General features: G+C 38.6%; 3 protein-coding genes across 9 annotated transcripts in view; all 3 read left to right on the top strand.

Moving 5' to 3' along the window:
- LOC121853587 (general transcription factor 3C polypeptide 5-like) overlaps nt 1-17,316 on the top strand; it is a 59,712-nt gene extending 42,396 nt beyond the window's left edge. For 2 of the 4 annotated variants that reach the window (XM_042347814.1, XM_042347813.1), the window contains exons 2-12: nt 7,995-8,131; nt 9,328-9,490; nt 10,630-10,740; nt 11,359-11,528; nt 12,162-12,275; nt 13,078-13,245; nt 13,903-14,038; nt 14,866-14,951; nt 15,490-15,630; nt 16,696-16,861; nt 17,065-17,316. In XM_042347814.1, the coding sequence (XP_042203748.1) occupies nt 8,003-8,131; nt 9,328-9,490; nt 10,630-10,740; nt 11,359-11,528; nt 12,162-12,275; nt 13,078-13,245; nt 13,903-14,038; nt 14,866-14,951; nt 15,490-15,630; nt 16,696-16,861; nt 17,065-17,171 (1,491 nt within the window). In that variant the 5' untranslated portion in view covers nt 7,995-8,002 and the 3' untranslated portion in view covers nt 17,172-17,316. Of the gene's footprint in view, nt 1-7,410; nt 7,469-7,994; nt 8,132-9,315; nt 9,491-10,629; nt 10,741-11,358; nt 11,529-12,161; nt 12,276-13,077; nt 13,246-13,902; nt 14,039-14,865; nt 14,952-15,489; nt 15,631-16,695; nt 16,862-17,064 lie in introns of those variants that run through there. The other 2 variants (XM_042347812.1, XM_042347815.1) reach the window with 2 other exon arrangements.
- Nucleotides 17,317-26,734: 9,418 nt separating this feature from the next.
- LOC121853632 (sequestosome-1-like) lies at nt 26,735-39,903 on the top strand. Of its 2 annotated transcripts, none has more exons than XM_042347904.1 (7): nt 26,735-26,995; nt 29,319-29,503; nt 31,698-31,850; nt 34,057-34,232; nt 35,242-36,202; nt 36,794-37,203; nt 37,933-38,016. In XM_042347904.1, exons 2-6 carry the CDS (start codon nt 29,329-29,331, stop codon nt 37,198-37,200), a joined length of 1,872 nt encoding a protein of 623 aa, XP_042203838.1. In that variant the 5' UTR covers nt 26,735-26,995; nt 29,319-29,328; the 3' UTR covers nt 37,201-37,203; nt 37,933-38,016. The 2 variants fall into 2 exon arrangements, with proteins under 2 accessions (XP_042203838.1, XP_042203837.1); XM_042347903.1 differs by having other exon boundaries at nt 26,736-26,995; nt 36,794-37,192; nt 37,933-39,903.
- An 11,418-nt stretch (nt 39,904-51,321) lies between these two features.
- On the top strand, nt 51,322-136,598 carry LOC121853608 (6-phosphofructo-2-kinase/fructose-2,6-bisphosphatase 1-like). Of its 3 annotated transcripts, XR_006086361.1 has the most exons (12): nt 51,322-52,342; nt 110,477-110,602; nt 110,856-110,977; nt 111,843-112,016; nt 112,829-112,982; nt 113,383-113,486; nt 114,287-114,505; nt 115,580-115,668; nt 115,923-116,068; nt 116,412-116,539; nt 121,108-122,889; nt 122,932-128,099. XR_006086361.1 is itself a non-coding variant. In XM_042347866.1 (11 exons), the coding sequence occupies exons 1-11, from the start codon at nt 52,243-52,245 to the stop codon at nt 121,342-121,344; spliced, it is 1,599 nt and encodes a 532-aa protein (XP_042203800.1). In that variant the 5' UTR covers nt 51,322-52,242; the 3' UTR covers nt 121,345-128,099. The 3 variants fall into 3 exon arrangements, 2 of the variants coding, with proteins under 2 accessions (XP_042203800.1, XP_042203801.1); XM_042347866.1 differs by having other exon boundaries at nt 121,108-128,099; XM_042347867.1 differs by lacking the exons at nt 121,108-122,889; nt 122,932-128,099 and adding an exon at nt 133,006-136,598 and having other exon boundaries at nt 51,323-52,342.
- Nucleotides 136,599-144,179: the final 7,581 nt, after the last annotated feature.

The following is a 144,179-nucleotide window of genomic DNA, read 5'->3' as shown; positions in this document are numbered from 1 at the left end:
GTTAGTATTGTGTAGTGTAGTGTAGTGTAGTGTAGTGTAGTGTAGTGTAGTGTAGTGTAGAACAAACAATATTCTGTTCCGTTAAATAAGCTGAATTGGTTGTAAAATATTTTAACCTAACTACGATTTGTTTTGTTTAGCTGTGTAGATTCCGTAACTTTTATATTAATGCCATCTTACAGGTTTTCTACAGGTTTTCAAGTTATTCTTTTGTTTTACTTTCAAAATGATCCGCGGGACGAATATTTAGTACAAAGGAGTCTTAGAGAGTTTATGAACGCTTTATGTCTGGAGACGTAAATAATAGCTTGTTTTTAACCCCGATTTCAAGCTTGTTGTTAATAATAATGAAAATATAGGGTTAATGAGTCACAATATTATTTATAAACTCTTTTAAAACCTTAAATTTTTCATCAGTAACCAACAAAAAATAATGAGGACAATTATGAAGAGAACAAAAAAAAAACACAACTATAAGGCCATGTAAATAAAAAATTGAAAATCTGGGAATATAAATTAGTGTATCAATGGTAGACTTAGTCCAACACCTGTGATAAACACTATTATTTTTCGCTATCCAAACCTTACAGCCATAGCCGACTCATTGCAGTTATATGCTTAAAAGAACTTCCAGGTTATAGACGGCGTTGCAATGACTCACAACACTATAAAGCGAGTGAAGGACAAAAACTCCCTAGGGCAAAATCCCCCGGAAATAAAGCCCCCCTCCTGGACATAACCCCTAAGACAAAGGCCCCCTTGAGAAAAGCCCCCAGACAAAAGCCCCCTAAGACAAAAGCCCAGGGACAAAAGCACATATATTCACTGCGGACTCATAACACAGCCCATGAAAGATAAGAGCACAAGGCATTTTTATAACCAGTTATTAAAATACTAAACACAAGATTAATTGGTTCGGTAAACATGGAACTGACTTTATTTCTTTTTTCGCATCACTGCTGAAGTGTTTATTGTGTATGGAGCGAAAATAATGATACTCCCCCCTCAAAAAAAAAATAGTAATAATAATAATAGAAAATAAAAAATACATTATTTTATCCTACAACTTTGTTTATTTACGTATTTTAAATCACCTGAAGATTAGGCCCCAGCTTATCTCACCATTAATATTAAACACCTTAACATTAACATAAGATAACATACCTTAACATAATCTAACCTAAATTGACTTACCTCTCCAAGTAGCTTAATGTTAATCATCAGGTAAAATAAACTGGGGTGTATAATCTTCAGGTGATCCCAAACTTTTTTTTTTAATGTAAAGATTGATAACTGGGAAGGAGTAGATAACAAGCATCTTACACTGTGAGGTAAGCATGACCTTGGTTGAGATATCTCAGTCACCGGGATCCTTATCTGTGGGGTTGTCAATGAGTATCAGGGCAGGGAAGACCAAGCACCAACACTAAGCTGAAGTAAGCTTTTGTCCTGCGCTCGAGTCAACTTCGTGATGCCCCCCCCACTCGTTCACATAGACGTAGACCTCGGACCCAATCCTTATTCTTACACCGTCTTTGTGATCGTCTGTGGTCCCTTTGCTGTCTCTATGAAAGTCTCCCCCCTCCCCCTTCCCTTCCTTCACGCTGTCTATGAGGGTATCGAAATCCCCTCCCCCCCCCACAACCTTCCTCCCGTCAGAACCCCATCTCTTCCCGTCATGTAGGTGCAGTAATCACACTCACCTGTTTTAGAGGCGTCGTGTCCTCTCCATCAGCTGTCGATTCATCAAACATTATCCCAGCCGTAATTGATAACAATCTAACCTAACCATTGGGATTGGAGCTTAATAATAACAGGTCCCAATCCCAGAAAGTACTACTACCAATGGATTCCAATTTTTAGGAATGCCATGTTTTTCTATGTTTGCATCAGACATAATTTTTTTTTTAAAGTTTAATAAGATTGAAAGTCATTAGTTGTATTGTTTCTGCCGTTCCTTGTTGACTGGTGTTATAATTCTTTCTCTCAGTATTCCTCCCTGACCGAAAGTTTGGGGATATATAGCAATGATACTCTTCATCCATCCATCTGTCCGTTTTGTCCGTGATAGAGTTGGCCCATCCGTCCGTCTGTCCGTGATAGAGTTGGCCCATCCGTCCGTCTGTCCGTGATAGAGTTGACCCATCCGTCCGTCTGTCCGTGATAGAGTTGGCCCATCCGTCCGTCTGTCCGTGATAGAGTTGACCCATCCGTCCGTCTGTCCGTGATAGAGTTGGCCCATCCGTCCGTCTGTCCGTGATAGAGTTGGGTATATCCACTCGGTAACCTGCCACAGACCAAGTGGATTAATTTCAGTATTAGTGTAAAAGCAAAAATTAAAGCAGCGTCTTACTGAGCAGTACTGGAAATGTTGGTAGTTCAGTATTTCAGATTGTCAAGGTCGTTTTTACCCACGAGATTACAGGGGGGAGAAAAAATTAAAATAATGTTAATTTTCGAACTAGAACAGCTAAGTTACGCTGCCCTCTTTTTTTAATACACCAAACTATTAAATTGTTGGGTCTTTGTGTAAACATTGAAGAGGCGGAAGCATGGAGGGTAAAAAAGGCCCCCCCCCCAAGCAAGAGATAACGGATAAAGAAAGGAAAGGACAGAAAATGGAGGAAAGAGGTGAAATAATACATACAGCATATTTTTGCATTATTTTTTCGACGTCAAATATTGCGTCGTGGCGATATTTCCATTGTTCAGTGTAGTATATATTTACTTTTTTTCAATATTCGACCTGATTTGTACATAAGAGCAACCATGTACAGTGTATATAACGTAATACAAACTGTAATTAATGGATATCATGTTTTATCTCACCTAACCTAAACTAACCTGATTTGAGGAAAGTTTGTTTTAAGATAAAGAAGAGCTTCTTAAATTAAAAAGAACAGTAAAAGAATAATCTATGCAAAATTGTACTGAAAAAATATGACACAACGGACGAAGGATAAGGAGTCGTAGCGTTCATTATCAAAATCATCGACCCCCCCTAAGATTTGAGTGCCTGTACAACTATAAAACAATTAAACTAAAAAAAAAATCTCGGAACTCAATATTACGTTGAATTCTCTAGTCTTGCGATAACTGGTCACGAAATGATAAAATTACTGATATAATCTTGCGGTTGAGAAAATGTCAATGTATATCGTCACTCGAGCCAGATCCCGACACACTCACCCGGCAAAATTTGTACTTTTTCATCGCATTCTCTGTTCTGTTTTAAATCAAGTTACCATTAATTTTCCTGTTAGTTCTTTAAGTACCACGTAGTATCCCCACTTAAGACTTTAATTGTTAGAGGGCAGTGATGTATTATAATATCAACAAAGTCGTCTCTCCTCCATATAAACGAAGTATCGCAAGTTTAGAGTTACCCCGACCAAAGGCCCCTCGGACAAAATTCCCTCAGTTAAAGTGCAGAGAAGGATAAAATCGTCCCACTTTTTACATTAATGTTTCTCAAGGTTAGGTTAGGTTTCTGTCCGAGGGGGATTTTGTTCTAGGGAGATTTTGTTTGAGGATATTTTGTCCAGCGTGGATTTTGTAGTACACTCAAGTTGAGACACAAGATGGGTGCGTGTTCCAGTGTCTTGTTTATGGACGCTGTTTCACTGCCACGCATCACCACTTCTTTTTCAATAATTACGTGGCTATCAGTGACCCTAGAGAGAAAAAAACTTGCCTTCTCAATATCAATGTTGTTTAATTGGACATCTAATATACTATAGGAATAGTTATATGTGTGTGTGTGTGTCTGTCTGTCTGTCTGTCTGTCTGTTCTGGGCAGCCGAAACGGCACAGTCGTTTTCCATCAAACTTGGTGGAAAAATCGCAAAAAATTCGTAGAGTGGAACAAACCTGGTCCCATGTCGATGGTTTCTTTAGGAAGGCATAAATTAACCATTTTATTTACGATGGAAAACGATGCAAGTCTACGGACTTGGCGCACCCTAATTAACCATGCAAGTCTACGGACTTGGTGCACCCTCATTTGCTGTACGCTAGCCAAGCACGAGCGTTCAAACTTTCACCGGGCACGAAGGGCCCGCGATCTCTTGTATTTTACTATATATTTCTGGTCCTTCCCTCCCCATGATACGCCTAATACCTTTATATTGTTTCACATTTATCTTCACTGCGGTATTTTATGGCGTTTGTATTAAATGGTAACAAATATGGTCTCATCAGCTATCATCCGTGATTTTGACATCTTTTTTTTTAATAAAGTGGATTATTTATATGCCTCGAACCCGTCTCTCTGATTTTCTGTAACTATTTCGACGGGTGTTTACATTCTCACCCAACATTTTCTTGTTTTATGTATCTACATTCCTCTACATACTACCAGTTAATCCTGTTCCTTTCTTTTATTACTCCTAGGGTTTCACTTCCTGACTCTTGTTATTAGTTGTTCTACACGGGTCTATCCTTATCACTGAAAAACATCCTGGTCTTCTTCTTCCTCCTCTAATGTTAGTTCTATCAGAGTAAATCCATTTCCCAACATCATCTGGTAACCTCCGCCACCCAGGCCCACCCCGCACCCTTCTCGTAGCCTCATCTATTCGCTTTTCAAACATCGTATATCTTTTTGTTATTGCCTAGATGGATTGTTAAATTTCTTTGGATGTGTGTTAACGTTGATAGCTGTGTAGTGTATGTGCATGAGGGTGATGTTGAATGTGTGGGTTGTAGGTTTAGTGACGTGTTATTTTGTTGAACTCTGAACTTCATCATTACTGTAAAAGATTGTTTATTTGTCGCAGTCCGCTCTCCTGAGGATACGGATATCCTCCTAATCACTTTGAAATCTTAGTAAAAAAAACATCAACTCAATTCGTCACAGATCCGGGAATAATTTTATTTAAAAAATGTTAAATTGAATACATGAATAACATTTTAATATGTATTATATTTCGTGTAAATTGTACTGTAGAATGTTCATCAACTTTCTTATTCAATATATTATTTTCTATTTTCAAATAATTATGTCGCCTCTTATTTTGTTCTTCGAATCTTATGTTGGCTATATTTTGCATATCCTGTTAACTTACATTCATCCTCAATAATTGTTTTAAGATATTCTATTATATTATATTATACATTTTTTTTAAATAATATCTGTGAAATATTATATGTTATTGAGGAAAAATATACTATAAATAACATAATCACATTTTTAATATATAAAATCGTATACAGTGTTCTATTTGTGGAATATTAGATATGTGACTGAGGGTTGTACAATATTGTAAATGGGAAACAACACGTTACTAGTGCCGGAAGCTGAGCTAGCTGGTAGAGCCTGGTATCATCACTTCCTGCTCTTGCCGTCAATCCTTCAGACAACGTGACACAGCCCTTGTTGTTGTAGACGATGCTTCATATGGATGTAAAGCTGATGAACTTTCAACTATTGGGCCACCATCAACTGACATTCCCAGAATTTTTTTTGGGGGGGTGTGGGGAGGTGTGAAGTTAATGAGATACTGGGTATATATTTATTTGATCTTACTATCGTGCAAGTTCTTGTATAGGTTCAGCATATACTGTGTATAGACTTTGCATAACCAAGAAAATCCCAAGAAAAATTTTTAAAAGTTAATGTTGAAAGATTATTCATTTGTTTGTATTGGGTAAATGTTTAGTATGAAGTGAATAGATGAGAAGGCGCTGTTATGAAAATGTTTATCAATATGTTACTATATACTCCTTCGTGTACCTCTATACTACAGTCATTAAACATTATTCTAAGTTATATTCATAATAATAGTAAAAAAAATGTCCAAATTTGTCGAAAGAAATTCTCCAATGTGGCCAGGGTGGATTGTAAAGTAATTCTGGATAAATTGTGTTGACGTGGCGATGGGTGAGGATATGTGTACAGTCATTATCTCCGGGTAGTGTAGTGGTGGATGTTTGGTTTGGTGACGTGTGTACAGTGTATTGTTTGGATGGTGGGGGAAGGGGGTGTTAGTTGTGTATGTGTTGATGGTTGTGTTGACAGGTGTAGCTGGGTGTTGGGTGGTGAAGGTGGGTGGTGGCAGGTGTAGGTGGGTGTTGGTAAGTGTAGGTGGGTGTTGTCTTGAAGCATCATGCCATTACCTGACTCGTGACAACTCTTCGGGAGAACCCGCATTGTATTCCTAGCAAGTTCAACGAAAACCTGCAGCACCTGAAGATTAGACACCCTAACGCTAACCTAACCCCAACAGGTAGCGCTAGAATGGTTAAACTCTAGGTGAAATATGATGGGGTGTCTAATCTTCAGGGGGTCCATTTTCGGGAATTCATACCTGGTAATAATGACAATGGCAGTATAAAACAATAATAAATAAGAGTTGGGCCTAATAAGAGCAACAAAGAAGAAGAAAAAATAATAGAGGCGGTGATAATAACGGTACTAAATGAGAGTAGCAAGGTCAATAAAACTTAATAATAATAATAATAATAATAATAATAATAATAATAATAATAATAATAATAATAATAATAATAATAATAATAATAATAATAATAATAATAATAATATCTCAGTTTGAATGACCACTGGGGGTAAGACTGTACTGTACTGTCAACAAGGCGAAAGGTGGCCTCCAGAATTATCTCCCGAGTTTATGGCGAGCCGCTCATTAGCCGACAGTCAAGGGTATCCTACCTCCTACCTGGCCGCTATTATACAATGTCTTACTTCTTATTGTCATCTGTGGCCCCCGAGAGTATCTGACAGCCCCCACCGTTGACCCGCTGTGTATAGATAGATCAGAGAGATAGATCGATTAATAGGGATAGAGAGGGGTGAATGAATTGTTAAATAGGTAGATATTTATTAAGTAAAATCGTTATATAACTTCGCGATAATTCAGCATATACGTAATTCCACGCCACTTATAAGATATAAGCTACATAGACTGACGTTTCGAAATTTCTACCGGACAATACAAGACAAAAGGAAACCATTTTAAGTTTAATTTTACCTCCTGTATACATCTTTACTTCCTAACTTGACTGTCTATCACTGAAATATATTTGTTTAATAGCCCTCCTGTTCTTCATTACCCTTCTTCTTTATATACTTCGATTAAAACATTTGTAAAGCATGATGAGTGATTAATAATAAAGAAATAAATCGAATTACCTCAAAACAAATAAGTTAGTCATTAAAAGGTATAAGTTTTCTATTAAATTAATAATATTTGTACTATAAGCGACGAACTGATGTAAAGCTTCGTTTCTATCTAGTAAAGTACAAATATCTTCAAAATATTATATTCAATAATCTCCTAATTATATTTAGATAATAGTAATTAAATTATTTATGAAGTACTTTTAAGAGTTAAATATTGATATAATAATGCCTTAGTTATCCTAATAAATACAAACTTAGAATTTCTTTTTTACAGTATAAGAATCAATGTTCTGTAAACACGACGTTGTCAACACTCGTCTCAAAGCAGTAAGTCTAGCGTGATGATTTACTATCAATTTTACCTTCATGGAACTTAATCTCTCTTCTTATTCTAATTATTTATCTCTTGTAGCACTTGTGACTGAGTATAGAGCTTGGTGCGGCAGTGGTGTAGTGCTTCTTCCCTAACAAGAGACCACATCACTGACGTACTTTTATGGCAGCTGGCCAGAGTTACCATTTTAGGATTTACCACTGACTTATATTTATGAAAGCAGGCCTTGCAAACTGAAGGCTTAATGTATACAGTATCCACAATGTTCATGGTTTTTGTGTGTGCAGCAGTAAGCACGTTTTCCAATATTGTGCTAGTGGTATAGTCTCATGGTTAATATAGATAAAATCTTTTGGGCACTAGCAGTAAAATCCCCACTTGAAAAATTAAAAGTTTACACAAATATAAACAGCATTGATTATTGTGGAAGTGTAGAAGTTAAGTATTTTGTCATCCACTCAATACTCTAACAGAGGACAGTGTGATGTCATCAATCTAAAACGTACCTGTTATTTTCAGACTTCAAAATGTCTCATGGGAGTGGATTTAACAGCACGGGCAAGCTGAGGCAGTTTATGTGTATAGAGTACCCGGGCCTGGTGGAAAACGTTGATAAAATGATTGAAACCTTAGGTGGTGTTGAAAAAATATCAGAGGTAAGAGACACGTTCCTGTTAAATATGAGCGTTCAGTTATGTTGTTCTTCAGTTTTTAACGTTTAGTTACAAGACTGTTACAGTACATGGTATCCAGTCTGTAAATCCCAAAGTTGATTGCCTACCATTTCAAAATTCCTGCCAAAACGGTGAGTTTCTTTAGGCCACAGCTTTTCTATTTGTAAGTGTTTACCATTTGGAATTCAAGGGTTAATGCTTTTTTTTCACTTACTCCTGTTTTTTTCTGACCTCATGATTATAACCAACAATAATGAAAGCATAAAAAAAATCATTATACAAATCAACAAACTTACTGCATCACAATCTCAGGGATGCTGGGGACACTGCCTGGCTGGCTTCCCTAGCAATGGTGCTCTGCCCCTCTGACCTCCACACACAAGTCACACAGGTTCATGGTAGAAATCCGTAGATGCTTAAAACTTCATACCTTATGATAATTACAGTATTTATTTTTATAAATTTTTTCACTTTATGCAGGATTGTGTGTATGCAACCGAGTAAAAAAAAAAGTAAGAAAATTACATACAGTACAGTATACCTACCCAAAACTATGAGCTGAATAATTACCATAACATAACATACAATACAGCACAAGGGTTGGGAACAGTCATAAATTTCCTTGTTCGGCCTAAAAATTACTGGTCGCTCATTTTAAATAAGTCGTTCCAGAACAAAGCCGGTTTTTGGAGCATTCTGGATATCTGGATACTGGATAAGCAGTCCTTTACCTGTATACATTTACAGGTACAGTACATACAAATAGCATCTAGATATTACATTCATTGTACAAAAACACCAATATTAAAGTTATGAAATAGCACAACTTCAATCTATACCTTTAGGAAATATCAGTACTGTACTATACTGTAACCTTAACCCAAAAATATCTGTAATTCAAACACTACTGTACACAGTCCTAAGGAATTTGGGCTGGGATCATGTACTGTATAGTTATGAAATGGTCTGTTAGATGTCATCTTTTCTGAAGTAAAATTTCTTATTGTCAGACATTCTGTCATCTCGAATAAAATAGAATAATTTTTGTTATGACTACATTTAAAAATGTTTCAGAGTTATCTCAGGTGGTATAGAAGTATTATACAGGTACTGTTTATCTGATGCTTTGATGTTTCTTTCAATAATTAATTATTCACTCTGCATAGTGTCTGTCTTAGGTTTACTGTGAGGATAATCGGCGAATGGAACTACGATTTCGTCCAAATGACGTTTACTGCAAGCCAACGTGTGGTGAGCGTCACAATTCAACTGCTCTGTTGTTGCGTGTTGTACGGAGGAAGAAGAAGCTTAAAGCCGGCGACTCAGAGCCACAACCAGAAGGTGAGCTGCTTGTTCACTTTTATAATTCACTCAAAATAACTAGTTTTCTAAGTCACTTTAAAAGTGTTTAGATATTATAATTCATTAAAAAAGCCAGTCATTCAACCTCACAAATTGTTTAAAATTTACTATTTTTTTAATTAACTAAAGGCCCCAGATAGTAGACATGGACATTTTGAGAAGTGTTATGGGATATGAGATATTGATAAAACTGAAGATTAAATATAAAAAATATTGTATAATATTGTATAATTAATTTTATTATAATATCCACACTTTTTTTTATCTATCACTCTCCCTGTTGTATCCTCCCTTGTGTGGGGTTTCTCTGCCCCACGATCCACCCCAAACAATAGTGGGAGAGGAGTAATGATGATAGTGATAAACAGTTCTCCCACATTCTGTCACTTACCATAAACAGTCCCATCATCTTATGTTTAGTTTGTATTTTTTCAACAACCAGTACAGCCTGGTGACACTGTATCTACTTGGTACTGTACCTTAGATGGTATTCATCACTTTTCAGTATCTTATGATCCTACAGACATCCCAAGACACTTAGCTTAGCTAATCCACACATTTTACACTTATTTTCATGCTGATCTTTACCACCTTTTCTGAATACATATTCATACCCAGTCATGACTATAACACCCAGTATCAGCAGACATAGAATTTATTAATCATGTCTGTTTGTTGTTATCTGTCTCATCTGTTTCTTTAGTCAGACTCCAACAGTGTACATAGAGAAGCTTACACTGACTGTGAATTGTGCCATGTAATAATAAAATAAAATACTGTTCACTCAAATTTAAATGCAGCTTCTTTTACTCATCACATCCCTGGGGAAAAATTATCTTTGGACACATATCCAAATGCTACTGTGTTCCTGACAGATCTACTTTTCCGTGTGCTTGAGCTCACTAACTATTATGCCATGCTGTGTTTGTCGCCTCCACCAGCATATAATTTGTAGAATAAGAGTGTATCACTTATAACTTGTCCCCACCAGTAGTCCTTAATAAAGTTTCCTATCTCTTGTCAGTTATTTATGCTGAATGTATTGTGTACAGTGTTAAAAATATTTGGCGGTATCCATTTTTTCTAAAAGATTATGTTATGAAATTTATTAATTGCAGTAGACCCCCTGGCTCTGTCAGAGGAACCAGCCACAAGTAACCCAGATGACGCTACAACAAGAATCAAAACAGACCTGATTGGAGTTGTCCATACTACATATAAGTTTAATAGTAAGTTTGGTCTTTCTGTGTTCAGGTTACATTTTGATACAGTACTGTATATAAAAAGCAAGCTCCATGTTTGTTTCCTTTACATATTTAGGGGAAGAGATTATTGTATGAGTGCTTTTATTCTGTTCATTAATTATTACAGGAGAGGTCAGTCAGAAAGATTATATTATTGTACACCTGAGTGGGGTATGTTTCAAGTTTAGATGTAAAATATAGAACACTCACTTAGAGGATAGTCAGGGAGTAAATTGCTTAGGGGAGCTTCAGCAAGTGTCCATCTCCTTAGAAAAGGGAGTTCACGGGGGTAATGGGGCAGAAAATTTAGTGGGCAAGATAAAATGAACAGAGAAAGAGACTTGTGTAGCAGAACAAGGGAAATTAATATCATATGTGTATAATATTCTTCTCTTTCTACATGTATAGATAAAGAGCAAGTTTAGGATATATTGTACATTTATAGCTCCAAAAATGAAGTTAAGTGCCCACATTGTTTCTTTTTACAACTTTCACTTATAAAGAGTTACCTTATTATAAGCGCGATGGTTCTGAGTGTTATCAGCGATGGTACTGTAAAATACAATTCATATACTGTATACTTGACATGGTACTTTATTCCAGATCTGTGTGACTTCCAGTATGTTCCCTTGGTGAGCACTGATGATGGTCAGAACCAGGTGTGTGTATATGACCAGCTTGTGCCAAGAGGAATGGAGACAGCTGATTGGTTAAACCAGCCTGCACCTCTGTACCTGCCTCCTGCTGCCTTCACCCGCATGGACACTCCACAGGTATCACCCGGAAATGCTGCTGCTTTTAATAAACAAGTTTTTCAGTGAAGAATGATTACTTTTATGTATGATCATTTAACTAAGTTTTTCTCAAGATTTCTGTGTGTTTTTAATCATAATGTCTTCACCCACTAGACATTAGGGCCAGTAGTTACAGCTCTCCACATTCCTCATTAAAAACAACTTCATCACCAATATAACTAAACTTTATATCACCACTGTACAGATTCATATCACTGTCTCAACACCTCAGTTAATAGAATTCTCTCATCATGCCATCAGTCATTTCTTTAACAATACTGTGGAATTCTATTAGATATTCTTTAATAAGCTATCAGGAACTACTCTGGTAATTCTTGCAGGCTTTATGCTAAGTCATCAAGTACATTACACTTTTCCGTCAAAAGATCACCCTATGAATTTTTTTTTTCATACCCGATTGTACTCATCTTCTAAACCTAACCCAACCCATGACTGCTAACCCAAGACTTCACCACCAACAGAGCGACAAGTGATGAAACATAACACGTCCCTCTCTGACCTCAAATACATTACCATAGACAACAGAAATAAGCCTTATACTCACTCATAATCATTTTCAGATGTTTTTCAAGTGTTTTATGTTACCTACAGGACTACCGGTACAGAAGAGAGGCAAACAGTGACAGCAAGTCGAAAATGCCCCAGAACATTATTTGTCGTACCCGTCAGAGAAGGACACACTTCGCCATCTTTCATTCCTTCAAGGTCAGTGCTCTGGTAAACTACTTGAACGTAATAGTTATAATACTCTTTGAGAAATTACTCTGCCTGTAGTAGATCGAAATGAATACAAAATATAAATCAACATTCCATTTGGACACATGAACTTCAACCGATAGAGTAAATAGATCGTTGCAATTGTATTACATTATGTAATTTCAGTAAAGATTGTTCAGTCTACGATTTATTTAATGATACATAAAGTATTGCTCGTGTAAAAGTTCTCTAGGTGTGATACCAGTGAGGGTTGAGGTGTTTTGAATGGTGCTGGTTTAAAGTTCATTTTTGTTAGCCCTCAAATTATTTCATTAAAGCACCACTTGTCACCAGGTTTTTTTTGGTAATGTCAACAATTGTGGTTTAATTAGAAATAATTTTCATATGTAACATCAGGATTTGTATTTTTTACCAGCCACTGTCCAAACTGACCAATCATCTGATGCCTGAGCTGGTGTGAATTGTTCATATTTTTATTGTAGAAAACTCTTAAATTAGCCTTAAATAGCTTATAAACATCTACAGGATATTAATTCCATCAATCAAAGGCCTTTATAGTTTTTCCTGTTTGTTTAATGAATTAGAGTATGTACTGTATGTATGTATGTATGTATGGGTATGTATGTATGTATGTATGTATACCTTGTTCATTATGATCCCCAGCCTCTTGAAATTTTACCTAAACCTTTCGTCTGATTCAACTAGCTGCATATCTCTTGAGTACAGTATATGTGATTGTAATCTCTTCCTTCCTTCCCCGTCTCTCGTTAAATTTTACACGTAATTTCAGGATGAAGAAGTGCCAAAGGATCCACTGCCAGGAGCCATGTCACAGATACGTGTCAAATTCATGGACAATGCACTCTACCAGGGCCTGAAGGATGAGTTTGAAAAGCGCCCCATATGGTCAAAGAACGCCCTTAGGGTCAGGCTGGACTATACCAAAGATAAACTAAAGGTAATCAGTGACTATGAAGATAAGAGGTATCATGATTTATACTGTGATGAGCTGTACTGCATGTTTTGCATAATATTTTGAGCATAGCCAGAGAGATGGATTGAATTTTATATGCACAGAGACTTTGCATTTCTCTGTCATCCTATAAAAGCTGGCAAATCAGAGAATGAATCAAGGTTTCCCAAAATCAATTACCTGTATACATGTAGAAATAAACAGCATATAAGAGAAATCATACAGCATCATTTTTATATTCGAGAACCCTAAATGATTGAAATTTTAGGACGTGCAATTAATAGGGACCTAAATATCAATAGGAGTAAAGTCTTATCATAGCATTGTGAAGAAAATAACTCAGACTTTTATCTGAAAGCATACTTACTAACATGCTCTATATATTTACTGTACCGGTACCTATTATCTTCTTTATCCATGATAGGAAAGACATCCAGTCATAAAACTTAATTCAAATTTACCTGATGGCAATTGGGACACCATGTCATCAGGTATTCATGGCTAAGTCACGCAAGAGTGGAAAAATTACCTTAAATCTATGATGATGGTAATTCTGTCATGATAAAGACTTATGATTATTTTTAAGTTGACATATTGGATTACTTATAAGTTGATATATTAATCTGGTCATCCTGTTGGCAGTACCTCCTACCCACACTGTCCTACTACTTCCACACTGGCCCATGGAGGAACTTATGGGTCAGGTTAGGTTTTGACCCTCGCACGGATCCCAATGCCTGGATCTACCAGACCTTTGACTACCGCATCAGGCAGGCAGGTTAGTAGACTGATGTACTCTGGTTGTATATATTTTATTCTTAACTGAAAAAGTCTCATGTCTGAGTTTGGCAATTAGATGCAGGCCAGTGTGAATAGTAATACAGTAAATTTACCAGGAAGTTGAGAGAATTATTGTCAAAATGAACTTATAAAATATTTATGTATATCTGGAGGAAAAGGATTGATAATGTATTAAGACCTTTTTCGTTTTGTAAATATTTGTCAAATCTAACTGCAGGAAAATTAATAAATAATTGTTAAGAAAAACGAAATGAAAATGGACGTGGAATACAGACGGAAGTTTAACATTAAGTTTAGTGGAATTGTGTGGTTGCACCGGGTTAGGATCAGAAGGTGACTAGGGAAAGGGGGAGGAAGGGGAGTGTGAGAACTGATGGATGTAAAGTCAGAGAATATGTGTAAAACTTTGGGTGATATATTTTGTATCGCTTTGCCTTTAGGATGAACCAGTGGGTGTACAGTACTTAATTTACCTCTGATGTTATGAAGTAGAGTGTACAGTACTTATTTTACCTCTGATGTTATGAAGTAGAGTGTACAGTACTTATTTTACCTCTGATGTTATGAAGTAGAGTGTACAGTACTTATTTTACCTCTGATATTATGAAGTAGAGTGTCCAGTACTTATTTTACCTTTGATGTTATGAACCAGTAAGTGTACAGTACTTATTTTACCTCTGATGTTTGAACTCGTGATTGTACAGTACTTATTTTACCTCTGATGTTATGAACCAGTGAGTATACAGTACTTATTTTGCCTCTGATGTTATGAAGTAGAGTGTACAGTACTTATTTACTTTCCAGGTGGTGTGAAAACAAAGGTGGAGGCTAAACGCAGCTACTCCAACTATGTGTTACCTTACAAGAGCTCTAATGCTTCCAGAAGAAAAGTGAGTTCTCTTGGTGATCAACTATAGTGTAACCCTAAGAATTAAAAGTTAATATAATAATAATACATTCATTTTGGTATGCTTTCTTAAGAGATGGAGTTTAATATCTGTTGTTGGGAAAATATAATTAATTTCTTTTGAGTAAGTGTAGTGGAAAAGGAAAGTAGTTCAGGTACAATTGCCTACACTTATACATGGTACAGTGGCTGTCGTGTTTTGGGAGATGTGGCAATTTTTATATCATGTTAAACTTCAAGAATGGCTCTAAAGAATGTCGCAATAGTAGCTTGACTAAGGATGCTAGATAAACATTACACAGAGTTGCCACATCTTAAAAAACACGCCAGCCACTGTACCAGGTATAAGTGCAGGCGACTGTACCTCCAAGATCCTGTATTTTTCTTGTGTTTGCTGAGAATGGAAGTACAAGTGATGAACAATCAATTAAATGATAAATAATATGACAAGATGAAGAGGAGAAGTAATATTATATCCATACATGTTTGGTTACACCACTGAAACTCACCTTTTACTGCAGACTTCAGTCATCCAGTCACTTCATCTTGGTGAGGCCGGTGAGGATGGTACTGAAGAGGCCGCTGGTGTGGACAAAAACTTAGAGGAGCTTTACATCTTTCGACCTGGGATGATTCCACCATACAGACAGATGTTTTATCAGGTATTGTAAATATCCAGTATTAACAACCTTAGGAGAGATAAAAGGATATTAATAAATTAGTTTTAGACACACCCATGGTAGGTTATGAAGTGAAAACAATATATCACAGGTGTCAGTGTTGCCCAGATGTCCAAGTTAGAATACAGTACAGTGGCCCTTACAGTTCAGTTTGAAAATGTATCAAACTTGTGTAAATCTTTAATAAGGGAAGGAAACTGTGTTAGGGAAATACAGGTTAAAGTCTTGTTGCTTCAAAATGTGTACAACTTCTGGGTATTCAGGAATGAACACATCCTTCGCTTCTTCTTACTCAGGTGTGTTGATGTATCAGCTTGACAATTTTGGCCAGAAGAACAAGCCAGATGATTGATAATAATACATTATACAGTATATTCACAGCAGAGACTCGTGGCATCTGGATAGAGGAAGAAGCATAAACAAGCTGTATCTGCCTGAGTGTGCTCAAACATTTGGCTTTTGCTGTCTATTTGAGTATATTTACTTCCTGACATTAGTTCAAAATTTACAAAGAAGACCCTCATAAATCTTTAAAAAAAAAATACAAATTAACCCCTCAAACATTTCAAAATATAGATGTACAAATCCCACATTTGAGAGGGACCACTTTATTTCCAACTCCTTTTAAAGTGTCCAATATTTATGAGTTAATCCATACATTTATTGATAATGTGCATTTTCTTTTTATAACTATGATACAAACTGCATCCTATTTCCCACAGTGCTATAGACACAGTTTCTAGGTAAGATGGGTATGAGTAGTCCAGGACATTGACATGAGAGTGACCAGCCTGAATACTGTACTATTGACATGACAGAGTGACCTAGATATTGACTTAGCGACCAGCCAGCTAGTATGGCTTTGACAGTGACCATCTCTGTATTCTCCATGGACAATAATTCCTCTCTTATCCTGCCTGGCTGTAGATCAAACTCATGCCATGCCAAGTACCAGGTACGTACCCCTTATCTATGTGAGTTTTTCTTAATGACAGCTTGTTATGGCAAATACTGTATACAGTCTCAGTAACAGTAATTGATTTCCAGTACTGTGACATCCAAGTCCCTGAAATTCAGAAACTCTTGGAGGAATCCATCTTGAGTGGGGCCAACAAAGTTTGTTCAGAGAAATTTGGATGGTTACCAGCCGGCGTTGAAGCCAAATGTCGAGACATCATGTCCCACCTTATAGAGAAAACTATTGCTGAGAGAAGTAAGTTCAGTTATCTCTTAAGTAACAATATTTTGTTGGTTTATTTCTCAACTTGTAATATTTTGATCTAGACTTCCTTAAACTTTACTTCTTGTCTAAGTTTATCAATTTTCATCAGTTTCACAAACAGTCTTAAATGTAATCCTTTTCCATGGTAACCAACTTGTACTGTTTCTGGAAATTTTATATTTATTTTCTTACAGCAGCCCAGGGTCAGGGGTTGGATGAGGAGGAACTGAGATCAAACTCTGACACTGACTCTCCTACTGAAGGAAACTCTACTGAGGAAGAAACTGGAGAGTTAATATAGAAATACGGCAGGACATCTTTACAGTGTAATTAAGTGAAAAAGATTATGATGAAAAAAGTGGAGTCAGATCTGATTCTGATTTCTTCATGTTTTATTATTTTTAGATAAATTATGGAAAGACTATATACTAAAGCTTATGACCATTGTTATTTATTATATTACCCCAAATAAATCACCTTGAGAGTCAATTCAAGTGTTGAAGGAACAAACACCACAAAAATCCTTCCTCTAGACCAGCGGTTCCCAAATACGGGTTCAAGATCCCAAATGGGGTTGCAAGATGCATCATAAGGGGTTGCATAGAGGTCATGGGGTCGATGGGGTCACATATAGCTCATAAGGCCACTGGACTCCCATAAATCTCATATGGTTGCTGGAGTCACCTGGGTTTTGCAGCAGTCACATGTGATTATTTTATTTGTTTTATTATTTTTTAAGTCCGTGTATCAAGAACTGAAAGACGTGGCTGACAGGTGCTGTCTTGTTAAGTAGTGAACATAAATTATGGTCATCAGATTAATGCAGTTACCTGTACTTTCCTTGTGTCAGATCAGGTCAGTCCAGGCCAGGCTTACCCTGATGACATGTTTCACAATAGAAGTTCCACACTCCTACAAATGTGGACAGAAAATGGCAACAAATTAAATTGATAGATTCCCTGAATTGCTTACTGAGTCTTTTGATTTTATTCAGTTAGTAGTGTTTGTACTGTAGTCTAAGTTCTCTAAGCTTTGTAGGCAAGCTAAGTTCTCTAAACTTTGTTATGGCAAGGTAAGTTTTCTAGGCTTTGTTAAAGCAGGGTAGGTTCTCTAAGCTTTGTTATGGCAAGATAAGGTCTCTAAGCTTTGTAGGCAAGGTAAGTTCTCTGAACTTTGTTTGGGAAATGTACATTCTCTAGGTTTTAAAGCAAGATATCTTTTCTAAGCTTTGTAATGGCAAGTTTTCAAGCAATGCCTGAGTGAACACAAATTACTACTTACTGAATCAGTGATAAGTAACTGATTCAGACTGGTGCCTGCAATATGGCACCTCAGTTACCCAGAGAGATTAAAACGCCTGCAACTGCCCAGCAAGGGGCGACCTAATAAAAGTTTATAAAAATCTCGTAGGCACTACTCAGTCGCGTGTTCATACTGGAGCCGGCGGATGCCCGCCCCACAATGGGTCACAGCTCAAGTTTGAAGAAGCCACGAGTCCAAAAAAATGAGGTCAAACTTTTTGGGGAGTGAGACTTGTATTCTCTTGGAACAATCTGCCGGAGTGTTGTGAGCTCTTTCAAGGCCATACTTGACCAACACTGAAGGAGGTTCAGATATATTCAGGAGCCAGTACATGCACAGTACTCGCCAACGTGGCCGACCAAACAGTGGCGAAGAGTGTAAAAAGTATGTAGTAATTGTTCGGTAACAGGAAATGTCAAAGGTCAGGCACCTCTGTACTCACAACAACTCATAGCTGACGAGTGTGTTCTCCCCCAGCCAATCTTACTTTTGCATTGTTACCATGTTGAAATTCCTTGTTGTATGACCACCTCCCTTGTTATTATATATCATATTTGTATGTTACTTTTATATTATTTGTCAATTAAGTGACATCAACCTAGAGAAGTCGACTTGTGAAAGAGACCTAAGGGTACTTGTAAGCCCGGACCTACGGCCTAGAAAACAGTGCGTTAATGTTTGAAATAAGGCAAACAGAGTATTGGGTTTTATATCTAGAAGTGTAAGTAATAAGAGTGCAGAGGTCTTATTGCAACTATATCTTGCGCTAGTCAGGCCGCACCTCGATTATGCGGTTCAGTTCTGGTGCCCCTATTATAGAATGGATATAAATTACCAGAAAGTTTGCAGCCGAAGAATGACAAAATGATTCGGGACTTGAAACTTTCCATATCAGGATAGGTTAAAGAAACTTAACTTGCATTCCTAGAAAGACGAAGAGTGCGGAGATATGATAGAAGTATTTAAGTGGGTGAAAGGAATCAATAAAGGGGATATAGATAAAGTTCTTATAATATCCGAGCAGGATAGGACTCGGAGCAATGGATTCAAGTTGGATAAGTTTAGGTTTAGGAGGGAGATAGGAAGAAACTGGTTCACAAATAGGGTGGTGGACGAGTGGAACAAGCTTAGCAACTTTCTAGTAAGTGCGGGAACTCTGGAAAGTTTCAAAAGGAGGCTAGATAGATTCATGGATGATAGAGAGTGGTAGTAACTCTCGACAGGAGCTGCCATGCACAGGCCAACCGGCCTATTGCAGACTCCTTATTTTCTTATGTTCTTATATGACGCACTATACACAATTTCATATATATATATATATATATATATATATATATATATATATATATATATATATATATATATATATATATACACAGACCATTTACGAATATTTTATTTTGAAATATACTCTTGAAACATATAATGAATTCGGATTAAGGAACATTTAATAAAAGAAATGATGTCACCACCTGGTTGAAAAAAAAAATAGTCACGGGGTTATGAGTCACTGGAGGCCAGTCATGGTGTGGGGAGCAAGTACCCCGGTACACCCATAAGACACGCTTTAATCTATAAATGTAAATATTTATGTAAATAAATAACATAAGATTCATAATACTGTATTTTGTATTGTACCTACGAAGGCTACAACGCTTATCACTGCCAATGTAGAAAACTATAAAAAAAATAAATAAATCAGAATCTCAATAACTCGGTGAGTCCAGATATTTTTGTGGAGAATGTTGTCTTATGAATATAAGTGGATATTTTTATAGTAGCAGATTAAAAAAAGTCCAATAGATCAGGTTTAGTCTTGTAGTGCTCAGGCATGTGACGTCACGAGGCAGCTGTGTGGCTGTCACATGACTGTAGCGGCCTCGAGTTGCCACGTTACTGTTTTTACTAGGGTTGTACAGTATTGCGAAACGAGTAGGATTTATTCTGCATTAACTATGAATCTATTTATCTAACTAACGGTCTTATATTCCAATTCATCTACCAGTCTAGCTATCATCTACCCGTCAATCTTCCGAGTCATACCTCAGTCTATGTATTAATCCATCTCTTTTCCATCAGTCCATCTATCTCTATTGTCTATTAAACCATCTATCGGTCTGTAAATCCATTTGGGGTAGATTAAGGAGTACAGTACAGTGCCGTCAAAAAAGAACAGGAAATGACAGAAGATAAATACAGTACAAGTGACGGGAAAATGCCAATTGCACCACGAGTCGAAATATCTACACTTTCGCAAGTTAATTTACTTATTAATTTAATTGTTTATATATTTATATTAATTTGCCGAAAAAAATTCAAAATAATCGTTCACAATAGTTTGGTAGTATATATGTTTTAATAGTTTCTTGAATTTGGCTCCCGTTTTTTGGATCCCTACAGGCTGTCATCACCAACCTACGCCCCATGGTGCCCTCTGTGAGCCACCTCCTTCACCGCTGCTGGCTGTCACTGCTCCTGTGACTCAGCCCTGTCTACTCGCGCCTCAACCTGTTTACCCTCCAAGGTCATGCCTACTGCTATCTCCGGACTGTCTTGGGGCTCTTTGTTTAGACCAAGGGACTCCACCTTACAGATATACTGACTCCAGAGTTTACAATTTTCACTCAAAAAAAAGTTTACCCTGACAGTTTTCTTCAACCTTCTTCAATTCAAATTCAATTTAAATTGTTTATTCCTTGATAGAAGAAGCGGGATCCTAGTGCTGTCACTAGGTACCCCTGTACAATAACACCAGAAGCATCTGGCAAGTGTGACAAGTATATACAGTATAAATATTATAAAGGGGCTTACTAAAGCCTAAGGAAGGAAGGATATTCCTTTAACACACAATCAATGTTATTTACATAACATCCGGCCAGTATGGGGAGGATCATCGTGTCTCCGTCAGGGGGTCGTGGAGTGGTGGTCCAGCAGGCGTCACGGAAGCGTTGTGTGTGGGGACATCTTAGGAGGTAGTGGATAAGGGTGCTGCTGTCGGGTCTTCTGCATAATGCACAAGAGCGTTGCGCAGGGGATGTGGGGATACCAATCTCCAACCTCCTTCTTAGCAACTTTGCTCCCTCTCTCTCTCTCTCTCTCTCTCTCTCTCTCTCTCTCTCTCTCTCTCTCTCTCTCTCTCTCTCTCTCTCTGTCCTCCCATTGTTTATCACTCTTTGCTTCTTCCGTATAACCCTGCCCTCCACCCCCTAATGTAGGAACAAATGAACATAATAAACATAGTGAGAGAGGAAACACATATGCCTGAACGTTCGCCGACCTGCGCTGGTGCCACATACACAATCCATAAGTGAGTGTGGTGGTGTGTAAGTGAGCGGTGGTGTATGAGTGAGTGTGGTGGTGTATGAGTGAGTGTGGTGGTGTATAAGTGAGTGTGGTGGTGTATGAGTGAGTGTGGTGGTGTATGAGTGAGTGTGGTGGTGTATGAGTGAGTGTGGTGGTGTATGAGTGAGTGTGGTGGTGTATGAGTGAGTGTGGTGGTGTATAAGTGTGTGTGGTGATGTATAAATGAGTGTGGTGGTGTGTAAGTGAGTGGTGGTGTATGAGTGAGTGTGGTGGTGTATAAGTGTGTGTGGTGGTGTGTGAGTGTGTGGTGGTGTGGTGTATAAGTGGGTGTGGTGGTGTATAGGTGGTGTGTGTGGTGGTGTGTGTGGGTGTGTGGTGGTGTATGGTGGAAGGTGGTGGTGTATAAGTGGTGTGTGGTGGTGTGTGGTGTGGTGGTGGTGTGTAAAGTGTGTGTGGTGGTGTACAGGTGTGTGGTGGTGTATAAGTGTGTGTGGTGGTGTACAAGTGCTTGTGTAGGTGGTGTATAGGAGTGTGGTGGTGTATGAGTGTGTGTGTGTTGGGGTGTACAGAGTGTGTGTGGTGGTGTATAAGTGTGTGGTGGTGGTGGTGTATAAGTGTGTGTGGTGGTGTACAAGTGTGTGTGTCGGGTGTATAAGTGTGTGGTGGTGGTGTATAAGTGTGTGTTGGTGTGTGTGAGTGTGTGGTGGTGGTGTATAAGTGTGTGTGGTGGTGTGTGGGTGTGTGGTGGTGGTCTATAAGTGTGTGTGTGGTGTATAAATTATGTGTGGTGGTGTATAAATTGTGTGTGTGTAGTGGTGTGTGAGTGTGTGGTGGTGTATAAGTGTGTGTGATGGTGTATAAGTATGTGGCAGAAATTTGAGGTGTATAAGTGTGTGTGGTGGTGTATAGTGTGTGTGATGGTGTATAAGTGTGTGTGGTGGTGTGTGGAGTGTGTGTGGTGTATAAGTGTGTGTGGTGGTGGTGTGTGTGGGTGTGTGTGTAAGTGTGTGGTGGTGTATAAGTGTGTGTGTGTGGTGTATGTAAGTGTGTGTGGTGGTGTAGGTGTGTGGTGGTGGTGTATAGAAGTGTGTGTGGTGGTGTATAGGTGTGTGTGTGGGTGTATAAGTGTGTGGTGGTGTATAAGTGTGTGTGGTGGTGTATAAGTGTGTGTGGTGGTGTATAAGTATGTGTGGTGGTGTATAAGTGTGTGTGGTGGTGTGTGAGTGTGTGTGGTGGTGTATAAGTGTGTGTGATGGTGTGTGAGTGCGTGTGATGGTGTGTGAGTGTGGCTGGTTTATTGGGCACCCCCTTGCATCCTGTACACAACGCCAAAGAGTTTACAGCGCCCAACAGGGAAGCATGTGGAGTTCATGCTTTCCTTCAATGCGATCAAGGGCGCCAAGGGTCAGAGAGGAATGTATCCGAACGTTCGCCAGCCGTTACCAACATCTCTTCCCTCCCTGACCAGATATCCCTCCTCCTAGTGACAGGCCAGGCGCTTGACATTATTAGGGACCTGCCACACTTTGCCATAGACAGATAAATTGTACCGGGAATCCCCCACGCACACTCATCGTCTATCACTTTATATAACTTGCTAATAAACCACGGCCATGAGCCTTTACGCCCCATAATGCATGAAGTCATGCAAACAACATAGACTCACCTTGCACAGGATGTAAGGGAGTGCCCAATAAACTAGCCCCCTCGTGGGCAATCTGTAAAAAATCAGCCATGGCGCCAAACTTTCAGCTGACTTGCGTTCAAAGATGTCGCGTCATGATTTCCACCAAGTTGCTTAATTTTTTTTAGTAATATCTTCATCACGCATATTAACACAAAGTTATAAGTCATAAACACAATTTATATAACAAAAGACACTTGATAGTTAAATAGAATCGTGGATTTTTAGAGGTTCGCGAGTTAACATGTATACAGTAGATGACCAAACTTGAACGACAACTTAAAAATCGCAACCAAAATAAGCATTAAAAATCCACCGTCACTCTTACAGGACGCACGAACTCTCTTATCGGTAAACTAACAGGATACAATTAACTCACAAACTTTAAAGAATCTATCCTGAACCAAGGAGAGATTCTGATTTATGTACGTTGATTCAGGTTGATTCAGACAAGTCAATAATATCCGAGTAATGGAGATTCAATTACAAAGAAGAAGTACAGAAATTCTTATATAAAATGGTGATATTACAGGTACAGACTTGGATATAAACTACAAGTACAGTAATTTCCGTGTAGTGACCAGCCTCATATAGGACAGTTGAAGCTTCTTAACCTTGAGGAGTTGGAGTTATTAATGGCTGAGTGTCGTTCTCCTGTTGCTAGAGGGGCGTTGGTTGTTGGGTTTTAACCAAGGAACTTTTATAAACACACACATACTTATTTGACTCACCCCAGCATCACCCAGCACCCAACCTCTTGCTTTTTACCTTTTTACCTTTTTTACCTTTACCCTCCTTTAACACCCCACCTTTTTACCTTTTACCCCACCCAGCACCTCACCTTTTTTACCTTTTATCCCCCACCACTATCTCCCAAAGAGGTTTTATGAGAGGAAGGGGACAGCGCCAGCCGCGGTCAGTGAAGCCACTTTTAGCTCACGACGGCCATGTTGGTATTGGCAAAACATCCCAGATAGTGGCTGGCAACACTGGCTTTCTAAAAGTTTTATCCTGGGCTGTTCAGAGCGTGATGAATCCGTTGCCCAATTAATAACAGCACTGATCATCATTTAAGTTATTTGATGACATAAAAAATATGTCAAGATCACATTGAATTGTTTTGGGCAAAATAAGAAGCATGGGAGGTTGTATTAACGATCCTACGTCTAGACAATTCTCTTCTACATATATGAAATTGTTAGTGTATATTGATATACAGGATGTACTCTGTAGTAACTGTCTGCTATTAGGATCAGTGGCCACACTAACAGAGCCCAGCAGCTACGTGTCTGTAGTCGATAGCAGTAGTCCCCAACCTTCTGTAGGCTCTGGGCCACATTCATCATTGTAAATATAGTGGAGGGCGCCAAAACTTTGAGGTATACATTCAAGAAACAGTAATCTTATATATACTGTACAGTTAATTGCAGTTTTACACGTTTAACTGTTACCAGTTACATACTTTTACATTAACTCTAGGACAGGACGTGAGTATTTACCCCAGTGAGAAGACTGGCTCTCTCTCTGGGCCCGGTCTGGGGTAAATACACACATCTTGTACACAACAGTTGTATTAAGTTATTACATATTTTCATTAATTTCACTCTTACACAGAATCCCAAATAATTCAAAAAAATTTAATAAACCTTTGCGGGTTCCATAGCACCTGCGAACTACAGGTTGAGAACTACTGCCCTATAGAAACTTCGAGTCCCACACACTATTTTATATCAATAAATATCTAAACAAACAAAATCAATGTCTAAATAATCACCAATAACAACACCCTTTGTAAGCACTGGTACAGAGATATAGAAAGAACAGGATTAAGTAAATGCGTCACGTCCTGTAGCTATTTAGACAAAGACAGTGAGCTTCTAAATCATCAAGTCATATCCTGGAGACCATATACTGTAGTGGACTTAAAAGGTAATATTATCCTAACGTGTCTGGCACCAAGCATGACGCTATGCTTTCCATAATACGCATCGTTACTACAGGTGTATTCTCTTATTTCTCCTTTCTTTTCGTATTTCCCCTCCTTTCTCAAATCCTTGTTTCTTTTCATTTTTTCTACGTCTCTTTTCCTTCACCTTCTCATCCTCTTTTTAGATATTTTTGTTTCTTTTCTCAGTTACTTTTAGCCTTATACACAGCCCTACATATGTGAAGATTTGCCCCACGAGGGAGCTAGTTTATCGAGCACCCCCTTGTATGCTGTGCAAGGCGAAGCGCAAAAGCGTTTATAGTGCCCAATAGGGAAGCATGCAGAGTTCATGCTTGCCTTCTTCACTCATACATTAAAGGGCATAACTGCCTGAAGGGCCATGGATTATGTCAGCAAGTTACATATAGTGACAAGACGAGTGTGGGGGAGGGAGGGATTCCCGATCAATATATCTGTTTATGGCAAGGTGTGGCAGGTCCTTAATAAACCAAGCGCTAGGCCTGTCTGGAGGAGGAGGGATATTGGTCAGGTGGAAGGGGTGTTGATGACAGCTGGGGACCGTGCTGTGGTAGGATGGTCAGGCTGGGGGTGGAGTGTGATGATGGTAGGTGCAGCGACGAGGAGGTCGAGAGGTTGATAGGTAACAACGTCCTTCCTGGCGGAGATACGTAGTCAATGTGCATGTCATCGCTATGGGGGGCAGATATATTAAGAAAACTCAAAATAATAGACTAAAAATAAATCAATCATCACAACCTTCACAGAGTTACAGTTCTTACCCGAGTCACCTCTGATCTACTCGCGTCAGGTCAAGGCGTGAGGTCATGTAGGATCCTGTTACATGCTAAGATGTTTATGTTCATTGCTCTATATTTTAATACGGGATACATCCTTCCTTTATGAGCATAGTATAGTATAGTGCACTCACAGCGTGTTGCAATAAATGAAACAATAATATTTGCTAGTACTGTATTCAGGTATTGGCTATTATATATTTGACTGGTGATTGAGTGTAGAGGTAGATGTATTGTGTTGTGTTGAAACCTCATTCAGGCAGACGTGGCACATTTACCGGGAGTTGCCAGGTTATAGAGCATTTTGTTTATTCTGCACTGATTTACTTCGTGACCTTACAGGTATTACGTAACATGTTGCAATACCTTAAAATTAACTAACATTTCCGTTTAGCCAAAACAGGTCAATAGCGTATCGTATTAAATTCCATTTTAAGCTCCTACAAACTCTTTTAAGAAGTTGGGAAAGCTCAATGTATTTTTTATGCTGTACTAAATTCTGTTGAAGTATTTTCGTTTAAATTCCAAAAGTAGTGAACCATTAAAAATAATTGCATTTAAAGTTTCTCACAATAATCAATGCTTGGGTATATGTTTGTAAACAAGAGTTCCACAGCTGATAGCCTAAAAGTGCCAAATCCTGCTAAATTAATTCTGGATCATAATATTTTCATTTAAAGCTAGAATATACACTTTAAGCCAATAAAGTTCGGTAACTATAATGATAATAATACATGCTATACCGTGTTTCTCCTCCAATAAAAGATAATTAATGAGAGTATAACTAGAAAATAAGGACCGTTGGCAACTATAAGAACGCATGACCAGGATGACGCACCACTCACCATCCTATATACTCCAGCAGGAAGCCGCTCATCCACCACACGCAGTTCAGTGTCATCATCATACAACCATCTCGAATCATCAGGAACTATCGCTGGAATACAGATCTTCAATTGAACCGAGTCACTGAGGCGTTTATATAGGCGGTGAGAAGAAGTTGTGCCATCAGTTGTAGAGTTGTGTGAGAGAGTATAGTATCCCACATCACTGCGTCATCAACAAAGACATCTTGTACCAGTGTAAGACCACCAGTAAGTATTGCTTTTAAAGTGCTATTGCTGTTGTTATTTGGGTATATGTGTAGAATAATGTAATTACTTTATTATTTTTTTGATTTACGGGTTCTTAATGACTGTTTGTTTGCTGTAATGCATAAAGACTACATTAAAATATCTGAGTGATAGATTTAGATTTATTTAGCAAAATTATTGTACTAGTTCACAGGAGTTAAGCTTGTTTATTGGGTGTTAAGGAATACACTTAATGTCATTCTATGAAGTGTTAACCAAGGATAGACTAAAAACATTTTGTAAAAACATATCCATTGGCGTCTAGAGATAATGGTGGACGAATTCACCATTTTATCATTACTCTAAGGTATTTGTAATATGGTAAATTTTTTATGTTGGTATATTTTAATGATGAATTATTGTAGCATTATGTATTAGGCAGTGTGGGACAGGATGTTTTAAATTTTGTGATGGGACACGTTTTCATGGGAGGGGCTCACTCAGAACAGCTCATATGAGAACCTCGCATATCAGATTAGGTCATTCGTGAGTTTTCTTATAAGGGGAATCTTAAAAATGTTCTCCTTATCAGCTTGTTCCTGAAAGATATTTACACTGAAAAGTGTGTTTTAACAAAGATCAAATTTTATAAAGGGCTCTTGCAATTTCTTGACTACCTTGTTGAAGTACAAACCACGATGAAGTATTTATTTAATACACTTTTTCAAAGTATCGTCAAATGCCCCATGATATTTTGGTGAACGGAAATAAAGTCCACAGGAAAAAAAGTCACATGACTTGTACACATTGACAACACATTATATATATATGATGGCATTGCACTTAGGTTAGGTTTGGTTTTTTCCGTGCCCTTTTTTCTGTGACTTGTTTTCTTGGCTTTTTTTCCTGGATTCGATATTTTCAATAAAATATTATAAGATGATCATATTTTTCAAAGTTTATTTATTTTTTCTTGATAGACATTACATTTTATTAACAACTGTGTGAACTTAAGTGAGCAATATGATTACACATTACTGTCATGTGAGAATTATTGGGGTCCGACTAATTACCCAAATGTACCCAAATATAGCCGGAATGAAGTCAAATAATGGTCCTAGATGAATAAATCGGACTGCCAATCACTTCTCGACTAGTATTTGGTGTCACAAAGTCACAAAAAATTGGTAAACTTAATTTAATCTGAGTTAATAGATCGAGTGCATGTACCTAACCTAACCTAACCTAACCTTGACTAGTATTTGGTGTCACGAAGTAACAAAAAATTGGTAAACTTAATTTAATCTGAGTTAATAGATCAATTGTATGTACCTAACCTAACCTAATCTAACCTAACCTATCACAACACAACTCAGATTAAATTAAGTTTACCAATTTTTTTTGACTTTATGACACCAAATAATAATCGAGAAGTGATTCACAGCCCGAATTACGCTTTTACGACCATCATTTGACTTCATTGTGGCTATATTTGGCTACATTTGGGTAATTCTTCGCTCTCTCGGTACATGCACGCGATCTATTAACTCAGATTAAAGTAAGTTTTCCAATATTTTGTGACTTTCTGACACCAAATACTAGTCGAGAAGTGATTAGCAGTCCGATTTATTCATGTAGGACCATTATTTGACTTCATTGCGGCTATATTTGGCTACATTTGGGTACATTTGGGTAATTAGTCGGAACGTCATGACATACTGGTCCAGTGCAGTACTGGTATTTGCTAAAAATTTGATTGTATGAAGTCTCAGAGCTGGATACTGTACTGTAGTACATGTATAGACATGTTCCTCAGACATAGAGAGACTGTTTTAGATTTTTTTCCTTAAGTAAGACTGAAAACTTTTTTTTTCATTAAGGAGGAGGGGGAAGGTCTAGTACGTTGCTTGGCATCCTTTCCTCACACACGCACTGCTTAATGATATATATACAGTATAACAAGAAAAACAAGAAATTCAGAAACACATGGCTACAAGGGTCTATAATAATACAGTACATGAATAACATATTAGAGTATATGAAGACCATGGTAAAAGATCTCTGAAGTTGTCACAATCACGACACTGTGAACCTGTGCTTTGTGAAGTTTGACATAAAGACAAGTTGAATTTAAAAGTGTGCATTCTCAAGAGAGCGGTCATATTGTACCCGAGTGATGATTCTCCATGTATTAGACAATGGTCTGTTAGCCTGAATTCATCATCCAAGCTGCTTTTAGTTCAGGAAACATTTCTACTGAGTGTTGTTGTATTTTATGGTATATACTACTGTAATGCACATTGCATGTTCATATCACAGACTACTGTACAATATATCTTTTCAGATCAGTCATCATGTCAGATGAAAGAAGCTTTAGTATCAAGGTTTACCTGGATTTAGGTGGGGATCGACAGGAGGTACGAAGATTTGGTGTTCCTGAAGCCTTGGCCACAAACTTTGGCTGTTTGAGAGATAAAGTGTCTTCAGTGTTCTGCTTAGGAAACAAGGACCTCACCATCTCATGGACAGGTTAGTTGGATGCCTCTCATATGATGTCTCAGTGTTGTTATTTTAGTGCATTTTGAGGAAGTGTTTGATAAGACCCCTTTTATGACTGCCACCCATAAAGCAAGGTAATATGATGCAGTTAAATATATCCAACGGAGAAGGTCCTTAAATCAAGGAAATAATTGTAGTTAAATATATTCTCTAGAGAAGTCGATAATAAAACAGATACAGGAAATGCAGACTGATGTTTAAGTGACAAAAGAAACACTGGCACATATAAGTGAATGTATTAGATGTTTAGAGCAAGCATGTTACATTTAGGAATGGCTGAAACTAAGGTATACATGGTATCACAACTTTATACTTGTAATTTTTAACTTCATTATATTGTTTTTCTTTATTTCTAGCATTATAGAAAATTAATTGAGGTTGTCCTCATCAGATTAGTAACAGGTAAAAACATTAGACCAAGTTTCAGGATTGAGCCTGCACTTAGATTTCATTCTTTATACAATACACATAAATTAAGTTTGGTTTCATGATTCACTTTTTCTATAAACTAGAGGAACTGTTCTTGATTAATGTATTTATGATTTTTCTATAAACTAAAGGAACTGTTCTTGATTAATGTATTTGTTATTTATTTATATATTTTTTAATTTAACCCAAATTCAATAGCCAAGATTTTATCTCCATCCAATACAGACAGATGGAGTTTTATATGCATTTGTGTGGCTCCTTGATTTTGGACCTTGAGGTACAAAAAAATGTGTCCCACTATTGTTTTGGTTTGTAAGAATCGTCGAAAAGAATATTTGGATTTGAAAACATGTTATCTATTTACAATTATTGTATTTGATATTATTTTTATGTCATCTGGATGATTGTCCCAGTCTAGTATGCTGTACTCAGATCTTCATCCACTTCCTGTATTACCTAGTCTACAAACAGTACTGAATCAGGTGGGGTAGTGTTACAGCTACATATGTTGAGAGCTCAGTAATTGTAGTGACATCTAAATCTGCCCAGTGTAAGTACAGTACACCCGGATAATTTGTAGATTTTTATTTCGTGGTCCTCTATTATTTGCGGATGACACCCTGGATGTACCCAAGAATGTCTGCGGGTAGTTTTAAAGTTGCCGTCATTTTTGCAGCCGAGACGGGGCCATTCGTTCTAAAGACGGAAATTTCCTTAACCTGTATTGTATTTTTTTAGTTAGTAGGTAGTAGGCAGCTACCAAACAGGGAGGTACTACCACCTGGAAGATATTGGAAGCATAATGTGTTGTCTAATGGTGGACCCTGCTGCCATATGGCATCACAAAATTTGTGACCAATTCCCAGGTTGCTGATCTGTCAATTGTAGGGTCTCGATTGTTTATCTTACATGACAACACAATATACATATAGCATTTCTCACTATTGATTTTTTTTCATTCTCGTACAGTACAAATATTTTAAAAGCTTTCAGTATGAATTATGAAAGTTGAAGACAATATACTGTAACATTTGTATTTTAAATCAACTTACTTGTTCATAAACCTGGTTGCACACCGAGCACTAGCCAGATCTATCTTTCGATCAGAATATTGACACTACATTTTTGTTGCAGTATTTAAACGATATGATTTTTTTTTACCATATGTACCGTACTAAAAATAATATGGGGAAGTGGACACATTGCTTAAAGTAGGTGGGTAGTCTTTGATTACTTCAGGGAGTTGTGCCCCTGACTTGCCAGCTGTTTTCATCCATTAGGTTGGTGCATGGAAGGGCACCCAGTCATGAAACTTTGCTTCAACATGCCTGCTTGCAACCAGGTCACCAGAACTGTGCCCATTCCCTGGTCTCTGCTGCATTATCTGGGCTGGTACCCTGGGTTTGCAGTGGTGAGTAGGAGGGGGGGGGGGGACATTCTGTTCTGGTTTAACCCAACAGTTGCCATCAGGTAATCTCGGCTACCCTACACAAGTGTGGAAAATGGCTACAAAATGTTGTTGTATACACATGGACACTCCAAAACTGAACATTCACTTCTGTGTAAGCATTTGCTTTACAGAATTTTTATATGTATAACATGGGTTATGTAGATCACCATGTACAGTGTCACCCCACCTCCCTGACCATATGAATTTTGATATGAAAGTGATACCAGTACAGTGTTTATATTTTGTTGGATAATATTGATTTGTTATGATTCTTTACAATTGCAGATGCTGACGGAGACATGATTGCAATCTCATCAGATGATGAACTAATGGAAGCTCTTGCTGACAGTCTGAGCAGGCAGAACCTCCAGCTGCTGCGCCTGAATGTGAGTGTGGGCAACAGGCCAAATCACAGCTCCAACGCCAACTCCCCCCCTGGTATGTCCGATTACTTTTATTTCTATCATATTTACCTCATTTCAAGCTAACTAGAGTAGAACAGAGGATGTTAGATATCTTATCAAGTAACCAAATGTGCTCTTTTGGTGAATGATAATACGGTACAGTAGTTTGTGTTTTTTATCTATTGGTAAAGAAATTTGACTTTATATGGATTCTGAGTAACCTTCGAACATGAATGCCAAAGATTGACATTTATATACTGGGATAATTTGGGCTTTAAATACCAGTCATATACAACAAAATACTTAAACTGTTGTTCCTTCTTGAGCTATGACATAAAACAAGATTCCTTAAGAAGCTGGTGCCCTATTACTAAATTATAATCTGGTATTTATTATCTGCTCTTGAGTACTGTAGCAATGAGAGAAAGAGTGTGTGTGTATGTGTGTTTGCATGAGAGAGAACTTGTAAGTTACTGTGACAAGAAGTCGTCTGAGGCATTGTATTAAGAAGTGGTGCTTAATCCTATTGTTTCTATTACCGGTCAGGCCAGTTTTGAAGAGACTGTGACACATGCATCAAGGTTTGCCAGGTAACTCCACCAAAATATAGCACTTCTGGCATGAGATTTTATTACTATCAAACACCTGTTACAGATCCAAAGTTTACCAGTACTAAGTGGAATAACAACAATCGTGAGTCATAAGTTTTATACCATTAACCAACACATGGTTCATAAAAAACCCCACTGAGTAATGATATCTTGCCCAGTTTTTCTTCACAGTAGACATAATACACCATTGTTGAATGTTGAAACCTTGAGCAAACTTTTGTCAGTTTTTCTTTCTTAGTTTTTCATTGTTAGTCTTGGGTGAGTTAATACAGCATGAGAGAGCCAAGTCTGTCAGTATGTCGGCTCCATGCCATTGTGACAGGTTGTGTGTGGGTTTCTTGAGGGTGTGGTAAAGTGCGCATAGATTTGTGTTGTGTAGTGACGTGGCGTACAACCTCTGACAGGTGTTAGGGTGGCCCGGCAAAACACCTGTGTATGTCTGTATAATTAATTACCACACCAACAGTTCTAGTGACTTACTTTCTAGGACATTTTTGGCACTAGAGCAATGAAAGGTATACATATTGGATTTTTATTTATTTATTGATGGTACTTATATATATTTTGTATATGTATGATGCTTGGTAAACCTGAAGCCCTTCATTAATTGTTGATAATTCTGGTGGGGATCAAATGGAGTGTGTGCAATGTTAATAAATGGTTTTCTGATTAATGACACCCTTCCTTTAACTCCCTGTTGGCAGGAATTTTAAGGTACCAAAGCTGTTGTTAACAAAATGAGTGTACTCTTAGGTAATGGAGACAGTAACCTGAGGTCTTAAATATATATCAGCAATATCAGGTGACTCCCTAACTACATTGTCTGACTAATTCGTTCAGAATGCAATCCACTTACCTGTTTACACCCTCTTACTGTTGGGTAGACATAGGCAAAGGGCACAAACTAACTTGCTGTAATTCATATTTGGCTAAGTATGATGATGTACAGAGAGCCATTAAAGGAATAGAATTACAGTATATTAGACAGAAAAATGCACTGGAAACTGCCTAGGTAGTGAGTTTCTACAGTACATCACTATCTGCAAGGTCTCACAGGGGACATGTTTTTTTTAACTGCAACAAGGATAGTTGTATTGCAAGTGACAGCAGAAACTACCAAGGGATTGAGTATAGTCACTCACTACTGTACTTGGTAATTGGTGACATTAACTGAGAAAATAATATGAAACTTAGTGTGTTGAACAGTAACATACAGTGGGGTATGCTATAACGAACGGATCCTACTACGAATATTCCTATAACGAACGGTTTTACCTATAAAATTGAGATTGCTATAACGAACGAAACTCCTACAACGAACATTATTTAGAAAAAAAAATTCTTTTTTTTTCTTTTTTTTTACTAATTTATTGTTTTTTTATTACAAGTATTAATGATGTTCTTTATTTCAGGGGTTTAGATGCTTATTTATGCACTACAATTTTTACAATTTTATATTATATTTTTCAGTGTTAAGTGGTTGTATTTGGGGGCCTGGAACGAATTAATCCTATAACGAATGAATGCTATAACGAACAAGGTTCTAGAACCAATTAGATTCGTTATAGCCACCCCACTGTATCTGACCCTCAAGGTAAACTATAGACAAACTTTTTTTCTTGTGTACAGGTAATCAGCAGGGAGCTGTTCATGAAGGTGTTACCTGTGATGGTTGTGAAGGTCCTATCTGTGGATTCCGCTACCACTGTGTCAGCTGTGATGATTTTGATCTCTGTGGGGCTTGTGAAGTCAAGGGCCTTCACCCCGAGCACAAGATGCTGCGCATGCCTAAACCACACGTGAAGGTTAGACGACTACATATTGGCTATTTTGTTTTTCTGAGTGGGATGCAGGAATCAGAGTAATATAGATAATGATTTAAATAAATTTTTATACACTTGTTGGTATTTACTGTAAATTAATCTATATCTTCACTTGCTATAAACTCTTGACTACTTTTTCCTGTTCTGGTGTTGGTAATAGTTGAGATTGGTCAAAGAAAGTTACATTTTCTTTGACTGGGGTAAAGTGGAGGTATAATATAGGAGGGCCTGTCCTGGCTTAGTGGTATATTTGTCTTAATTAGTAGCTAATGGTACAGGTAATAATATTTTACTCTCAAAGACTTAGTTTCTGAATTGGTGGTTCCTGCTGTAAGGTGGACATATAATAATAGTTTAGGTGTTGTAATTCAAACAGAATAAGACTGATATAGTGGATTTCACTTCAATTTAATAAACCAATCTCTTCTTTCACCATTGCTCATAAAAATAGATTTGAGGATTCATCCCTTATTTACAAATGCTGTTTTTCACTTAACATTTCCTCAATACAGTATATCCCTATTACCCAAATAAACCTGGTACTTTTTTCTTCTTCGTTTTGAATTTAGTTCATTGTGTTCCAATTCACCCCACACATTGTTCTCAAGCATATTTTTGTAATTTTCATCTTTCTTCTTTCCTCTTGTATACAGGGTCACTACTTAACACATAAGTTTTCCCATCTATATAATACACCTTTTCACATATCCGTCATTCGGTTATGAAATTTGTGAAATAGTTATGTAACAATGTCTCAACGGATATGTGAAAAGGTGTACTGTATCCCCATCTGTGCCACCTGTTTATATGGTTCTCTCAGTCCCTACAGGTTCAGTTCATCATTAATTTAAATCCAATTGTAATACAAATTTGAGTGATTTACTTTTCATTTTGGGAAGGAAGCAGTTCATATTTTTTAAGCGTTGGAAAAATATTGCTTGAATATTCTATTTATTTTTTATTTTATTTATGTATTTATTTATTTTTTTAGGGAAGTCCTTGGTTCACCTGGAAGGAAAGTGAAGATGCACCTGGTCAGTTCTCATCACAGTTCAAGATGCATGGTGGTGGCCCAGGGTGTGGCACCTACAGTTCCAGCTCCACTTCTGGTTTTACTGGTGGTGTGGGAGGCTGGGGTGGTCATGGTGGCCGCTTTGGCAACAGGAGAGGATGTGGAGGCCGGGGACGCCAGGGAGGATGGGGAACCTGGTGGGGTAAGAACTGGGGAGGAAGAAATGGAGGAGTATGTGAACAGAGTCAGTTCATGAGTTCTGCCTCGGGACAAAAGCGGCAGCAAGCTTCAGGACAGCAGCAGCATGCTTCAGGACAGCAGCAGCAAGCTTCAGGACAGCAGCAGCAAGCTTCAGGACAGCAGCAGCAAGCTTCAGGACAGCAGCAAGCTTCAGGACAGCAGCAGCAACACCAACAGCAACATCAACAGCAACATCAACAGCAACACCAAAAGCAACATCAACAACACCAACAGCAACACCAACAAGGATGTAGAAGTAACAATAGGAGAGATGAGTTCCCCTGGACATCCTGCCCTTTCCTGAATGAAGATGGTATACCCATTCCCCAACAAGCAGCAGAAGAAGCCCAACAAATGGCTCATGAAGCCACACAAATGGCTCACGAAGCAGCACAACAAGCACATCAGTTTGCTTCACAGATGGCTTCAGAGCATGTTGCCAATGTGATGCGTGGGATCTGGACAGCTTGGACTGGCCACCAAGCACCCGGTATTAAGACCACAACTTCTTCCTCATCATCATCGTCCTCCTCTTCTTCCTCTTCATGCTGTGATGGGGATTCTCAGAAGCAGAGTCAGCCCAAGGGACCAGGAAGCGATCAGCAGGAGAAGGTCACCGGCAAGGAATCAGACAGGACCGCAGGAGACGAGTTCTTAAAAAGTGTTGGCGAGACTGTGGCAACTATGCTAGATCCAATGGGTAAGTTTACTACTTTGTTGGATGTTCATACTACAGTACATACTTGTAAACCTTCAATAATATTTTCAATTTTTTTTTATAAGTGTATTGTTTTGATCTTAGTTTTTTGTCTTCAAAGGCACTCAGAGGTGTGGCTAAATCAATTTAGATACAGTATCTTGTGAAAAATAAACCTAAAATACCAGCTATATCAGTGAAGGGAGTCAACTGAGCAAATTTCAGCATCTAGTTCCTCAAACTTTGATTAAACAAATCATATTTGATTTTATTACATTTTTGCCATTCTTATGGGGTGGAGATTGACTTGTCTCACATTCACACACTCAGTGGTGTTTCATTTGCCCTGAGCAATGGGGCAGTGGAAACTGTTGAGTCTTGCTCCTTGTGACCAACCTTATACCCTTTGATGAGATTGTATTACGGTACAACCTCTGCTACATAAATGTAGTAATTTCGAAAGCAAGGCAATGAACCATCCATGAATTTTGAGAACATAGTTTTGCTGGACATTTATTGTTTTTTGATTTCCGCCATTTAGTCTTTGATCTAAGTGAAGGATTCATTTATCAAACATTAAATACTTTCCTCTAGGCATTGATGTTGAAGTGTCTGTTGAGCACAATGGAATTCGCCAGCGTTGCAGTTTGAGCAAGGATGACGTACAGAACTGTCAGAGTCCAACAGCTTCTACACCTCCTTCCCAAGAACCATCTTCCCCTGCACAGTCCCTAGCATCTGGAGCAAGTGCTAATATGGAAGTACAAACTGAGGATCTCCCAAAGTGTCAGGAAGCACCTGCAGCTGTTATACCTGAAATAATGGAAGTGTGCAGTCCTGCAGAACCCAACAACCAAAATTCCGGAGGCCAGATGGAAGCTGAGCAGGCATCATCAGACACGGAAGACTGGACACTGGTCAACAATGCCAACCCAGAGTCACAGGCCAGTGGTAGACCAGCAGCACCTCCCGCTGAACAACCAGTTCATCCAAGTATGTAACAGGTGCTACTATTAAGAGTGTTATTTTTGGGTTGGCTATAAAGACTGCATACACATTGTTGAAAGATCTTTTTGAAAGTTTCTCAGAGGACAAGTTTCTCCTATGTTAAATGAGTGATGCTCAAGCTGTCATGTTACCCACTAGTAACAGTAACCTTGCATAGCCATATCTCATGAGCTCAGAGGCATGATATCTGTAATGACCTCTGAGGGGTTAGTCCATTGTACAAGGAGGCATTGGGTCATTAGGTAAATAGTTGTTTAATGTACTAAGACTGTATGGCTGTTTGGAGCAGCAAGATTGTATCTTACTTAATGTACGTACACTTGGTGTGTACAGTCAGATACTGTATATGCAGGATCTTCTAAACAGAAAATTTAAAGTATTAATATTTTAGAATGCCAATGAGGTCAGTTAACAGTGCTGCATTTTAATATTCCTTCTTGGGTTACCTCAAAGGATGAAGGCTGTTTAATGTGTTGTATGTTTTGACCAGTGTTAAGAAGAGTTTATATGCTTATGAAGAGTAATACAGAAACATGAGGACTGATATAATGAGTTACTGAATGTGTCTGTGTGATACTTTCACCTTGTACCACACCTGTTTATTAACGTTATTCCATTATCTGCTATATATGAGCTTTATCGGGTGCACAATGATTGATATGAAACTTAAGAAATTGCTTCCCAGTATTTATCCTAAAAAATAATGCCTTTTGCTTCTCCTACAGATCCTGCCATCCAGCATTCACTGGAGCAGATGCAGTCAATGGGCTATAACAATGAGGGTGGCTGGCTCACTAACCTTCTAGAAATAAAACAAGGGGATATCAACCAAGTACTTGACCTCCTCCAGCCACTCAATAAGTAAACCTACACTGTCAGACTCACCATCTAAAAGGAAGCTAGTGCAGTACGGTGAAGACTTGTCTAGATATCAGGACCTCCTTTCATCGTAATTATATACTTAAAGATGTAAACCGAGTGTTTTCTTAGATAGTCATTATAAGGTTGTTCTGTTTGATTTTTTTCTGTCTTCTCCCTGAGGTATAGCAGGAGAACAATACAGTATATTGTATGTAACTTTATTGTGTGGATATGGTCATTTATTTTGACAGTAATAGGTGTTTATGCTCTTATATGATTCATTGTCAATCCCTGAGTATGGGAAAAAAAATAGTGACCTGAGAAAGCTATTGGTTTGTTTCAAAATTCACCTGGTTTATGCACTGCTCTTCTGAATGAATTGATGTTTTTGGTTGATTTGATTGTGGTTCTAAAAAGCCAGGATGTCAGATTTACTTCAGAGTCAAGGGTCTAGTGTAGGTCCCTCATAATGTCTTAGTACAGTACCAGGACTGTCACAAGGAGGAGGGATATTTTGTCATGAAGGTATGAGTCATGATTGGTATGGAAATTAAATATACACTATAAGGGAGATGAATTTCCTTATTTATGAAACAAGAATGTATAATATTCCATATTCACTAATAGAAGCTGACATTGGGATTCAGATGGTGAAGTAGTGTTGCGTAGTTCATAATTAGACGGTATATTGTACGTGGTTTTCAGGTAGAGGGAATTATATATTTTTGCTTTACCATATTTATGATTAACCATTGATGTACTGTACTGTACTGTAATTGTGTACCAAAATATCAAGTTAGTATTAGTTTACAAATACTGTAGGTAATACATGTTATTCCATTGTATATTTTGTGACAGGAAACATGATACAGTATTCCTGTTTGGACAGTCAAGTGAAGGTGCAACATAAAATATTATATTTTCTTACCTTAGCAATTTGAGAATGAATGAACAGATTTCTTTTTTACTGTAAAGCCAAAAATAATTTTACAGATTTTATCCTTTTATCAATTATCAAGGTATTTATGTTATCAGTATACGCACATGCATACAGTACTAACCTTTATACCTATACACACATAACTGCTTTCTTATGTATACTCTACATGAAATATAAAGTTTATACATGATTGCTTACTTGTAAACAATGTATATTCTGACATCATTGAAGGCCAGATATGTCAATTATTCCTTGGTTGGTATCTGGTACTTAATTCTTATAGTTTTGCAAAATATGAGAAGATGTATGTGTTTGGTTAATGGGATGGTACATGAGAGTGAAAATGATTGGAGTTTCAAATTATTTTCTTTAACATTATTTTATACTGTACTTAGATTAAGGTTGATAATATATCTTTTGAGGAATCCTTTTACCCAAATAATATTACACCTAAGTCATGGTTAATAACACAACATCTTGAAGTTGCCTCACATGTGACGGAACAGCACAGTAGTAGTATTCCTTTCATGACACGATGTTAGTTAAGTTTATGGTGCAGTACGTTTGTTTTTTGATGAGGCTTAATGTTTGCTATGTATTATTCTAAGTAGTCTGGTAATGAGTTTTTTTCATTATACTGAATTAAGGTTATAGTTGTGTTCATGAGAACTCTGTGTACAGTAGGTGAGTACAGAGTATTAATATACATGTCTTATACACGACATAATAAATTATTTGTGGGAAAGGAATCTTATTTAGTGGTGATACAGTGCACTGCATTTGTGTAATGAACAATATCTATCGACACTAGATTATATAATGCTGTATACTGGGAATGGAGTATTTATATTATTAAAATGTAACTAAAAAAATCCAATAAATGTGATATGAAAAACGTTTATTTCCCATACTGTACTTTTCTAAAATATAAGAATCTATATGACAACTTGTGATCATATAAAATGTTTTGAATGTTAATAACTAGTTTTACTTTTATTGAGGTAATTTATCACAAATTTGACCAGGTTTAGAATCAGTATAGCTATTACAGTAAGTACTTAAGTGTGTTAATCCGTTCTAGTGTGTACAAACTGGCTGAGTGGCTGTTACATTAACCCGGCGCACTACTGTCTTGTGTCTTATTTCTAGGCCTGCCAGGTGGTTTTTTGTGACCACTGTAGTCGGGCAATAGAGTGAAAAGCATCCCAAACCATGTGACCCTAAACCAGACTGACAGGCTTTTAGGTAGACTAATGGCAGTTCCATGTTAACTAGGTGTTATATGTTAGTGTGTACAGTACTTCCCATACTTAACTGTGACAGTGTCTGATAACCATGATTGTGAACTAACATTATTAGTTAGTACTGAGCATATATAGTTGCTAGTGTGTCTTAACCATGCTAGTAAGGTTTGGGTTCACTCAGTTTTTTTTTAGGTTATTCTACTTGTAGATATTCATGACAAGTTCCAATACTCAGCCATCCTGTTCATTTTAGTTGCAACAAATTCAGGTCTGCAGGAAAGGCTTTAAAGGTAGATACTCTCGGTACAGTACTGATTTAGAGGCATACCTGTCAGTCCGTGTTTTGACAATTTAATGAGTCAACTGCAGGACCAGCCTAGTGAAAAGAAGAGCAAGACGTTATCAAGGTAGATCTCGAGACATCTAACCATCAACCTACAAAATACAAGAGCTTTGGCCTACATAACTAGTGGTGCACTGTGTTAGATAAAGAAAGCAGTGGTGTCTGTAGCAGAGCTCAGTTTCCATATGATTTAATATACAATGGTTATGGCCCCAAGATATTTACTCATACATTCAGCACTATAAACCTCTATTGTTTTATAATTGTGCACATAATGTCAGTGGAGTGCTAAAGATTACCAGGGAAATCATGAGTATGGATATAGGCCTACACGCATCTGACGTCCTCATTATATATTGAGCATATTAATGAAGATATTAAAGTGAATATTGTAGATTCTTTGATGATGAATTTTACTTTGGGAAACGGATTCAACTTTCTCTCTCCAGTAAGTTAATAATATTCAAATGATTTGGTGTTTACAAGAAACAGTTTTGGATTCAATCGAGTTTTACTTTAGTCTTTTGATGCCAGGAATTGGTCATTAACATTATAAAGTCGGTTTTAAATACAACTAATTACTTTTGTCAAAACTCGATACTTGCATAAGTTCCATAACTACACTAAACAAACAAACATTCAATAAAATTAGGTTTTTATATCTATATGGTCAAATCAGCTGTGAGGAATACGGGGTTATTTGAAACAGGAGGGGTACTAACCTCATCTTACCAAACCTAACCTGATCATTTAACTTATATGGTAAAAATCGCACTAAACAGACACGATCGTCCAAGTGGGTTCACACCTTTTCACCTTAGTCTCAAATGACCGCAGGGGTAATCTAAAACTTTTACACTGGGCTCAACAAAAGAAATATTCGTCATTCTAAAGAGTTCGCGTGAGGAACTTTAAGATTCAGGCAGTTTATATCAGGTTTTCACCAAGGTTACCTGATGAAGAGACTATTTTTATCAGTGCCGCGTTATGTCGGAAGTTGAGGGAAAATATCATCTTTGTTAGTTTGAGTGAACCGTCTAATGGCTAAGTATCAGTTGCTTTACATCGCCAAGTCGAGGGAAATAAAAGTAGAAAGAAGAACAATTAATCAGAGATATCTGTTAGTGTTGACCGTGAGATACCCACTACAGAAACACCTGGTGATATAGTGTAGAAATACCAAGACCAACTGAAAGTACTATAACTGACCTGGTACCTAGAGCAACAAATGTCACTGCGGTGTAACTAGATCATCAAGTCGTGAATTATTATTGTAATACAGTAATGCTCACAGTAATAGTTGTATCATGGAAAATTAACAATTAGTTAACAGCGCATAAATAACTACTGTAGTACCATAAACTATAGAGGGAGGCACCTGACACCTGCCCCTCCCCCTTCAGGACAACACCCGCACTACCCCTTCAAGAGCCTAGCTGTACACCACACCACCTCTACCACTACTGGAACAGATAAATCACTACATTTACGGGTAAAAGTATGTCTACCCAGAAGCTGGACAAAAATCGTAATTCAGGGAAGACAGCGAGAAGCGTGTAACTGTATCCCTGCGGCCTGAGACATGTCGGTCAACCTTGCCACATATAGTAAGTAATCGCACATCCAAGTAAATTAATATATAAATAAATAAATAAATGCCACGAAGCACCTCTTGTTCCTGCAATAAGTCCCCAGGCAACAAAGCTGGTGTCCTTACAGGCCATAATTTCAGATTAGACTACCACAAGGGAATCTTAGGAATAACTGAGGAGATATTTAAAGCATTTCAGGCTCTGATAATAACAAGCATGTTAGGTTTATTTGCACAGAATGTTTGGAAGAAGTTAAAGAGTTATTTAGGTCTGTAGTGCTGGCGTAGGTCAGGGTTCATTTCCTCAGCAAAGTAACCTGCCGAACGCCAAGGAACATAACATTAAGGGATTGTAAACAAGACAAATCATTAACTCCCAAATAGCATTTTTATATTTGTCGGGTCATATAAACATTTGTAAGTCTTGTAAAACATTATATTTTCGCTATCATGATAAATTTATTCGTGAATTTAACATATTAAATGAATGATTATTAATAGTTTATTATTTATTGGCGTGTAACATATACCATGCCAAAGATTTGGATTGAATGGAACATATAAACTTTTGTCTTTACGTTCAAGATCAGATCATAATTTTGTAGCAGTATTGTGTCAGACATGGATGTGGTGCTCTTGCTGTTAGCTCTACTATCTCAGGTTATGTGAGTAATATTAACAGTGGTGTTCAATCTGCAGTGTTAAACTACTAAAGGGGTCTTGAATTGCTTGTTGTATCTGATTAACGACTTTTTGCTAATATACATAGTATGAAAGGAGTGAGTGAGCCTTTTTATTGTCTGATATACCCAGTAAATTTTTAAAAATGACGCTCTTCATCTTGTTAACGGGATACTAATGGATGCTGGATGATGCAACATTACCTTGTCCTCTCATCATCTTGCACTAACCTGACAACCGACCTCCAGTTTTGCCAGCCCAGCTGCCTCTATTACTTGTTCTGCCCGCCCCGCCCCTCACGTACCCCTCCGCCGCCCTCAGTACACAGGAGATGAAGTAATGCAGTGTTGTGTTGCATCAGATGCTGGGAGGTGCTTAGCCTTTTCAGTGCTTGTTGCCACCCGGGTGACACCACAGTTCCCGGATGCCAGCTAGCCTTTGTAAGTCTTATTTATAATGACCATAAGTCAAATATATGTCGATCTATCTCTTTGCATCTTTAATGGTTGATATCTAGTGTAAGTACAGTACTAATTTAGACAACGCGTTAAAATAAATTAGTTATGAAAGCGTAGTAATATACTGTATAATGATGTCAACACCAGTCAATTTATTTCAGACGTATTTGCCGAATCTCAAGTAAAACACTTTCAGCAAGGTTAACCATATATTACCTTATGTTACTTAAGATAGATTTGAGATGTTTAGTCGTGAACGACTACACAACTATGGTTCGTTTTGAGAATACTGATGAACATAAGAACGTGAGAAAATAAGGAGTCTGCAATAGGCCGGTTGGCCTGTGCATGGCAGCTCCTGTCGAGAGTTACTACCACTCTCTAATGTCCATGGATCTATCTAGCCTCCTTTTAAAACTTTCCAGCATCCCAGCACTTACTACAAAGCTGCCAAGCTTGTTCCATTCATCTACAAACCCTATTTGTGAACCAGTTCCTTCCTATCTCCCTCCTAAGCCTAAATTTATCCAACTTAAACCCGTTGCTACGAGTCCTATCCTGCTCGGATATTTTGAGTTAACTTTATCTATATTACCTTTATTGATTCCTTTCACCCATTTAAATACTTCTATCGTATCTCCCCGCACATATTGTAGAAATCACACAAAGAAGGACTGTTCAGTTAATATGCGGTGATACACAGTGACTTCTAAAGATCAAATATTTATAACAATTTAGATATATATCAAATTATCTCATTCGATTTAATTCCAGAAGTAATGACGCCAATGTTTACTGATTCAAAGACCATTGAATCCCCCGAAGATTGACTCCTCCTCCCCAGCTTAGTTCACCAAAGACAGACCACCCTAACCAAATTTAACTTAACACAAATTAGCAACCTGATCTAATCTAACCTAACTTAACCTAGTCTAGCCTAGTTTAACCCCCCAAAGTAACGTTAGGAAGGTTAATCTTAAGGTGAGATATATAAGTAGGGTAGTCCAGTCAGTTTAATCCAAATATTCCATTACAAGTCATGAAAATTGAAAAAAAACTGGAACAAATCGGTGTTTGACTTTAATTTAAATGCGTGTAGTCCATTTTATTTTAATAACGAAGGGGAAGAAGGGGTTTAAGTTGGATAAGTTTAGGTTTAGGAGGGAGATAGGAAGGAACTGGTTCACAAATAGGGTGGTGGACGAGTGGAACAAGCTTAGCAACTTTGTAGTAAGTGCTGGAACGCTGGAAAGTTTCAAAAGGAGGCTAGATAGATTCATGAATGATAGAGAGTGGTAGTAACTCTCGACAGGAGCTGCCATGCACAGGCCAACCGGCCTATTGCAGACTCCTTATTTTCTTATGTTCTCATATTAGATGGTGCGCCAATGAGCAGTGGAGACCAAACAATGGATCAATAACACAAAGGAGTTATGACAGCAGGACCCCAAGATGGAAAATATATTAAGAATGACATAGATCTGAGGGAGGCTGCTATCTTACACGGTAGACTGATGGCTGGTAACACGTTGCTGTCTAGTTTGCAGTCATCAAATGTTCTATAAAGATGAGCTGATAGAATACAACATACGACGAATTCTTTCAGCGACAAGCCGCACTGCGTAGCCTTGGCCTCAATGCGTTGACATGATTGCTATTATGTGCCGATTTATTAGATCTGAACGCACCTGCCAGCATTACAGGACATGGTGCCTTTTACTTGGGCACAGTTTATGCACCAAGTTACTTCATGTGTACCTGCAGCTTAAGGACAAGTCATGTATACTGGATACTGGGTTACTGAAACAACTCTTCTCGAAGCAGCCTCTCATGCTCCTCCTATAAGGCCGTTATGACCCAGGCGTTGACGGTTCAGTAACACAAATGAACCAATTAAAGCACTTCTATTATGTTCTTAAGGCTAGTACAAAAACAAATCCTTGGAACGTCAACCACTTATAACGCTTCACTAAACTTTAACCTGAGAAATAATAATAATAATAATAATAATAATAATAATAATTGCTATGGCAAGCGGTACTGAGTATGAAGACACATAAACAAACATTATGTTAGGCTGTAAGTCATGTCATGTTCATTGGGTGTGTCTGCCGTATACAGTATATAGTGTTGAGATGGAGGCAGATGAGAGGCCCAGAGTAGGTTGAGGTGTTGGGTGGTGTAAGGGGAGCTTGTTTGCGTATAACAAACCTGACCCAGCGAGTTTGAATAGCCTGCCCGGACATGTGAGGGCACTGCTTCCTCACTGTAACTATCCCCATCATGGTGCCAACACCTAACCTGTTTCTCCTGAAGACTTTTAACACGTAAGTTGTACTTGTTGTGTACACAGGTAGACTGTGTCCATTGCATCGTTTATCATTGTGACGACATAAATATATGACAAATTAAGTACTCATTGTAAGTGTTAAGATTAGACTAATTACATAGCTATGATTGTTATGTAAATATATACTGGATTAAACAATTATGTATGATTGCCTATGTATGATTTATTTTAAATACTAAAATGAATTGTATTCAACAGGTTTGACCGAATTATAATGTTCGAGTTTAACGTGACGAGTCTGAATAGTCCTTTAACCGCCCTGATGGCGGTTACAATAATAATAATAATAATAATAATAATAATAATAATAATAATAATAATAATAACGAAAAGTTGTGTTTGCCACTAAAGTATTTTCATATTGACTTCGTATTAAGTTTTTAAATAGACCACCATGCTAAGGAAAAGAATATAAACAAGTCACAATTTTGTTTGGGAAAAGTCACTTTGTTAAATAACCCAAATAAAGTAAAGTGGGGTTAGGTTAGGTTCGGTTAGGTTAGTAACTTTTTCCCCGTGACTATTTCAACGGGTTTTTTCTGGCATTTGTTTCTTGTCGGCACCTGCCGGTCACAGTTACAAAAATGTGAGTCACTTGTGTCCAGGGTCGGCCACTTCTTTTACCTATACCCTGAGGGCTCGGGGGAAGGTTTGATTGTGAAGTCTGGATCATGTTATGGTCACAGGCACAGCGTTATGTTGGTACTCTAGAATGTTATGGTCACAGGCACAGCGTTATGTTGGTACTCTAGAATGTTATGGTCATAGGCACAGGGTTTATGTTGGTACTCCTAGATATTATGGTCATAGGCATAGCATTATGTTGGTACTCTAGAATGTTATGGTCATAGGCACAGGGTTTATGTTGGTACTCCTAGATATTATGGTCATAGGCATAGCATTATGTTGGTACTCTTGAATGTTATGGTCATAGGCACAGGGTTTATGTTGGTACTCCTAGATATTATGGTCATAGGCATAGCATTATGTTGGTACTCTTGAATGTTATGGTCATAGGCACAGGGTTTATGTTGGTACTCCTAGATATTATGGTCATAGGCATAGCATTATGTTGGTACTCTTGAATGTTATGGTCATAGGCACAGGGTTTATGTTGGTACTCCTAGATATTATGGTCATAGGCATAGCATTATGTTGGTACTCTTGAATGTTATGGTCATAGGCACAGGGTTTATGTTGGTACTCCTAGATATTATGGTCATAGGCATAGCATTATGTTGGTACTCTTGAATGTTATGGTCATAGGCACAGGGTTTATGTTGGTACTCCTAGATATTATGGTCATAGGCATAGCATTATGTTGGTACTCTTGAATGTTATGGTCATAGGCACAGGGTTTATGTTGGTACTCCTAGATATTATGGTCATAGGCATAGCATTATGTTGGTACTCTTGAATGTTATGGTCATAGGCACAGGGTTTATGTTGGTACTCCTAGATATTATGGTCATAGGCATAGCATTATGTTGGTACTCTTGAATGTTATGGTCATAGGCACAGGGTTTATGTTGGTACTCCTAGATATTATGGTCATAGGCATAGCATTATGTTGGTACTCTTGAATGTTATGGTCATAGGCACAGCGTTTATGTTGGTACGCTTGGTCATAGGCACAAGTACAGAGTATTTATGTTGGTAATCATGATTGTAATGGTCACAGGAACAGGTAATCCTGAATGTTTTAATAGTAATCTCCATGGATATGTTGGTTAGCATGTTGTTGGTATACTCGTGGTGCGTATGGTTGATTGGTTGTCAAAGGCGCACTTCATGTGGTGGTAGACACGGTTGTCGATTCAATTTTCATGTTGACTGTCATGGCCGATTCAAAGTTTTGACCGGTTTGTTTATAATGTTGGTAAGCATGATGGCAATAGATGGGAAAACAGGCTGCAATAATGTAATATTGAGAAGACTCGTTAACACAGAGAGTTCCAGCTTTAATAATTTTTACATGTTGATGTAATAGTCTACTAATAATCTTGTTACGCGCTTAAAGGCCTTAGCTGTTGAAGCCCAGTAATAACATAACAGGACTCTTATTAATAACCTAATGTTGTCAAGACTGGTTGTCATGATTTAACGTTGACAAAATGTTATAGTAATGTAATGATGGCAGTTTGGTTATTATGACTTAGTGTTGGTAAACCTAGCTGGAAAAAACCAGGTCCTTCAACGCCACCAAAAAATATCAGTTCTTTCCTAGTGAGTGTGGCGCAACTTAAGGGAATTACCCCAATGACTTCTTTTCCTGGTAGTGTGGCGAACCGTATATATATATATATATATATATATATATATATATGTGATTGCAATAAAACTGGTGACCGTGAGCGAGATAAAAAAATTGTATTGGAAACGAAGCACGTTTGGGCGCTGTAACCACAGAGGTGTAGGTTTTTATTTAAGGTGAACACAGCATGAGTGTCTCAGAAGTTTCACTTCTACAACTAAACGTTTTTTTTCTTACCTATAAAACAAGAAATATGATGATAAAGATGCAAGCATCTTCGAAAGCTCCAGCCGTGTTGGAACAGTTTGCTCTGGCTGCCAATACAGTACATTTAACTTCCCGGATCGACACACATGGACGTGCACTAATTCTAACTTTTCGCTCACCTTGGCCATGTTTTGAGTTGCGACTGGGTATTGATTGATTAGTGAGTCAGCCAATCACACGATGCCATTCGCCATTAGTTACCTGTCATCTTTGTACCTGACAACAGGGTAACAGTGTAGATTGTTGAACCTACCGTCTGTGAGGCAAGCAATGGTTAAGATTGATAATTGACCCTGAAGTTTTATTAGTAGTGATATTATACTGTATTTATGTGCTCTAACATCTTGGCCTTGAGAAGAATCGACTCACTGTTTATACAATTACAACCGTAACTTAAAAAAAAGAAAAATTCAGTCAGTACCTGGCGCAGGGAGTTGGAGTGGCGAGTCCTTCAGGATAATGATAGGCTTCACCTTACCTGGATCTTACCTTAATACTCACCCAAAAAGGAAACCAGTTACTTAGTCATTCCAAGTGATCGAACAAAACTTTTCGCTCACCTATTAACTAACTAAAGACGCTGGTAATTTTAAACTATAATAGCTATGTAATAGGATATGGTCGACAACGATTTTGTTTCTCGGGAAGATTCATTATGACGTGGATAAAAAAAAAAGCAATATTGAAAATTACACCTACATTAAAACACTTATTTCACCTGAAGATTTAACCATCTAACGCTGTTTTAACCTAACCTAACCTATCCTAACTTAAACCTAACCTAACCTAGCCTAACTTTACCCGAGTTTGCGTTAGGGTCTTTAATCATCAGTTAAAATAAGTGACACTAATATGAACATGATCTTCAAAATTGTACAGTTATTATATTTTTTTAATGTGGTTTAGATTTCCAGAATTCTGTATTTTTTTATCGTGGTGTAAACGGGAAATAATTTGGTAAGTTTGTGTGATTCACTGGCTTAGGCTAGGTTAGGTTAGGTTAGGTTAGGTTAGGTTAGAATTTCGAACCGATGAGCCGTCGGAATATAAAACTATAACTAGCACAGCTAACCATAGCCAATGCAGCCAAGTTCCTCGGTCGGTGGAAATGTGCATAACCCCAGCTCGTTATTATTTTGGATAGCTCATAATAACACGATACCATCAGACAACTCGGAACAGGAGAATGAGCAGCTCGTATTTAGTCAAGGTGGATGATATCACAAGTGAGTCACCTTTACAACACAGGTTTCCGCTCACTGAGGTCAGACCGAGCAGAACGCCCTTCACGCTGTTTGGCCACAAGCAATTCTCAACTGATGGCCGATGTATACAGTATATATATATTTTTTTTTTTTTCTGGTGGGAATGAATGCAGTAAAAACAAAAATATTATTTCCTTAAAGCAATAAGCACACGATTTTACGAAGGCCACATCTACCTGTAATTGCTAGGCAAAGACTGCTTGAGCGAGGCCTATCACAGCCGTATCATTAGTACCTTGATAATGGGATAACGAAAGCAGCTTTGTTACCCCATCACCTAGGCCGTGTAGTGCCCGCAGAGTGTTGCTGCCTCAACTCTCGTGACGTTACCCACTTCATGACGCTTTCAGCAAGATTCACGTCTGGGCTGGAGTTAAATGTAAAAGCTAGTTTGACACTTAAAGGAAGGACTTAAGTGAAGTTTTTGAGACGTATTTAGTAATGTTTTTCGGAATTTTTTATCTGTTGTTGACTTTATATTCATCAACTAAAGTGCAACATGAATAATAACAAAAGACAAACTGGGAGTGAGGAATAAAAAAGGTACTACATTTGTAATGATTAATCGGTATTTTAACAGCGTGGAAAATAATAAGTCTCTCAATACAATACTCTTTGTTTTAGGTGAGTGTGGGGAAACACATTCATGAGGTCATTTGCTTTGCTTCTCAGAAATTGCCAAGCGCCGGTTAAAACACTGAAATTTGTAATCATAAATTCCCAGACTTCATTAAATTTGCCATTTCTTCAATAAAAACTAACAAAGGTACTAAGCTGGTCCAAATCTAAGGAATTATCGCAAGGAGTTTAATAATTTCTGTAGTCTGTTTACTGTTAAAAGATAGGGCGCCCAACATTCCTTCCCTCCTCCCTAGCACATTTTTTTCGACGCGTTAAGTCAGCCGAACCCGCCTTTCGTAGCCTGACTAATAGATACATTTAAATTTTAAGAAATGGTTTATCAATTACAGTAAAAGTCAGTAAATAATTCCTTTTAACTCATTTAATGGGAAGAATTATCTTTTAGTGTCAATGAAGGAAGAATGTGAAGGACGTGGAGACTTTGTTCATGATATTTTATTGTTGTCCTTTGAAGCAGCTGAAGGTCAGAAAATTACTTCTCTCTAGGAACTCAACACCAAGCAAAATTAATGCACAAAGTCGTTGGAAAAGCCGATTCAGGTCAGATTATTGTTAAGGAGGTAGACGAAGTTTTGCACGTGATTTTTGTCTTAAGCTGAATATCAACCAATTACTACATGCAGTCTTACATCATATCGTACGTAAGTTTAGATAATAACACTTCCATACTCAACACAGAACTGCATCACTCTTAGTTTGTTATAATTGTTGATGATTAGAAAGTATAGGTATTAACCTAGAATACGCGCTTTAAAGGCTATAGGCACAGTAATACACAATAACAAACAAGTTTCACACGTCACACACTTATCGACAACGTTTTTATGAACGTTGACTTTAAAATCGACCATTAAGAATTTTTATGATTGTTCTCAGTGATCAAAATAATGCTGTACACATTTATATGTTATATATGTTTGTAAAATCAATAATGGAAAAGCAATATTGGTGTTCACTTGGTATTTAATCGTAACTGCGGATGTGTTGGCCAGCCTGGGTAGAAAATGATACCAACTACTAGTTTTACAAGTAATCATGGTTTTCATCAATAATTATAACATTATTTTACTTAAGAATTATATTTAAACGTTTAATATGCAAATAACATAAAAAAATTAGGTACTGTTCCAGTGTATCTTACCTGGTAGCCAACAGACGTATTATTAAGAAAGTAATATCTGGCATCATACGACCAAAACAAACTCCAGGAAGGCGACGCTCGGCCCGCACAATCGCACATACACGAAGAGAAGCTAAGGCAGGGTTGTGCTGTCCCTTCTGTTGTCCGTCTGGTTCATTCATCGTCCAAGTGTATCCAAAGCCCACCCATGTGTAACAAGGTTTTAGTGCAGAAATTAAGTGTGGGCCAAAAGACATACCCGTACCATAAAGAGTACGGATTAACTGAAGGTTACAGTGATTCTGTGGTGCTGTGGAGCTTCTCTTCCTAAATCATCTTACAAGAAACACCAGCATCTTGTTAGCTGGGATTTGCATAATATTTGTACTGTCAGTACTGTCCAAAGACAGATTGTAGTGTCAATACCCAACACTCATTATATAATTGACAATCTTAGATTACTTGAAAGGAAACTCACAAATTTCTGGCAAACGCAAACCATTACAATATAAAATTAATACCTCTCCCAATAAACTCAGCCACTTTGAAACAGTGAACAACCTTGCGAGCGAAGGGAAGCAGCCGCCAGAACATCTTTGAGGTTCACGTAATCAACTTCCGACTTTCTCTTGTGAACCGGAAGGCGTTCCTCTCCTGCTGGTGTTTAACAGTGACTTGTTGGCGTGAAGGTCACAGTTGATCTTCGTCACGCGCTGCAGGTATATATAAACCACTTTACTTTAGGCAGACCCATACGGCTCCCGTGTACCAACAACGTAACCTGTCAGCAGCCGCTGGAATAATCAAGTCTGAATTGCTGCCACTATAGTACATAAGGACATTTGCTGTACTACTGTATAGATAAAAAAAAAAAAAACTTGAAACTCTTTACGTATCACTGCTTGTAACCTGAACTTATCGCGTCGTACGTTGCACAGGTTTTAAAAACTTTCGTGAAGAGACAGCCAACTTTGCTGTGTGACGTGAAAATACTTGATATAGTGACAGGTGGTCAAAGTATGGCACCCACCCCCACCATGGAGCCAAGCGACGGGGAGGAAGAGTGGCGTCGCATGGCACGTGAACATCCTGTCATGAGGCTCACTAGGAATGACAAAGGTTAGTAGAGTACTGATATTCCTTGCCAGTTGTGATGACACTCAAGAGGTGAGTACTTACAGGGAGGGGAGAAGTGATAAATGGCAGTGAAGAAATAAGTAAAGCATGAACAGCTACTTCTTATCAGTTTTCACAGAAGAAATTTGCGATGAAATTCCAGAGGTGGAACTGATATTTAAGGGAAAGGAAGAAGGGAAATTAAAGAATATCCATATCAGAAAAGAGGATGTTCTTAAGAAGATAAATAAACTAAAGAAAACAAAATCCCCAGGGCCGGATGAAATTTTCCCTCGAGTCTTGAAAGAGTGTAGGGAACAGATTAGCTGACCCCTCGTAAACTTATTTACAAAATCAATAGACACTGGAGTTGTGCCAGACTTGTGGAAACAGGCAAATGTAGTACCCATATTCAAAAAGGGAGACAGAGCATCAGCGTCAAATTACCGGCCGATCAGTTTGACGTCAGTAGTGGGGAAATTTCTTGAATCAATTATAGCAGATAGCATCCGATCGCATCTAGAGAAAAGCAAATTAATCTACGATTCTCAACATGGGTATACAAAGGGAAAATCTTGTCTAACAAATCTGCTAACGTCTTTTAGGAAAGTCTTCGAGGTAGTAGATAATGACGAAAATTACGATGTTATTTACTTAGACTTTAGCAAAGCGTTTGACAGAATACCGCATCGAGGGGAAAGTTTTAAATTGGATAAAATCATGGCTCACCGATAGAACACAGAGGGTCAGCGTAGATGGTGTTAAATCTGAGTGGGGCCGTGTAACCAGTGGGGTTCCCCAGGGGTCAGTACTAGGCCCACTCTTGTTCATAATCTACATAAACGATCTAGATACTGGGATCAGCAGTGACATAAGCAAGTTTTCCGGATGACACCAAAATAGGGCGGCAAATTAATTCAGGGCAGGATGCAAATGCATTACAGGAGGGAGGGAGATAGGAAGAAACTGGTTCACAAATAGGGTGGTGGACGAGTGGAACAAGCTTAGCAACTTTGTAGTAAGTGCGGGAACTCTGGAAAGTTTCAAAAGGAGGCTAGATAGATTCATGGATGATAGAGAGTGGTAGTAACTCTCGACAGGAGCTGCCATGCACAGGCCAACCGGCCTATTGCAGAGATTCCTTATTTTCTTATGTTTTTATGTTCTTATTTAAGGTTAACGTGAGGTGAAAACTGATGCGTTATGCCAGGACACTTGAATTACGTTTATTTACGGCTGTCCTCTTGCTATCGTAAATTTCAAATGTATAGCGAGGAACCGGAACAAAATAATGCATATTGTTTACTGAACTGTTCCCGTGTTAGAACCACTCCCAGAAGTGTTAAAAAAAACCCTTAGTTAATACATAATTTTCGTAGATGTTTAATTACTTAGATATTGGTTGTCTCCCGAGTTGTTTATTTATTACCGTCTCTCTTGGGAAAAAGCAAACAAGGTGTGATCAAGAAATTGGGTACCGGTATGTATTCGTTATGAGAAAGTACACTTGAAAACAAAATAAGAAATATCCCTCCTGCAGAAAAAGCCGTTTACGTTTGTCCAGAACAAACTTAACGCAGCCCCCCCCCCCCCAAATTCTGTTGAATAGACTTTTAAATAGATTTGATGCTCCATTAACATTTGTTGTTGTTTGTGAGCTTAACACGCTATGTGGTTTTAATTAAATACAAGTACCACTATAACTAAAGCTGTACTATTTAGCAGTTGTGGAGATTGTTGAGTCATTATGTAGCGTTTTTCTGTTTTGTCGTGGAGATGAACACAGCTATGGACGCCAGGGTATATGCACACTCTGAACGACGAAATCAAAATGGGTGAACCAAACCAAGTTAAACCTACCTGACAAAAACCAACGCTATCTCAACTTTTTTTTTTAATTAAATTCATTGCCGTTCTACATCCTGCTCACTTTAAGCCAGTCGATGAGAAACAGCTGAACAAACACTGGGCAAACTTTAGAAACACACACACACACACACAAATAAAATATGGGCCGTATTATACTCAAGACAGCTACATGTAGAGAAACGCGTCATAGGTCGTTGTACAAACCTAAAACGCGATCCAGTTGATATTACACGAAGTATTTAATTTTTTTAGTCCATGTCTGGATCCCCTGGCGGCCAAACCGTGAACTTTACAGATACAGACTCGCAGAACACATAATAGAATATGGGGTTCATGTTATGTGTCTAGGGTGGAGGGAGAGAGAGGGTTAATATTTACTGGGTGGAGAAGGAATGAAGGGAGGGAGAAAGGAATGATAGCTAAGACGAAAGAAGTGAGGGAGGGTGGGAGAAGGCATGGATATCAGAGGATCAAAGAGTGTGTAGGAGAAATCGATTGGTGGTGGTGTGGGAGGAGATGGCTGGCACAGGTGAGGAATGTTTATACCTGGGGGAGGAAGGGGGGAAGCATGGGAGGGAGACAAAGAGGAGGTGGAAGGAAGAGAGGGAGGGAGAGAACATGAAAATGAGACAAAGGGGAGGGAGGAGAGGGTGTGTTATGTAGTTTTTGTGGGGGTAATACTAAGCCTCCCTTATCACCAATCAGTGTGGGGGGGGGGCAATTAGAATATTACACCAATGTATGTGAACCACTGACCTATATATACTGCTAATGAATATGGTGTATTTCCTTTTTTGTGTACGAACCTCTGTCCTGCATGGCAGTGAACAGTGGCATTACCCACATGAATCTGACCTATGTATATATATATATATATATATATATATATATATATATATATATATATATATATATATATATATATATATATATATATATGTGTATATATATATATATATATATATATATATATATATATATATATATATATATACATACACACACACACATATACTGTATATGTATATGTACTGTCAATGAATATGATGCATCTCTTTGTGTACGAACCTCTGTCCTGCATGGCAGTGAACAGTGACACGACATGAATCTGACCTCTATACATATACAGCTGTTAATGAATATGATGTATTTCTTTGTGTATGAACCTCCGTCCTGCGTGGCAGTGAGAAGTGATACCACCCTCAGTGTCAAGACCTGACTGAATTACTCATAATAGGCAAACTGTACTACAAGCTTTGTCAATAAATTGTTAAACTAAACTAAAACTCCCTTATCACCCTACCCTATGCTCCACCCACTTTCTACCTCTTTCTACCTCTTTCTACCTCTCTCCCCCTTTCTACCTCTCTTCCCCTTTCTACCTCTTCCCCTTTTTACCTCTCTTCCCCTTTCTACCTCTCTTCCCCTTTCTACCTCTCTCCCCTTTCTACCTCTCTTCCCCTTTCTCTCCCTCTTCTCATGACGTCAATGGGTCAGATTCTTGTCCAAGTGACTCCTGTCTGCTCAGTCGATCGCATGTTATTATTATTGTTTTTTTTTACCACCACTTTTTATACCGTTAGTAGTGATATTAATCGAAGTAGGGGTCGTAGTAGTAGAGGTCGTAGTAGTAGTAGTAGTAGTCGAAGATGTAGTAACAGTAGAAAGGGTCGTAGCAGTCGTAGGCTTGAGAAGGGGATTAGTTTAGTGGCCTGAATCAAGTTATAAATTTTTCCTATTTTATTCCTATTTCGTTATTCTGGTGTTGTATCGAAATTATTACATCTTTATCGCTTTGCTCTCTCTCTCTCTCTCTCCCTCTCTCTCTCTCTCTCTCTCTCTCTCTCTCTCTCTCTCTCTCTCTCTCTCTCTCTTTCAACCCTAGGCAACAGAGAGAAGAAGCTGATAGAAAAGAAATCAATAAAGTCTTGATAAGGTTACCGGCTTACCAAGAGCGATAGTGTACAGTAGTGTGACTCAAGCCTGTTGGGTGGAGGTGGTGGTGGTGGTCGCTGCCTTAAGTGATAAGATAACTGAAATCCATCACGTAACTAATGAGCAAGTTGAAGGACGCTGATAACTGTTGATAGGGTTTATAAAGGTGAATAAATGATAATAGTGAGTGAATGGTGATAATAACGAAGTAATAATAACAACAATAACTAATAATTACTGTAAAAATAACTTCAAGATTAACAATAACAAAGGAAGGGGTTGGTGAAAGGAAGGAATGAAGGGGGGAAAGGTCACAGTGTATAAAAAGCCCCCAAGGACAATAACCCCCCCCCCTCCCCCCCCCAGCATACGGGACCACACTGCCGGACGCTTGTCATGGTCTTTTTGCCATTGCCATGACGGACCCGGTTTGTCTTATAAGGGACGCCTGTTGATTTTTATTACGAATAATTGAATATGTAAACACGCATATTATTACTGGTTGATGTAAGCTAATGTACAGAAATAACATCCATTTTGGCGTCAAGTTTATACCAAGATTTTAAACTATTGTAGATACGTTCAATCAAGAAAAGCTATGTGATAAAGATGGTGGTCTGAATCTATGTGAATCTTGGTCAGAATCTATGTGAACCTTAACCCAGATATTCATTGTGGGTTCGTGTGTTAATTTTTTCCGGTATAACTGCATTGTCTATAATATATACAAAGCAAACTTGTGACTATCTATCTATATATCTATATTTTCAGTTGTGGGGAGAATAACTTACGGTATTTTGATAATCTGACGCGTGAATCAAAGTTCCCAGGTCCATTATGTCATACGATTAAAGATGGGAGAGAACGCAGCCATTTAAGAGTTATAGAGTTGATTTCTATGTGATATTTTAGCTTGTTATCTTGGTGTGCTTCATGTGTTAATGTTTTAATGTATTACCGCGATATAATAACTAGGGTCTTTAAGCGGGTAGTTTAGGTTAGCACAGTCCGTTACTTAAAGTCCGTTCGTCTCTTCTTCTGAACCACGAACCCCCGAGAGATTCTGTCCATAAATGCTTCGGATTCATGAGTGTGAATCTCTGGGGGGTTCGTGATTCAGGGTGAGAAGTTAACATATTTTAATAGTTGACTGTACAGTTGTCTCCACATGGACGTACCACGACTTGGGAGTGTGTGTGACTAGGTGATAATCATGCGCGTGAATTACCCTGTTTGCTGACTACACAATCATGCTGTATAATGCGTCTTACAGGGTTCGTTTATCTTTTTACTCTTTTGTTGATTGTATATTATCACAAACGGGGACGTTTCACTGTTTCACTCCCATGCATTCAGCCCTAAGGCACTCTGCCACATCTGATACCCCGAGGGCTTGGTGCTTTAGCTGCGGTACACATTCATCTGGAGACAACTGTACATACGCCAAGTAATTAGGACAAAAATGACGAGATGTAACATTAAATAGCCAATTTTAGGAAGAGGGAGGTAGGGAACATGGAAAGGAGACAATGGGGAGGGAGAGGGTGTAAAATGTTATTCGAGGACCGGCACAATATATTTTTACGTAAGAGCCTGGGCTTCCATATACTGTACGTTACCTCTACATGCACAAGGGCGATTTGGCTATATTACGCAAGCGATGTGACCCTCAGCTGCGCCCGTAGTAGAATACTGAACAGGTTACGAAAAGAAGAGTAAAAAAAAAATACGTGAAACAAGAAATAATAAAACAAATAAATAATGTAAAACCAGAAAAGGTGACGTTATAAATTCCACGTAGACACAGGGAGGAGGAGGATGATGAGGTGGTAGAGTGATGCGGCCTTGACGACGGGTGTGGATGACATGGTAGTCGTGTTTACTGCATTTGTTTACCACGGCTGAATAGGTATCGTGTGTGTGCATGTGTGAAGGTTGATTGTGTTATATAATCAGGCTAAGGCGTTCTTGTCTCTCCTAAGCACTGATGTATTGAGAGATCTGAAGTAGTCTTGTTTGGGTAGCCTCTCACAAAAGGAAAAAAAATCAAGTAGGAGTCCTTGATAATTCTAGTTCTTGATAGGTTGGGTGGTTGTGGGCGGTTATAGGTGGTGATGGGTGTAAATGGGTGGGGTTTTATTATTTGGTAGAAAGAAATGGAATAAATGACGAATAACGGACGAAGAAGAAAAGAGTTAGTAATAAAGTTGTCGATTTGGAAGAGGAAGTTGATTGATTGATATTCAGTTAAAATCGTCATACTATTTTACTGACTACCTGAGTAGTTATTTATTTATTATTTATTCATTTATCTATTTATTTTTGGTGAGTTTGTGGAGTGTGTGTGTTAAATGCGGTGTGGTGGCTAGGAAGGACGAATCTAGGGCGGAGAGACGGCTTGGGAGGATAAGTTGTGTGGAAGTTAGGGGGCTGCAGAGGCGGGAAAGAGAGTGTACACTATAATACAGTCATCTGTGATCGCCAAACTCGCCACCAGTCACACACACAGAAACATCTGAAGTTAATACACTGAACAAAATGAATAAAATCATATCGATACCAAATGTATCTCTCCCTTAAGGGCGGTGTCTTTCAAGGGTAAAAATATCAACACAAGAGAACCGTTCGTGAAGCCGTCGCCGTTCTTGAAGCCTTGTTGGAAAACTGGTGACGTCAAATCCTTGATTCTTGTTGACCCGCTTGAGCTCTCGGGCTTCGTTCGTCCGGTGGATTTCACGAGAAAAAAAAGTAACCTTGTTAAGTTCTTCTTCTTCTTCTTCTTCTTCTTCTTCTTCTTCTTCTTCTTCTTCTTCTTCTTCTTCTTCTTCTTCTTCTTCTTCTTCTTCTTCTTCTTCTTCTTCTTCTTCTTCTTCTTCTTCTTCTTCTTCTTCTTCTTCTTCTTCTTCTTCTTCTTCTTCTTCTTCTTCTTCTTCTTCTTCTTCTTCTTCTTCTTCTTCTTCTTCTTCTTCTTCTTCTTCTTCTTCTTCTTCTTCTTCTTCTTCTTCTTCTTCTTCTTCTTCTTCTTCTTCTTCTTCTTCTTTTCTTATTTCTTCTTCTTCTTCTTCTTCTTCTTCTTATTTATCTTCTTCTTATCTTATCTTCTTCTTCTTCTTCTTCTTCTTCTTCTTCTTCTTCTTCTTCTTCTTCTTCTTTATTTATTTATTCTTTATTTATTTCTTCTTCTTCAGCCTTCTTCTTCTTCTTCTTCTTCTTCTTCTTCTTCTTCTTCTTCTTCTTCTTCTTCTTCTTCTTCTTCTTCTTCTTCTTCTTCTTCTTCTTCTTCTTCTTCTTCTTCTTCTTCTTCTTCTTCTTCTTCTTCTTCTTTATTCTTCTTCTTCTTCTTTCTTCTTCTTTTCTTCTTCTTCTTCTTCTTTTCTTCTTCTTCTTCTTCTTCTTCTTCACTTCTTCTTCTTCTTCTTCTTTATTCTCCTTCTTCTTCTTCTTGCTTCTTCTTCGCCTCTTCGCTCTTCGCCTTCCTTCGCCTCGCCTCACCTCCACCTCCACCTCACCTCCGCCTCCGCCTCCGCACCGCCTCCGCCTCCTCCTCCTCCTCTCCCTCCTCCTCCTCCTCCTCCTCCTCCTCCTCCTCCTCCTCCCTTCTATAATCACTTTAACCAAGGACAAGACCAAGACAGCTGTTACAGTGCTTATTTACGTACAAGGACTTGAATTAATTAGACGAAGAGTGGTGGTAATAATCGAGTCATTTTTACTACGGTGTTCAGGGACAAGTAAATTTAAGTAACGATTAAGAGTGTTGGTTTGTGTTGATGTTAGGAGTAAAAGATGATTTAATTCTGTTAGGAGCATAATTAATATATTTTAGTAAGAATATTTTATCATCTGGTTAGGAGCATTTTAACGTCTACTTTGTTTGGAGCATACTATGATCTAGTTAGTTAGGAGCATACTGTGATCTAGTTAGTTGGGAGCATATTGTTATCCAGTTAGTTAAGAGCATATTTTTATCCAAGTAGTTAGGAACATACTATTATCAAAATAGTTAAGAGCATATTATTTTCCAATTAGTTAGGAGCATATTATCCAGTTAGTTAGGTTAGGCTAGATTATGTTAATTTAGCTTAGATTAAGTTATGTTACGTTAGGATAGATTGTTAAGTTAGGATAAGTCATAGTTAGGGTGGTTAATCTTCAGAGTATATAAGCTAAGGGTGTCTAATCTTAAGGTGACCCTTAGGCAATAACATGATAAACTGAGTAAAAATATATAACTTACGGCAGGGTGAAGTCTTTAGTGATGCAACAGGTGCTCAGAGAGGAAGGTCAGGGTGTTGAAACTCTTGATATGATTAAGGACTTGTTACCAGCGGGAGTTTCTTTGTGGTGGTGCTGTTTGGTTTCTGATGAGCGCTGAGTTTTTTTTTATGCTATACCTGAGAAGTTCTAATGAGTTCTGACGAGATCTGATAAGTTCTTAAAAAAAAGGGGGTGATAAGTTATTACGAGTTCTGGCCAATTCTTACGAGTCTGACTATTTTTGAAGAGGCCAGGGAAGTTCTGGCGAGCTATATTCAATAGTGCCACCTCCACCACTCCATCAAAGGGGCATCTAAGGGCCGAGATCTTGTACAAACTCTGTGTATCCCTGACTAACACTGTCTGGAACTTCCTGCCACATTTTAATAGTTGCCCATCGAGTAACGGGGATGGCCAAGGCGTGAATTTGTTTAAGGTTTAGAAGCTGTCGTCAACACAACAACAACACCCTAAGTTAACGAGTTGCATGACCCAGTGTCAGAAATAGTCCGAGAAACCAGGCAACTGCACTGGCTAACCAATACCCCGGAACACGATCCTCAAATCGATAAACATCCAGGTTCCCAATTACTGCTGGGTTAGACAAGAGGCAAATGGCGTAAAAAAAAAACTTGCCTATAGTTTCACCCTGCCGGGGATCGAACCCGGGTCCGAGGTGAGCATTGCACCACACATCGTGTGCTTCCTGCGTCGTAAACCTTCATCGGTACAAGTCATCCTGGTTCAAGTATACTCAAGTCATTACCAAGGGGGACGAGGCCTTGATTAATACAATTTACCAACACTTATTTGATCTCTTGATTCGCGGTTTTATTTGTTAAGAATGAGTTACTGTGCGTGTTGTGTGTGCAGGAGGTGGACTTGGTAGCAGGCATAAGGCGCGACCAGATGGTAAGCTGCATTTTTTGCTTTTAAATGCATTACTTTTACATTTAAGACGTTGACTGCTTTACAATGCGTTTAAATTTACAATAGATCGAGTTGCCTTCATGTGTTAGTCGGTTTCAAATGCGTTTAAATTTAAATGACGTTGTTATTATAGGCGTTTCATTTTAACTTTCATCCCGTTTTTTTTTTAGTATAACAACCACGTGTTTATTTCTGGGTTATGAATTAATTGCATACAGTTGGCTCGTATGAATTACCACACTTGTGTTAATGTGTTTCTAAATACAGTGGACTTGGGTGTTGGGGGGGGGGTTGAAGGATGTTGAGGGAAGGAGTGAGAAAAGAGGAAGAGGAGGAGAGAAAGCGAGAGAAGGAGGAGGAGATAGAAAGAGTGAGAGAGGAGGAAAGAGAATGTGTGTTTACGAGGTGGAAAGAAAGTTAGAAGAAAAGAGAGAGAGAGAGAGAGAGAGAGAGAGAGAGAGAGAGAGAGAGAGAGAGAGAGAGAGGGTGTTTATCATAAGTTCCACGAATATTTCAACCGAAGACAGAAAGACGAATATAGATACCCACTTGGTGACTCTTCTTCTTCTTCAGCATTAATGGAACGCATCACGTGTCCCAGTAAAATACACATACCTCAATAAAGCTGCACTTTTAAAGCTCTAATTGCCGTAGTTATTATGGACACTCATGTTCTTTGGTGTTTGTGGTACGAGGGAATTATTTTATCTTTTATTTTTATTCTTATTTAGAGGTAATTTTGATTTTATAAAGAATATATTGTTTATTTTTTTTATTTTTCATGTTTGTGTACAGTATGTTACCGCCACAGTAAGATAAACTGGGAGAGAGAGAGAGAGAGAGAGAAGAGAAGAGAGGCAGTGCTGACAACTGTTGTGTGTTGTTGACGAAACAGATGCGAGCCCCCGACGGCAGTATACCGATTTCTACAGGACAGACAACACGTTGGTTCAGACCTCTAGACCCTAAAACGTGAGTGATCGTGAAGTATTAGAATCTGCTAAGAAACTCTAAATAACTTTAATAAGTATATTTATGTATTGTAATTTGATTCTAATACTTCACGATCACTCACGTTTTAGGGTCTAGTGGTCTGAACCAACGTGTTGTCTGTCCTGTAGAACTCGGTATACTGCCGTCGGGGGCAATCGCAGCCCGGAGGCGAGGACCATCCGTTTCGTATTGCAACAACACACAACACGTTGTCAGCACTGCCTTTCTTCTCTCTCTCTCTCTCTCCCTCTCTCTCTCTCTCTCTCTCTCTCTCTCTCTCTCTCTCTCTCTCTCTCTCTCTCTCTCAGTTTATCTTACTGTGGCGGTAACAGTGTATATAGTAAAGACCTCTTCCTATCCACCTCAAGACACCCCTCCCCCAGAACCCCCTCCTCCTGCATAAAAAAGAGGTGATGAATAACCCTTTCTTCTTTCTTTCTCCCCTCCTTCCTTTCTCTCACTTTCCATCAATCTTTTCCCCCCTCACACCTTCTTCCTTATCTCCATTAACCGTATTCTTTCCATTTCCTCTTGTTTATTTCATCCTTCTTCCTCTCATCTTCCATACCTCCCCTTCATTCCTTTCTTTCATCTTCCCACCGTCTTTCTTTTCCTCTCACTGGTGCTTTAACAGAAGGGATAGTGGGTAGAGAAGGAAGAATATGAAAACAAGAAAGAGGGGAAGAAGGAATAATAACAAGGAAGTGAAGGCGGAGGAGGTTAGGTAAGACATATGGTGGTGAGGGGAGGGGGGGAGGTGGGGTGAGGGATGGTTGTGGTTGTGTGGGAGTCAGTTGGTCATGCAACATGCAACAGGTGTGTGACAATACACATTCCATTCGGTGCAAGTTGTCGGATTAGGAGAGATTGGGGTGGTTGACCAAGAGGAGGGGGGTGGGTGGTGGGTAGTGGAGATAGGGAAGGTTGGCTGAAGGGGAGGGGTGGGTGGGGAGGTGGGGGGAGAGGGTGGACAAGGTGAGGAGAGGTGATAGGGGTTAGGGGTAGGTTGAGAAAATTATTAAATACGATAACTTAACCCTTGGAGTATGATATCTTAATCCTTTCATCAGGTAAGAGGAACAGTCATCGTACATAATCATCGTAAATCGAACACTGCGTATGTCAAGATGTTCATGTGAAAACTAGGAAAGGTATCTAGGATAAATGACTCAAGGACTAGGAATAGTATTTATGACTTCTGAATATTTGGAAAGACATTTAGGGCATTAATCAGTTTATAACAGCTTTAGTATGAGAGATAATAACAAAATATCACGATATAATTCACCCGCCCTAGCGTTCGTTCACTCGGCTGGATTCCATTGTTGTCATGTAAGATGGAATTCCTGGCGTCCCACCCCGAGTCGGACACCATCGCCGCCCTCCATCTTACACACGCAAGCCTATAGTGTATTCCCCCCTATTCTCCCTCTTTCCCCTTCCTTACTCATTTCTCTTCTACCGAATCTTTCTATCTTTCGTTCTTTTATATTTTTATGCAGGTTATTAATATCGTGACTGTTATCTCTTCGACCGTGCGTTTTAATCTATCCTTTGAGCCGGCTACATCATCTATCAAGAGTTTTAATCTATCCTTACAATCTGATTTTACACTAGTCTGTCGTCTATCAATCGAGTCTATCCTTTCCTACCAGTTTTTTGTGTTGTCATTTCCATCTTTCTTCCCCCCCCCTCCCCATTTATTTCTCAGAACCGCTTCTCCTTTATTCACCACAGTGTGTAGATGAACCCGTGCCCCCCTCCCACCTTCCCCTCACATACAATGTCTACATCGACCCGCATACCGATCCCAGCCAGTCAGCCATTAGCCAACAATGCCTCGTCCATGTCTGTTTGTTTTTCTTGAAATAATATAAATTCGTGGGCTTGTCGTTATTAATTCCTGACATTGTGTGGCAGAGTCGTGTAAGGGCTTGTCTGTCACTCTACACGTGTTTAATTATTCATGGGCAGCTTGTCAGTGTCATAGTCCTTTGTGAAATTATAATTATGTGTTGTGTGTTATTCCCGGAACGATCGTCATTAGCTTCAGTCATTTTGAATTATTAATCTTGGTGTCAGCCTCTTGGTGAGGGCTGATGACCCTGGCTCCTGATGTTGTGAATTTCCAGGGACCTCACATTTAATTCCAACCAGCGTGACTTTAAATTGATTAGTACATTTACCTTGTGAATAACTTTTAAGCCAATGCAAACTAGAACTATAAGAAACGAAGCTTATAAATCAATTTATAATATAAGTAACTTACAACTCGTAAGTATCTTCAAATAGCACACAATATGATAATACAACAATGTATACACACTAGCCTCGTAAACAATAGGAAGTTCAAACACAATAATTTTTTGTTTACCCGAGCTGGACGATCGACAGGGAGCATGTTAACTGAACATAAGAACATAAGAAAATAAGGAGTCTGCAATAGGCCGGTTGGCCTGTGCATGGCAGCTCCTGTCGAGAGTTACTACCACTCTCTATCATCCATGAATCTATCTAGCCTCCTTTTGAAACTTTCCAGAGTTCCCGCACTTACTACAAAGTTGCTAAGCTTGTTCCACTCGTCCACCACCCTATTTGTGAACCAGTTTCTTCCTATCTCCCTCCTAAACCTAAACTTATCCAACTTGAATCCGTTGCTCCGAGTCCTATCCTGCTCGGATATTATAAGAACTTAATCTATATCCCCTTTATTGATTCCTTTCACCCACTTAAATACTTCTATCATATCTCCCCGCACTCTTCGTCTTTCTAGGGAATGCAAGTTAAGTTTCTTTAACCTATCCTGATATGGAAGGTTTCTAAGTCCCGGAATCATTTTTGTCAATCTTCGCTGCACCGACTCTAGTGAATTTATATCCATTCTATAATAGGGGCACCAGAACTGAACCGCATAATCGAGGTGCGGCCTGACTAGCGCAAGATATAGTTGCAATAAGATCTCTGCACTCTTGTTACTTACACTTCTAGATATAAAACCCAATACTCTGTTTGCCTTATTTCGAACATTAACGCACTGTTTTCTAGGCCGTAGGTCCGGGCTCACAAGTACCCCTAGGTCTCTTTCACAAGTCGACTTTTCTAGGTTGATGTTGTTAAGGCTGTATACATTATCAGTATTTGTTCTTCCAATATTAAGTACGCTGCACTTGCTGGTGTTGAATTTCATTTGCCATTTTTCAGACCACTCCTGCAGTTTATTTAGATCCTCCTGTAATGCATTTGCATCCTGCCCTGAATTAATCTGCCGCCCTATTTTGGTGTCATCCGCAAACTTGCTTATGTCACTGCTGATCCCAATATCTAGATCGTTTATGTAGATTATGAACAAGAGTGGGCCTAGTACTGACCCCTGGGGAACCCCACTGGTTACACGGCCCCACTCAGATTTAACACCATTTACGCTGACCCTCTGCGTTCTATCGGTGAGCCATGATTTTATCCAATTTAAAACTTTCCCCTCGATACCATGAGCCTTAATTTTTCTCAGAAGCCTCTGATGCGGTACTCTGTCAAATGCTTTGCTAAAGTCTAAGTCAATAACATCGTAATTTTCGTCATTATCTACTACCTCGAAGACTGAGCAGGTAGTAAAGTTGTATTCCACATACACTAAAGGCAATATTTCTTCTTTGTGTAATTCGCGGAAAGACTAACGATGTAGTGGTGCCTGGGAGTGAATGAGTTCTCGGAAATTCATAAGTTAAGTTTTCGTGTTTGAACTGCTGGTATTTGGAGAACTTTTATTTATTACTATTTATTTATTTATTTAAACTGGTTCTCGTGCGACGATTGAAGGTGAAGACCAATGTAGTGTAGACTGCTGGAGTTGTATGGATTCTCTTATATTTAGTCAACAGTGATGTAGATAAACAAGATAAGTGCGAAAGTAAACAATCTGGATCAAGGTCAATTTCACAAGCATATTAACTGATGCTAATTAAACGTTTCTAGTTTAGGTGGTGTCTGTACATTGATTTTTTTTTTCCCAAACTGCTGCTAATTGAAAGCATCCAATTGAGATAGAATATTTTATTTAAATTTATTCGCTAATTGGTGTTAACATTAATTTTTTTCTGGTGGTCAGTATGTAATTGTTCTCCCAATTTTGGACTTTTTTTTTACTTGAGTTTATTTACGCCTTCCAGTTATAGATAATCTTTACGTGCGAACTTTTGAGGATTCGTGACCAAGACAGTGTTAAGAGTATCTCGTCACAAGGCGTGTGTGGACTCGGTGACCCTAGGCGTAACCTTCCCCCGCTGACTCAACTCCTTTGTTTACCCAGTGACACCAAGACCACAGCACGTTCATAAAAAGCTAACCCATTTAGTTATTCTTATTTGGGGATATTTAACGAATCACTAACTTATTTAGAAGGGTTCCCATTACGTTTTTCAATTAAATTGGGGACTTTTAAAAGGTAATTAAGACGTTTACGCATGATTACTGTATAGAGATTGAACTTGATGTCGGAGATCGGCGTCAGTTTGAGAGCCGTCTGTTACCAGCAATATAATGTCGTTTTACGCTATATTTACCTAACGAGATAGCATTGACTTGTTGTAAATCGACTGTGACTTAACTTCAACCTATACATTGATCATGGAATTAGGGACGAGGTTAGTTTTTCGATACAGTGAAAGTGGCGAAAGTGACTCAAGGTTACGTCAATAAGCTGGCTGTGAATTTTTTTTTTTTACTTTCGTTTCTGTTTAAATTTATTGTGGTTGGAAAATGCCATGAAAACAGATAGGATAGTTTCATTAGATTTTAGTTTTATTGGGGATATCGTTCGAGAAGGTTTAAATATTACTGATAATATAATTCGAGCAGGTTTCATTATTACTGATAACGAATTCGAGTAGGTTTTAATACTACCGATAAACGAATTCGAATAGTCTTCAGTCCTATTGAGCAATGAAATAAAACAATGTCTAGAATATGCCAGGACAAACATAGGGGACCGTAGCATGAATACCTAAACCTTGTCCAGGAATTTATGGATCGATCGGTATGTTTTGATATGGGGTCTGGCCATGACCTGTTCTGCGCGCGCATACACACATACTTTAGTAATGGGCGAGAGTTAAGACTGACAGGCGAAGTAAATTATGGTTAGTGAGAAAGCTAACACTAGTGTATAACCTTGGGTATAGTTATGTATAATGTATGCTAGCAATTGATGTATAACGCCCGATACTCTAAGCATATTATACTCTAAATGCCGATGTATAAATTCTAGGAACTGTGTTTGTGCTGAATGAGTTATGATTTGCTGGGTATAGGATTGTCATTTGCTGCTCAGATGGGCCCCAGTCTTAATAGGCTCCAACCTAATAATTTGGGGGTCTACTTGGTCTGAGCCATAATCTTAATAGATGAAGGTTAGGCTCCATTAGGATTAGGGCCTACGAATACTGGGATTAGGAACCTATTGAAGTAACCCCATTAGAACTAGGGGGTTGTTTAGGATTGAGGCCCATTAGGAATAGAGCCCCATTCTTAATTATATGAGGTTAAGGGCTTATGAGAACTAACATACGACCAGTCACTCCTCGTTTGCTTCACCTCCATTCTTGGTCTTGCTATCAATGTAAATATTCAACAGCATTGCCCAAAAAATTACTGTATGATTCATTGGTAAAAAAATAAGAAAAAACTATGTCGTTATGTAAGGCTTCGTGTTTAAACTTGGCCACATTATTTACCTCAGCACCACATGACTCAGCTGTAACGTATATTTACCTCAGTGTCTCTTGGCTGAGCTAAACCTCTTGCGCAGTATATCTCGACAAGACTATATGGCTGCTTAACTGAACACAATACTTTACTGATTCAGCGTATTATAATCCCTATGCTGAATCAGTAAACATTAAACTTCACAAGCCTTATGCCATGATTCTGGGACTAAGAAACCTTCCATATCAAGATAGGTTAAAGAAACTAAACTTGCATTCCCTAGAAAGACGAAGAGTGCGGGGAGATATGATAGAAGTATTTAAGTGGGTGAAAGGAATCAATAAAGGGGATATAGATAAAGTTCTTATAATATCCGAGCAGGATAGGACTCGGAGCAACGGAGTTAAGTTGGATAAGTTTAGGTTTAGGAGGGAGATAGGAAGGAACTGGTTCACAAATAGGGTGGTGGACGAGTGGAACAAGCTTAGCAACTTTGTAGTAAGTGCTGGAACGCTGGAACGTTTTAAAAGGAGGCTAGATAGATTCATGGACGATAGAGAGTGGTTGTAACTCTCGACAGGAGCTGCCATGCACAGACCAACCGGCCTATTGCAGACTCCTTATTTTCTTATGTTCTTATGTTTTGTGTGAGTCCTTTTGTTAGTTCACATCATCCTCCCTGGTGTGTCTGGTGGTGAGCTGACGCGGAGGACCGAGTAGATGTGTACACCGCGTCTGATTGTGTGTTGACAAAATTTGATTAGTGATGAAGGCTGTGGCTAATTTTGGATGGACCGCCGTGTGTGTGAACCTTATGTACCCACTTTGATCACATCTGGGGCAAGGGTACAGGTGTTGTCGAGTGAGTACGGTACTATCCAATTTTGGTATTGGTGATAGTAACAATTATAGGAGCTGTGTATTATTATTATTATTATTATTATTATTATTATTATTATTATTATTATTATTGCTGTTTCTTCATTTTTTATTGTCAATATCTTCATTGTCCATTGAATTACTTATTGAATACTTTTAAGCTCGTGGAGAGGTGAAAGTATCAGTTAGGTCAGTGAACCTTTGTTGTTATATAATCGAAACCTCATTTGTTTACCAAGTCCATTTACATGACTTTTTTGCGTCTATGTTTTGTTTCGATTTTTTTGTTACTTATATTACGTAACTGGGTTTGTTTTGGATGAAGGTTTACGTTTATTTTTTGTCGTAGGAAAGTAAACAAATATATATACGGTATTGTTACTAGGGTGGGCTTCTGTGTTACCGATATTGTACGGTATTCTGAGCTCCATTGTCGAACGCAAGAGGTCGTTCGTGATGTTTTGTTCTGTTCAGTATTTATTCAGGCCTTTCACTTGTTTTTGGTGGTTTAACAGCCAGGGTTATGACACTCCTTTCACTTGGTCTGTGTTTAAGGTGAAGGAGAGAGAGAGAGAGAACGTGTGTGTGTGTGTGTGTTATCATGTTGAGTGTTCATCAGCATCACGTGTATGATCACTGTTCATTAGACGATCAGTTGAGGGTCGCTGAGATAAGGAGCAGCATAAAAGCCTTGACCTGAATTGTCAAAGATTATCGTGTTTATATTTTTTGTACCTAGATTAAGGAAAGAGTACACCTTTGGCTAGAGAGAGAGAGAGAGGTGCCTTTGTGTTACATTATGTTTAGTGTTGTAGATTGTAAACATTATTATTATTATTATTGTCTAGCCGTGAAAAAAGTAGTAGTAGTAAAAGTAAGAGTATTAACATGAGATAGTAATAGTAGCAGTAGAATTTGTATTAGTTCTAGTAAAAGTAGTAGTAGTAGTAGTAGTTAGGGTAGCTACTTACGTATTAGGATATTTAATTCTAAGGTAATGAAATGGTGGCGAAGGTGTGGCTATTGGGGGAGGCTGGAGGTCATTATAAAAAAGTAGTAGTAGTAGTAGTCAACACCTAATAGTGTTTCGTGATAGTCTCGTGTACGTCATCAGGGGTATATATATATATATATATATATATATATATATATATATATATATATATATATATATATATATATATATATATATATATATATATATATATATATCGAGTGCATGCTTACAAGGACCTGAAGGGACCCTCCAACAAACCCCAAAACATCACCTATCTTAGGATGGCACTTTAAACTAGCTTAGCTTAGCTTATTTAAACTCCCTTGCCCCAGGAGGACTAAGGGACGTCTGTCACTGGTTTAACCACAAAACAGCCTCCGCAAGGTGGAAAGCCCACCTGCTTTCATTCTCCTTCTATACTTCTCACTTCAAAACTATAACTTGCCCTAAATATCCTTGATCACCTCAGAGCCACGGCTCTCTTATCTCGGTATCCTGACTGACATGCTTACCTGATGGCAATAGTGAGTACACACCTGGTCCAACTCACCCTTGACCGGATCCACTTCTTTTGTAATTGGGTCACCTGTCCGTGGTCAGGCGATTGTTTGTAAGATGCGGGTCCGTCGAAATACCTGACCTGACCTGACCTGGATAAATTTCGTTCAAACGTGACGTCTCTCATTGACTGACTGTCTGTACCTGTCCCCTCAAAGCTTCACTCCCCAATCCCCAGGTAATTAACGTCCACTCACAAAAGGCATGACTGTAAAAAAAAAAGTTGAATTTAAATCAGTTAATAGTGCTTGATGATTTTTAGATAGATAACTGATGGGTGGGTGTGTAATGCGGGCGGCGGGAATGGGTGGGTGGGTGGGTGGGTGGGTGGGGATGGTGTTGTGAAGGTCATCGTAGCCATAAACAGAGTGGGTGTTGCTGATCAATAAAACTGTCGACCAATTTTTCATCACTACCATCACCACTACCACTCCGCCACCTCCACTTCTCTCCACCAGTACTCTCCTTCTCCACTTATGCTCTCCACCACCACCACTCCACCTACACCTCTCCTGTACGACCACTCCTCCACTACCACTACTTCCATCTCTCCTCTACGACCACCATTTCTCCATCACCCCCTCCACCATTCTCCTCTCCTACTTCTCCACCATCATCACTATCCTTCACCACCACCACCACTAACCCCTCTCCTCCACCACCAACCTCCCTCCACCATCAATTTATGTTCAATTTATATACAGTGGATGAACAACAACATTCACTATCTGGGTACAGGAGTGTTCAGTGCATGTACCAAAGATTGAACACTGTGGTTACAGGAATATTTCATTTTTGTACCAAGGATGAACATCAGTTTAATTCTCACCATCCAGGATGAACAAGATATATAGTAATTTTAGAGATCCAGGTTGAACAAAATTATTGAGGTCTAGCCAATGAACAACATGTGTACCAAGAATGAACAACGTATGTACAAGATTAAACAAATGGAACACTATTAGTTTAATCTACACTAGAATGTAAACAACAGGTAGTGCAGGTAAGTGAGGTCACAGTACACGGGAATAGGTGTTAGGTGGGCAGCTCAAGGGTCCCAGCCTAACCAATATATTTCACCTGATGATTAAACACACTGACACTAACCTAACCTGACACTGACTTAAGCTAATCTAACCTAACAGCTTTAAACAGGTATGTAATGGAAGTGTCTTGGCCTTTGCTTGTTGTGGCGGACAGTCGGGAATGTCTTGTTGTTGTGGTGGTGGTGAGGGAGAGGAGGAGAGGAAGGGGATTACCTGCGCAGTTACTTGATTGGGGGGGGGTGGGTGGGGATAATGACTAATGGGGTATAGAGGTGGTAGAGGAGAGGGAGAGGAGGGAGGGGGCCTGTGGAGCTCCGTGTTTGGGTGTGGGGTAATGACTCTGGGGAGGGGGTGGGGAGGAGGAGTAGGTGGTGGTGTTTCGGGAGAGATATTGAAGGGAGGAATTTACTGAGGAGGGAAGTGTGTTGATTTTGATTGATTTTGCCCCTTACAGCGGCTACTTTATTGTGCACCCCACACTCATCCTGTGAGCGGTAGCGCAAAAGGATTACAAAGTAGGGTTTACAAAGGGTCATAATAATTAACCCCCGTTGTCAGGATATGTGTGTGTGTGTGTATGTGTCCCACCCGCCCCCTTTCCCACTGAGGTCTTCACGTCCTTTGGTCCAGCCACACATCTCCTTGGTCCACACACTCCCATTGGTCCACCCCGCCCCCCCCCCTTCCTTGGTCCACACCCTCATACAGAAGAGTGAAGATAAACAAACAATGATTACACTCAACATTGACTTGGGTTCAAGGGCTTACGGACTTCGCTCTGCAATCACTGCATGGACTTGGGCCGTGCTGATTACCGGAATCACGGGGTGGCCATGTGTTGAGAGAGAGAGAGAGAGAGAGAGAGAGAGAGAGAGAGAGAGAGAGAGAGAAGTGTGATGGGAGATAAGACACGAATCATTGGAGTGTGTCGGAGGAACTCGCTATTTATTTCCTGTTGTTGTTGTGGATGGCGAGTCTTACCTGTGATTAATCTTCTTATCTCCTTCAGGTGTTTTTATTTTATCGTTTCTATTATTTATCTTACCTTTTTGTTCTTCCCTTTTTGTCTCTCTCCGATTCTTCTTTTTTCATTTATATTCTGCTTTTTCTTCTGACGTCTCTATTCCTCTTTCCTCCTCTCTTCTGTTACTTCCGCCTTTCCTCCATCCTTCCTCCTCCTTCTTCCGCATCTTCTCCTTCCCCCTTTCCCCCATTCCTCTTCCACTTTTCCTCCTCCTTCCCCTTCCACTATTTTCCATCCTCCCTCCTTCCACCGTCCTCTTTCCGCCTCGCCACCGCCCAGTCGCCTCCTGGCTGTATGGTGATGCCGTGGCTGTTGTGCGTCTTATCAGGGGTTCGGTGACCTAAACAGATAAGCTAAGTACAGGTGGCGCTTATCAGTATGGCTCTCACGCCCTCTACACACACACTCTCTCTCTCTCTCTCTCTCTCTCAGCCTACAGACAAACTATCCACACCAATATAGGCCTATAGGTTAGGTTAATTTAGGCTAGATCTCGCTTGCGAAGGCACGAGCGGTACCACTCTACCACCAGCACCCCCATTAGGTCAGGTTAAGTCTGGTCAGGGTAGAGTAGTTCAGGTCAGGTTAAGTCTGGTCAGGTTAGGGTCGGTCAGGTCAGATCAGGTTGAGGGCGGTCATGTACTAAGATATTTAGGTAATGAAAGAGTTGGCATAGTAGTAGTAGTAGTGGTATTCGTAGTAGTCGTAGTAGCAGCAGTAGTAGTAGTAGTAGTAGTATTTTGTTTACATAATACGCTTAGCCGTTCTGTTTAGCTATGTTTGCTTATGCCATTACGTGTTGATAGTATATAGGAACACCTGGCCGTCATCCCCTACAGGTATAAACCAGGTGTTATCCTCCTTAGTAACACTAGTGGTTAGGGGTGAAGTGATACTATCTGGTTCCTAAGGTGAAGTTTTCTCGTGTGTGTGTGTTGTGACGACACACCTCACTGGCCCACATACACCCAACACCACACATTACGTCCCTGCAGTGGGTGGCCAGGGCAGGTACAGTACTTTATGTAGAGTATCTTTTTAGTTTTGTAGTCATATTGTGATGTTATTTTACTGCCTGGGCTTGAAGTGAACAGCTTTTAGATATTTACGACGAGAGTTTAAGTTACGGGTCTGGTAGAGTCTCGGTCCGGGCCCCTAGTGACTAGTCGATCAGCTGAGATTTGGGTCGTGTGACGTCACGCGCCGCCCTCCACAGCCGGTGTCAACAGCCTGGCTCAGGGCTGACCGACCTGTGTACGAATCTTCTAAGATTAATCCATTTTAATTTTCTACTAGGTAACTGGGGGATAACGTATCTACATATAGTATAGTCTCTGTATAATTTAAACGTAATTTTTCATCCTAATTTATATCGAAGCTTAAGTGAGGGAAGTAGATGTCTCACTTATCCCGGTGGACACTGATTTACTGTACACACCAACCAGGGAGAGTGTGGGCCGTGGCTACCAGGGGTCTAGACTTTCCCTTAATAGTTCACAAGCTTAGATTTACTGTGTTTATTATGGAGATCATATATCAGGGGGGGTTCCCCAGGGGTCAGTACTGGGCCCACTCTTGTTCATAATCTACATAAACGATTTAGGTACCGGGATCAGCAGTGACATAAGCAAGTTTGCGGATGACACCAAAATAGGGCGGCAGATTAATTCAGGATAGGATGCAAATGCTCTACGGGAGTGGTCAGAAAAATGGCACAGGCCATGCACAGGCCTACCAGCCTATTGCAGACTCCTTATTTTCTTGTTCTTCTTATGTTGGGTTGTGTGTGTGTGTGTGTGTGTGTGTGTGTGTGTGTCGTCTCTGGGAACAAGACTCAATAATGTAATGTCCCTCGAGAACCTTTTAATCATGCATGCGACTGCCCCAATACCTACACATCCTGACCTGACTGATGTTAATTCTTACGCGTGTAGGATTAATTTTTAATTGTTAATATGGATCACCTGAAGATTAATCCCCACGTATATTTCACCATAAGATTTACCAACTTAACCTAACCAAACCTAACGTAGCCTAACCTAATTTAGTCTAACCTAACCTAACCTAACCTCGCCATCCGTGTTCCCAGGCAGCAGCTTATCACAGTATCAACTTAGATATGACAACACGATAAGTTAGATATGATAAACGAGTGAGCATATAAGTGTGTAGTGCTGGTGTAAGTGTATTTCTAAGTGTGTAGTGCCGGTGTAAGTGTATTTATAAGTGTGTAGTGCCGGTGTAAGTGTATTTATAAGTGTGTAGTGCTGGTGTAAGTGTATTTATAAGTGTGTAGTGCTGGTGTAAGTGTATTTATAAGTGTGTAGTGCTGGTGTAAGTGTTTATAAGTGTGTAGTGCCGGTGTAAGTGTATTATAAGTGTGTAGTGCCGGTGTAAGTGTATTTATAAGTGCGTAGTGCTGGTGTAAGTGTATTTATAAGTGTGTAGTGCCGGTGTAAGTGTATTTATAAGTGTGTAGTGCTGGTGTAAGTGTATTTATAAGTGTGTAGTGCCGGTGTAAGTGCATTTATAAGTGTGTAGTGCTGGTGTAAGTGTATTTATAAGTGTGTAGTGCTGGTGTAAGTGTATTTATAAGTATATAATACCGATAAAGGTGTTACATGTATGCTTAGTGCTGTATAAGTTTGTGTGTAGCATTGGTGTATGACGACCTGTTGTTTATGTACAAGACAACAAGGGACCTGCTTGTGTGTGTGTGTGTGTGTGTGAGACTATTGACAAACTTAACTATATTAAGAACTCATTAGTTGACGTCGGCCTTTATAAGTTTGGTAGTTGTTGTGTAGAGAAGATGCAAATATTAAAGAGGCTTGTAGAGTAGTTGCACACACACACACACACACACACACACACACACACACACACACACACACACACACACACACACACACGTACGTCACTTATATTTATTGTATGCTTTCAACTTGTGTCTTCGGTAAAGGGTTTATTATTATTATTATTATTATTATTATTATTATTATTATTATTACAGAAAATCTCACCACTCTCACTTAGAAATCATAACATGTTTACATTGTTATCTTATATAGACGTTCGTGTCATCTGTCTTTTTAATTATATACTTAAATTAACTCCACTTTCTCCCCCGACAGGTGAGTTGTGGCGTGAGAGGAGTGTGTGGTGCTGAGGGCGTGTTGCTCCTGCTGCTGTAAGAGACTACAGGTTAGGTTACGTCAGGTCAGGTCAAGCTGGGTCGTATAGGTCTGACGGCTCATTAGGGACAGTGCGGCTACATCACACTTGACTACTAGACCTCAGGTACATGAGGAAGCAGTATGGCGAGCAGTACACTCAACAACTTTCACTTTCCCAAACAGTAAAAGTAGGTACTCATTTAACACAAGAACCAACAATCCTTGGAGAGCAGGTCGAGAGTCAGATCCACCCATGCCGCCGGGTATTGAGGTAATAGTATCGAAAAAAAAACATTACCCTGGTTTTTAAATGGTATTGCTGCATATTAAAATCACGGCATTCTTTATCAGTGATTCTGTTTGTCGTCTGTTCTTGAAGCGTTAGGCAAACACTGACAGTGATGTGAACTTGACAAACTTATTACGGTATTGTTTATTATTATTGTTTGGCGCTACTTTCAGAGACATGAGGGAGAGAGGGGGGGGAGGTAATATTGGCACCTGTACAAGTATTTTCATATTATTTTATATATCTACGTTGTTCACCTGATAGCTCCTTCCCCTCGTTTCACTTCCCTCACTTTAGAACTTTAACCGGTTTTTTTTTCACGTTAAATTACATGTTATTTTTCGGTCCATACTAAAGGTTTGTGGAAGTCTTTCTATAATTTTTGTAAGTCCTCATCAGATATAATTATTCGGTTAATTTTCGTGTCGTTAGCAAATTCACGTATGTTACTGAACTTAATATCAACGCCCATATCTATGTCATTAGTGTTGAGTGTAGATAATGAACAGTAAGGGATCGAGTACTGAGCCTTGAGGTACGCCACTTATCGCGTTAAACCGTCAGATTTCGTAACATTAATGCTGCCTCTTTTCCCGTCTGGTAACAATGTCTTAATCCAATTTATAATTTCCTCTCCATTACCAGAGCCTCCAATTTCCGTATTAGTCTTTCGTGAAGGACTTAGTCAAATGCTTTGCTAAGTAGAGTTTTATCGCATCATAGCCATGTCCATCGTTAACAGATTTGAAAACGCTTGAAAAAAAGTCATAAACGAACGCCCTCTGTCTGGCAAAGCCATATTGAGATTAATTAACCTATTTGTGTTTTTCAAGGTGATTTCGAATTTAGTTTGTGATAATTGCATTCAATAAATTTCCGTAATTGATGTTAAACTGGACGGCAATTCAAAATAATTTATAATGAATCCTCTTTTTGTTTTATAATCATATCGTCTTCATGGTAGAGTCTCTCGATGTTATGAAGTAATGTATTGAATAATGAATTGTTTTTATGCATGGCAGGAGAGAGAGAGAGAGATATACCAAGGGAGTTATTAGTTAATTATATATTGCTAGTGAATAGTTGGTGTGATTTCGTAATTTTCCAGTTCATCTGTTTGTAATATTTAATTAATTGATTCACAGGATATTTTAGCTCTACGAAATATTGATGGGTAATCACTGAACTATTTAATTTAATGCATAGAGCCATATTAGAAACACAGACACCCACACAAACATGTTCCTTCCAAATTCCCCAAAACTTTGCAAATATCTATGAATATTAAATGAGAATATTCAAGCGACAGCCAAGGACACGTACAAAAATACACCCCACATGATGGCAACACTCGAGCGTACCCAACATACCCACGCACCACCACCGGTTCACCAAACCATAAAATTTGAAAAAAAGTAAAAGAAAAACTGCTTTCATATACTGTATTGATCAGATGCCAACAAAATTCTTGGGGGGGGGGGCCATACAGCTGGGTGGGTTCGCTGTGCTCGCCACGTTCCCCCATCACAACCCCCCCCCCTTCTTATATTTCTGGATCCGCCCCTGAAAAGTCACATGATATTCTGAAACTTAGATATATGAGGATGATATATTATGATTTAGAAGTAATACAGCATAAATGGAAAATAGATTTGTTAATAGTAATGAAACTTACCAGGAAATTAGATTCTTGGTGAGGACGAATTTGTGTGATGTTCATTGTAACAGAAAACGGGTTCAGGAACTTAGATAAAACGTACTGTACCTTACCTTAGCAGGAAGTTAGCTGGTGGGGATGAGGACGAACGAGTCAGGGGGTATAATTAACTATAATCCCTCAACTTTTTTTTATAATAAATTAGTGTATAAAGTGAAGGTTTTATGTTTATTGAAAGTTTATGGTTTTTATTGTGAATGGTTAAAGTTGTAAAGTTTACCATACAGGGGGATCACTGAGTTTTAACCATGACGGTGCTTTTGGGATACAATTACTTATGGTTCCTTAGAGGTGTAGTGAGATCGTGGTATTGGCAACAGTGTGTAATAAGTTCGTGGTGTTGGTAATTGTGTGTAGTGATCTCGTGGTGTTGGTAATTGTGTGTAGTGATCTCGTGGTGTTGGTAATTGTGTGTAGTGACCTCGTGGTGTTGGTAATTGTGTGTAGTGATCTCGTGGTGTTGGTAATTGTGTGTAGTGATCTCGTGGTGTTGGTAATTGTGTGTAGTGATCTCGTGGTGTTGGTAATTGTGTGTAGAGAAAAAACGAAAGTTGCTTTAGGTCAGGTCAGTTTAGGTCAGGTTAGGTTAGGTTAGATTAGATTTAAATTAGAATGGACCTACTGCATTGCCTATCGTTATTGTTTCTATTCTTAACGTTTATACAGACTTTAGTTATTATTTACCGGATATATAAACCAGTTGTCGCATTGTCCTGAATATAAATAAATAACCTTGAAGAAAAGGGTCAGTGTCCCCGGAGGTAGCAACTGGTGTAGTGCACGTCGACAGGCACGCAAGCTTCCTTCACTACCACCATCTTGCCAACGCACTTCCGTCACCAGTCACTGTTATTTTTTTGTTTCTGTAGCGCCTAACAGAAGAATTAATTTACTACGTGTGAAAGGAACTAGGATAATTGCTTACTACGATACGCTGACTATAACATGTATTGCCTTGGTTGTATGTAGCGAACTCAGCGTTGATTTAGTGGTACAGGGTGTTTCTGGCACCATTCCCTATCGTGGCGGAGGATGATTAGTAAATTATCGAATATCATGAATCTTACATCACCACCAGAATCGTACGTAGCCCAGTGTGTGTGTGTGTGTGTGTGTGGAAAAACATACCTCAGTAATAATCATCGACCGACATTTTGCTCTGTCTTTTACAAATTTAGTTCCACCGTCCATCTGGCTGCCGGACGTGACTTCATAGTTGTGAGCATTGAGCTGCCCTTCTCTCCTCGTCTTATCTGTCTATAGGGTCAACATGGCAGATATAATAAGCTCAGTGGACCAGGACGGATGCCAGATACGGGGTGAAATGACATCCTAGCTTCCATCATTAGTACAGCAATGTGGTCACTCGCTCATGTGGTTACACTGTATAGTTACATGATGTTTTCCATTTATATTTCCAGATAAAAAAAGTAGTGTGTGACCTTATTGATTATATTTTCAAGATAAATAAATATCAGTAGTGTGTAATACAATTGGGAATAAAACAGTATTTAAGGACGGGAAAATAGGAAATAATCATAGTGTTTGTGATTGATCTGACACTCGACACATTGCCAAGAACAACATCACTGTGACAGGTGGTACGCGGGGCTAATAGATCTTTATTAAACGGAAAATAGTTGTAACTGAGGTAATAAATCTTGATAAATGTCTAAAGGTTGTTGCATAGTGAAGAAACTAACCCGGTGATCTATGCTTCAAAGGCCTTAGATGTTGATGAACGAGAAAATATTATTATGATGACCTGACGCTTAAGTTATTCTCACATGGAAGCTGGGTACATACGCCCTCCGTACAAAATAAACGACCTTCATAAGACACCAGGGCGAGTTGGTGACAGTATACACAAACAGTGAAGAGCAGCTCTTCAGTAGACCACGCCATACCTCACCCTAGATCACCTGATAAGACTTCGTTGGGTATGATTGATTCGGGTCTGCTCTCTAAAGCCGGACCCTGGGTAGTAGTCGCAGCCCATACGATATAAACATCTTATTATATCTCCTTTATTTAACCCCATCTCCCATTTATACACTTGGATCATATCGCCCTTCGCTAGAGTAATTCACACTCAATGAACGTATTTGATAAAATTATCACGTGAAAACAATTTTATTTAGTTTTATTCATTAAAATTCATTTCCTGGGATTTTTAGATCCGTTCTTTAATAATATATATCAAGTGGGTGGTGCATCGCCTTATCATCATTTTTTTTATTCTGTTTTAAATTAAATTGAACGTCAGGGAAATTGATAGAGGCCCCCAAAATCACTTAAGGTACGCCTGGTCACATGTACAGTGGACAGCGCCCCCAACAAGGCTTATAATCACAGCGAAGTTGGCGGCTAAACTAGAACAAATTATTTACGCTCCAGTACAGTAGTTTGAATAAGTCCCGTGTTTAAGTTGTTTAGTAATCTTATAATGACCTTGTTGTTGTTGACAGTATTGGTCAGTATTGCGTGGTGATGTTGTTGATTTAGTTTAAACTGCCTGGGTCTTTATACATCGACTGTTTTGTTGTAAATAGAACGTGACGAATTACATACTTTTACAAATATTAGGTCGGCACTGTGTTTAGTTAGGAAGTATTTGTTTATAAAGTTGAGAATGGATAGATGTGCGTAGAAGTGTATAGCCTTGGTCATGGATATTTGTGGAGTGTTTGCCTGTGTCCACATTTATATACTAAAGACAGTCAGAGAGATGAAACGATATGAATCTTGTGGTATTTAGTAAAGCAACTCTCTTTTAAGTTAGGTTTTTGAGTCAGATGTTTGTATTTTGATGATTCAGTCGATGTAAAATCCCTCAGCAGAAAGACGCTCATGAGAAGGAAGGAATTAATGCTTGTTTATCTCTCGTCTGGTAAACAATTGATAGTTCATTGTATTCCCTCAAGTCTGAATCAGTTTAAAACAAGAAAACACTTATACCCGGGTCTAATACTCAAGACCCCGTAATTAAGTCTTATATTTTGGTATTTTTAAGACTTTTATGGTCAAAAGTCATGTAACCCAAAGACGTATAATTAGGGGTGTTATTCCTTATTTTGACCGAAGTTGGTGTAGATATATCCAGCTTGTATACGGGATCCCCTCTGAGATGAGTAAAATCTAACGGCGTTAACCAAGTGAATTATTATAGGTGGCGTCTCCAAAGTGAAGTGAATTAACAGGTTACAGCTCTACTTAATTTTCAGACCAGTGATGATTCGAGCCGGTGAACATTTGAATCGGGGAACATTCGAACCAATGAGCATTCAAATCACAACATTCGAACCACTGAATATTCTGAAGAGTGCGGCAGATTAATTCAGGGCAGGATGCAAATGCATTACAGGAGGATCTAAATAAACTGCAGGGGTGGTCTGAAAAATGGCAAATTAAATTCAACACCAGCAAGTGCAACGTACTTAATATTGGAAGAACAAATACTGATAATGTATACAGCCTTAACAACATCAACCTAGAGAAGTCGACTTGTGAAAGAGACCTAGGGGTACTTGTAAGCCCGGACCTACGGCCTAGAAAACAGTGCGTTAATGTTCGAAATAAGGCAAACAGAGTATTGGGTTTTATATTAGAAGTGTAAGTAACAAGATTGCAGAGGTCTTATTGCAACTATATCTTGCGCTAGTCAGGCCGCACCTCGATTATGCGGTTCAGTTCTGGTGCCCCTATTATAGAATGGATATAAATTCACTAGAGTCGGTGCAGCGAAGAATGACAAAAATGATTCCGGGACTTAGAAACCTTCCATATCAGGATTGGTTAAAGAAACTTAACTTGCATTCCCTAGAAAGACGAAGAGTGCGGGGTGATATGATAGAAGTATTTAAGTGGGTGAAAGGAATCAATAAAGGGGATATAGATAAAGTTCTTATAATATCCGAGCAGGATAGGACTCGGAGCAACGGATTCAAGTTGGATAAGTTTAGATTTAGGAGGGAGATAGGAAGAAACTGGTTCACAAATAGGGTGGTGGACGAGTGGAACAAGCTTAGCAACTTTGTAGTAAGTGCTGGAACGCTGGAAAGTTTCAAAAGGAGGCTAGATAAATTCATGGATGATAGAGAGTGGTAGTAACTCTCGACAGGAGCTGCCATGCACAGACCAACCGGCCTATTGCAGACTCCTTATTTTCTTATCACCTCGTAGCAAACTTCACTCCTTTCTTAGCATGTTCATAACTTATTCACCAGCTTAGAATCAATTTCATACCACTTTTATTATGAAGTAAACCAATAACCGAGAAACCTCACTTAACACAATCCAACGAAACTTATCCTTGAAGTTAATTGAAATTGACGTGACGAATTCAATACCATTCCTCCGTATTAATGCAGCTTACCAGTGAGTGACATTCAGCCTCCTGTGATCAATACTTGGTGATATTTATCTTGGTAAAATCAATTCGTGGTGACCGTGAAGTGACCTATTTTGTTCCTAGAAACCAGTTTGCAGAGGATTTGTTCCGAGTAAAGGTCTTGGCAGGATGAAGAGATCAGAAGATGAGGTCGATGAAAATTGGCTATTTTTAAATTACCTGTTGTTATTATTTCTGTTCGTTGGGATAAATTCAATATTAAGGATGCAGTTATTTTTTTTTTTTCTTAAGTTATAACATGCTTTTTTTATTTTGCATTTAGCTGGTAATTGGTTATTATTATTATTATTATTATTATTATTATTATTATTATTATTATTATTATTATTATTATTATTATTATATGGCAAGGGAGGTATTTTAATGATCTCTTGTTATATAAGTAACAACTGTACACCCAAACTGTTTGAGTAACATAAAAAAAGCCACGTATTTATCTAGTATTTTATTTAATGTATATCAATTTTCACCCTTGACACGAGATGAACTTGCTAAATCACTACACATCAGCTTCTGCCTATGTAAAATTTATCGACATAAGTAACGTTTGAATATTTGTTGACAATTCACTAATGCCGCCCTCACACAGTCACCCGAGTCACTACAGTCCTTAGCTTTAACATCGGTTCCACATTACCCGAATACCTGAATACCCGAATATTCGAATACCCGAATACCAGCCAAAGGGTTTCATGCTCCCGCGGAAAGTTGGTGGTACGTTTAAGTTACCAAGACATTCGGTTCTATTTTAGCTTACGAGGCAAGAGTTATTATATAAGACGTAACGGGTAGCCAGGTAAAGATAGTCAATCTGCCTCGACTCTACACGTGGTTACAGCAGGTAGATGTATGGTGGTGCAAGGGAAGTGTGACCTCACCTTGAATTATCTCAGCTATAGATATAATCCAAGCTTAACCCGGCTTAGAACCAATCAGCTTACCAGGTTGCTAGTTAAAAATAGCCTAAGAGAGAGAGAGAGAGAGAGAGAGAGAGCTTTAACATGCGATTAGATTTGTTAAGTAACTATAAAGTAAAATTAGAGTTAGTATGGTTTTTTTGAGATGCTCATTTGATATGCGCTTTATGACGGGGTGGATAATCTGTTGAACGTGTTTTTGTACGGCTTATAAGGTCGGGTAAATGATTATAATGTAACTGTAATTTCTCCACAACAACGTCTTAAACACAATGATTCTCTGGGCATAAAAGTATATACGTAAAGTAACTGATTACATTTACTTAAGGTTTGGTGAGGCGCTACATTATTAGTACAGTATAAAAAAAAAGTAGTACAATATTTGATTACTTCCAGGCGACAGTGGCTTCCTGGTGGTCAGTAGATCCTTGTAAGTGCCGGGAAATTATCTCTGAGCCCTGTACATTGTAACAGAAGAGTAATATCTTCGTCCTTGTTAAGTCAAGGTTACGTTGGTAGGTGGAAAGTTGCCCCCAGACGCCCAGCCAACCACTGGTAGTGTCTGACTCAAAAAGGTTATCACTAATTCTCCTTGTAACTGTTAGTGTAAAAACGCACCCAAGTGGTTAAATTAAGTTAAAACACAAAGAAAATGTTCGAAAATTGCATTAAAATTAAAATGAAACTCTTAATTAGATTTATCTCGTAAATATAATGTGCTTACGGTGACTTCAGGTACAAGAAATATTCACCAGACGAACCTGTGATAATGTTGACCGAGGTGTGGTAACGTCCCTTCCTCTACCCGCTGTTGCTGTTCGCTCGGCTTTGTTTATGTCTTGAAGCCGTAGCAGTGTAGCCAGCCCAGTTGTAGGGTTACCTTAACATTCGGGGGGCCTAATGTTGCCACACCGTCTACCATTGTTATGTCTGAGGGAAATACCGCCGTAGTTGTATTCCTTGAGGTAAATATTGTAGTACTATGTAATATGAGAACCAGTGTAATTTATTCACACAGAGAAGTTCCTGTATTTTCTCGTACAAAAAGACAGTAAAATTAAAGTTCCAAAGGTTAGTTCCGCTTGTCGCCACACTAACTAGACCTTGATATAAGTTCTTAAGAGATCAGAGTATTTTAACTTGACGCTGATCAGAGAGAAACAAGAGGCGTAGTGGTTGTGACTTAATCTACTAGAACTAGACAGTATATAACTAGCAGGTTGACCCACTTAAATATGGTGGCACACAGTCTTTTATAAACAATTTATTCGTATTTATTCGCACAATCTTATGTTGCTCTATTTACTGCGTTTTACTTCTGACGGACACTGGTTTACTTTTCTGTACCTAAAATTCAATAATATGATGGAGGTTATTTGCCGTATTTTGGCAGGGGGATAGGAAGGAACTGGTTCACAAATAGGGTGGTGGACGAGCGGAACAAGCTTAGCAACTTTGTAGTAAGTGCTGGAACGCTGGAAAGTTTTAAAAGGAGGCTAGATAGATTCATGGATGATAGAGAGTGGTAGTAACTCTCGACAGGAGCTGCCATGCACAGGCCAACCGGCCTATTATTGCCGACTCCTTATTTTCTTGTGTTCTTAAATCCGTTGCTATAATAAGGGCACCAAAACTGAACCGCATAATCGAGGTGCGGCCTGACTAGCTCAAGATATAGTTGCAATAAGACCTCTGCACTCTTATTACTTACACTTCTAGATATAAAACCTAATACTCTGTTTGCCTTATTTCGAACATTAACGCACTGTTTTCTAGGCCGTAGGTCCGGGCTTACAAGTACCCCTAGGTCTCTTTCACAAGTCGACTACTCAAAGTTGATGTTCAGGCTCTATACATTGACAGTATTTGTTCTTCTAATATTAAGTACGCTGCACTTGCTGTTGTTGAATTTCATTTGCCATTTTTTCTGACCACCCCTGCAGTTTATTTAAACCCTCCTGTAGTGCATTTGCATCCTGCCCTGAATTAATATGCCGCCCTATTTTGGTGTCATCCGCAAACTTGCTTATGTCACTGTCGATCCCAGCATCTAGATCGTTTATGTAGATTAGATTTTTTAGATTGCCCCCGAGGGGGCTAGTTTATTGGGCACCCCTTACATCCTGCGCAAGATGAAGCGCAAAAGCGTTTACAGCGCCCATCTGGGAAGCATGCTGAGTTCAAGCGTGCCTTTATGACTCATGCATTAAGGGCGTAAAAGCCTGAAGGGTCATAGGTTATGAACAAAAGTGGGCCCAGTACTGACCCCTGGGCAACCCCACTGGTTACACAGCCCCACTCAGATTTAACACCATCTTTATTCTTCTCTTTACTCCTCTTCCTTCCTTTACTAATCCAAACATCAGTAAAAAAAAGTAGGGGAAGAGAAAAAGTGGGGGAGGAGGAGGGAGCTGTACTATAACTGAAACTCCATTCGGCAACAAGTTTACTACCATTGATACAATATATTACTTGTAACATAAACACAAGTCACTAGTAAAACATTCACAACAAATGTATTTATAACATATATGTAGGAACAAAACATAAATTACAGGTCATTTTGTAGTTTTGTCTGTTCTGTTCAGGACAGTGTTACCAGATATTTTGTCTCAAACACGAACCGTAGGTGTATACTTATTCTTGTGGCCGACTGTACATAAAAGTTCAGATATACAATATATATAAACAGTAATTTCATTTAACGAAGATGACGATTGAAAGACTTATTTATACTGTTTTTGTTGCGTGTGTGTGTGTGTGTGTGTGTGTGTGTGTGTGTGTGTGTGTGTGTGGAACAAGGTTATAGGGGTAGTGGCGTTACTATCACTTCTTGTCCGGTAGACCTAAAGTAACCTTGAATGTGGTTGGTAACATACTGTAGCAGTTCCTTGAGGCGTGTCTTGTGTTCTGTGATATTTGGTGTTTGTATGTGAGTGTTTTAGTGTTGTGTGGCGTTCGTGTTTGAGTTTCTGGTTTTTGTATTTGAACCTTAATGACATTTGTGTTTCTGTGTGTTTGAGTTCTATGGAGTTCCTCTGCGTTTGTTTTTCTTTTAGTTTCCAGGTGTTTTGAGTGCCTTGGGTGTGTTCCTTTTACTGCAGATTCCTTCACGCCTTCACGGCCAGACTTATGAAACGCATGGGCCTTGGCCTCAGAGATACGTGACGTCATTGATACACGTGACGTCAGAGTAGGCCAATCACAGTACGGTCAGGAGTCCCACCAGAGGAATGACCAGATAATGATTTAGCACTGGACAAAATGCCACCAGGTTTAGTCAAGTTAGATTAGGGGTTAGGTTAAACTAGGTAAGGTTAGCTAAAACAAGGTTAAGTTAGATTCAGTTAGCTTCGACGTAGGTAGGCTCGGGTATGCAAGGTTAGGCCAAGTTAGGCTAAGTTTAAAGGCAGATCATATTTGGTTAGGTTTGTTTAGGTTAAATACTGTGTATGTCAGTCATAAACCAAACTCAAGCAGTTAGTTGCATGGAGGAGGGGGTGGGAAGGTCGTGGGTGTTGATATACAGGAAGTACGACCCAAGGATACTGGCAGTACAGGTCGTAAAAGTCGTATCGTCATCCATTTATAGGAGCCAAGGACAGGAGGCACATGATACACTGACCCACTTATCCTCATTCATCCTTGGCCAATAAGCTATAATGTTTATTTTGGCGCGTACTGTGACAAGTATAGTGGCTCGTGTTGGTCTGGTGACGCGTGTGTAAATGATGATATTATGGCGATTATAAAACCTAGGGAAGAAGAGTACATGGTGATTAAATACCTAGGGAGGGAGAGTACATGGTGATTAAAAACATAGGAAGAGTACATGGTGATTAAAAACATAGGGAGGAAGAGTACATGGTGATTAAATACCTAGGGAGGAAGAGTACATGGTGATTAAATACCTAGGGAGGAAGAGTACCTGGTGATTAAAAACCTATAGGAGAAGAGTACATGATGATGATTAAGAACCTCGGGAGGAAGAGTACATGGTGGATATCAAAACCATAAACGTATTTTTCATCTGTTGACCAATAGATTCAAGTTGTTTACGTCGGTGACTCAATGACAAGATGCCACTAAGGTAAGGTACAGCGGTAATATGCAGAGTGAAATGCGATGCAATGTTTTACGAAAACAAATTTGAACGTGATAAAGTCAGCTGCATCTTGTCGTTTGAGAGGGTTGAGAAATGCTGCCTTTTGTCTTGTTGTGACCAGCGTGTGTTGCTGCGTGATGGTGTGAGCTGGTGAGGTCCAAGAGGTGGTATGGTAATGGTAGGTTGTCATATAGGTCTACACTCTTTGCCTAAATTTGGCGTCTGAAGCGTGTCCAAGTGTCGGTGTACTTTTCAAAAGATTGTTAATTTAGTTCACTTATGAATAGTTAAGTTGTATGAAGTATACAGCTTTGTATGTTGTTAATAATAATAATAATATTTAGTTGTAATATTCTTATTATTAGCTTGAATCAATCTTGAGCACACACCTGCTGAGTACACTTGTTGCACAAAGACGAATTTAAAGTCCACAAACTTGAAATGTTGACTGTTTGTAAACAAGATAATTTGGAAGTGAGGTTGAGTCACTTGTGTGTGTGTGTGTGTGTGTGTGTGTGTGTGTGTGTGTGTGTGTGTGTGTGTACTGTATACAAAAACAATTGGTGTGGTTTGAAGCGGTTTTCGTTGCCTGTGGCTGTTTTTGGACCAGTTTAGAGGCGTGGCGTGGCGTGGCGTGGCGTGTGTGTTGAGAACGAGAATATGTGGGTGGAAGAGGGAGGCTGGTTGTGTGTGGGGTGCCTTAGTGTAGATTTAAGTTGGAAAGTAGAGTAGGAGGGTTACGTAGGAATTAAAGAACACTTGGATGTAGAACGGATGTGAAAGAGAGATAAAGTTTTATGACTGAAGTAGTGTTGTTTTATATCATGGTAAAATTAGTAGTGTGTGTGTGTGTGTGTGTGTGTGTGTGTGTGTGTGTGTGTGTGTGTCCAAAATCAATACTTTTTTTTAGTAACTTTCATGATCTGGTTAGTTTTGGTCAGTAAGGCTTAGTTTAGGTTAGTGTGGGTTAAGTTATAAACGTTAGGTTAAGGTAGTTTAAAATGAAGTAGGGTAGGTTAGGTTAGGTTAGGTCAGGTTAGGTCAGGTAGGGTAAAGCTCAAATCGTTAATATTCCGCTATGGTAACGCTATCATATGCCTTATGAAAATATTATCACTAAACTTTATAAACAACTAATTATATCTTATTATTAAACAGTCTAAGTAGTTCCGGTTTTATCCTAGCACTGATTGACGTCATGGTCTCATAGGTAATGACGCGTATGTTTACCTCCCAGGGCACAGGTGTGTTGGGGGCGCTAGGAGGGAGGAGACCGGGGTTTGTTGTGATGGAGGGAGGGGAGTCGTCATGAGGAAGGAGGGGGGGGTTAGAAGGAAGAGGGGTAAGAAGGGGCAGGAGTTAGAAGGGGAAGGAGGATGGGGGGAAAGGATGAGTTACAGGGAAACGGAGTGGGGGTATTCTATCAGCTGTTCGTCTCTACACCTGTTGCTCACACCTGTGGCGGACACACACACACACACACACACTACTCCTTCACCCTCCATTGGCGACACGACCCTTGCCCTCACTGAAGTCATGTCACCCTCAACTGAAGTCATGTCACCTTACAGCCCACCCCGACATCTCAGAAACGCCTCCTCCCCCGCTCGTAAATACATAAATATGGCTGACAAGTTTATTTTTGACTCGAGGTGGTGCCGGTGATCTGTGGTGGTGGAGGAGGTGATGGAGGAAGAGGTGGTGGTGGAGGAGGTGATGGAGGAAGAGGTGGTGGTGGAGGAGGTGATGGAGGAAGAGGTGGTGGTGGAGGAGGAGGTGATGGAGGAAGAGGTGGTGGTGGAGGAGGTGATGGAGGAAGAGGTGGTGGTGGAGGAGGTGATGGAGGAAGAGGTGGTGGTGGAGGAGGTGATGGAGGAAGAGGTGGTGGTGGAGGAGGTGATGGAGGAAGAGGTGGTGGTGGAAGAAGAGGAGAGGGAGGAAGAGGAGGTTGTATCTCTGTGTATTGGGTGGAAGTGTGTGTGTGTGTGTGTGTGTGTGTGTAAGGAAGGATACGCACATGTGTAATATCTCTGTATTCAGTACGAGCAATGAGTAACTAATGAGTGGTTATGAGTGACGAGTCATTTGAGTGAGTGGGAGTTGAGTGAGAGTGAGAGGTGCCAGAGGAGAGGTAGAGTGCCCCAGTGAGAGGTTATAGGCAGGTGGTGTGTGTGTGGCACTCTCTTGGCACCCTCTTGAGACTAGCTGACCCCCTCTGAGATACATGTGGCCAAATCTGCCTCACCACCGTCAACCGAGAGAGAGAGAGAGAGAGAGAGAGAGAGAGAGAAATGATAACAATGAAAATCAAATAAACGGAAACTCACATGTCTATCTATCTATCTATCTATCTATCAGTGCCTTTCTACTTATGTATCTATATATCTATCTTTTATCTGCTTATCTGTCAGTATCTATCTATCTATCTGTCTACGTTAGCAGGTGTGTGTGTGTGTGTGTGTGTGACCGTCAACAGGTGTGTATGTGTGTGTGTTTGTCTCCGTCAGTAGGGGAGTAAAGTTTCCCAAAGACACCTGCAGGTTCCCCCGGACAGGTGTCATATCTGTGGCAGCTGTAAGAAACTGGGGATGGAAGAAGGGGGGAGGGGGGAAGGAGGAAGGTAGGAAGGAAGAAGGAGGAAGGAAGGGGGAAGGAGAGGACCAGGACGATGAGGAAAAAAGAAACAGCTACTAACAAAACAATAATACAACGAAGACTTTGTGTTCATTAAATCCGGATTACCCCAAGAACGGTTCATTGATTATATATACGGATTAACTCGCGAACGATGTGTTTATTTATATACTTTACCTTACGAACGATGTGCTTCTGCGTATGGACTTTTGTTTATATAAATTGTTTGTTTACCTCGCTGGGATTTCTCAGGTGTGTGTTTTGTTTATAGTGATCAGCTGGTGAGCTCTCAGGCACGTGGTGGAGGGTGACGTAACCTGGTGGCGGTGGCACCCTGAGCTGTAGGGGTGACCCGAGAGGACTTGGCACTGTCTGTAGATGGCACTCTTGCTCTGTCACGGCTACACACACCTACACACACCTACACACACACACCTACACACACACACACACACACCTACACACACACACACACCTACACACACACACACACACACACACACACACACACACACACACACAGACACACACACACACACACACACACACACACACACACACTACCTTCTTTCCCTCCCCTCATCGCTCCCAGGAAGAAGCAAGAAAGAATAGAAAGTGACCTACTAGCCTCTTTTTCACTCACCACTCACTCACTCTTCCCTCCTTCAATTCTCTTACCTCTCACTTCTCTTCCTACTTCTCATTCACTCTGATTTCCTTCATCTCACTTACACTCCCCTCCTCCTCTCTCCTTCCCTCCCTCCTCATCCCTCCTCCCTTCTCTCGACTCTCACATTCCTCAAGTTTATTACAGAATGACCTTCGACCTCTAGCACACAAACATTGAGTGAACAACGCTAAAGACCTTAAGTGTAGTCAAGCAGTGCTAGTTAACCCCCTCAAGCACTAGAACCTCCCCCACCCTCTAGCACCAGAACCTCCCCCACCCCTCAAGTACCACCTCCACCCTCAAGTACCACCTCCACCCTTAAGCACCAGCACCTCCACCCTCCAAAATGGCCCTTTGTCTTCACTAATTTATCCTTGGTTGGGGAAATGAACCTTATTCTGGTTGTGGTTGTCCTTCTTCTCCTCTTCTTCCCCCTCCCCTCCTCCCTTTTCTTCCTCTTCCTCATATTTTTATTCTTAGTCTTCTTCTTGCTCTTCTTCTTCCTGATTGTTGATTAGTAGGGTGCCAGTATTAGTAGGCTTATGACGGGTGCCAGCATTAGTAGGCCTAAGACGGGTGCCAGTAGTAGTAGGCCTAAGATGGGTGCCATTAATCAATAGGTGGCACTTGGCGCACAACTTAAATGGAGGAGTTGAGTTCGACACGAGAGACCAAGTTGTTTATTCCTGGAACAGACTCTCTCTCTCTCTCTCTCTCTCTCTCTCTCTCTCTCTCTCTCTCTCTCTCTATGTGTTTTGGGTATTGGTTGGTGTTAGGCGAGTGAAGAGAACGGTGCACAGTGGGTGTCATGTCACTGTCACGTCTCTTGTTTATCCAGGTGCTGCAGGTGGCGTCCTTTTGTGTGTGTGAGAGAGAGAGAGAGAGAGAGAGAGAGAGAGAGAGAGACTGTGTTTGTGTGAGAGAGAGAGAGACTGACTGACTGTGTGTGTGTATGTGTGCGCTAGGGAGGTGGTCACATTACAGATGGTGCAGTGTACAGGGCCAGAGTCACCAGGGATGGGTCGAAGGTGGCGTTACCTGTGGTTCACCTCCGACCACCACACCTGACGCTAATTAACTCTTTCTACCACTCTTTGTTTTTGTCCGGAGTAAACAATGGCTTTACGGTGTTTATTTATAGGGACTTACTCATTGTAGGACTCCAGAAGCTAACCTAACCCAACCTCACCAACGCCCAAACAAACCTAACCTGGCCTAACTTAATCTAACCAAACCTGTACCTTGTGATGAAAGCCAACTCATCCGGTGTTTTCTCTCCACCACAAAGTCTACTTGTGTTTCGTTCTTCGTGTGTTGTGTTGTGTTGTCATGAGTGGCACACGTGTTCTGTTCCTTTGTTTACACCGAGTGGCTGTACAATTATCATCGGTTTGCAATTCATCACAAACAAACCAATAAACAAACATTTGTTCATCACACAAACACATAATTGGGTAACTGTTCTTCCTGGTTACTCTTCTTGTTAACCTTCATCTGTCGTCTTGAACATGTTGTTACCGGATGAACATGTTTGTACAGTCACGAGGTCCAGTTTGTTTGTCGACGGTGAAGGTATCTGTGTGTTTGTGTGTTTGTTTACGTATGAGATAACAGGAAGTTGTTTACATGTGGTTGAACAGGAAGTTGTTTACATGTGGTTGAACAGGAAGTTGTTTACATGTGGTTGAACAGGAAGTTGTTTACACGAGTTAACATAAAGTTGTTTACATATGGATTAACAGGAACTAATTTACCTGACTCTAAATTTACGAAGAAAATTAGTTATATATATCAAACGCTCCCTTCGTAATGTTACACAACCGACCTACCTTATATAATACACTCGCGCCTTTTGAAATACGGCCAACAGCAGTCTTCATCACGAATATTATACGTATTTTATTTTTCTACCATTTTCAGATAAATATATTAGGTTTATATCGGTTAATACAAGGTTTTATAATCCTTAGGAAGATTATAACTTTCGGGAATTGAGGTCATTATTGGAACGGACCGCGAAGTTGGGTGTATGTTAAAGCTGCTAGAATTTCTCCATGAAGATCGTTCGCTCTGAGCTTGTGCATTTGAGAGCCATATCCTTGCCTATCTTTATTTAAGGGTTAAAATATCGCTAATTACTGTGACGACTTCATCTTGTATGTTAAGAAAGATTTTATTACTTTTGAATTCATGTTGCGTGTAACAAAAATCGTGTTTCTATTTTAAGCTTTTCATTTTGGTTTTTCCCTTCAATCGCACTCGATGTTTAAAATAGTCTCACCGTCCGCAACGCCCACCACCATAACACACTCTCATCTTTATCTCATACAACTTGCAAATTAGGTTCTTAATTTTTTTTTATTCCCCCGCGGAAGAATATTTGCAGCATATGCGAACGCTGAACAATGACGTCACTGTTTACTCAGACTCAATGACGTCACTGTTTACTCAGACTCAATGACGTCACTGTTTACTCAGACTGACCAAACAAAAATATAGGAGTTATGAAATCAAGTTATTCTCACGGTGAAAAACAAATGTTGCGAAAATAAATAAAACAACACGTGAATTTTTTGTCTTACGAGGAATATTTATCGTAAGAACTTTTTAGAATTAGGAGTAATTTTTTTTAAAGAGGTTTGCACGATAGAATGTCCCCAAACTGATGATGTGAGGACGCTTCTAATTGGCTGGCGTAAAATGCGGCCTTTGATTATATTGCAGAATGTTGAAATTGACCTTGTGTGACATTGAGGGAGTTGATGGTGGTTGTGGGTAGTAGTTGTGGTTGTTGTGGTAGTGGTGGTTGTGGTAATAATGGTGGTGATGGTGGTTGTGGTGGTGGTTGTGATAGTAGTGTTGATTGTGGTTGTGGTAGTAGTGGTGGTGATTGTGGTAGTGGTAGTAGTGGTGGTGATTGTGGTAGTGGTGGTAGGTGGGAAGTTGTGCCAGATATTTTTATAACTACAGGTGCAGTGTCTGAGGTCACGCAAGTGCGGGGAGGAGGGGGGCTGGGAGCTAAGACAGGGCTAGGGTGCCAGGAGAGGGCTAGGGGGCTAGAAGAGGGCCAGGAGAGGGCTAGGAGAGCATTATTTGAGGGCCAGGAGAGGGCCGTGGCACAGATGAGGGCCAAGAGAGGGCCGTGGCACAGATGAGGGCCAGAAGAGGGCCAGGAGAGGGCTGTGGCACAGATGAGGGCCAAGAGAGGGCCGTGGCACAGATGAGGGCCAGAAGAGGGCCATGGCACAGGTAGGTGATGGTCAGGAGAGGGCCAATGGGGTCAGCCTCCACCATCACCCGCCCTGGCATGTCCTCCGCACCGTATCGACCCTGGGCGGCGTGGGCGGCACCGGAGGGCACGCGCGGCAGACCCCCCCGAATATTTGGCAGATCCTTATATCCTGAAGGTCGTCGGCAGGATGGCAGACGGGTTGGAAGGATGGCAGTCAACTTAGCGTGAGAGCTTGTAGTGGGTTGGTTTAAGGGGGAGTAGTATGGCAGACAGACAGGCAGATAGACAGGAAGGCAGAATGATAGACAGATGATAGATAACGAAGATGCGATCAAATAATAGACAGACACTTAGGGTGGGAGACAGGGAAGTGGACAGGTATGATGACAGTTTAGTAGTAAGAAGGCACATACACAGACAGACAGACAGACAGACAGGCACTTTACCTTAACTCGTAAACCAGGTAATTAACAAGTCTTCATTTTCTTAAGTAAAACAGTACTAGTGTGTGTGTGTGTGTGTGTTTGTGTGTGTGTGTGTGTTTGTGTGTGTGTGTTTTATGTAACTGAGAGTTATTTGGTGTGTACTGTGGTGTAACATTTTTCCCCAGGAGGAACAACGTCCCCGCCACTTGTTACTACCCGCCAGAAGTCACACTCCACCTAGCGCTAGGCAGGTTTCCAGAATAATGCAGTGTTACATAACCCCCCCAGCTCAATCATACCGTACAGGCCTGGAGCATTGACGGGTATACCACATATTAGTGGCCTGAGAGAGAGAGAGAGAGAGAGAGAGAGAGAGAGAGAGAGTGTTACGTCGCATAGTCAGTCGGTCAATGTCAATAAAGGTGAATGCTCGATTGTGGCTTGAAACGGTATCCCCGCCTCGTCTGTCACTTTGCTTGGTAAACATCGAAAAGTAAATTTGCGCCCGCATGTGTGCGTGCTTCCGGGTACATTTTTAATTTGCGTGTACATATATGTCATGTGTGTTTGTGTGTGTCGTGGCCTTTTAGACTTATATTTCTGGTGCGGTCATTTGGTATGTATGTATGTATGTATGTATGTATGTATGGATGTATGTATGTATGTATGTATGTATTCTGGCATTGGTATCTTTATATCTCTAGCACGACTGTATATATGTTATCATGGTCCGGCATATCCTTCAGTGTTGTGGGTGTGCATTTTGATATAGCTTGATTGAGAAACATACTGGTAGAAGAAAGCTATTTTGGTGCAGCTAAAACGTAGGCAGAGATAAAACAAATTGAAGCTTTTTAGACACAGCTGAAGCCTCAAGTTCGAGTTGTCCTTGGTTAAAATCTTGTACGTTGAGGCTTTCGGACGCTTGAAAATGTCTCATATTAATTTTGTAGCTTGACATGCGTGACTCTCTTGGGTTACAGTGTGTGTGTGTGGAGGGAGGGAGTGGTGGTTGATGTTAGTGGTGGTGCAGCGTCTGTTTGCCCGGTTAGGGAGGGTCCAAAACATTTACTGTACAGTTAGCCTGGCGCCAGTTTTCTCTCTCTCTCACACACACACATCGAGGAAGGACAAGGGAGAAGAGAGTTGGAAATGGTAAGTTGTAGGCAGCTCACAGGTAGTAGGCAGGTATCAAACAGGGAGGTACTATCGCCTGGGAAGATATTGGAAGCATAATGTATTGTCTAATGGTAGACCCTGCTGCCACATGGCATCACGAATATTGTGACTAAGTCCCAGGTTGCTAATCTGACTTTCTGCCTCATTTACACACAATTGCAGGGTTTCAATTGCTTCTCTTACTATTGACCTGTGCTTGGGTGGGCTAATCCCCGTAAAAACGGAAAAGGAAACAAAAAGAGAGGGAAAATTTTTGGGAAGTGGGAAATATTAAGAAAGTAATAGCGTTTGTTACAAGACAGTATTGGGAGGTAATGTGAGATTATTTTGCGAAGATGAAACTGTCAAATTTTCCCTCGACTTGCTTATACTTGAGGGGGCGTTAGCTAGTCTTTCCTCCCCTTAAGAAAACAAGTTATTAATACACATCATAGCGACGCATACAGGTCATACATATTTATTTATGTCTTGCCGTGATGTGACTTGTGCCTCGTGTTGCATAAGTTTAAGAGGGTTGGAGGTGGAGAGGAAAGTTGGCTGGGATGCCGTGGGCTGCCGAGTTACCGTGGGATGCCGAGTTACCGAAAGCTGCCGAGTTACCGAAGGCTACCGAGTTACCGTAGGCTGCCAAAGTGTCCAGGATTTACTTGCAATGGATCACCTGAAGAACCTCCACCACAGTTTATTTCATCTAAACATTAACCACCACAACGCTAACCAAAACCTAACCTAACTTCATCCTCTCAAATATTGTTAGGGTGGTTAATCTTTAGGTGAAATATGCTGAGGTGGAGATTCTTCAGGTGATCCCGTAATGTACCTTTTGAAATATAGAGTCGTAACCATATCTTATAGAGGCAGCTGTAGGAAGGCCGGCCAAGAGGAGCTACGTAGTGGAATTAAGAGGAGCTACTTAGTGGAATTAAGAGGAGCTACTTAGTGGAATTAAGACACACAACAAGCCCATCTTTAACTGGAAGTCTTTGGCATCTCTAAAATACGCTCCTTAAATAATGCAATGTCAAATATAGGTATAACTCAAGACATAAGAACCGGGTGTTGCGTAATCATCTGTTGGGGTCATGGGGGAGGACACCATGCCCCCCCCCCTTGTTGTTGTAGTTGTTGTAGTTGTAGTTGTTGTTGTAGTTGTTGTTGTAGTTGTTGTTGTTGTAGTTGTTGTTGTTGTTGTTCTTTTTCTTCTTTATGTGAGTTTCTGGAAGTATTACACATTAGCAGTGGTCAGCGAGTGAGGTATCTCCCGTGAAGGTTATGCAGGTCCTATGACTGGGCAAAAAAAAAACTCAAGGTGACACTGCACCCCACAGCTGCTACCAACAGGGCCCCATACGCACCAGAATTACTCGGCTTTAGGACCTTTTGGGGGGTGAAGACTGCATAGTGGTCTCTTAACTAGATATCTTGTTGTGGTTAATGTTTGTCCAGTCGTCTTTTGAAGATTAAATGATCACGTTTATTGCGTCCGTGATTTTTTATATGGTTGTAACGGGTTCTAACGGTCTCATTTGATATCATGTGACACAACCGACACATACATGATGCAGTCGACACACACACACATGACACAACCTTAATATCCTCACATGACGCTCTTGACACTCACATGACACACTCGACACAACCCAACACAATGTCATCATGCACTTGTCACGGTGAAGTATCTAACTACCTGTCAGTTGGGCCAGCACTGTCAGTCACAGCACCTTGACATATCCAAGGATTGACACATGACACTTCTTTTTCTTCTTCCCTCAACACCCTCCTCCCCCCTTACACACCCTCCCCCTTACACCCCCTTCCGCCTTACACCCCCCCACACCCCTCCGCCTTAACCCCCCATCCCTCTCCACACACCTCAAGCGTAACACCTGGAAGCTTGGCCCACTTAGCCAGCTCTGCTCTCCCCGCCCTCCTCTCTTACCCCCTCCCCGGGGATAAACAAACTATGTGACGTAGGCAGCTCCTAGGCCATCGTAAAAGCGACTTCATGTCTTATATTAGTTTATTTTACGCAAATAGTCTCTGTATAATTACGTAACGGACTAGATATTATGTGTAACAAATAATGTAACATACTGAAAATTATTATAAGTGTTTAAGAAATAATTGTAACTTGTACTGAGTGTTTTCGTCAAGGTTATATTTATATGTATTTTTAACGCATCAAATCAGACCTGCCAAGCATAGTATGGAGAGGAGTTGGCGGTGGTAGTGTGGCCAGAGGGTCTCACCGACAAGTACTGTCACTCACTGGGCATCACACAAAATACGTGACTAACTTGCTTGCTCTCCTCCGCCTGCCGGTGATGACGTGGCTGCTCCCGCTACTACGTCATAGATAACAATATGCTCGGGACACTGTTAACAGGGGGACTCTGGCCTGGGAGTATCGGGGGTGAAATTGATATTTGTTTTTTCTTGCTAGCCATATTTATAAGGGTGTTCCTGAGGGTTGGCTTGGCTTGTGTATATGATATGAATAGCTCAACGGTACCTGTAGGTTGTCTCTGTGTGGAGCTTGACCTTAAAACGACATTCAAGGGCTTGTTTAGCTGAGTAGTCACCGACTTTGAATATACAGGTATATATATATATATATAATGGAAATAGTGATATGGAGAGTAATAATTAAGTAGTGTGTGAATATATTTTGCTTATTGATATATATTAATCTACAACCATTCCCAGTAACGTCAGGTCTTTGAAGTAGTTTCAAATTAACCACATCTCAAGGTTATTAAAACGTACGTGCAGGACCGCACCTTCGCCACACCCTCGAGGCAGCCAATAGGAGGAGTGCGCTATGCAGAGCTAACCAATAGCGACCGATCACACAAACCTGGCAACTCGGCCAAATCCGGGATTGTAGGAAAGGTGGAGCAGCATTTAACATTGAAAACACGAGGACATCACCTTACGTGCGTCATGTCATCCATGGACTATGGGCGAGTTATTCACGTTATTCTTTAAATGTATATAAACAGAAGATATTTATTTGGCAACATAAGAAACTGTGTCCGGAAGTCACTGAAACTTGTTTGTTATATATACAAGGCTACGGCCTTAATTATTATATATATATATATATATATATATATATATATATATATATATATATATATATATATATATATATATATATATATATATATATATATATATATTGTAGATGACCAGGAAAACTAAAAGCTGCCTTGCCTTGAACGGACGCGTGTATCCCCAGCAATTACTATACACACACACACACACACACACTTGACCTAGTTTTAAGAAGCATTATGAACACTGTGTGTGTGTGTGTGTGTGTGTGTGTGTGTGTATATAAATCCGTGTTCTGAATTAGCACTGTCAGAATACCGGATTTCGTAATCTGAATATAGGTTTCAACACGCTGTTTACCTTGTGGGAATGACTGCCTTGGCTGCAGACATATGCTCTTGAAAAGCGGCAATATTTAAACCTTGAAATAAAATGGAGCCGATGATTATACTATTTTCCCTTCTCTTCTCGATATATTGCCATACTATTTATTCTATGGAGCATCACATGTTTCCTAAATCAACATTGTTACTAATGCCTTACACCTGCAGTTTAACACATTCTTGAACGAGCACCAAGCAACAGGTGACAGACTCAGCTATTCTGGGATCACGTCATGCTGCGTGTCGTAGTGTACTAACGTTCACACTCACTATTTAATGTACTATCAGTAATTAAAATGAGTAATCGTTGTTGTCAGGGCATCCACATACATCATACACACATACACATACGGACAAAGGAATATACTGGTATTGTTTTTGTCGCTTTAGTTGAAAAATGGATGAAAATACAATACATAGTATGGAAATAAGCAAAGAACCACAACTTACAAATTATGTGGTTTTATCACTGCAGTCAGGATAGCGTATCGATGACGTCATCACCAGTGGTATGCCCGAATTCTCTTTGTTAAATGCTTATATGCTCCTCAGAATATAATGATGCACAAACTAAAGAATTATTTTATTAATGGGATAGATAGATTATCATTATCAACAGGAGATAAACCGGGGTGTGATCATGGTAAGGGAAGAAGGTGGAGGTTTGGCGAGTTTATGGCGCTGTTGCCATCTCAACAGTCGCGCCTAGATGCTCTTTTGTTTTTGTTTTCCCGATGCGTTGTAGCCATTTTTTTTACTCACTTCTTTTAGAATTTTCCCAAATATATTGGTTGATATGCCAGGTACAAACTGAGTTTATTTAATGCAGTGTCAGTGAAGTGGTGGTATTTCAGTTAGATGTGTGTTTGTTTAAACATTCATAACGAGTGATATCCATCGTATGAAACTTGAGAATCCGGCTTCATTTTGATATTGCCGGTAGCCTGGGCGCCCTAGGGTGACTCGACCAGAAACAGACTCACGTTCTGACGTAAGCGCCCCAGCAGAGGCGTCCCCTCTCTCATGGATACAGACATTTCTGAGACAGATGGTCATAGTGCATCCCACACCCTGCAAGACTCAGACCTCAGTGATAGTGACAGTAACAGTAATGTTTCTATGGGAAACACTTCCCGGAGTAGCAACACTAATGCTAAGGGCAGCGACTCTCCCCTCTGCCAACCAACCGAGTAAATTGCATCTGCACTTCCCCAAGGACTCAGTGAAAACCGTCGAGGCTACCGGTAATTGGACAACAAAGTATTGGAGACAACACGGTCTCACCATTCAATTCCGGAAAGGTAAGAACCGTAACTTTATCAAGTGTCAGACACCCGAGGAAAGTACTGTTGGATATGACGCGGTTGTCTTGGTGCCTCCACCTGCTGACACAGCGGAATGTTGGCACATCCTAGTTAAACAGTTCCCCCTATACGCTGAAGTCGAAGATGCTCGCCACTTTAATCCACGTATACTCAGTATACGTCGACACTACTGAGGGAAGACCCCACAAGCAGCTGTCATAGTTAAATCGAAGGGGAGGGAGTGTCCAACCACTGTTGATGCCCACCCAGTCCTCCCTCCACTGTATGCAGAACCCTATCACCCCGGGCCTGCTTTTTGTGTCATCTGCTCCCATTGGGGGGTCACACCTTCACCACCTGCTGCCGACGTGAGCGTCCCAGATGTCTTCCAGATGTCGCTTCTGTTCACGTAACCATCACTCCTCCATCTGTGCCCAAAAAATCAAAGACCACCTCAATGGGGGTGGTGTGGGCTATGTTGTTGATCCCAGGTGTTGTAATTGTGGTGGCTGGCACAATGTTGACTCACGGCAATAACCCCAACCGTCCGCCTGTCCCAGGAGAAAAGCCTCCCCGAAGGCTGCGTCAATCTCAACCTCTCCCCCAGCCAACCGAGCCTTCTTCAACAACACCTGCCCCTGTCTGGCCTCACCTGGCTGCAACACAGCAGTCCCGGCCGTCTCCTAACTCAACTACAACTGGGCCTCCTCCCCGTCTCTACTCAGACGCTGTCAGACCTGTGCCCCCACCGGTGCCCCCCCCCCCCCCCCCTGGTGACACGACACAGAGCATATCCCTCTTACACGAATTTACCAACCGTATTGAAAACTCTTTGATACACTCTGTACCGCCATCTCCAACCTACACAGACTACCCCTGCCTTCAGCTGCTACCCAGTCACCCCCCCCTCTTATGGTTTGACGCAACCTGGTAGCCCCCCCTGTGTGCCCCTCTTGCTCACGGCCTACTCCACCGCCACCTGGCACCACTGCTGGCGTCCACACCGAGCCTGCCCCGTGACCCGGCTGCCCCCGTCCACCCACCGGCATGCCGGCACCTGGGGCCCATCCACTCCAGTTCTCCACATCAATTGACCACCATGCGGACATGCTAGTGGACTACTTATCTACGCCAAGAAGGACGTCCCCTACCAACCTCTCGACGTCCCCCTTGAATGAAGCCGACACTACCGACGTACACGCCATCACAATCACACTAAAAGGTATGTCCCTCAATATTGTCAATGCCTATGGCTATGGCCTGGCACTTGACATTATTAGGGACCTGCCACGCTTTGCCATAAACAGATAAATTGTACCGGGAAATTTCCCCCCACACACTCATCATTCTGTCACTTTATGTAACTTGCTGACAAAACTTATGACTCTTCAGGCTTTTACGCCCTTAATGCATGAGTCATAAAGGCAAGCATGAACTCCGCATGCTTCCCAGATGGGCGCTGTAAACGCTTCTGCGCTTCACCTTGCACAGGATGTAAGGGGGTGCCCAATAAACTACCCCCCTCCGGGGCAATCTAATCTAAAAATCTTCATCTTCGTATAGGTCCGGTTAAGTTATAATGGTGTTAATACATTCAAAACAGTATCATAGTTTTGTCATCGTACGTTCAAAACACTGTGCTGTATAGTGTTGTACTGAGGTTAGGTTAGGTGTGGGTCTGAACTCGTTGGTAGTGTCTTGAACTAACGTTGAAAACCATTACCAAGGCATAGTTACTGTAGTATTTTAAACGAGGTAGCGGCCAAAGTTTCCTACTGAGGAGTTTATTGTAAGTTATGTTGGAGGCTGGACACACACACTACAGCCCATACAAGATCTGATTTACCCAATGAATCAATCAATCCCTACAAGATTCATTTCCAACGCCAACACCATCAGCGAACACAACCAATTTTCGTCTTACTTTTCTGGCAAACTGGCAGCTCGTGGGGTGGCTCGTGGCAGCTTCTTTCTCTAAGTCGCCTCTGCCAGACCGCCGGCCCTTGGTTTACTTGACCTAGTTTTGTCTCTACAGGTACTTCCTTCCTAGTCTGTACATAGCTTTTACTGAGTTATATAACCATCCCTGGACGCCTCTTAACCACCACCACCACCACCCATCCGCTGCAGGCATCCGCATCCCCTTCCTAACACACGCACTCACTCACCCACTCATGCTGTTTACCTTGAACTACCCCGCACGCTCACACACACACACATAGTGATTCCTATGTGGGGGATATTTTCAATGTTCTTATTATATGAAGAACATGATTATGCCTCACTGGGTAGTTAATAGTGCACTAATGGCAGTATATATCTTAGAGGAGCTTTTGTGGTATTTTTTTATGTATTTTTTATTGGAAATCATATTGTGAAAAAATGAAATAAAACTTGAAAAAAATATTATTATAAATATTTATTTTTACCCATTCCAACTCCTTCCAATGGGCCAAAACTAATGTCTTAAAAACTTATAATAAAAAAATTGGCCAGTTTTTTGTAGTGTAATTTGGTGTTTGCTCAACTATGCTATAAATCATACAAGAACAGATTTGGTTATCCATTATAATTAGTCTCACTGTAATTACACGTAGTTTTGTAGTTTTTAATGAGAAGTTTCAAAAAGCCGTAACACAATGTCGGCTTCCCTGGTAAGTCTTAACAAAAATACTTGGTTTACTTCCTACTACAAACCTTCTGTATACTGGTCTGTGGTTTATACCTTCACACTGTCCAGGGAAGAGTGTCTCCATAAGCCACAGATTCAAATTTACATAAACCTTTTGGGTGCATATCTTTCACTAGGGCGGCGTCCATAGTGTTCCTGAGGTGTCCATAGTGTATCTTGAGGTGTCCATAGTGTATCTTGAGGTGTCCATAGTGTATCTTGAGGTGTTCATAGTGTATCTTGAGGTGTTCATAGTGTTCCAGAGGCGTCCATAGTGTTACAGAGGCGTCCATAGTGTTCCTGAGGTGTCCATGGTGTTCCTGAGGTGTCCATAGTGTTCCTGAGGTGTCCATAGTGTATCTTGAGGTGTTCATAGTGTATCTTGAGGTGTTCATAGTGTTCCAGAGGCGTCCATAGTGTTACAGAGGCGTCCATAGTGTTCCAGAGGCGTCCATAGTGTTCCTGAGGTGTCCATGGTGTTCCACAGGTGTTCATAGTGTTCCACAGGTGTTACAGGAAAAAGTAGTGAAGGTGGACATGTCCTTTGGCCTCAATACCTGCCGCTACTTGATAAACTTCCCAACACAGACACAAGGAGACCGAGTTATTTTCTTTCTTAATGGAGATAACATATAGCACGAACAGTTAAGTTAATCAGATAGTGTTATCAGTTACACGATAAAACCGAATCAAGGAAAAGAGGTTAATATATTTTCCTTGTTTTATTTTTATTTTTTTGTGACTTCCATCATTATATTTCTGCTGATATCAAGGTATTACAAGCTTAATATTACCACTTTGTACGTTACACTTGTGTTGTATTCTCACGGTCAGAAGTCCTGTCGTCTTTCCTGCAGCTTCACGTACCCCGAGATTCAGATTCGTGAACCCGAACCAGTAGACTCACTTACATAACACTGAAAAGAACACTACAGAAGCGTTAGTAGTGTATCTTAACTCCTTGTAAATATAATAATCCTGTATTGTGTTTAGGAATCGAACCTGTGACCTCTCGGAATAATTATTGTATTAATGTAGACACATCACCAGCTAACATCATCTTTGAAACGTAGGAGTTGTGGGTAAAAATGGTTATATTTTGGGCGTGTTGTGGATATTACATTTTGTGTTTGTACCTAAGTCTAGTTTGTCACTCATCATGTATTACTGTAGTAGGAAATATTTGGTTGTGTTTACTTAAAAGGATTTGTCCGAGATTTTTTTTTCCTATTTTCTTCATGCCAGCTGGCCGGTGCTCCTGGGGCGCCCTCTATTGTTCTCGGCCGTGATGTAACTCGCCAGGCTCTCGCCAGTGACCTCTACATCACCCCATGACAAATTCCATGGGTCGTGGTGTCCAGTTGATGACGAATGTTTTCCAATGAATTCTTCACATATTATTCAACACTGCATGACACTTTTCATACATCTCAACTGTTTGGCTCACCAATATCACACTATAGATGTTCATTTGGACTTTAAGGGTCAATTAAATAAAAAAAAACACGTTTCTTCACCCTTATTAGTGTTGTTATGTATACGACTTTTCATCCACTACTGTATTATTTTCCAAACTTAACAAGCGAGATTTACTCATGTGACAGTGTGACATTTTAAGTTAGCTTAGCGTTAGGTTAGATTAAATTAGATTAGGTTAGATTAGTGTTGGGTTACGTAACATTAGCTTAGCGTCAGGTCAGGTCGCGTCGCAAAGATACACAATTATTGCCTATGTTAAACTAATCCAGGGGCACATTATATACGGCTTGACTAATTCACTTAAGCCATAGGTGGAAATTATACAGAAGCACACCTTGTAAATAAAATAAGGAAACTCAGAATTTCAGTCAATACGAAACAAAGAAAAATTAAACTAAAGAAAATATGTATTGAAGGGCAGGTCTATTGTGTGTTGCTTGTACATTGGTGTGTGGTAGGTCATCCCTGGGCCGATATTTGGGTTTAGGTCGTCCGGTAGTGATTTGGGAAATACTTTACTCTGAATACCTTCGACGTGTGACAGCTGTGTTGATATAAATTACTGTACACACACAGAGAGACACACACACACACACTTACACACAATGACGTTCAAAATTCCATAAAAAATACATTGATATTGAGTAATGAGTTTAGTTCTATTATCTCCACCTAATTAAGAATTAATTACTGCTCGCTCAAAAGACTACACTGCGCCAACAGACTTTCTTAACGGGACCAATGTGTGTCTGACTGTTAACTGTACCTCAGGGTTATAGATCACTGAACGCCAGCCTCTTGTGGTACACCGTAAACTAACCTAACCTAACTCTTAAAGTCAAGGAGGAACAGGTTACCAGCAGGTTACTAGATACACTGTGGCCAATTGCAAGAACGGTTATGGGGTGTACGGCGCCATTTACGATGACCTTCTTGCCCTGGTCTTTTTTCAGCAATATCGCCTTTAACACATGGAATTCTGCACTTTTCGAAGCTTTGGAGGAGTCTCGACACAAGTTTCGTGGTGGGAATTATTAGCTAGTGCTGTACTCCAAATATCGAAACATCGAGATCTATCCAGAGCTTCAAAAGGGTGATATTCCTGAAACAAGATCAGGGCAAGAAGGTCATCGTAAACAGCGTCGTACACCCCACGACTGTTCTTTCGTTAGTTACGCGAATGAATGAATGACTTGTAAACACACCGGGTTAGGTTTCTCCTCGAGTTTGTTTTGAGTGATTGGCGGTGTTTGTGTTTGGTTTAGTTCACCCGCCAAACTTATACCTTCCTTCACTGACCATTACCTACCTGTTTGTATTGGGCTACGATCTTTATATATGCCGGTGATTATGCATTGTGCATTAACTAAAAAAAAAGCAAATAAAAGCAAACAAAAGCAAACAAACACTTTATGCTTTTCTGTAATTATTCCTTATCAACTCTTAAAAGATCTTGAACTTGACGTTATCTTCAGTAAAGCTTGATTGTAAACAGTGGTGGTGGTATTCAGTGAAGATAATGTTGTAGTGTTCGTAAACAAAAGCCTCTTGACCGTGTAATTCGCTATCTGGTTGTGACGTCATAGAACACCATTGTCAAATAAGAAAGGAACAATTTGGCTCATAAGGTTTTGTGAGAATATATCCGGGTTGAGTTACTTGTTTATTACTCAGAGGCAAAGGAATATTAAAGATATATTCTGTATATCTGTTTGGGGGGCAGTGTTTGTATGGGGGGTAGGGAGAGGCATTTGGTGAGTGGGTGGGAGTGGGTGGGTCGGTGGGTCGGTGGGTGGAATGGCGGGGTTGGGGGGGGGTGTTGGTTGATGGGTGGGGGTGGGTGGATGGGGTTGAAGGGGTGGCAGGCAGGGCAGTGGCTTGTATTGTATCACGCTCTGAGCTCGTGCTTGTGTGTCCAGTTCCTACCCGGATGTAAACTGGTATATCATGAAAGTTTGAATTGTAGATATTAAAATGTTTATATATTTCACTCACGTGTATTTATGGTTACTCATACACAGTGTAATGTATAGAGATATATATTTACACACATACATACACTTGTTTGTTTATAAGTACTTACTCATGAGTCGCCATAATCACTATCACACTCTTGAGAAATTTGACCCACATATACCTTCAGATCCGGGTAACCAAAAGCAAGCAAAATTACTCAGTATTTCATCCCGGTTGATTTTAGTTAATTTTTGGTAAAGTTTGAAGGTAAATATACAGATAATGGGTTGGGTGACGCGACGCTAACATCAGCAGTACTGACTCGCCTTGGTCCGGTTTCCTTAGTAACCAGTCATCAGCTGGAACAAGGTTAGTGCCCTGTGTGACGACCTGTGTTGTGTGCGTCGGTCCAGAGACTGAGCTCACAACAGTAGTGGCGGCGATGATTAAGGTGAGGTTGTGAAGTATGTAAGATAATGTAGGCCTTAATGGGCATTGTTAGAAGTGGTGAGACATTTTGCTTTAGTGAGTCTTAGCTGCATCTGTCAGCTGTGTTGGGTGTGATCTTGTCTTCTAGTTCAGGTTTAAAATTTATATACGTAGAAGGTAACTACTGTAAAGAGTTTCGATGTGTGGAAGGTAAATCTCATTACCTAATACACTCCTTATAATTGTTAATAAAATAATAACTATCCAGTACATTAGGTTATGTGTACCAGATTCGTTCTTACAATAATTCTTGACGTCATCGTTGTATTTATTGGATACACAAGTCTTATTCAAAACATTTATTCAATCACCATCACCCAGGGTTCACCTCTAACTGATCTCTTGCGTGGCTGTTGTCCCTTCCCAGACGATATTATGATAGAGGTCATAGAGGACGCCACACCTCGCTCAGCGGCGGGAGACATACGACGTAACGACCACAAGAGTTACAGTTACACGTCAACCAGCCTTAAGAGTACAGCAAATATCGGCATGTTCTCGTTACCTCAGATAGATGCCTGGAAATAAATACATCGTGTGGGAGGGATGCATTTCTTGCCTTGCCAAGTTTTAAGAAATGTTTATTTAGACGAGTTAATGTCACACCCAATTGTACGTACCACAGGTTTCTATTGGTTTATTTAGGTTCTGTAGTCATGCGACCAAACAGCAAGCCAGCCATCATTTGCGATTGTGACACCAACTAGTTGGATGTTTTTTTAAGGGGGTTAAAGGCGAGTACAATGACCTGGGCGAAAGCATTCAATGTACTCAGTGATGTAGTCATTGATACCGTTACGTACTTGCACAATATAATGAGTACACTTGTTATCCATACAGTGCAGTGTCAACTGGACTTACGAAATCCAGACTAACACTAAGGTACACAAGCAGTGTCGTTGTTTATCGCAGTCCTCTGTTGTTCGCTGTTCCGTGGAACCTTGTTTACATCCTTATTTTGTTTACACCCTTTCTTTGTTTACATCCTTCCTTTTGTCTAATGGTGCGTTCTGTAGCGTGTGAGGCACTGCGGGTCCTGGGCATTATATCTTGGAATATTTCCACACTTAGTGCCCAGGATTTTCACGTCTGTACTAGATGCATCAGAACGCCCATCGAGGGGGTTGATGTGATGGCAATGTGGCTTTTATTTTTGACTTGAGAGAAGACTTGTGAGTGAGTGGGTAACAGAGGCTGACCAGTGGAGAATAATTATGATAGGTTGGTGTTTCTGTGATATGGAAGGTGACACAATAAGCTGTGAATCACTCAATATCGCTTGCCTCCTTCACCTACTTCAAATACTTCGTGAAGGGCTGTTAGATGGAAGTGTGAGGCCTCAAACTTGCTCACACTTTTTCATTCGTGCGGCACATTGACTAATCAAACTTTATGTATGTAGATTTCGACTTTGTTATTTTCTTACTTAATTATGTTCCTTACGTCGTGAACCGAAATGTCTGTCCTTTAGACCGCTGTAGCACACCTTTAGCACGTGGTGTGGGTGATAGTGGGCGTCCTCAGGTGACCTTGGTAACTAGTATGGACGCTGGACCCGCTTACCCCACCAGAACATCCCCCCCCTTCCCTTCCTCCTGGTCGATACTCCTCTCTCTCTTCCCCTTCACCCGCCACCAGCATCATCTGAAAACGTTACTGAAAGAGAGAGGGGGAGATGAGGCAACCAGAAAACACGAACACAAAGATAGGAGACACAAGATAAAAGATAGGAAAGGAGATAAAGATAGATGTAAACATACAATCAAGAAAGTCGGACATTCATTCATATGACGAGTGCCGCTCCACTGTTCAGGAGTGTGTGCGTCTTAGCGTACGAGCATACAATTATCTGTCTGCGTGCTTGTTTTGCACGCCATATCTTTGTTTTTAAACGTAAATGCCCTAACTGTGTTTTTATTCGCTAATACTCTAACACCTTATTTAATGATACTGTACCATCTTACACAAGGCAATCATCATATTCAGTTAACTCATCGTATTCAAAGGATTACGTTATATGTGTAAGGCATTGTACTGAAAGAATTAAGACAATGCTGTGGGGTTAAGTCATTGTTCTCGGGGCATCGTACTAGTGCTGGAGACGTGTACAGAAGTTATGTACTGTAACCGTTCTTGTACCTGTATAGCCTTTGAAGTGAAATCGAAAGTTCAGATAGCAAATTTCATCCTACCTCTGGCAAAACTTAACATATATAGTCAGTTCCTATACAAGACAGTCACTGCTAACCTTACAATGTTAGGTCTGGTTAGTACTTGGATGACCTTAACACCGGATGCTGCTGACATTACGGACTCTACTGGAAACAAGTCTGTCATGGTTTTGTCAGCTGTCCTTGGTCATATTGATTGGATATCAATTACAATTAATCAATGCTAGAAAAAGAACTTAGGTTATTTTATACATAAGATTACAGTGTCTAATTCTTATTATGAATTTTGAAAGTTCACTTATGTATTTGCTGTACGTTAATCACGGAATTTATCCTAACAGAGGTGTTCCACAGAAGGCTTGTTGTGCATTTGGTAAGGAAGAATATGAGGCAACGGGATACAGGGTGGGTAAGGTCAGTCTGTGGTCGCCTCACCTGGGGGTACAATTTACAAAAGGGACGAGATGGCTACCTGCTCCCTGGCTGATGACGCAGGTGAAAGTCTTGTCTGGTTTGGTCTGTCTGGCTCGTAAATGTTTCTGTGTCGAACTCAGTATATTGTGTGTGACTTGCAGATTTCTCAAATATTTGTGTCTTTCGAGATCATGAACGTTTGACTGGTGTAATTACGTGACTTTTACTTCCTCTCTTCGCTGATTGGGCGGTCGGCCACGTCTCTCTGTTATTATATATCTAGGGAACATTTTTTTTAAGGAATTAATATTAAAATACTTCAAAAAATAATATAATATTACTGATACTGATAATGACTATTGTCCACACACAAGTAATTTTATCAAGTTTTAGCATCATACAAGACCACATCAGTTTAGTATGTAACCTCCACATCCAAGCTAAACCTAACCATCATCCCATGAAGAACTTGATTGGCTGGTAAGCTGGCAAGTGGCAAAGAGGATGAAGTAAAGGCCACGTATTAGGATTCGTAATAACTAGGATTTAGATAAATAGATGACTGTTAGTGGTTTTTCTATCTACTGAACTGTTATATTCTTTTTGTTACTCTATCTGTAACACCCAACAACTCCTAAAGTCAGAGGATTGATTTGAAACTTACCACAGTTGTATACGTAAAGGACACGTACTATTTCTTATAATATGGTGGAAATTGATTATTATAAAAAGAGTGTTATATATTTACAAAGTAGATATGAGAACCAGAGACTGTATTAAAATGTACGAACGTGCACAAGAGCCCCTTCCACCAACCAACCACAATGTGAGTCTGAATCACATGAAATTGAATCAGTGAAGCACCTGAAGGTAGAGTGCTGGTTGGTGGAAGGGACCTTAGTGCGCGATAGTACTCCCAGCCGCTCCGGAAACTCAGTACGTAGTGGATCACAAGATACAACAATCACACTTACATACAGTCACATGGGCATACCGGTATTCCTATGTGTGTAGCAACGGAGCTACATAAAGGGAGCTCCAAGAGGCAGTCATTACTGAACCCGGGAAGGAAACTATCACAGTACTGTATACGAAAGGCCTGAAAGATGACAAGTTCAGAACGTTGTATATTTTATTACTGATAGATTTATTGTGTTTGGAGTTCGTCTTTTATGTCTGTGTATGTGTTTAATGTATCTTTATCTACATATATGTATTTTTACGTTCAGTGAGATGTTATAACTTAGAAAATTTATGTGTTCAACAGAAGTGGGGATGGACTATGTCAACATCCCTCACGTGGTGGCCATGGTTGGCTTACCCGCCCGGGGTAAGACCTATATAGCCATGAAGTTGGCTCGGTATCTCAACTGGGTCGGTCTTCCCACCAAAGGTTAGTAATTTGAGTTTATACCTTAATATTAATGAAATATTTTTGTTTTGAGATTTTCATTATACATTAAAAAATTGTTTGTATACCTTATTATATTTCTATCTCTCTAAGTAAAGTATTCTGAATTATGGAACTGAAAGAAAATCCAACAGTGTTTCAATGCATTTTATGTCAATACATATAATTTCACTCTATGCCTGTAATGCTGTAGTGAAGATATTCTAATGCGTAGTGTGTATGTTTTGTTGAATAGTTTTCAACGTTGGTGACTACCGCCGGCAAGCTGTAGGAAGCTACCAAGGTCATGACTTCTTCCACCCTAGGAACCGCGATGGCACGAACATTAGGAACAAATGTGCTCTTGATGCTCTACAGGCAAGTTATTGATAATGTTAAGGTCTTTACTGAAGTTCACAGTTCAAAAGGTCTTTATTGATACTCACTGTCCAAAAGGTCTTTACTGATCCTCACTGGCCAAAAGGTCTTTACTGAACCTCACTGGCCAAAAGGTCTTTACTGAACCTCACTGTCCAAAAGGTCTTTACTGAACCTCACTGTCCAAAAGGTCTTTACTGATCCTCACTGTCCAAAAGGTCTTTACTGAACCTCACTGTCCAAAAGGTTTTTACTGAACCTCACTCACCAAAGGGTTAAAAGTGATCAATAACTTTTTAACATTGATTTACCGTCAAACACAAGATTAACTGCGTTTCCCCTCCATAGTGTTTATTTGATCTTGTCATAGGTTACTTTTGAGTTTGAATAAATGTACAATATCATAAACATAAAGTCATAAATTTACTTAATAACTCATACACCCAAGTTTATAAATGACGGTTACAATTATTTCTTACTACTGTTTTGTGGGAATTGTGTGGGAATTTTTCATTGTAGTCAGAGCAGCACCAGGGGCAAAGCATATTATTGGGTTGGTCTTATCATGATTGCCGTCCCTGGAGTACTGGTTACCTGAGGCTGGGTAAAGAATCTCTCATCTCTCTGGTTTGTTTAGGTTTTGAGTTGAAGGAGATGTGAATTAATGAAATACTTTTTTGTTTATTTCTCACACACACTCACAGCCATACACCACAGCAGCCTCATACACCCTCACAACCATACACCCTCACAGACACACACCACCACAGCACCCCTACACACCCTCACAGCCACACACCACCACAGCACCCCTACACACTTTTGTGAATGAATACCTGTAGTTACTTTTTGTCTCATCTCTCAGGATGTGTGCGAGTTCCTACAGTCAGGAGGGATGGTGGCGGTGTACGACGCCACCAACACCAACGAGGAGCGCCGTCAGCTGATCCACCACGTCATCTGTCAGAGTATGGGGTACAAGCTATTCTTCATTGAGTCCATCTGCAATGACCCAAAAATTATTGAAACAAACATCATGGTAAGTTCTAAACGCTATCTTCCCTTACAGAATTATTACTGTAGTTACAATTCTCAGTGCCTCAGATGAAGGTTCCCAATACACTGTCCAAATTTTGATAATGTCTAACTATTATTCACAAAGTTCATGGTAATAAAATATGATAGGTTGGATGATGTAAGGCAAAAAATACACCACTACAATAGCATCACCTGTATATAATTTAACTCTATTAACTCCCTGACTACCTGGGAATACCGGGTAGTTCATTGTATAGTATTCAAAGAGTTAAGACATCACAGGCAAAGGGGATATGTCATTGTACTCCAATGATTAAGATATTTTACTGGGTTAATTCACTGTACTTGGGGTTAACTTTATACTACTGAGGATAACCAATGTAAAGCTTTGTTTATAGGATACAGTATTTGTTCCAGGCATATATATTTTATTCAGAAAGTATAATTATTGTATATACAGTAAGTAAAAAAGTTTTCATAGTATAGTTTAAGATTCTTTACTCACACAGTTGACTTGTGTTTTTGGTAATAATTTGACTCTGTTGAATATTTAGCTGTGTATGTAATGGTTGACCTTTTTATAAGCATTTAAAAGAAAAATTTGTATATAGTTAGAACATTACACAAGACCCTAGTTTAAATTGGCAACAAAAATATGCATACTGCTCTTATAAAAATGTCTCGGCCATAGATTAGGTCATTTATAGTAAAAACAAGTTTAATTTTATACTTCCTGAAGAAAAATGACATAATTTTTCTATTTCTTACCACTAGCTTGACTTAACATGACCTAACTTGACTTTTAAACTCCAGGAATGTAAGGTGACAAACCCTGACTACACCAACATGGAGAAGGAGGATGCTGTGAAGGACTTCCTAAAGCGCATTGAGCACTACCGCTCCCTGTATGAGCCGCTGGATGAAGAGAAAGAGAACCAATACAGTTTCATGAAGATATTTGATGCAGGTAATAAAAACAGTGAATTTGTGATTTGAGGGCTAGTGTATTTCTGAAAGAGAAGTAAGACTAAAATATAAAGATAGAAAGATAGATTCTGTAGCTTGTAGTACAATACAGTAACTCCTAATGTACAGTATAACAGTACTGTGTTATAAACTTGGTGCTTTAACCTATACTGTCTATGAGTGGAAATGAAACTAGAAACTATTTAGCCTTCTATATTTCTGTCACTGATGCTTTGTTCCTCCTTACATTTGAAGGCTAAATGTAAATTCCTTCCTCAAAATTTCATCTCTCATAAATTACAGTTTTTATCAGACTGAAGCTCTTGAAGCAATTACCAGCTTGCGTATTAACTTTTGTGTCAGAATTCAACAACAAACACTTTAGGAAATATGTTTGACAGGCCGACGAGTGGTGGTACACAAGCAGGAAGGTCACATCGAGAGCCGCATCGCTTATTACCTCATGAATATACACATTACCCCAAGGTCCATCTATCTGACGAGGGTATGTTGATGAAAAGGTTTACATAATGTCTTCTTGATATTTCTGGCAGTAAAACCATAATTTGATTGTTGTACAGTATATTCATGCACAACTCAACTGTTGCTAATTAGATGAAATTTTATTCAGCCCAGGGATGGTCTAGATTAATGAATAGTTTGCATTGGAAAACATTTGTAGAAGTCGAGCTATTTTCGTTCGTAAACATTAAACCGATAAAAAATAACTAAAAATTATGTTGAAGGATGATGTGGAAGAGTTATAGGAGCTTTGTGTGTTGTTGATTGCATGATACACAATGCCTTCCTCCTACACACACTGTACAAAAAGTGACTAGTTAGAGGTACAATATATGATGACCACAGAAAGCTCTGCAGTGACTCTGACAGTGCCACTCAGTTAGGAAGAGGAGGGTGTAGATGATGATATTTGTGTCTTAGAAGGCCAAACTTTAGCCAAAATAGCATCACTAATGATTACAGAGGAAAGTCTGGACTGCTTAGACCTGAGAGCTGAGGATGTTAGCTTGTTGAAGTGGTCAATCTTACCTCTTTGGCACCCAATTTTACCTCATACTGTATATCTTTTATCTGAGTTATGAACTCCCCGAGGAGCTCAATCAGCACCGGAACTTGTCAGAGTGGCTTAGCAACATCAGTCACACTAGTGTGTTACACATGTTTTTAGTGCCATTTGGGCTTTGGTCTTTGCTGATTGGATGACTGATTTCTTAACATTGTACTATACTTTATTGTTAAGAAGCTTTTATACTTAAGGGTCATAATTCCATTTGTTTTTTGCAGCATGGAGAATCAGTGTACAACCAGTTAGGTCGTATTGGAGGAGACACTGATCTATCTCACCGAGGTCGGCAGTATTCAAATGCCCTTGCCAAGTTCATTTCTGACCAAAGCATCCCCAATCTACGTGTCTGGACGTCCTGCATGAAGAGAACAATCCAGACTGCATCTGGCATCAGTGCTCCTCAGGAGAGATGGAAGGCTCTCAATGAGATTGATGCTGTGAGTTTATATGTACACTGTAATATCATTGAGAATTTGATGTTTATTGATGGTGTACAATAATAATACAATAATTTTTTATGTTTTTTAGGGGGGGTATATCTATTTTACTGTACTGTATTCAGAATCAAGATTAATGTTACCATGATATGTCCCTGATTAAAGTGTGTAACATTGGTGAAGAATATATTGTGTTCAAAGGAGGTACTTGGCTTGTCTTTAGAGATATAAGTAGAAGATGTCTGGTTAATATCAGGATAATTGCATATTTTGTGACATATATTTGCATTCCACATTGGAGGATTTTTATATAAAATTACTTAGAATGAAAATTAATTTGAGTGTGTGCATGTGTTTGTAAGAAATACAACCACAGTCATTTGAACAATTTCTAGACATTTAAGATAAAATTAATGTGAAGAATTGAAGAAGCAGAGGACAACTTCATTGTTCAAACTAGACAAGTTCATAACCTGCCACTTTCAAATAAGAACCTTCTATATGGGTGTGTGAAGGAAAGAAATATATCTGTACAGTAATAACAAAAAGCTGTGTTTAAGGTGAATGGGGTTATATTTACAGCAGGGTTGGGTGAAAGGTAGATGGAGAAAATGAGAGAATATGTGAGTAATTTTTTGTTAGAGGATTTACTTAAGTTAGATGCAGCTTATACTGTAGCCAAGGCTTTGTACAACCCAACATGTTACACAGGGAAAGGGTTGAATGTATAGTGTGTATTTATATATACTGCATATCCCTATTAATCATTTGGAATCGAAGAAATGATCAATGTTGATCAAATATCTCAATATACAGTACTGTATTGTGAAAGGTTATTTCCTCATATAACATACTAATTATATTTATTGGAGTTTCCTTTAAATAGTGTATTGTTAAGTTACCAAATTTTCATTATTAATTTTTATCATGTTGTATTATTTTAGAGTACCTTTTTCTTAGGCTTATCCCAGTACCACTGTACAGTATTAACATCTCTTTCTTGGCTTGTTTATATTTATTGTTGATGTGTGTATCTGGTAATACTGTATTGTTATTTTGTTATGTTTTTTTCAGGGTATTTGTGAGGGCTTGACATATGAGGAGATCCAGGAGCAGTACCCCGATGAGTTTGCTGCTCGTGACCAGAAAAAATACTCCTACAGGTACAGTACTGTACTTGAGGAAGCTTTGGTGTCACAATGTTCACTGAAATTTTCCTGAATCTGAAACGATTAGTTATTAATGTTAACTTTTTGCAATTGTCATCTCGAAGTAAAATCATTAATGCTCTGTTATAGGATACTAAATGGCTATTAGGAGACTTATTAATTACAGTGTGTGCAGAAACCTGACTACTGTAGACCTAGTGGTTGTTCAGAGGAGAGAATTTCTTACTGAAAATTTGGATGTCTTTCAGGTATCCACGAGGTGAATCGTACGAGGATGTGCTGGTTCGTCTGGAGAGTGTCATAATGGAGCTTGAACGACAGGAGAATGTGTTGGTGGTCGGTCATCAGGCTGTTCTCAGATGTGTCTTAGCGTATTTCCTGGACAAGAGTGCTGGTAGGAAGCTATAACTGATTACCATAAGGATGATACTGTATACATTATACAGTACTGAACTATAGATGTATATTTACTGTATATTAATCTTTGCCTGTTTATTGATGAAAATTCAAACTATTTACTGTATTATTTTAATACCCCAGTACTGTACTCTGCATACATAAGTTGCAGAAAAGGGCATAGCTATTGCACATTAGTTGACAATAGAAAACTTGTAATTAGGACATGCAATACACTGACTATTGATTTAATTTAAAGACAAACAAAAATATTGAACATGTGTTGGACTGGTTTTAAATAAGTCTTCCCACAGGATTCTTGTAATTTGTTATTATTACAGTGGAGCTCCCCTACCTGAAGGTCCCCCTACACACAATTATCAAACTCACACCTCAGGCCTATGGGTGCAAGGTTGAATTCTTCAAGATTCCCATTGACTGTGTTGATACTCATCGATCTAAACCCGTGGTGAGTATAAACTTGCATTTCTCTTTACTTGAGGCAACCTTGTGAAGTAATGTTTCACAGTCAAAGGTTATTGTTATTAAATTGTGTTTTTTGCCTTGTCAGAATTTCCAATTAGGGTATACAGTAATAAATTTTGCTAGAAATACTTTCACTACAGTACTAAGGTTTAACCATTGATGACAGGACTAGTAGATTCTACAACTGACTATATTTATAGAAGACTAAATGTATTAACCTTAACCTGACCTGACCCACGAGGTATGTTTTAATATACAATACCGAGACCAAGTAAAGAAAAATGAGCATTTATTACCCAAACTGACAGAAGCATGACAAGAGACATTGTGATAAAATTCTTAGGCCATTTGCTTTCTGGTAGTATTTTAAGACATTGTAACACTGCTTATTTGCATGAGTTTTATGCTTTATTTCATAATCATTTAGTTTTGCTTCTTGAAATTTTAACTTAACATCTTCTATAATTTCTGCTTGATTATCTGATGCTTTTTTAATCCCCATCAGTAATTTGAGAAATGTTTTGTACTGGTGGATGTGTTAATGTTTCCTGTTTTATCTTTTTTCTATACATACATAACCTTTAACATTATAGAGTGTTGAACTGGTATGATGAAAACAAAATATCTCCGTATTTATTCAAGGTGAATTTTATCTCGGGGGAAGGAAGACAATTTGTTGGGTATGTCTTTATCTGATATTTTCTTCAAGAAGCTAAAGGTGTTTTCTAAAGGTTGAGTTGTAAGAAAAATATACAGTACAGTAGTGTACAGTATATATAATTTTCGTTTGATGATAGTATTGTAATACAAGTCATCATGACATTGCTACACATCTGGGTAAATTTTTTCAAAGGGATGAGAAATGGTAGGGGCAATATCAGAAGTGCTGGAGGTGTGAAAGGAAAGCAACTTGTTAATCCACTTTGGAAATTATAGAAAAGAATAAGTAAGAAGGGCAAGAAAATGAAGCTATTTTAGGAAGAAAAGTTATGTTTGAAAATAATAAACACTGGCACATGTTCTGGCATAGTTAAGAGCCAGTACATGCCCAGTATTTGCCAACAGTGCACCGACCGTCCAAGTGGCTAACATGCCGATCAGTGTCGAAGAGGATAAAATACAATGTGAATTGAGTTTGAGAATACTATAGAAATAAACCTCCATAAAGGTCTGTGATATAGCTATTAGTAAAAGCCAAGTGATGGAGAAAGGAGACTCATCCTCTTTAGGTAATGTTATTTCCTTTTAGGGGCAGACTGTCTCATCTTTTCCCAACTATTCCACATAACTACGCTTTTCACGTATTAAGTATGAAGATCTGATGCCCATATACTTTGCAACAAACCTATGTATATATTTTATGATAGTTAACAGAGAAGAATCATGAGTGTTTTCTTTATTGAACACAATTGTGATGTGTATTGAGTGTGTAAACAAAATCCCCTGCACAGTGATTGAGAGTATAGTATAGGGAACTTAAGTGTACCTTCTTCATTCTGTGTATGTTTAGGAAAAGAATTACGTGGTGGTGATAGTATTGGTGGTGGTGCTGATGGTGATGCTGATGGTGGTGGAGATGATGATGATGATGATGATGATGATGTCTATATTTTATACAGGGTAGAGAGGTACTAAAGACCAGGTAGAAATAAGGAAGTTGTGTGTGTGTTAGGAAGAAGAAGTGTTTGTCTATGAGGTGATGATTCATATATTACTGGTGGTTGGATATGATTCTTCAGGAGTACAAATAAAGAAATATAATTGCCTTCTGCCTTTATAGTTCTTGGTATTGATGAAAATTTTGAGATGGTTAATTTGAAGATCATTTACAGCGATAGAAACAGATGTCTTGGCTCTAATACTCACTTTTTTCTCTTAATTTAGTGAATATTGTAAATATTGAGTATTGAGATATTAAATGGAGTCGGGTGAATTACATTGATAACCAGATTTTTTCAGATATTTTGTAAGTAGCAGTAATGTATATGTCTATGTCTATTGTTTGTTGTGAGTGTTTGTACAGTATGTGTTAATGTATATATATATATAAATGCATGGGGTTGATTGTTTTGCTTGTTACATGACAGATACGAATCCAGATGCAGCTTTATTAATGTTGTATCAAAATCCCATAGATTTGACCTCTTGAATTCAATAATCTTTTTACCTTATATCTTGTATTTGCCAAAATCCTTTCTTAACTGTTGAAATACTTTACACATATGTTCTTGGTTGAAAGTTGAATTACAGTATGTTCAGTGATTGAAAAACCTGCTATTTTCTTCATTTGATTATGTTAGCAAAAGTTAGTGCAGGTTTGACAGTGGATGACTTATGAATAATATTTTGTTAAAAGTATGCCTGTAGTATAGTAGGTGTCTGACAAGTTGGCTTTGCTTGTTCCCACTAGACATAGATTTGATTAAATTATAAGAGATTTTTACTGTATCTCATTACGGTAGTTATGTCATGTGTGGACAGCTCCCATACAGCAGTCCAGTAACTTAGTCAGACGGTCTCATATTACCCAAAAATTCCATTGTGGCTTCATCGAGACATTCCAACACTTATCCCACTGGAGTAGCCATCATTTTTGCATCTTTTCACTCCTCTCTCTTGTTTTATTCACCATTCTTTGGTTCATTTCAGTGAGGCTAAGTTAGATTAGCTCCCAACATTTCAGAGTTCTTTGATGTCGTTATTTCTCTGGGCTACAGATCCATTCCTTGGGTCATACACAGGTATAACTAAATTTGTTGCTCTCAGGTAATACGTCTAAACTTGTTACATTATCTATTCACTACCATAATTTGCTTAACTTGGGTACTCAGCAAACATGATAGAGATATGATGATAAAAAAATAGTTATGGGAGGCTCTTGATTTGTGCTGTTGATTGCTCTGTACATTTCCTCCTCCCAATATGTACAGTGTAAAAAGTGACTAGTTAGACTTGGGATTCAACAGTGTGGTATATGCACTGCTAAGACTTGTCACTAGTTTGGCAGCATTGGCTCCTTGTTTGTGTTCCAGATTCTGTTATTTTTGTTGTTAGTTGGTCTAGAATCAAGGTCTTGAGTGGCTGATCTAAATGTCTTCATGTTTTAGTTTGAGGCAAAATCTGAATATGAGGAGGCTAGGGTATACAGGGTTCAGTATTATAGGTCACATCACTCACTTCATCATCTTGCCCAAATTCGGTTCACACTTCTTTTTTCATCTCATTGCTTTCCTTAAAATACTTGCAGATACAGAAGCTGGCCTTCTAACACTTTGCTACCATGTCTGAGCCTTGATGCCATTTTTCTCGGTGCGACTAGTATCTAAGTATTCTATATCTGGGAAGGATCATCAAGTTTGTAAATACTGTACTGTAAAACCCACATTAAGTTTTTATTTTGCCTATGTTTAAGTTCTGTATTTTCTTGTGGGATTGATATACAAATTTTAAGTCCCTTAGTTGCTCTATCTCTTGTCCCATATTTATGTGTAGGTTCCTTGTCTTTCATTGTTTAATTTATCATTTCACCACTTATTAGTTTACTAGCCATTGGGGCTCTGTTATGACCTTTATTGTCTAGTGTTATCATTTACTCTGTCAAAGTCTAACTTATAGGTAGATTCCTTGATAGTTTTGGTTTGGACTGAGAATGACCCAAATGTAGTGAAGTATATCACCTTAAGAAGGCGTGAATTTTACCTTTATCCTTCAGTTGTTGGTCTTGCCACTGTTCTTAACATCCCTGATGGCTCGGAATTCACTTATTTCAATCAGTATTATGGTTTTACTAATGCCCTCATATAAATAATTTTCTTCTCTATGTGGAAATGATACAGTACACAATCTGTACAATGTATTGATCTTTATAAATTAGGTTGTATTTCTGATAGTTTACAGAATAAGCTGTCGTATGAAATATTTGTGTACAGCACATATTGAATCTTTGATAAGAGTGTACTTACCAGTATGTTAGTTTATGGTGAAGAATTTGTGTTATGGCCAACAGGTTACATATAAGAGGTGAAATGAAGGGAAACATTAGCATGCTTCCAAAAGTGTTGCACCGTGGCATTTTGTAGTACCTATTTATTTAAATTTGGTATGAAATGTGCTTTGGACAGCACTAATGATAGGTGCTCAGCGATCTTATGATTGCCTGCTTTTACAGAACAGAGCTAAGTGGTTTTACTTACTTTACAACAGATTATGTATTTTACAGCTTGGGTGGGTTTATGGTTAAGTGAAAGTATTCCTCCCATTTTCAATTGGATTATATATTTTAAGAATTTGTAGTCACACTAAAGTACTGTTAAAGCTCATTCTTCATATACATAAAGTGATTTAACAAAGAAATATTGTGAAATAATTTATTTTACTGGCCAGTAGTTTGTATTGAATTTCACCGACTTACAAAAAACTGGAAATTGGTAATTTGAAAGGCATTTTCAAGATAAATAGTGACTTTCTTTATATGATTAATGAGCTTTGCGTGCGACTTGTCTGATTTGTCCTCCTGTTTATGTGATGGTCCGGGCACCTGTGTTGTTATAGGTTACGCGCAGTGATGAAGGGAAGGAGGAAGACATGCAGGGAGCGTCTAGTGAAGTAGACGTAATAGAGGGAGTGCAAGTCAGTGTAATACAAGGATTAGTGGAGGGATTGTCCGTGCGTGACAATAGACCCACTGAAGCTCAAGATGACATGAATAGCCAGCTCGGGGCAGTGGGAGGTGTTCACTTTCCAGAGTCAGCCCGTGCCCTCTCAGCATTTAGACGGCCACGGGAGTAAAATTTAGATGACAAGATGGAGGACTAATCAGACCATCTCAGACAAGAGTGAACATTGCTTTGATATCTGCCCATTCTGCAACTTAAAGTGAAATTTGATAGTAAATATTTTTTATTTTGGCAATGTAAAACTTGTATAATCAAGAACGAAAACTGGGATTGCTGATAAATTAGGAACTAGTTGCAAACCCAGAAAGTTGCATCACAGTGAACATTGCTTCCTTCCCACTACTCAGTGTTTTGAAATTTTATTAATACTTTAACTTCAAAATACTGTGCCGTTTTTTTGTATTTTATATTAAATTATCTGATAAGAAAATGTTGTAACACTTGGCTAAGGAACAAGTAATAGGAAATTATCTCTGCCTCTGAGTCAGTCATGCAGGACCTGGCAAAACAGAATCTTAATATCCAAGACAATACAGTGCAGTATTTAAAAATTTTTGTTAATGATTACTCGGGGTTAAAAATAAACAGTATCTCATATCATTATGTGGAAAAATATACAATATAAAGTGTGCACAGCAGCTTTTGTGATTCATTCTTCATTGCATAGCAGATTTTGTTGTTTATTTTTTCAAACTTACTCACTGCTTGTTACTCATCTAAGCATTCAAGACCATCAGTGCTTGTGGTAAACCATCCCACTCTGCTTTCATTTGTTTGTGTATTTTTATTGAAGCTGTGAGGTATTTATGTTACATATTTTTGGGTTTTAGTAGCATACACTTGAAAAGTACAGCCTCTGAACTGTAATTGGTTAACCGCTTCTCAAAAAAATAAGTTTACTTCAAATGAGAAGATCTTAAAAATCCAAAAATCTTTATAATGCATTATTGGCATAAAGATACTGGAGAGTATATTTTAAAACAATTGTTTCATATTAAAATATGTAATTTTAATAATTGCAAAGATCTGCGACTGCTTTTTTTCATGTAGGAAACACTGGGTAGACCAACCACCTCAACGGCTAGTAAGCTGATAAGTAGTAAATAGTACTGAAACAGTATTTTTAACCTTGATTAATTATATCACTACGTCTCATTGCCGTTTATGTCCTGCTGACAGTGTTTAAAGTAGGAAGGAAGAAGCTTTCTGTAATCCAAATTATTCTTTACTAACAAATCATAGGGAGACTCCAGGTACATATGAGAGAATCTGTCATGGGTTGGGGGAAGAGAATGTCCCCTCCTCTTCTGAAGTGTTTTTGACGATAGTGAAAGAAAAGGGATCTTGTAGACCAGATGCCATTTTAGGGGTGGTGTGGAAGTAACAGACTGTAGAAATTGGCCTTTGGTGCACAAGGAAACGATGGTACAAACACTACTCTCTACCATCTTTCACTGCTGTGAAGTTAGGTATTCCTTCTGCAGTTGGGTCGAATGATGGCGACCTACATGGTGGCTGGCCATGGGACCTTAACCAATGATCATTGGGTCTGGAGATGAGTGCTGTATTAATTTATTTGCCAAGACCTACTTGATTATGGTGCCTTATATACATTGTTTATAATATTCTTCATGGTGTTCAAGACATCTTTTACAAGGTTGTTTACTTTATTCATGGTGTTCAAGACATCTTTTACGAGGTTGTTTACTTTATTCATGGTGTTCAAGACATCTTTTACAAGATTGTTTACTTTATTCATGGTGTTCAAGACATCTTTTACAAGATTGTTTACTTTATTCATGGTGTTCAAGACATCTTTTGCAAGGTTGTTTACTTTATTCATGGTGTTCAAGACATCTTTTACAAGGTTGTTTACTTTATTCATGGTGTCCAAGGTTGCTTATTTTACACAATGGTGCCTAACATATCATTTGCATGGTTGTTTTTTTTTACTGTACTTAAAAACTACAGCATTACTCTTTATATTAAAGCATCTGAACTTGCTAAAATCATACAGGACTTGGTAGTCTGAGTGTGAAATGCATAATTATGCTTGACATTCATACATTTCTATATTTTTAAGTAAGTCGAATTTCACTGACCCGTGTCTAGAACTTCATCTATTTTTATGATGCTAATTGGTATAAGAACAAGCAGGCTATTGGTTTGATACACATATTCTCTCGAGGGTTCACTAATCATTTGGTCCAAGGATCTCTTATGAGTTTCAGTAGATTTAGAAGAAATATTGTTAATTTCTTGGTGTATTAAGATTCTGTTTTTGCCATCCTGGTTAATTGAGAAGCTGATGTATTATTATATTTATGAATTTGACTTGGGTAAAACAATTTCCATAAATAAGTGAGAATAGGCTGTATTGCATGTGCCAGCCCTGTATTGCATTGCATTGTGGGAAAGGTAGTCATCTTTGTGTAAAAATATAATGAAGTTTTATTAAGACTTATATTTCCTTTACAGAAAATTAGCTATATTTTGGGAAGTTATAAATGTATTAATATATTTACTACAAATTAATGTTTGCGAGGGACTTGCATGCTTTTTTGACATTCTTAATACAGTACTGTACTTTGATATTGTGTGTTCTTCTGGTTACTGAATGTTTTTGATTGATCTGCATGAATTTAATGAGTTTTATAAATTTTGTTAAAGCCTCTTTAATGGTCTCAATTGAAGCATTTTTGAGGTGTTAACTGCAGGTGAACATTATGGGTATCTCTCCCTCTTATACCTCAGGTTACGCACACCTTAATAAGATTCCAATATATTTGATGTTGATGTCCGTCTTTTTTTTTAATTCTCGGTATATTTTTTATTTTTTAATCAGTACAGTTTCCTGTTACTATATCCAGGTTAAATTCAATCATTCCATAAGTGTATTTGTGGCTGTGTTAACCCATTACAGCATCACTCATTCACGCCATAAGCTAGTTTAGTTATGCTACTTTGACGGGTGGGTAAAGGTATTTTGCAGTGTTGTACATTGACGCCGTTAATTTAACGCCGTCAATGGACGGTCGCAACCTTTTGTTAACGCTGACGCCATAAATTTTTTGGTCAGGTAATGCTACAGGTGACGCAGTCAACTTTTCACCCGAGCGAAGCGTCAAGTGTCAATTTGTTCGTCAACTTCTAAATTTTTTTATTTTTCCAAGTTCGATTTTCAATTATCTTGTTATAAAGACGACCTGGAGGGTGCAGTGAGGGAGACGACAAAGACCATGTTGTGGAGGACGAAATGTTCCAGGCCCTGTATGAGACCCCCGCAGGAATAAAAAACACAGTGACCTTTTCAAGTGTTTCCTGGGGGAGAAACCCCCGAAAAAAACTTTCGACAAGGACACCTTCCCCAACAAGGCCATGAGGGACTTGTTCATCGAATACAACACCCCCATCCCCTCTAGTGCTGCCGTGGAGCTCATGTTTTCCATGGGCAAGGACGTCTTGAGGCCCAAGCGCAGCAGAATGAGCGACAAGCATTTTGAGATGCTAGTATTCTTGTGGGGGAACAAATGAATAATTAAAATTATATAATATAAATCATAATAAATGATTAAAAATGAATGAATATTTTTTTATTTTGCACATGTTACTCTCATACACAGGAGAATACGCGTTTCATGGCTGCATTTAAACGTCACCGAAAACTCGTTGACGCTAGGTGTTGACGCTGACGCTAACGGCGTCAATTTATGAAATCGTTTATGCCGATGCTGACGGCATCAAATTTCTCAGCCGTTTACGCTGACGCTGGCAGCACCACTTTTTTCCGTTGACGTGTACAACACTGGTATTTTATATGAAAGTAAGAACCAAGTACAACCATTCCACAATAACTCTATTTACCAAGTTCAATTATTGCACGAACATATCATAGTAAAGTTAAGGTGCTCCACAACTACGGTCACCCATGATGCAACACATCCTGCGCTCTATTTTCTCTGTTATTATTCTCCTCTTCAAAGCCTTAAAGTGGAATAAGTGGAAAATAAAGTGGTAGTAGTGAATCTAGTAGGAGGAGGCAGCAAAAAGTTATATAATTCAGCCAAAAAGTTATTGAACAAACTGGCTAGAGTACTGGGAGTATGGCATCACCGAGTTGACATTGTGAGTAAATAGAGAAGGTTGATTTAGGTATAACAATTAATGTGGTAGTAAGCATTTATAAAGTGGGAAAAAGGGATAGTAGTTGGGTAGAAGCCCAGGAACATAACCAAGATACATAGTCAGGACTTATTGTATACTGTATAGGTACATTTCTTCAGTAGGACATTTAGCCGCCCACCCCATTGTTTATAGTTGTCAGTCCTACTGTTAGGATTGGAGCTCACAAAGACTCGTTTGTTATGATTGGACCCCAGTTCATTTGATCAGTCATTTTTATCGCGTACGTAATGTCAAATCATAAACTAGACAGGTTATTGCTTCACTTTTTCTTTTGTAATATAACTATGACTACCTACCGAGTAATATTCATGCACTCGGTGACTACATTGGAGTACATACAGTGTATAGTACTAGAGATATATCATGAGTACCTGTTCTACTTTTTTGTATGTTATATGATTACATTCCAGTATTAAACATAAATTATTTAGGGTGTGTATCCTGTCTAATGCCCTTTGGTCACATCTTAGTATGACTGTACAAGAGTTTAACTCTATGTACAAAGTCAAGATATTGCACACGCACATTTTACCTGCAAATTAATTTTTCAGCATAGGAATTGGTGCATATGGTTTTAGTAGATAGTTACTGAGTTATGAAAGTAACTGTTAGGAAGTGATATTATCCTTTGTAAAGTAAAATATCACCAAAAAATATCAAAATAGATATGGCCTCAACTCCATATTCTGAAAGTTGGTGGGGATATTACATGCTGTTGATTGCACAAATCAGATCTCACAGATGTAGCCTCGTGCACTAAGCACTAAACCCATCCCATAAATGTTGTGAAATGGCATACTTTATGTTAGCCGTCCCTTAGAGGTGTGTACTGTTTAATGATCTATAATTGACTGCGAGATAATTTTTTTTTTTTTTATATTACTGCTTCACCAAATTCCACTCTTTGTACATTTATCTAGACTTGAGAAAGCTTCATGGAATACTATACTCGGTTTTCCCTAAGTGTGTGTGTTTGTTTTTTCTTATTATTTTAAAGCAATGGAATATAAAGAGGTAATGACTCAAACATGAACTACATTTCCCACAATGTTTGGTGAGCAATACTGCACTGGACAAGCATCTCCACAATATACATTTGAAGATATTTTTAATGAGAATTTTTAATTCTGTTGGATTTTGTCTGTATAGATATATTGTTTCTATATTAACCAATTTTATTTTCAGAGGAAAAGATTTATAACTGTATATGTAAACACACATAAGACATATTTTTATAATTAAATTAAAGGCTAAAGGATGTTACTATTAAGGTATGGTTGTGGATTAGTATATAAGGAACACACTCCAACACCTCCAGTAATCTTGTAGGTATCCCTGAATGTGAAGACCACTGATAAACACTATCCAGTTTTGTTTATCCTTGCTAAAGAGGATAAAGTAAAGTATAAATGATGGTGAAAGTAATCTACTTGAACTGAGACTGACTGATAGTGACCACCTTAGGGTTAATGGTGACAAGCTTTTAATTTGCAACTCATTGAACAATGTTGTGGAGAGGCTACTTGTTACCACAGGTACAGTGCCTCAAATCAAATCTTGGTCGCTGAGTAAATGAGTGGGCGGTTTACAGCTCCTTGATGTTGCTGTCCATAGGATGACTAGATTTCATTATGTAGTCACTAAAATCTGCATCTTATAAGTCTTGTGCTATACACCAGGGTGTCCAAATGGATAAATTAATTTGATAAATCATAATGAAAAATATTGCAAATCAAGATTCTTTCGAGACCCAGTTAGCCAAAAGCTTTTGACACAGTTATATTCAATTAGTGTTCTACCTGTATTTAGTATGGAGTCTCCCTCAAGCCAAATTGACTCCTTTGAAGTCTTCCTAATATATTTTAACCCTCTTGCGCATCATGACATAAATCATGTCAAATCATTGGGTAGCATTGTTTGCATCGGTGATGCGGATCACATTATTAAACTTAAAAAGTTCTTCAAAAGAAAGTTTTCAAGATAATCACATCAAATTTTCATGCATCATAAATGACTGCATTATCTTGTGAGGGAAGCATCCAGAAAGTATCAAAATGTGGATGGTGTTCTGCAGGCCATCAGTTTCCTCCCATCAGCTGTACTGGTGGGTCGTATTTGTCCCTTTATCTCGTCTCCCATTATCCCCACAATTAGTCAATCAAAATTTCAAAGCCACTGTTGGAAAGCTCATAAAATTCCACTTTTAATTTTGATAATACCTTGGTAGGTTTGTGAGAAAATATCCAAGGTAAGATGCCGGGAACACAAATAATTTTTTTCTTTATTCTGAGTGAAAATATATACAGTACAGTACGTACAGGGTAGTCTTATTCTCGTCTTAAATTTTTTCTGCTTATGTTAAAACAAAAACAATAACAAAGCCGGTGATGTATAAATCATACAAAAAAATCCTGATGGGATAAATTGGCTGTAGATGGAAGATGACCAGACTTGATATGAGTGGTCCCATATGAGCTTTGTCGTGATCACAGAAATTAAAAATGTTATTGCAAGCATGGGAGGGTTAACCTGTATTTAGTAGTGTTAGTTTTATAGACCGGAATTTATTATCAGTTTATTGAAATATAGTACATTTTGTTGTCATAAGATTTCGGTTCTCTGGGCTGGGAAACTGGAGGTTTTGGTGTTTAGCTTAAGGATCATCAGCTATTGAAACTTGAAGAAAAAAAATAAGTGTGTTGGTGGGATAATGTTTATAAATAAGAAACAATGCACATGTTAAATAAGAAAATAAGTAAAAAACAACTGCATTATAGTTGATTTTAAATGGTCAGCTCAGTTAGAAGTTATGATTATTATATATATAAGATTGTTAATATGTACACATACTGAGAGAGTGGAGTAGCCTTCATGTTTAAAGTACAGTATATCATTGATTCATCTATAGCATGTAGTAGGTGCTGATGTGGTACTTTGAGGTGGTAGGGTTATTTTGCTTGTAGTTTTGACCTCCGGCTTTTGAACCTGAAATTAGTTGTTTAGTGATGCACTGTATGAATGAAGCTTTTGCATTTGCTTCAGTTTTTAAGTTGGGTATCAAGGTTCTCAGTTTATTTTAAGATGGTAGATAATTTTAGATGGTTATGAAGTTGTACAAGGCGTGGTTTAGCATCCTACACTCTGGGTAAATATGGGAAAAACAAATACCCAAACAATATTTTTCTGAATTTGCTTGATGTTCTGCTGTTGGTTTAGTATATAGAGTAAATAGGATGAAGAGAATAAGGAGGATATATGGAAGTGAAAGACATGTTGGGTATAGAACGGCTTTGGATGTGTTAATACAGTGGTCCCTCGGTTAACGAGCACAGTCCGTTCTAGAAGGTTGCTCGTTAACCGAAAACTCATTAACCGAAACCATTGTTTCAATGGGTTTTTGGGTAATTGGTTCCAGTTCACCGAAAATTGCCTAAATTCAACAAAAAAGGTAGAAAAGTACACTTACTTTGAGGTGTGTATGTAGAAGGCTCCTGGATGATGATGATGATGATGGGAATTAGAATGGGGGTGGAGGAGAAGGGAGAAGAGAAGGCATTGGGGTGGAAGAGAAGTCACCCCAATGTGCCATTTCACCCATAAAATTTTAGTTCTCTTGGTGTAATTCAAGATTATTTTCTTTAAATCAACACTGCACTGCATTATATATTGTCAATATGTAAAATATATTTCAAAATGACCAATAATTTGCTTGTAAACACAGTTAAAAGCGTTTAGTTGAAGAGAGTCTCAAGCAAGATGTTACCTCTACTGAAAAGACACAAAGACTGCTGCCTGTATGCTGTGTTGGCAGGCTGGATGGTGTGCCACAAACTAGTGACCCTACTTTCAATTATGTTCAATAATTGTTAAAATGACTAAAAAATTTAATATTAAACTTTTAAAATTATTGAATAGTATAAACTTCTTGATATATACTAAAAGGGTAAGGAATTTAAGCCCTAGAACCGATTACTGTATTGGCGGACTAATACTACAGCTGGTGGACCGCCAAATGCAAGCTAAAACATGTGGAGGTCGGCTCGTAAGAAACTCGTTAATCGAGGGATTGCTCGTTAACCGAGGGATTGCTCGTTAACCGAAGTTAAGAATCTTATGGAAGGTAACTCATTAACCGAAATCTCGTTAACCGAGGTGCTCGTTAACCGAGGGACCACTGTAGTACGGTATGGATATTTTGAAAGAACGGGAAGTGAAAGCTGGGGAAGATGAGTGGAGAAGACAAGAGGAGTAGATGGGGGTAAAGGATGCATTAGAAGTGAGGATAGATGAACATCCTGGAAGCAGCATTGTGATTTTTAGGGAAGATTAAGTTACTGACGGGTGATGCTGGTTTGCACGTAGGGACGGGTAAATCAGATATGGGGCTTTGTTGTCGAAGGGAGTACAGTACCATAATAGAACACATCCTTTACTGCTGAGGCAGTGACAAAGTGAAGATTAGTGATAAGAAAATGTGTGTGTATAATTTCATGTTTTCAGTCGGTCATCCTGTGTTAAGTGAAATAAGGCTAGGAAAATTTAACTAGAATTTAGGTGGAAATTTATGGTTATTTGGAATATTTACTCACAGGTTTGGCTGAGTGATTTGCCATTGATGTGTAGGACAGTTAACCCGACTAGTACAGTTAGTGAGAACCCTTGGTGTGCCACTAATTAGTCACATTGCAGTTTCAATTAGTTATAGAATGTTGCACTCTTGCACTATACGGAAACTTTTATGTGTACAATTTTAGCTCTTCATTTATTTTATTTTCCTTTAAATGACACAAGTTATTCAGTTGCTGCTGGAGTTAAGTTCTGAATGAGTTTATTTTTTCTATATTAAAAAAATTGGCTGCTTAAATCAAGGGATTGGACATGTCAAATTTCAGCACTTCATCAACATTACATTTTATTAAAAATTCTATTTAATTTCACAAGATATTTTAAAGTTTTACTGAATAATTACACTTTTGTTTTTATTGTCATACAGTATTTCATCTTCAAGAAATATTTTCTGAAAGGGAATTAATAATTCATTGGTAAAATTGCGGTGAAGGACAAAGTGAATGGAGAACTGTATAACTAGAGTGTTTTATTTTAAAATCTATCTATCTAGTACAGTAAAGTACAGTACAGTACAGTTTAATGTTAGATGTATTTATGAGGGAAAACAAAAACCTAATATCTTCTCTGCTGGTACCCATTATGTAAGATAATTATTCGACTACATAACCAACATAAATATTCTATATGTTTGCAATTTGGGTCATATTATGGTTCAGTAATAACGTTCGGGTTTTTAATATTTTTTGAGAATATAATTTTTATGACAGTATGGGTCATTGCCTTCGATGATGCTAATCTTTACAGTTTAATGGTGTGGGTGAACATTAGTCTAGTAGATGGACATACAATGTATTGTTTTTATCCCAAACTTCAGAATATGAGCCAAAAAATTATTTAAATCTCTTCATAAAAGTTTGTGCATAAATTAGCTTTGTGTATTGAGGGGCTGTATTTAAAAAATAAATTATAATCCAATCTCATTATTTCTGTTGAGGTTCAGGTCATCTTATTATTATTTGGATCACCGTTATATCACTGCTTTCAAAAACTTCGTCAGAGAAACAGATAGTATTTGTGGAAGAGTTTTGCATATGTTGGTTCACTTGTCATTCACAAAGAGCTGTTGCCTCTTTCAAACATTACATAGTTGGAATAATAAAATGTTGTCATTTTTGTTGGCCTTGATCAGCTTCATAATTTTCTTACCAGTATCTCACTTGCATATACATGTAGTCTCATTGTGAAGGGCAATGATAGCACCTCTCACATCTTGCGATGTCTCCCGATAATTCCTCGATCCATTGATGTAAGATCCCGTTGATGACTGGCATGATGTTGGTATCCGTTTACTACATCCACTCCGAGTCATGTAATATATGATCTGAATCTTCGGAGGATGCACACATCCGAAATTGTATACCGTATACTCAACCATGATCATTGGTTGCGGATATAGAAGTACTAACCGTTCAGAAACAGGTCGAGTAACATTGCTCAGAAAGTTTCGAATCACATCAACCCCATGGCTAACATTACTTTTGGGGGGGGGGGGACTGTACAGTACATATCTTTTGAGTAGAGACTTAGGAGACACCCCATATACCACACAATGGCTGCCTTAGTAACAATATAATGCTAGAGCAACACCCATACAGCAACACCCACTTTATTTCACCAACCTGTGTTCAAAAAGTGCTGTAGGGATGTAGTTGAATACAGTATTCCACATCAGTTAATGCACTGCACCTAATGGTAATTATGAATCCATATTTGTAATAGACAAAGTAGATTAGGAAATGCTACCTTATAATATTACTGTACAGTAAATCATGTGTGCAAGGCTCAACTAGTCACTTCTTTTGAATTCATCATTCATAAGGACTCAAGACAAGGTAAGTGCTGTAGATATACTGTACTGTGAAGTCCTGAAAATATCATTTATGTCATAGACAAGGTGCTTTAAATAAGGGAATAATTATATGAATCTTATAGTTGAGGAAACTAAATTCCAAGCATTGTTTCAGGATGGTTTTGGTATTAATCCTTTTCATTTGATTTTGAAGATTGATGCCAATATTTTGAAAGTAAATCAGAGATTGTATCTCATCACTAAATACCCACCTGTTATAATTCATAAAGTTATAAGCTATTGTTTTCCTGGGACTCAGAACAATGGTCTTTGTTAAACAAAACTTGCCCTGTGATTACTATCTCCATTTTTGTGCAGTGATTCTGAAAGGTTCAACCTATTGTGCACTGTAATGAAGGAACAGCAGTGCTGTTATTATTTCTTCATGGAGATGAAAAGGGTTAATATCCTACCACTAAATTTCATATGTTGACATCGAGTATGATCCTGTGTTAAAGAAAATCGAGTCGCTTCCAAATGCAATATTTTATGTGCCATATGTCTTGTTTCAACAGGCTCTAGGTTTTGTGAAATAAATCTACAAATTGAATATAATGTTTATTATTAGTTTTCCTGTTATCATGTGGTGTACTTAGCCTAATATTTCTTAAGGTGTTACAGCTATGAAAGATGTTGAATAAAACAAGTGGAACTGTTCTTTATCAACTTGTGTTTGGCTTTTTATGCTTTACAGTTATTGAAGCTTCACCATTCTCACATGTAGTTGCTATTGACGACTATTGACTTTTATCGGGAAAATACAACTTATTACTGTACAGCTGTTGCTTGACAACCTTTCCCTGACAGCATTATTTTGTATCCTAATTTCCCTATGAATATATTTTGCTGTGACAAATACATTATAGATTTGTTTTGTTGATTTCTTTTAAAACAAAGTACTAATTAAATTAAACTTGAATAGTACTGTATATAGTAAACAGTTTATTTTATATTTTAGCATGAACAAATATTCAGAATTTTCTATTCAAAGTTTTCAATAATTTATCAATCCAAGAATATTTTCCTTGAAGAGACACTCATGTAAGGCATGCCATGAGTTTGTGTGTCATTGGACAGCCAACACTGGGCTGTAATGCTTTATCCCCACAGGACTGTAACATTGGGAGGAACCCCCAGGATGCTCTCGTCACTGTTCCTACCCACTACTGAGCAGCTCTCCAGCACTGCCAACCACAAATCAAAGTATCTGCAGCTGCCTCACTCTTCAAAAGACATCAGTGTTTTTCTCTTAAAGTTGCTAAAGTACTGTAGTAAAACTCATATGCAATGGCACAAAACACATGTCCAGTATTCCTTTCTCATGTTAGTTTTTTGTCTGATGTATTAAAAGCTTGTACAGGTATTGCCCAAAAATAGACAAGTACTGTATTTCAAAAGCACAATTATCAAACTTACAGATGTACAGCTCTTATTATTCTGAATTTCTAATGGTAGAATTTTTGTCATTTTCATGTGTTTGGTAGTGAGTATATGACAGATATTGAAATGAAACAAGTTTTTATCAATATCCAACTTTTCAAACTTCATAGTAAGGCTTGAAATAGCAATGTTTTTATTAATAATAAAAATAGTGCAGCAAAGAGTACAATATAGTGTATTAGAGGACAACCATGCAAGTAAGAGGTACTCTTGATTATTGCACAGTACATAGTATATACGTATACTGTACTGGACCAGGGAAACAAATGTCATCATGCTGCACTAATGTGACTACTGTTGATATCACATAACCAGTTCATCTGATCATGTGGTGCCCCCTTGCTTTCAAGTTCATTTCTTATTGGTTCATATAAGAAAAAAATATGTCAAGGAATGAAGTCTGTTATTTTTGTAGGAATTTTTATGGAAAACAAGCTGAGAAATTGTCTAAGACTTTTTGAGTAGGGACTTATGGACTTACGGAAGTAGAGTACAAATAAAAATGACTAGAATTCATTTTCATGCTATAAAATGAATATTTAAATATAAATTAGTAGGGGTGATCTTTGAAGAAGATTAGAATGATTTATAATAAACATTGCAGCCTGTTGGGGCCTGTTGTAAAGTTTGAAGGCTGTAGTGTGAACGAGGAAACACACTCATGGCTAGATGTTTCCTTTAATATTTATTAAAGTGTTGATTATGAACGATCACATGAGAGTTCATGAAATGCACAAGACTGCTCTTCCATCTGGAAACCACTACTTAGTTTAAGAAAATATTTAATGAGTGATGATGGCCAACTATCACAAGTTTAGTAACATTAGTTTAATAGTACTGTATTATACAAACATAGCATATTTTGTTTTCAATTAGGAATGCTTGATACTCATCATAGGATATCTAGACATTAGGTGGCACAAATGCTTCTTAGAAAAGGGTGGCAGTGTTATTGTTTTTGAAGGTGTTTCTGCCAGATATTGTTGTAATTAGTTTTCTCAGCACAATGACATAATATCCTGTTAAGGTGTGTGTTTGCTGTCTTGTCTCTGATCCCATCATTGCGGTTCACATTTGTTCTCATTATCAGTTGTCACAAACACACTTTTCCAGTTGCCTTGTTTTTCTCTCTCCATTAGAACATATTTGTTCATTGGCTTTACCAAAGACACCTTCAGTTAAACATTGGTATAATGTATATGAAGTGCATATTGGATTTTAATTGATTTTATATTTGATAGTCAACTTAAATAATATTCTTTAATTTTAGCTTGAAGTAAATAATACAAGCAAGGTTTCTGAATACATCTCCAGATAATCTGAAAAATAGTAAAAATTATAATAAGAATCATTGTTGCCCAAATCTTATGAGTACTGTATTTTATTCATATTTAGCTTTGATGCAAATATGTTCTTTTAATGTAGATTCAAATTTTGTCAGCATTTATACTCAAATGTGCTAAAGGTATTACAAGCATTTCTTCAGAACTTAATCAAACTTGTCTCAATAGGTGATTTATTTCTTGGAACATTTTAATCTCACTTACATAGCCGAGTGTCTTGTGGGGATCTACTCTTCTGGGAGGTTTGTAAAGCTCACCTGAATAATAAAAATGTGCAAAACTTATTCAGTATACCATCCATTGTGTTATGTCAGATGTTAAGTATTCATCTACATTAGAAAGTGAGTTTTGCATGCCACACACTATATGAAATTTAACACTGTATTGGAATAATGATGTCGAGGAAACGTAGCAAAATGCCAGTCTTAAATACCAGTCTGTCAGTCAGGTGCAGATACTACTAAGCTGACTCATGAGATAAACTTAACAGGCAAATCTGAATGAATTTGTTCCCCATCTCAAGGACCAACAGCATTTGTGACATGGTCTTGAGAATACTGTATGCATATTATATATTTTGTGTAGCAGTTATTTTTAAGACATTTTATGCATTACACTTATTTCAGTATGTTATAATAATATGTGAATTCATAAAGATTAGAGAAAGATTGAGACATAATTATGAAGGGCTTATCAAAAACATTATTTTAAAAGTTTTGGATATTGATGTCTAAGAATTTTCCTGCTTGTTTCAACAAATTTATTTCCTCAATTAAGCTTAATACCATTAGCTGCTGTATATAATGAATAGACACTTCAGGAAAGCTAATTGGATAAATAAGTAAGAAAATGCTGATAGAAACAATTTTTTTTTCTTTTTGCAGTTGCCGAACTTTAAAGTACAGTAGTCATTATAGATATGAGGCTATGCGTACCATAACTTCGTAAGCACCAAAAGAAACAAAAACACAGGCCAGAAAACGTGGGTAAAGTTTGAACTAATTATGATAGTATAACTCCATGGGCGGCATGCATTGTGGGTGTGACACTGTGGTTGTTGTGTGGACTATGGCATGGTGTATCACACAATTAGTAAGGCACAATAATCATCCAATTATAACCTCATCATTAAACTGTACACAGTGTCATTATCACGTACGGGGCCTTAACGTTAATTACCAGAATGACGTGCCATTATCATTGCCACAGACGTGTAATCCAGGAGTTCCTCTTTGTCATTATCATCATCATCTGTGACCCCCTGTGTCTGATGGTTTCTGTGGTCCTCGATGATGTCGAGGAAGAACTTTACCTTGTCTGCCAGCATAAGGGACGTTAATGCCTTGTGGTCATTCACCTTGTCGTCAGTGAGAGGCAAGGGTGCGGTGTACAGGAATAGGATTTTCAACTAAACAAACTAGTGCTTCACGTTCCCTCAGCCTCAGAATCAGGAGGCAATAGGCGTGGAAAGACAATGGGTTAAAGACAATGGTTTTTGCGGTGGAGATGTTTACGAAGTTATGGTTCACATAGCCTCATATATCAGTAGTATCTGTTGCTATTTACATTGGGATGCAGTACTATTATTTATAAAAAGCAGGAAGCAGCCCTGTTAAACTCCCATTACAGTACTAGATTTAAGTGAAGGAGTGGAGATGATGAAGAGTTACACATGTAGTTATTTTTAAAAAAATAATGGCAATACTTTGCACCATCCCTAGACTCTAGGTTTTGTGTAATTAACTTAAGGTTTTTATTTTTTTTTTAATTTGATTGAGTTTGCATTTGATTGCATAAACTTTAATATTAGCAATAAATTACAATAATTTTATATTTTTTATATAGAGAATATACTTCATAAAAGGTTATTATCCTAAGCTTTGTAGTAATAACTTCACCTATATAAAAAGGTTTTACATACCACTCTTCTTATTTCTTCAGTTATCCCTCATGCTTTTTTTTTTATTGAGGAATGTAAGGGAATGTGTTACCTACAGCCAGAAGATGACCACCTACAATGAACATCTGTAAGTTATCCCACAGCACCAGCCAAGCAGCGTTGGATACAGTTTTGTAACAATTAAAACTTCAGTTTATAGAGGATGGTTGGTATCAGAAACTAAGAAACTTTTCACTTGTATCTGTAATATCCAATAGCAATAAAACTGTGAATATATCAGGATTAATTTAGATTTTAAAAGAGGTGATGGATGCATTACAAGCACCCACATGGGCTGATGGCTTTCAGTGCAAGGCTTAGAGTTAATTGGAGTTAAATTTTAAGAATATATTGTATACCCAGTTTCTAAATTTGGCATATGAAAAGTGATTAACCAAGTCCTCATACTAAGAAAAAAAGAGTAAGTAGTTCTTCATCTGCAATTATTATGGTTGTTGGAGAGACAGGATTTAGCTAACTTAATGGTAGATGTGCACTAATGTTAAAGTAAATTATTTTTGTTTTAAGTGTAGCATTGTCAGTTATTGCAGTTTGGAAATAAGTTAGTTTGTCTTGGATATTTTCTTTAATATACAGTACGTATAATAATTTACAAACAGTCCAATGTAAACATACTTCAGCTTCATTTTACATTCGCTATTTCTATCATTTACTGAAGTTGATACATCTCTTACAACTCTTTAATTTATCATTCACACTTAACACTTTACTAGTCTGGTCTTAGTTCCTTTGTTATGAACTTTATTGTCCAGTATTCTTTGGCGAGCTATAAACTATCAGTTCATATCCTCAACATTGATATAAGTAGAGAATGTATAATGCAAATAACTTCAGTGGATTGTAGTCATTGTGTAATTCTTAAGGTTTTACTTTAAACTCATTTAGTTTGTGCTCAGAATAATCACTTGAACATTTACAAAGGGCATATGTGAGTCACTTAAAAGATGTACTGTACTGTACTGCTCCAACAGAAACATGAGGATATATAATTATTGATAAGGAATATAAACAGGTATATATAATCAAGTCATCAAATATTATCAAGACAAGCTTAGTTGTATACCCACTATGTGAAGACAAGACATTAAATGGTTGTGACATGTAAAGAACTGTATCAAACTTTTCACATTACGGTACGTATTTAGAATTTTTTTACTGAGAACTAGGCATTAGGATATGATGTATAGATATTCTCATCTATAGCCAGCACGTTATACATTAATACTCGTAATACTTAAAGGGTTAACTTGATTATCAATCTGAAAAATAATGAGGAATCACACTGGTTTTATCTTTGATTGTTGATTTAGTGATGCATGTGTATTAAATAATGGTAGTTTCTTGGAATAGGTTCCTTTATTTTGTGTGATGTGTAGTATCACACCCTACATTGAGGTTCTCAAGAATCAATAGTGGTATTAATAAGAAGATAATATAGTCGAACATTTCTTAACTTGATGCGCACGAAGTTAACAATTTAAATCATTGTAAGATTTTGGATCAACTGTCATTGTAGTTATATGACACTTGTATGCTACATAAACTATCCTTTTGCAGCTTTATCAGAATATGTAGAACCTTGTCTGATCCTCAAGCAGAATATTATAATTTGGATGACTTCTTTGGAAGATTGTGGCATCTTTTATTGCTAGACTACCATTGTTCTGAAGGAAAATTAGGTGATTTGGATAGTGAACTGAGTTTGTCTGATGTTACATAAAGTTACTGGATCTTACTGCATTAGAGTACACAGTAGTTTTTGTTATGTAATGATCTTGAAATAGTACAGCAGTACATGCCGCTGGTGGGTGATGGTGACTTGTGTGAATAGACATGCGAATTAAATCTGGTGTCTTTCTGAGGAAGGTGAGTACCATAGCAACACCTTTTTTTTACAGCAGTATGAATGAAGTGACAACATTGAAGGAAAAATCTACTCTGTGTGTGTGTGTGTGTGTGTACAGTACATCACAGCACAGTATAGTAGCTGATGACCATGCAATATATAGGAAAAGGCTTGTGTTATTTGTATTGTTTAAAACTATTGGGTAATAAGGACATGATGTAATGGGTTTTATGTACTTTACCTGAGTAATTATTAAGAAAGTTGGAAGTTCCATGTTGGGTTCATCTGTTGTCATAGTGTGGTTTATGAGAAGAATGTTTAGTGTATGAGAATGTAAATTATGGAATTTAATTGTGGGCTTCATTTGAAAGAATGTTCATAGATCTCAGAGGACAACCTGGTCAGTTGCTTTGATGTGTGACCAACTCGCATTATTCTGAAAAGAAAATGAAATTGGGTCATATGAGCACTACATGAGAATATTTGCCTCCCATGTTATGCCATGGAAAATGTGATTACCTCATGTCAAGTGAGATTAACCTGACTCCTGTCATGCCAAATGCAACAAGTTACCCTGGCTCCTGTCAGGCAAAATGCAAAAAATTAACCTGGTTCCTGTCATGTCAGTTGCAACAAGCTAGCCTGACTCCTGTAATGCCAATTGCAACTATCATATCTTGTCATATCAGTGTGACTAGTTCAAGTCAAGCCATGACAAGTGTGATCAGCTTACTTGCATCATGGGATGTATGATCAGCTCTGATGATGGTATGTTAAGTTTGTCATGTAATGCTTATTAGGTCAACTCAAGTTATAATCTTGGATGAATTAATGCAAAAATGTGTCCATCAGTAACCTGAACTGCAGTACTGTATATATAGCTTTTTTAGTTTAACAAATTTATTGGCAGAGCTTGTTGTACAGTTTGCCTATTCTGAGTAATTCAGTCAGGTCTTGACACTGAGGGTGGTATCACTTCTCACTGCCACACAGGACAGAGGTTCATACACAAAGAAATACATCATATTCATTAACAGCTATAAATGTATAGAGGTCAGATTCATATGGGTAATGTCACTGTTCACTGCCATGCAGGACAGAGGTTCGTACACAAAGAGATGCATCATATTCATTGACAGTACATATACATATATGTACACACACACACACACACACATATACATATATACATACACATATACATGTACATATATATACACACACGCACACATACATACATATACGTCGGTCAGATTCATGTCACTCTTCACTGCCATACAGGACAGAGGTTCGTACACAAAGAATGCATCATATTCATTGTATAGCTGCTAGAATCTCAGATTTGTTTTTTTTCATAATTACTATTCTTAACCTTGATTCCTGATGTACTGTACTGTACTGTCCTGTACTGTACTGTTTTACATAAATTATTAACTGACAATGCTAGACAAACTAGTTATGTTATTATTTTTAATACAAAGTTTAGTAATTAATGATTTGATATTGAGGTTTGGATGAGTACTGGGCACAGTTGTTTACTGATAGTGTAATCTATTTACAATGCAACTATACAGAACAATGCAATACAACTTAATACTAAGGACTAACCACTTAAGGCTATACTGTATAATGATATTAAGGAAGTCAGTACAGTAGTAACTAATTAATTTTACATGTTTTTAGTGTAAAATTGTTTGTCTATTCGTAACAATAATGTAATTTATATACAGTAGTAATTTTAATTATATAATAAGATATATATAATCTAACATTGAAAATAGTTGCTAGTTAATGTCACTTGGATAGGAAACTGAATTTAAAGAAAAATGTACAACTTGTGTAAATGACAAGTGATTACTCATTATTTCTGTGGCACTACATCATAATTACTACTTCTCTTGGGTGTTGTAAATTTAATTTGGCCAAAAATGTTTGTTTAAGTAAGAAATCTACACCACTGCACAAGACAGAAAAATGAAGCACTGTCATATAAATGTCACAAAGTGTACTGTGGTGAAGTATCATTTATGAAAGTTGATTGGTAGTTTGTTGTGAGTACTTTTTCCTGGGTAAGAGCTAGGAAGTCTGGCTGGAATAACCAGTGTCTCTTCACCTTGACTACACTAGATTGGGTCACACACATTGTTCCATTCTGCTTGTACTGGTAACAGACATTCAGAAAAAAAAAATAATTAGTATGCCTTAGAATATCACATAGCATAGTGTTCTTTGTTAGTGAAAATAAGGTTGAATAAGAATGAAAAAATGTTGTAAATCAGACTGCACAGCTACACTGTAAAAGTTTAGTTTTCTTAGTTAATTTAAAGAATAAAGGTACAGTATTGGATCTGAGTTGGGTGGTGGTGGATGGTGAAACTTCTGTTGAAAATTTATGGATGTGCTTACTTTCTGGACAAAGAATATTTTGTAAATTTGTGAAATTGTTTATACAGTAGTATATATATACAGTACCACCTGTATACTGATACAGGTATACTGTTAAAACTCATTTTTAAAGTTACTAACACTTACAAATAATTAATCAATCAAATGAATCAAACTGTTAATATTTTGAAATGTTATATACAGAGTACTGTAGACTCAGATGTGGTCAGACTGTTACTAGCTCAACATGATTATTGTACTCTGGGATGCTGATGTGGAGATTGCCATTTATATATGTTTTTTCATGTCAACTATCAATAACATTCCCCAAAGCTAAGTGCCTTTTTTTAGAATTATGAGTCATCTGTGTGTTGTTACTACAGTACAGGTACTATATAACAAGATTAAACTTCAGAATATTATGTTGAATTGTTGTTCATGGCCTGGGCAGTCTAAATGTGTAAGAACTATGATTTTGAAGTGAAATGTCATTGTCGACTTGGTGAATGCTTTGGACATGATTGAAATTGTTTTAGAAGATTTGATATTTATGAAAATTACCAGTATAATAGATTAACTGCGGTTGCTCGGAGAGTTGCCACACAATAGATTTAAGACTCGATTGCTTACCCAGGATCCCATTGCTTTGGTTAATGTTTCCTCTGACACCATACTTTGTTTTATATATCTACATTCAGTAAGATCTCTTTAAAAAGGCTTACATAACGTTATACATACAGTACAGGGGAGGGTATTCTTATGTAGATATGCAAATACGTACAGTGAATGGTTAATCATGTGTACAGGTACTCCCCGACCTACTCGACTTACGTCCACCCGCACTTACGACCTGCCTCAGTCGTACCAAAATTTGGCCAAATTACGTATTTTCAAGTCCCAAAATCAGTACACAGACAAAATTTTCATCTGTAATTCACTTTAAAATGGCTGGCAAGCTTAAAGTGAGCGTTTTGTGGTGCTGAGAAGAAAAAGAGACCCCCATTTTCGAATTTCTATGTGTTATTTAAGTATTTCCGACACGACCATATCGACTTACGACCTGGATGTCGGTCCCTAACCCCGTCGTAAGTCGGGGAGTACCTATTGGGTTCTGGATGATCAGGATGAAATTATTTTTTCTTATGCCATGTTTTAAAGTTTGGTATAAGCCTTACCATACAAGTATATTTTAAGATATATTTTATGTTCATTGCAAATTTCTTTATGAATGACAATAAAGTGTTTGCATTACTATATTATTTTTTCTTAATACATTACCCTTTTGTGGATGATGCACGTGGGACAAAACCCTTTTACATGTACTATCACTACAGGTGGTGGCAGATCTATGATTTTATTAAGGGGTTCGAAATTTGACCAACTCTCTAATTGTGATATTACTTTTACTTTTATCCTCTTTATCACTGATCGGCTTGTGAGCTGCTTGGGCGGTCAGTCATGTGTTTATTACGACCTGTTGGCAAGTACTGGGTGGTATGTACTGTGCCAGTGTTGGTCAAGTCTGGTTCTGAAACAACTTGCACTCGGTGCTGTCACAGCATTTCTGGCAGGTTGTTCCAAGAGTTCACAACTCTCACTCCAAAAAAGGGTAGTACTCAGTTGAGTGCCCTTACCCGGAGCTGGTGGACGCTCGCCCCACAAGGGGTCACAGCTCAAGGTTGAAGAAGCCGCATTCCAGAAAACTGTGAGGGGTAACTTTTTCCGAGTGAGAGTTGTGAACTCTTGGAACAATCTGCCAAAGAGTGTTGTGACGGCACCGAGTGTGAACTCTTTCAAGACCAGACTTGACCAACACTGGAGCAGGTTCAGATACATTCAGGAGCCGGTGCAGGCCCAGTACTTGCCAACAGTGACTGATCACCCAATTAGCTAACGAACCGATCAGTGGTGAAGAGGATAAAATAAAAAAGGAAAAGAATGATCCAAATGAATACCCAAGTATTAGCCAGGATGTAGTCTTGGAAGTCTGGTCTGTTTAACATATTCTAAGAATGATTACAAATATAATGGGATAATATTCGTTTAATGGCTGTGGCAAAATTTTCGTATTAGGTTAGGTTCGCTTTCAACAGTGATTTGGAAGTTGAAAATGCTATGAGAACAGGTCTCTTTTTTGGTGTATTTAGATGGGTATTATTCAAATCTGACCTTCATTTCTTGTGCAAATGAATGAATTTTGTCAAAAGAAAAAAAAAAATATTTTTTTTTACAAAAATTGCCCGTTTGCCCCCAAAATGGTCAGATTTAAGTAAAACACACTTAAATACAGTACACACACAAAAAAAGAAAAGTATTCTCATAACAGAAAGGAGCCACAACCATTAAACCAATTCATGTTTTCCTGCATGTAAAATTGAATGACCATAATTAAAATGAGATTCCATGGCTGGTTTATATTTTGAGTTTGATAAAAAGTGCAGGATTTACCCCTACACCATCGTTATCACGAATTTTACATTTTGAGCTCAACTCAAAATCTAAACCAGCCAAACAATCTTGTTTTAAATATGCTTATTAAATTCCGTATTTGAGTAAACATGTCTCATAAAGGGAGATATGTAAATAACATTTTCACAAACGGTACACTACAGTTTCTTCCAATTCTATAAACTCCTTATTGTGTTAGTTTAAAAAAAACATACCTAACCGACAACCGGACAAATATCTGCAACCTAAAATAATTACTATATACCTGTACAGTACTGTATTAGTCATAATAAAGAAAATATAATAGCTATCCCGTTCAATATAATTTTCATTTTCTTTTATAACATCAAAGAAAATGGACGTAAATAGTTTTATGAATGAGATTAAATGCAGAGCTTAGATAAAGATGAATGAGTTTAAATGCTGTGTTAAATGACTTTGAATGGGTTTAAAGGTGTTAGCGTAGTATTAAAGAGACCAATGGAGTATCACTAAAATAACAATAACAATAATAAAACCAATAACATAAGCCGTTTGCGAGGGAAACGTTATAAAAGAAATGTCGAAGAATTGTTTGTACTATTGATTGCGAAGATAATATTCTTGAGGTTCGGTTGGTGGCAATAATAATAATAATAGTAATAGTAATAATAATAATAATAGTAATAATAATAATAGTAATAATAATAATAATAGTAATAATAATAATAATAGTAATAATAATAATAATAGTAATAATAATAATAATAATAGTAATAATAATAATAATAATAATAATAGTAATAGTAATAATAATAATAATAGTAATAATAATAATAGTAATAATAATAATAATAGTAATAATAATAATAATAATATTAAT

This window comes from Homarus americanus, unplaced genomic scaffold (genome assembly GCF_018991925.1).
Source record: "Homarus americanus isolate GMGI-L3 unplaced genomic scaffold, GMGI_Hamer_2.0 scaffold4896, whole genome shotgun sequence".
NCBI lineage: Eukaryota > Metazoa > Arthropoda > Malacostraca > Decapoda > Nephropidae > Homarus > Homarus americanus.
This window is presented reverse-complemented; position numbering and strand designations above follow the sequence as displayed.

Coding starts and splice junctions, on each gene's coding strand:
- LOC121853632 (XM_042347903.1), top strand. CDS start 29,329: ATGTCAGATGAAAGAAGCTTTAGTATCAAGGTTTACCTGGATTTAGGT. Junction 29,504..31,697: donor CCTCACCATCTCATGGACAG/GTTAGTTGGATG, acceptor TTACAATTGCAG/ATGCTGACGGAGACATGATT. Junction 36,203..36,793: donor AACTATGCTAGATCCAATGG/GTAAGTTTACTA, acceptor ACTTTCCTCTAG/GCATTGATGTTGAAGTGTCT.
- LOC121853608 (XM_042347866.1), top strand. CDS start 52,243: ATGGCACCCACCCCCACCATGGAGCCAAGCGACGGGGAGGAAGAGTGG. Junction 110,603..110,855: donor GGTCGGTCTTCCCACCAAAG/GTTAGTAATTTG, acceptor TTTGTTGAATAG/TTTTCAACGTTGGTGACTAC. Junction 110,978..111,842: donor GTGCTCTTGATGCTCTACAG/GCAAGTTATTGA, acceptor CTCATCTCTCAG/GATGTGTGCGAGTTCCTACA.